Here is a 131,980-nt window from a genome sequence, read left to right as displayed (position 1 = left end):
AACGCTTTCTTTTCCATCATAAATAACTCAGCCCTCAGTTACATGCAACAGTACCTAACAGTCAACATTACAAATAACGCGCTACAAAAATTCCAAGCATGTGGAAGAAAAAATATCCAAAAGAGTGCATGAAGCTTATCGAAAGAGCGCGAGACTGTACTACCAAAGCTCTTATCTGGGCTAGTTGGTTGCTAGATTCGGTTACAGTTGCTTTTACACGAGGAACTGTCCACCTACTTTCTGTATGCATCTTCCTCGTGCGCTAGCCACTATGCATGGTATCCGCTATGTGTGTACTACGTCCGAAGCGAGATTATGATAAAAGTATCAATAATATATTTTATGTGCTAAGAGCCATAATTATCTCAGTTATCTGAGCTGCTGAATTAGCTCTTGTAGGTATGCTGTTCACGATTTTTTTCCTTTGATTATTACTGTATTTCATGTAATTTTTAGTTTACTACTATGTGTGCACTTTTCGTATACCAACCCCCGGCCTCCTTAGTCCTGAGTAGGACTGATGGTATATTTAAAATAAATAAATGATACTGCTTAAATGTTTCGCAATCATAAATCAAGATATAACGTTTAAGAGCTTTAGATTACAGGATTTTTAAATATTGCTCTTATTAGCGATTCTTATTAGCAATTAAATAGCTCTTAATGTTTGCCCAATCACACAGACTGTCCCCGGCGACTATGCCACAAGAACCTGCGTCAGCAAGGGCAAGAGAAAAAATGAAGAAAAAAAACCTAGATATTCTTGTGAAGAGTTCAATGCCGCACTACGCATCTTTGTGGAGAAGACAAGGAAAAGAACTGTTTATTGCGCATGTATTTGTGCTGGCATACCCGCGCTTATTCAATGCCGTTTATCGTAGCGCAGATATGTTGTTGTTTTTTCGGAGACTGCTTAAAATCGGTCTACAAATGAGCGTATCCTCATTCGCATCGCAGTCGGTCGCAGTCTTCTGCATTGACAATCAATATGCAGAAGACTGAGGTAATGTTCAACAGCCTCGGGAAGGAACAGCAGTTTACATTAGGTAGCGAAATACTCCAAGTAGTAGGCGAATATGTCTACTTAGGACAGGTAGTAACCGCAGATCCGGACCATGAAAAGGAAATAACAAGAAGAACAAGATTGGGATGGAGCGCATTTGGCAAGCACTCGCAGATTATGACTAGGAGCTTACCGCGGTATCGCTCAAGAGGAAAGTATGCAACAGTTGCATCTGCCTGTACTCACCTATGGGGCTGAAACATGGAGGCTAACCAAGAGAGTTCTACTTAAGTTGAGGACAACCGAGAGGGCCGAAAAATGGTAGGGGTAACATTAAGAGATAGAAAGCGTGCAGAGTGGGTCAGAGAAATAACTCAAGTTACCGACATTCTAGTAGAAATTAAGAAGAAGAAATGGACATGGGCCGGACATGTAGTGCGAAGAGAGGATAACCGATGGTCGCTGAGGGTAACAAACTGGATTCCAAGGGAAGGAAAGCGTAGCAGGGGGCGGCAGAAAGTTAGGTGGGCGGATGAGGTTAAGAAGTTCGCAGGGGTCAAGTGGATGCAGCTAGCACAGAACCGGGTTAAGTGGAGAAATATGGGAGAGGCCTTCGCCCTGCAGTGGGTATAATCAGGCTGCTGCTGCTGCTGCTGCTGATGATGATGATGATGATGATCCTCATTCGGTGTTAACAAATGTACATTTAGTGGTTTATTCATAATCAACTTGAACTATTTTTCCAAGATACTTTGTTGGGCGAGTTGGTACCCGTTTATTATTAATTTAAACAGCGCGAACAAGAAGACAAAGGACTAGATAAAAGGAGGCCACAGTACAAGAGCTGACTAAAAAGCCTAAACCTTTACTCCAAGGCCCATATTAAAACAAGCATGACGAAAACGAAACAATCACGTGAAACAACCACTGGGTTCACCTGATGCACATAAAGTCACTCAAAAAAGACATCTCTTTGCTTGAAAGAGCAAGAGAAGTCTTCCTGACACACTTATTGTCCGTTGAAATAAAATATGATTCAACAATCTCTCTCGTCATCTTTTCATTGTGGCGATACAAAATTCTAACCTGGTCAAACATAGGAGTGCACTTCTTCTTCTCCTTCTTCATTGTTTCACATGAATGGCAATGTGAGACCAGAAATGTTTTGTCCTTGCCACTTTCCACGTTCCGGTGTTCCAGTAGTCTCTTGTTAATACATCGTCCTGTTTCTCCTGTATAACAGGAGTAAAGGTTTAGGCATAGTTGTGAGTCAGCGCTTGTACTCTGGCTTCCTTTTATCTAGTCCTTTGTCTTCTTGTTCGCGCTGTTTAAATTAAATTTGAACTTTTTTAATGCCGGGAGTCCTTCATTTCCGAAAGAATGCTACACAGCTGGCCTGGCCTGTGTCCGCAACTTCAAGCCTTAGCCCGGCCTGCGACCGGCAAAACAGCCATCTTCAGGCCCGGCCTGAGCCCTGCTAGTGCTCTAAAACGAACCACTTTATTAATCCTGCTTACAAGTTCATTTTTAAAGCGTACGTATGTCCGCGAGTCCTTTCCGTGCTTGAAGGTCCCTCTCCGTGATTATGCACAGTCAGTCAATGAACGACTAAAGTGCGTACTCAAAGACCCGCCCACGCTGACTGGGCACATTACATTCCGACAATTGTGAAAAAAAAAAAAAAAAAAAGGCAGTGCGCGGTGCAAAGAACTTAGCGAGACGTCAACTTGGAGGAAAAAAGAAGACGTACGCAGCGCGGTCGCCTGCGTTTGTCTACGCTTCCATCCCTCTCCAAAGTTGCCGCGCTTTCTGTTCACAGCAAAATGCTACACCAACTTGCCTTGCAGCATGTTGCAATGTTTCAGTAGTGCAATCGTACTCGATACACGCTGTCCAAAGATATATGATTTGATGCTGTAGCGTATATGTCCGCATTTAATTACAATTCACCAATTACGATAATCAATACAGCAGTGCAGTTATATAAGTCATAAGCTACCTAACGATGTAGGATTTGATGCTGCAGCATGAAGATATATATTGTAATCACGGATAACTAATTAATGACAACTAAATAAGTCGTATACACTTAGCCCAGCGAAAGCATATACTTTACAAAGCAATCCCACAATATATTATTTAATAATGTAGCATTCAATTAATCACAATTAACATTAAAGGGGAACAACGGAGAACTACAATTAGTCCAGTGCAATCATATATCAACATAAGCTACACAGCCACTGCGGACACATTCTGTACAAACATTCCGTACACGGCGGGTAAGAAACAAGTAAAGCTACGCATATTGCCCGTTGGTAAATACGCATGCTCGCTATTTTCATTTCAGGTTACTTACTTAACCAACTTACTTACTTAAGAGATAGAAAGCGTGCAGAGTGGGTCAGAGAAATAACTCAAGTTACCGACATTCTAGTGGAAATTAAGAAGAAGAAATGGACATGGGCAGGACATGTAGTGCGAAGAGAGGATAACCGATGGTCGCTGAGGGTAACAAACTGGATTCCAAGGGAAGGAAAGCGTAGCAGGGGGCGGCAGAAAGTTAGGTGGGCGGATGAGATTAAGAAGTTCGCAGGGGTCAAGTGGATGCAGCTAGCACAGAACCGGGTTAAGTGGAGAAATATGGGAGAGGCCTTCGCCCTGCAGTGGGTATAATCAGGCTGATGATGATGATGATGACTTAACCAACAACTGAGAATAGCCCTATTGATTCTGCCAAACTGCATGACCGGCAGTTCCTCATGCCGCTATTCTGATACTTCACTATTCCAATTGCCAAGTGGCAGGGAAAATTTTTAAAGCCTACTGTAGAAGCTTTTTGACACACAGATAACTTATCTTAATTAAAGCATATGAGCGCACAGCTAATTTCCCAAAAGCAGGTGTGTGGCGTGTGATCGTTCGCACAAATCATGTACCAGAAAAGTATACTCTTCCCTGTTGGTGAAAACCAAACAAACGTCACCCGCGCGGGCTGCTGAACCTTAAGAATGGCTGCTTGCAAGGTTTTACATTAGTTCCTAACCGTTTTGCAACTATGAAGGTTGCAGCTATTGAAAAAAAATATACGGCCGATTTGCATAGTTAATCAAATGCGAAGTATAGTGCGTAGCACTGCTTAACCGTTGTACTCTTCTCCACGTCAAGCACGGCGAACCTGCGCCACAGTGCAAGGGCTCGGCTTCATCCATTGCGACGCGAAGCAAACGGGCGGCGAAGCCGCGTCCTGAGCTTTCCTCATCTTCGGATATAAACGAAAACAGGCACAGTGTACCTGTTTACAATGCACTGCTCTGAGGCCGAAAGGTCTGGGGTGGGATCATAGGGGGAGAGAAGGGAGCTTGAAACGCGCTTGAAGGCGAGTGCCAGTTAAGGCGCGGAGGTAAGCACAAGCAGCTTCACGACGCGACGAGCGGCTCGGAGCCGAGGTCCAGGGAGCACCGCGTGCACGCCTGCTGTCCGTGAAGGCTGAGGAGCGACTGATGCGATGGGGAGATATGCCGAAGTTGAGGCAGTTGAGGACGCGCGAGCGACACACGACATGCTCACTCCGGAGCACCGTGCTCCGGAATAATTAAACACATGCTTGGGGTGCTTGTGAAACGCTGCCCAGTGGGGCCCGCCACGTCCGCAACTGGCACGCCCATCTCTCACTGGGTGCATCTATCCGGCTGCTCCGCCCCCTCAATGTTAAGCCGCGTGATGCGGGCGTCGCCGCTTTCCCTTCCTCCTCTTCGAGTTCACGGATTGGCGGATGGAAAGAGAGCGCGGATTCTGGTGCAGCCATGCGGCCGCTCCGCCTCCTCAATGCTGAGCCGCGCGACGCGCGCGTCGCCACCTTCTGTTTCTCCTTCAAGTTCACGGAGTGAGAGGCTTCGGACAGACATCGGTGAAATTCGTGATTGCGGCTAGTAGTGCTACGCACTAAAAAAGAATACAGCGCTCGCATTATTGCTTTAGACAAATTATTACTACGGAAATGCTGCCCTTCGCCCATCGGGGGACGAGGGGGTGAAGGGTGGCTCTACGGGCTGGGACAGTAGGTCAACGCCGCTTGCGGCGGGGGCTAGTCAGCCACCGATTTTTATCGGTTGGAGGCCGTCATTGCACCCGCCACCGCTTAGGTGGTGGACGACGGCTGTAGCGGCGCGCGTCTTTCTCTCCCTCTTCTTTTTCTTTCTTCTCTAATTTCTCTCTTCTGTCCGCACGAGGCAGCGGAGGTGGCTCAGCTACAGACATTTTCTTTTCCTTCTTCCTACAGCCACAACAACATTCGCCCATCGCGCCCCAGCTTTCGCTGCCGCTCAGGCACCACCAGTTCGACCGCCGGCTCCGGTTGCGCCGCATGGTGCAATGTTTAACGCATACACAGTGGTACCTCCCCTCGGATTATGGGTTGCCTACCTGATCGACGTTCGTTCGGTATTAGATATCTCGGACGAGCACGTACGTGAGCGGCTTCGTTTCCAGACACCGATTCGTGGCAGGGTTTATTTTATTTTATTGTGATCCTCGGTGAGATCAACTGGATTCGAGAATTTTCTTAGCCGCGGCTGATACTCAGTTCCTTTCGTCAATTCCAAATGGCTGCTTTGCTGTCATTTATAATCACTTTAGCTTTTGTGCCGACGCAGGCTAGCGTAATTTCTACCTCTTCAGCGATGACCGCATTTCTTGTTTTTATCGATGCCGTGATTAGAAGGGCTCCGCGACTGCAGCTGCCGATTTCCCGGTGGCTACGTCAGTGTACGTCACGGAGTTCGGGTCAAGCTTGCTCATCTCCTTTTCGATGGCTTTCGCTCTTGATACCTGGTATTGTTTTAAGCAGGGGCGGAAGGTTAATGATTGCTATGTTGAAGAGCAATGGGGAGAGCACCGAACCAATTGTGGTGTGCCCCTGCCTGTTGTCCTGGATGATCGGGGATTCAGTCTAACCACCTAACCACCTCCCGCTGAATGGAGCTCATGTTTCTTGGCATGGGTGGAGTCAGGTTTACAGGCCGTTGGGCTGAGAGGGCCATGTACACCTGCACTCCGAAAGTGTTTAGGTCGGCGTCTAGATTATTTTTCTCTCTAAACCTTTGCAGACCGTCGGACTGGGTGTCGCCAGGTACATCTGCACACCAGAAGGGTGTTTGGTCGGCGTCTTTAGGTCTCGTTTTTTTTTAATGGCTCCTCGATTCGCCCCCACCTCAATTGTTCGGCCGTCGCGAAACTTTGTAGCAAATGCTGCTTGCAGAGGGCCGCCGGGCACGGAAGTGAACCCAAGCCGGCAGGAAAGACCTTGGCAGGAGACGCGCGCTCGGCGACGTGGTCTGCGTGTCGCGCTCCCCTTGCATTGTCCGGTTTTGGTCCTTCCGGAGAAGCCGCCTGGGACGGTCGGAGGGTGTAGCATGGGGAATGCTACGGGCCTAAAGGCGTAGGAGTCGGCGCGCCAAAGGGGACGCTTAATTGCTCCTTCCCTTTTTTTTTCTTCAGTCGCCTTCCGCCGACGGCTCTCGTAGGTTTAGTGAACACCGTTGGTGGCCGCTGCGTTTTAGCGTGTTTGTTTGTTTTCTTTTTTTTTCTTTTTTTTTTTGCTATTGGGAGAGAGAGATGCATGCTGTGCTCATGAGTGGTGTGGCAGCATGCCATTGGCCATTTTGAACTGGAAATAATTCATTGATTGGTCCATGTAGAACGCATTCCCTATTGGGCACAGAAATGCTGTGCGAGTTGATTTAGGGATGTGTTTTTGGCGCCAAGGGGCAGTTGGATCTTGGAACTCAGGCTTAGAGGAGAGATTGATCTGGGGCTCTCGCCGGAGAGCAGGAACGAGAGGCTCGGACCGGGTTATGCCATGCGCTGACCGCGCTCCGAGGAACCACTACTTGTAGTGCGACGCAAGTTAAGTCGTCGGCCAGGCAGGACAGGGTGTTGTTGCGGGCGCACCGTGGCCTGGCGTTCTAGTTTTCCTCTCATGGTAGCGACCACACCGGTCGTAGTGTAAATATGTATATAGTGTAAATAAATCCTTCAGTATTCATTCGTGCCAAGAAGTCTGCCCTTCTGTGTCATCTCCTCTGCAACGTGTCGCACGCCAAACGGACCGCTCCTCCACCCCGAGGACCTGACGTTGCAAAGCAGCAACAAAGAAGAAGAAACCCAACGAAGATTAACTGGCGCAGTCGACTACAGGACTGGTGTACGGCTTCCTGCAGAGGGAGAGCGGCTTCGACGGCACAGAGTGTAGAAGATCACGACTCAACCAACTCTAACGGAAGATCGAGCGAACAGGGCCGCAACGCAAGTGTTGCGGAAGACGACGCCTCATCGGAGGGCTTGAGCATCCTACCCCGGGACGACCGTGATCCAGGCCACGACAGGGACTGTGCTGCTGAGTGCTGACGGTGAACGAACTGACCTGGGTGTGACAGAACTTTGCCTGACATCACCGAGTGAGCCGGACGGACGGCAGAAAGCACCGGCATTTGAAGGTGGGTCTCTTCCCTTTTCGTTTCTGGTAGGGCATGGTGGTCACCACACGAGGGACAGCTCAGAGGGAAGACGGGATGGCGAGCCAGAATTCTGACCAGGCGTCAGTGATGGATGATACTGAGGTATATTCAGTATCACAAGGAAATGAATCTGGTCCTAGCCCAGAAAATCATAATGTACCCTCTGTCGCAGCAAGTGGCAGTATAGCCGACAGTGACTCAAGTGCAGTTCAAAGACTGCGGCTCGAAATTGAGCTAGAAAAACTCAGACAGAAGGGCGAGCGTGAAAGGGAACGGAAAACTCGATGTGATCCGAGCAAATATTCGAAAGAGTTGAGGGCAGTCCTTGCTCCCATGCCGGTGTCCGACGAACTGGTGCCCGCTTGGTTCAAAAATGCGGAAAAGATGATGAGGATCTGCGAAATTCCAGATGACCTCCGCGGTCGCCTCATAATGCCCCCTTTGAATGAGCGCATCCGTGCGATGATAACCGAAGTAATGGACAGTGATCTGGCATCGTACGATGAGATGAAGGAGTTGGTGCTGGCGGAGCTCAAACTGACGCCAGAAGAGTACCACCGCAGGTTTTACTCGGGCCGGAAGGGTAGCGAAACGTGGAGTCGTTTCGCGACAAAGTTACAAGTCCTTTTGGACTATTACTTGAGCAGCCGTAAAATAAAGTCGGTAGATGAGCTGCGTGCGCTACTCGTTTCAGACCGCATTAAACAACTCATGAGCGATGACCTACGAACATATGTGCTACAGCACGAAACCGGAGAATGGTGTCAGCCTCAAGAGTTAGCGAAGCTTGCGGAAAAGTTCGAGGATAGCAAAAGAAGCTCCCGCCATGTGAGCCAGAGGTTGGTAGAGACAGCAAAGGGGAATAACACGAGGCCGTCAGATCTAAAGAACGAAAACAAAGGTTGCGGACTTGCCCCCAGATGTTTCTCTTGCGGCCGCCTGGGCCACTACCAACGTAATTGCCCACAAACTCAGCCGAAAGAGTTCGAGATGCAGCATTCAGAGAAAAGGGCTCAGAACTCAAAACTAACTGCTAGGGCTGCATATGAAAGTGCACCAATAGGTGAGATAGTGAACGGCGCCGTTAGGGAGTCCAAAATAACTTGGGTTGAGCTGACTGCGGGAGGACAGCCAATTAGGGCTTGTCTTGATTCGGGAGCAGAGATAACAATCCTCAGGAGAAGTGTAGTACTCCAAAACACATCAGAGGGATCGGGCAAGATACGGCTCAAAGGTGCGTTTGGGCACACAGTCACAGCTGATTTAATGTATGTTCCCTTGAGTCTGTCGACACCGGACGGCAGTGTAATTCCGCCCGCCCTCACACTGTGTGCAGTAACCGACGAGCTGGCAGAGGAAGCGCTATTGACTCCTGATGCGTTTGAGGAGCTCAGGCGTCTTCAGAGAAAATCTCAGGAGCTTGCAGGTCGCATTGTGAAAGCAGAGGGCGAAGTTTTCGCAGAGAAAGCTGTAAAACAGGCACCTGTCCGAGCAGAAAATGATGAGCAGAGCCCGCCGTGTTCTATTCGCACCGTAGAGGTGGAGGAAAAGACTGAAAGAGAACAGCATCGACAGGTCCCTGAGCACCAAGCGGCGATAGTGGAAGAAAAGCTATGTAAAGTGACGATAGGGTTGGAGCAGGGGCAACACTCAGAGAGGACAGCGAGGATTCTGCTGGAGCGAGCTGAGAGTGGTTCACGTCCTGCAGGTGATGCGGAAAACGCGACTCAGGCGCTGGGTACTGTTGCACATGAAATCACATCGGTTGGAATAGGCAATGTCCAGAGTGAATATCTGGTCCCTGCGGACTGTAGTGTGGAGACCACTTGTGCGGCGGCGCCCGATGTTACTGTCGCAGCCACCCAGGTTGAGAGTGAGCGGTTATTAGCGGCCGGCATGCACATAGCCACGACGACTGTGGTGCACGCCGACAATCAGATACTCGATGCAACAAATCACACCGGTGATATTGAAGGCGTTGAGAACATCTGCAGAGGTCAGCAGGGGCATGACGCAAGTAGTTCGGTAGATGCAGGTGCCAAGTGCAATGTTTCGGATTCGATAACAGAATCTCGACTGTTGAGCAGAATAGAGTCAGGCGGGGTCGCGACTCCCGAGGCTGTGGTTCCAGCTACACAGACAGGGAGGAAACAGTTGTCTTCAACTGTTAGTAAACAGATGAGCTCCGCTTATGTGCAAGTTTTCGGTGAGAAGGTAACCGGCCTAGATTCTGGTGGCGCTGTGGCTGAGTTGCGGCCGCACGGATGGAGCAGCACTGCTGACGAGTCGGACTTTCTGCCTCACCGTGGGCAGAACAAATGGACAGCGTCATGGCCGGTGATGCGCTGCCACTTGCGCCGTGATTTGAGTATGCTTGTACGTGACAGTCAGGTCGAAGGTGTGGAGTCTACCTGTAATGAAAGGTTTAGTGCAGGTGAGCAACACACGAGGGAGCGCTACGCCTATGCGAGAGTGCAGTCCATGAAGGCAAGCAGCTTGTGCGCGCTAGCAGTAGACGGAAACTTCCACAGAAAAAGTTTGCGCCGCGATTTGAAGGTAGGCCCCAGGCGAGCAGCCTCTCCCGCGCATGTAGAGGTATGTAGTCTCATCCGGAAAGCGTTGGTATTCGACCCAGGTGGCACTGATGATGCGCGCGTAAGGTTCGATCACGCGCGGGGCATTAGGCGAAAGGCTAAGCCATTGAAAAGGAAGCGTGTGCGGTAGTGCTGGCATTGGGTCGCTCGGATGAGTGGCTTTTCGGTGCAAGGATTAGAGTGGTCACTGACCATAACCCCTTGACTTACTTGACACGCTCGACATCACCGAGCGCCCGACTCGCGCGCTGGTCCTTGGCCCTGCAAAAATATGACCTTGAATTCTCCCATATTAAGGGGACGTTAAACAAGTGCGCTGACGCCTTGTCGAGATTGGAAGCTGAATAACCCGGAGGCTGCAGTTAGCCTACCGTGGTTGCTGGCACCACTTGCGTTCACCAAGTGTGCCATGCACGTAACTAGGAGACGGTGGATAGACCATACGTGACAGGGTGGCCTCCATGTTTCGCCGGGGACGGAACGGGTGGCGTCCCACCTTTTTGTGTTTTTTTTTTATTTGTGCTTTGGGACATGAACTGTTGCCCGAACTTTTATGTGTCATTGCTTGCCACTTGGCAATTTTGTTTTCCTTGTATCACATTGTTCAAGTGCCAATTGCGTCGTATGTATGCTTGTGATGCATGCTGAGATGCTGTCGATGTAGACATGTTTGCTGCTATGTGGGCATGCAGTTTTTATTGTGACTTTGACCGCGGCTGAGCGTTGGGGCGCCAGCAGATCGACGCCTAGAGTATTTGTTGTGCTTACAACAGGTGTACGCACAACAATCTGGGTTGGGAGGAGTCAGGTTTACAGGCCGTTGGGCTGAGAGGGCCATGTACACCTGCACTCCGAAAGTGTTTAGGTCGGCGTCTAGATTTTTTTTCTCTCTAAACCTTTGCAGACCGTCGGACTGGGTGTCGCCAGGTACATCTGCACACCAGAAGGGTGTTTGGTCGGCGTCTTTAGGTCTCGTTTTTTTTTAATGGCTCCTCGATTCGCCCCCACCTCAATTGTTCGGCCGTCGCGAAACTTTGTAGCAAATGCTGCTTGCAGAGGGCCGCCGGGCACGGAAGTGAACCCAAGCCGGCAGGAAAGACCTTGGCAGGAGACGCGCGCTCGGCGACGTGGTCTGCGTGTCGCGCTCCCCTTGCATTGTCCGGTTTTGGTCCTTCCGGAGAAGCCGCCTGGGACGGTCGGAGGGTGTAGCATGGGGAATGCTACGGGCCTAAAGGCGTAGGAGTCGGCGCGCCAAAGGGGACGCTTAATTGCTCCTTCCCTTTTTTTTTCTTCAGTCGCCTTCCGCCGACGGCTCTCGTAGGTTTAGTGAACACCGTTGGTGGCCGCTGCGTTTTAGCGTGTTTGTTTGTTTTCTTTTTTTTTCTTTTTTTTTTTTGCTATTGGGAGAGAGAGATGCATGCTGTGCTCATGAGTGGTGTGGCAGCATGCCATTGGCCATTTTGAACTGGAAATAATTCATTGATTGGTCCATGTAGAACGCATTCCCTATTGGGCACAGAAATGCTGTGCGAGTTGATTTAGGGATGTGTTTTTGGCGCCAAGGGGCAGTTGGATCTTGGAACTCAGGCTTAGAGGAGAGATTGATCTGGGGCTCTCGCCGGAGAGCAGGAACGAGAGGCTCGGACCGGGTTATGCCATGCGCTGACCGCGCTCCGAGGAACCACTACTTGTAGTGCGACGCAAGTTAAGTCGTTGGCCAGGCAGGACAGGGTGTTGTTGCGGGCGCACCGTGGCCTGGCGTTCTAGTTTTCCTCTCATGGTAGCGACCACACCGGTCGTAGTGTAAATATGTATATAGTGTAAATAAATCCTTCAGTATTCATTCGTGCCAAGAAGTCTGCCCTTCTGTGTCATCTCCTCTGCAACGTGTCGCACGCCAAACGGACCGCTCCTCCACCCCGAGGACCTGACGTTGCAAAGCAGCAACAAAGAAGAAGAAACCCAACGAAGATTAACTGGTGGGATGTACAGGTTGGTTCTACAGTTTTGGCTCAGGTTGATCTTGGGATCCGTCCCTCTGTCGTGCTGGGGCCCGACACATTCTAGAATATGCCTTCCCGTCTCAGATTGAAAAAATCTCTCCATATTTGCACTATTCTTGTGGCTTCCATTATTTCCTCCCATATGTGGTATGTACCCCCATTCCGAGCAGTCTGGTCGTGGAGGTGCCGCTGGGAAGGCCGAGTGCGCTTTTGATGCTCTTCCTTTTTACGTCTATTTGTTCCCTTTCCCTTGCAGTCAGGTTTAGATAGGGTGTTGCATACCCTGTCCTACTGATGATATAAGCCTGTACTAATCTTAGCAGGCTCTTTTCTTCGAGTCCTCTGTTTTTGAGAGATACCCTTCTGATGAGACCGCTACTTGCGCAGCATAGTTCTTTAGTGTGGCTATTAGGGACCCGTTTCTGCCGTCTGCCTGGATGATGAGTCCAAGGATCCTACTCTGATTAACCTGGGTCACTTTTTGACACTCCACTGTGATTTCGAAGCTTGGCTTCTCTTTGTGTAGATTAGTAGCTCCAATTTTTTGCGGTGAACACTTGAGTCCTATGTTTTCCGCGTACTTTGCGACTGTTCTAGCCGCTCGCTGGAGCTTCTCTTGTATTTCTACATCCTAGCCTGTGTTTAACCAGATGTTGATATCGTCTGCGTAGAGGCTAAACTTGATACCTGGTATTGTTTTAAGCAGGGGCGGAAGGTTAATGATTGCTATGTTGAAGAGCAATGGGGAGAGCACCGAACCAATTGTGGTGTGCCCCTGCCTGTTGTCCTGGATGATCGGGGATTCAGTCTCTAGGAATTTTAACTTGAATCTTCTCTCTGTGAGAATGCTGCTTGCGTAAGCGAAGGTCCTTGCACCAATGTTTAGCTCTTCAAGGTTCTCGAGGATTACGTCGTGCCTTACGTACGTTATCGAAGGCCTTAGTTAAGTCCAGGCCTAGGGTCATTTTGTGTCTTTGGTTTTTCTCTTGTCCATAATGCCACGATGCCATTCAAACCGCGCTCCAAATATCTCGGCCGGTTTTTCGCAAGAAGCAAGAAAACGACACCTGTTAGACGTGTGTCATCGCAAATTGAAAAAGACCTATCCTGCAAAAGGGCAGACGACCTACACCTTTCATCTCGTTGACGGTATTTTGTACCAGACATATCAACTTTGCCCTGGAAAAACAATCAAACAAGCAGTCGTTCCGAAGGTTTTGCGCCGTCAGGTCCTCGTGCAGGCACATGAGAGTGCACTTGCCGGGCACCATGGGTGTCAGGAAAACTACTGCAAGAGTGCTTGATGACTTTTACTAGTCAGAGGTGCAAGCTGACATTAAAAGGTTTGTGCGGTCGTGCAATGCATGTCAGAGGACTGTCCCGAAAGGAGAGCTGAGTAACGCTCCATTAGGACGCATGCCTATTATCTCCACACCGTTTGAACAGGTGGCTGTGGATATTATCGGGCCGTTAACACCCACCTCATCTAGAGGCAACCGATACATCCTTACCTTGGTGGATTTTGCCACCAGGCTTCCTGATGTTGTAGCGCTACCTGCCATCGACTCAGCCACTGTGGCTGAGGGTTTGCTGGAAATGTTCTCGAGGATTGGATTACCGCTGGAGGTTCTTTGCGATCGGGACTCATGCTTCATGCCTACCCTAATGCAGGAAGTGAACGATGTGCTAGCTATCAAGCACTTAAGTTCAACACCGTACCATCCTATGGGCAATGGGTTGGTAGAACGGTTTAATGGCACTTTGAAGAATATGCTACAGAAGTTGTGCCAAGAACACCCGAAGTCATGAGATCGTTACGCTGGCGCCGCTGCTTTTTTTTTTTTTTTGTCTTTGAGCTGATTGAAGAAATCCTCAACCGTGCCCTCAAAGACGTGTCTTATCTTCCGCTGCTTTATGCTCGAGTCGGTTGTGGACTGCTCGGGGCATAACAGGTATTGAAAGATGTTCCACGTTTTGGGGAGAGTCATTATTGTTTATCAATGTTATCGCAAATGGTAAGCCAATTTTGTTCGCATAATTTTAGGACATATTTTTCAATCTCTGTTGATTCTGTGGATTGTGGGTGCCCTCACACATAGGTGTCAGAGGCAACGAGGTGGCAGACAGTCTCGCCCATAACAAAAGACTCTTCACAGAAATGGTACTCAAAGTGCGCCCCGCAACCCATGTGTTACCAAGGGTGTGAGAAAACATCGGGCCACTCTATTACAACGAATTCACACGGGCTTTGCTTGTACTTCTGCCTGGATGCATAAGATGAGCATGGCATTGTATCCGCTATGTTCTATATGTGGTGTGTGCGGGGATATAGAACATTATATTATGTGCTGTCCAGAGTACAACGCAGAAAGGTGTGCGATGCTTGCTTCCTTCAAGAAAACAGGGGCCCTTCACAGTGCACTTCAGGACGTTGTCTACCCGAGTGAAAACCAGACAGGCAGAAGGGATCGGCTTCAAGCCTTCTTTTACAATTTCGGCAGGACACTGAACTTGACTCTATATGGCGACAACTGGAATAGACTATGTTCTACTGAGTGAACGTGTGCACAGATGGTGACTTCTGCAGTGGACTATGTTATACTGTGAGTGGTGACTGCTGGAGTGGAATATGTACCATCTGTTGCAGAAGTTTGCAGCCCAACGCGCCGGGCGGAGGAGCAGTATCGCTCCCGAGAGGCGGCGCTTCCTGGTGACGTAGTATAAAGAGTGAGGAGGCTTGTTCTCTTCCCCTCATCCCGCGGTTGATATCGCACATCTTTGCTCTCAGCCGCGGGATTAGGGAAAGAGTACAAGCCTCCTCACTCTTTATAGCTGCGTCACCAGGCAGCGCTGGCGGGCGCAGCGCCGCCTCTCGGGAGCGATACTGCTCCTCCGCCCGGCGCGTTGGGCTGTAAACTTCTGCAACAGACGGTACTATTATAAGCGACTGTACGGATAGTGAAACATATTTCACAGATATTAGGACTTTTTTTTTAACACATAAGTGACGCTACGGTGGAGCAATTGCCGGCAGAATAAACAAGGATAATCCCACCTGTAGCCCCGGCCGGTCTCGAGGGAGAGGGCGCGCGCCTTCTCAATCGCCGCGGGAACAATGGGAACTTTTCTCCTTGAGTTACGCTCTCCGCCACCGCAAGGGGCGCGACCTGCTCACTGTTCGCTCCGCGTCTGCTTCAGCGGTGGCGGGTGGTTTTTCCCTGGTTTCGCTTTGTCGCTCGCGAGTTTCGTGGTGAGTGCAGCCCCGAAATTAAAGAGCTCAGAAGGTAGATGCTGCAGCGGCATGTCGTCAACGTACCACACGTGAACGGATGTGAAAAACACTGTAGTTCAGCAAGCGTTCGACAAGCATGGCATACATTGCGGCACGCTAACTACTTTTGTTCATTTTAATCCGAATTTTTCCCAAGCCTGTACACGAATGGGAACAAAAATAAAACTGAATCAGCAGTGATCACATAGAAGCTTCTTCAAGGCTAACATGATAGCAACTCGTCTGCAACAGCAAAACCGTCTTTCAGCGCTAGATGCGAAACCATTCATGTAGCACCGAAGATGAAAATAATTTAATAAAAATGTAATGTAAATTGCAAAATGCTTGCATGATATAAAGTATTAGTATAACAGTCAAAGTAAACGTTGTAGGCTTGAGTTTTAAGCGTTATTAGTATTCATATACTTGGCAATGTGTGGTATTATAAACATTATTTTAATTTTGCAAATAAACATTGTTTTAATAAAATTTTTGCGTGATATTGTACTTATTATGAAAACAAAAAATGATATTGATATTCATGACACCACTTGTGCTCGAAGTGGTAAAAAAAGGCCAATAAATGATGAAGGTGATACTCGATGCAGTGACTTACAAATGAGTTCACCTGCTATATCGAAAGTATGCAAGAAACTTCTAAAGCGTTAAAGAAGGACACTCTCACTGAAGACTCATTTCAAGCCTTATATAGCGACCCATTGAGGCTCTCTTCGGGAAAGTAAGGTTAATGTGCGGAAGGAAATGACATATACCAGATGCGAGGGCCGTAACAGCTAGCGGCACATGACATTGTCAAGACGGACGTTTCATCTGAGAGCAAAATGAAGGCACTGAAGGAAGTGATGGCATCTCCTACCATCCCATTTCCCACTGTCGCACATTCCGGTTCACCTTACGTCGCTGGATATATCGTTTATTTAATCAACTTCGGGTGTGACGCTTGCGCTATTCTTCTTTAAACTAGCGAAAGAAGCAGCCCCATGTAGTACGCTCTTCTACAAGGACAATGCTCTAGTGGACTGCATTATCCGAAACCAGAGCTTGTTGCCCTATTGGACAAACTTCTTTTTTTTTTTCGAAAAAGCTGCCGTGCACCTACTACACACAAATGTTCTCTAAGTACTTAAGAACTCAACACTGAGTTGCCAGAAAGGAATTGACAACAGCTATGTTATTAGGCCCGCTTCTCTGATATTTGAAACATTTCTCAGAATTCTTCTTCTCAATTAATTATACCAGGAAAGTGACAGAGAAGACCGAAAGGCCATCTCCTTATGTGCACAAGCCGTGCAGGAAGATTTTGAGCCTGAATTTTCTAGACGCAGCTCGCATTTTGATGAATTGATGAATATATAGGGCAATATGTAACTTTGAAGGAAAATTTTTTATTGTTTGCTGCTCTTTTCGATTCTGCTTAACTGTTTATGCCCATTTTCTTGATTAAAAGTAGTCGCGAAACTACATATACATCTTCGGTCTTTCAACCGACTGATACGTTTTGAACGAAGCTAGAACAGCCCAGTCCACTAGACAAGTGAAATTTTTACTATATGAGTAAATTTTTGTTATTTACTCTGAATCTGAGACGCGCCATGAATTTTTGCCGGTGCCTCTTCTGATCTAAACGAAAACGGTAGCGGTTGACAGAATCTCCACCCAGCAGTTCACCGTGCACTCACGTCAGGTTGTGCTACACCTGCTTAAAACATTCAAATGCAGATTGCATAGCCTGGTAAATTTATTTTTGTACAAAACTTAGAGGTAAAAAATGTTGAAGTGTACCCGAAGCTTCATTCGACCGTGCACGGCCGCACTGACGAAGGAGCGCGCGCGTGAGCGGATTGTTGACTATTTTATTCCTCGTACACGATAAATGTTCGATGTTGATGACGGACTTTGTATAAACCATAAGGGGCGAAATGTCAGGACCTGCCGGTTGCAACTGACGCGGGCGAAGCCAAAAGCGAGCGCGCGTTTCCCTTGCGCGTGAACGGCTGTAGCGGAGGAGCAGCAGTGGGGCGATGGCGACCCCACCGAGGCGCGGCGGGCGGTGGAAACAGACCCCATTGGAGAGGCCGTAAGAGAAGAGAAGCGCTCTCTCCCTCGAGACCGGCCGTGCTGTAGCATACAACTCAACTCACTCTTAGGTTTCTATTCCCCCTCTGTCACTTTAGTCTCTTTTTCATGCTTCTTTTGACCTTCCACATGTGTAGGAGGTGCAGATCTCCATGATGGCGGGGCTTTATCTTCCACGTTCTTTGTACTGTTTCTGACGTGCATGCGAATCTGTTCAGTCCATTTTTCTATGTCCTCGATTCTCTCAGACGATGTGTTGTGGGTTCTCTCGTCTCTAAGTTTATCCCAGTCCGCGAGCCTTTGTGGGTTTCCTTTTTTTTTTTTTTTTGTCCCAATTTCTTGTCTCAAGGGAGCGCGCGTTTTAGAATGAAGTGGTCGCTGCCCAGATTGTGGGTATAGTATTTACCTATTTGACACCCGCTAGGTTTTTGGTGAAGGTGAGGTCTGGCGACGGGTTAATGAAGTTAGCTGAAAAATTCTGCGATGAATTGATTTGTTAGGGAGTACCTATCACTTGACTGGTTTGCTTTACCTCATTTTAGGCATTTCATAGTCCTTTTAGTGACAAGTAGGGGTAAAACTTCCTCGCCACACGACGTTTGGCGCAAACTGTCTGTCTATTGCTGAAAATTATCGTTCCCGTGTTTGCCTTGTGATAGAAAAGAGCCGTTTTGCTTTTGGCAGTGGTTTAATACCGAGGATTGGTCCTCCTGAAAATCTTTCCGGGTCTTTCATGGGATCATTCTTTTGCTTATGTGTCTGTGTTCTAACTCTACAGTTTGGAAATGCTTGAAGAATGTCCTACTGGGACAAGTCATTCTTATATCAGACACATCAGGGCAGATGCATTGCTTCTGGGCAGTGACAATCTACTTTTGTGCATAAACTGCGTAGAAGGAACGTTTTGGCAATTCAGTCTTGCAGCTCCAAAGCAGTAAGCGGTCTCCTTGATAGGCTTGATGATGCGGTAGTGGCGATGCCTACATAGGGAGGCTTCACCACGCTTACAACGAACAGCTCATGATAAGCGAATTAATATTCGGCGCAAGGAGCGCGCATTTTGTGCCACAATGTGAAGATGCTTTTTAAGCAACATGGCTACAAGCATAACGAGAGTATTCAAGCGTGAGCTCTGATGTGAACATTTTTTTTCCAGAAACACACCCCGTTCCGCTATTGGCACGAGTCTTTGGCATGCCACAAACTTTGCCAGGCAGGTCAGGTCTCTGCCAGTCACTGTAACTGGAGATCTGTGCCCAAAACTGAGGAGTGAGCTAAAGGAATTCATGCAATTTTTTCCTCTATGGCTCAGGCTCTAAAATAAAATGTCAGCATACGAAACCGCACCCAGCTGAGCTTGGACTGTTGATGCACGTTCAATAGCCCACTGCGTGGGTTCATAATAAAACTTGGAAAATGAAAGTGCACTGCGACAGTATGCCATCGCTTGGAGCGCCGCCCAGACCTCTACACGGACCCACACTGGACCGCGCTTGGGTTAAGCCACTGTAGGAGTCCAATTCTCAGCTCGCACCACGCCACCATCCTGACGTATCTGACCACATCTGCTGCTCTTTCACTTTGGTACCAGGAGCGTCAAAACAAAACAAAAAGTTTGAATTAAACTGAAACTGCAGTACAAATTAGGCGGACAGAAAATATGGCTAGCCAACTAAAATTTCAAAATTTGTTCGAATATTCCAACTTTAAATTGTCGCGAGTTAATTGTTTCTTTCTTAGCCATATTATACGCCTCGATGATTTCCCTGGTCAACTGGCCGAGGTGTTTGTACAAAATGTCAGTAAAATGCAAGGACGGGAAACAGGATTGAGACTCACGGCAATGATCAACTAGATTAGTGGAGCGATTAGATTCTAATGAGTTGAGATGTTCTCTGAGTCGTGTGTTACATCGTCCCGTTTGCCCAATGTATATCTGACCACAGGGCAGGGGGATTTCATAAACTACCCCTTTGGAGCATGGCACAAATCTCTTATCGTGTTTAACAACACAAGACGCTAGATTTATTAGGATTGCGCGACTTATTTTCTACCACTGAACAAATTTTATTGAGCTTATTAGGGGCTGAAAAGACATCAACTTCATACCTATGGGCCACATTTTTAAGACCACAAGAAAGGCTATGTACATAGGGAAGGACTGCAAACTTTCTCCTTTTCTGTTCTTTCTGTGAAGACAGCGGCAATGCCAGTGATTTAAGCTTTTTAATTATTTTATTGCAACTCAAAGTTATAAGCTCAGCTGGATAACCTGCTTCCTTAAGTCTCTTTGCCTGGTTATCGAAACTTTGTTTCATAGCATGGTGACAGGATTTTAACAACATAGATCATGGAAGACAGTTGGTCTAGTTGGTGTGTATTCGTTAATGACTGCGACATTGCAACTTCATCCTGCGCAACGAAACCTGCGCAACGAAACACGCCACGCGGTTTGTGAACTGCACCATTGGTGTGGTGTATTTAATCCCACTGACCTGTGGTAAGTGTTATATTGGGCAAACAGGCCAGTGCCTGAATGAAAGGCTGCGAAAACACCGGACTACTGTCGCAGCTCTATGGCCGGTGGCCATTTGGCCACACATTGCCGCAAATGCAGAATAAAAACCACAGGCAGTAAAGAAGAAAAATGTGTTCCACTTTTTAGCCACACGAGAGTGCTGAGGTGGCTTCATAGGCAGGGTGATAGGGAGATATTTGAGGCATTTTGTATTGATAAGGCAGCGGATAAGTGCGTGAGCACACCCTCAATAGCCCTCACGAAAAAAAGAGATAATCTATTTGTCAAAACACTTGCGCGTCAATTTGGTTTAAATGTTTACTCTTTGTTATGACAACATGCTTCTTGATAAAGGAAGGGGGGAGGGGGGGCGAGAACAGTCTCTAAATTTCCTGCTAGCGTTCTCTCAGCGCAGGAAGTTCAATGCGATCGACCGCACTTGCCTTGAACATCTGAAGGCAATAGTCCAATACTGTCAAACAGTTAAATACAATAAAAAAAAAAAACACACACAGTGTGATGTGTTGTAAAATAAGCCACCGACAACTAAGAGAGCGTTCTATTGTTAAATGAATCCCCTCTGATGGCTCGTTCGCTAAGGTGGTCTACTTTCTCAGCGTACCACGAACTTGCGGGGCCGACACCTAGCTGACCTCGATACCTGATGTGTGCGGGTACACGACCATGTAGGTAGTTTTCTATTTGCACGTAAAGGAATCCGGATAACTGAAAGCCATTCCTTTTACAACATTGTCACTGCAGCTTGCCGGACCGCCGCTAAATCTGTTTACATCGGCCATAGAAGCAATTTCTGAGAGAGGTAAAACGGTCTTGTCTTGCTACGCCACAATCAGGAAATCTCACGTTCACTAAAACGTCAATAAAAATACATGTATTTAGGCGGGCCAGGAAATGAGCGCTGCTGAGAAAATGCGTAAAGCCGTGTCAGGTGCAACGTGAATGCGAAAAAAAAAAAAAACTGCTACACGGCCTTCGAAATAAAAAAAAAATGCTATGTTTATGCTCGTTGCCACAAATTAAATTGTATTTTTTTTTCTTGTTCGACTTTTATATGAAGCCGATAGCAGATTTTGTGACCATGCGGTATTGATTGAGCTGTGAAATGAGTGATTTTATTAGGCGAAATGGACATGCCACAAACAAATGTTAACAAATTCTAAGAGTATCAACGCAGAGCTCTAAGCGCATTTTCATTGGTTGACAAACGAAAAGAGGAAAAATGACAAGATCATGGTAATAGAAATTGCTCCTGTCTCCTATCTGCTCTTACTGGAGAAAAAAGTAAATTATCTTTGACTATGTCAGCGAAAGTATCTGCACAAACATTCTCTGCCCATCACTGAAGATCGTAACGCAGCCCGAACGACGATGGTGGAGCTGCCTTTTCTTTTTCCGTGCTGGGGTTTTCTTGTACACAGGCGGGGAAACGCTAGCGTTGTAACTTACGCTGTTGGGTTACTTATTGTCATTAAAGTGACTACTGATGAAGGAGTGTGGCTTTGACTCTGAGACTCTCTTACCATCACTCCTGGGGAACAAAAGGCACAGAGCATCCGGTAGCAAGCGGAATTTAAAAAATTCGGCACTTTCCATGACCACACAGTAACCAAATACGTAGATTCGTGCCTTTGCCTTTCAAAGAATCATGCTTAGGTCACCCGCCACTCATGCTTCTGTGGAAATCCGTAGAAATGAATCGACTTAAAAACGTCCCGACGAGTTTGCGTAGCTGCCAGTGGAGCCAACAACGCACCACGTTTCGCCAGCCTTGTTTGGCCAGACTTCATTTCACTGGACATATTCACACAATTAGCCCAACTTTCTGTTCTCTTGAGGATATATTCACGCACAACATCATCTAAACCTTAGGATTTCCAATTTCCACACAAACCAACGACAAACAGTATGCTCCAATGCGCTGGCAATGCGCCGAGGGGCGGCGCCACCCGTTCAGCTGTCCGGTCCCTATAATGTGAAATGACATGAACAACACTAAGCAAATCTAAAAAGAAGTTTGTTCACACTTTATTAAAGCATGCCTCTTAAGCTTCAGCTTTGTAGACCGCATGTGCGGCATTACGAAGCAAGGCATACGGGAAACACGATTCAAGTAGGTCCATGGTGAGGAATGGTGATTCATCCACCAGCAGGTGGAGCAAGAGGAAGACGGCTTCGCGGCCGGCTTCACGGTCGGCTTCCTGGCCAAGCCGGAGGAGGCTGGATGATGCCAGCGCTAAGAACTCCTTCAGCCGCTCCTCAATGTCGTCGTGGCCGCAAATGGTGAAGAGTGAACCCGCAAGGGCATTGACCGCATGGGCCAGGCAGTGCATGTTGTTGGTGTGAGCTGCACAATAAAAAAAATTCAGGCAGCACTTTGATGATCTAAAGTGTGCAGAGGCGAAGCCCATTGTGGAATTGTGATGTCATTATGCGTGCGCACTTGTGGTTGCTACTAGGTGTTGGTTGAGATTTGTGCACGAGGACACTGCACAAGTGCAGTGCGTGCGTTTGAGATGTCTCAAAGCTTACTAATTAACAAGTTGTTAACTAATTATCATTGACCTATTAACTAATTTGGCTTGTGTATTTAACCAATCACCATTGAATAATGAACTAATTATTGTTAACTAATGTTCATACACCTGCTATCACATCATTGATTGATTGACTATCAGTACTGAAACCATCCTAATCCTTCTGAAGATAACTGACAGCTGCCACGGATGCATGCACAGACACGCTGGTGAGTCATGAGCCATAGAAGCCTTAAAATCATTCGAGACAAAACAGTTCACGTAGGCTGAATGTGATGTGTCATGCACAAAAAGAAAGTGCAACAAGCAGGATTAAACCATCATTGCATCATTTATGACTTCTGCCTTCCCCTCTTTTGCTAAAGCAGCTATGAGCGACACCTTTGAACCGTTCACAACAAGAACGGAAAACCTGAGGTTGTATTGCCTGTTAAAGGGACGCTAAAAAAGAAACCGAGGTTGGCCTTACTTATAGATTTATGCATTATAACAACGACGGGGTTACTTTAATTGTAGGAAAACAGCTCAAAAATGACGGGAAAGAAACAAGTGCTGAATAATAACCGAGTTAACCGCAGGAGTACGTTAGATGTGTGCAGCCAAGACCAATAAACAGACGGACATGTGAAGAGATATTGCAAAATGCAGCCAGAAACTTGACAGCTATGTCAAGTAGGATGCAAGATGTCCTATTTTCATGTCATTTGATGTCACGGAAGGATTACTGATACAATGTACGCCATGACTGTGGATATGATATGCTTCCATGACTGCGCGCCTCAATTTGTTCATATGACGGAAAAGCACTGCTGTCTTTTTTTGAGATTGGTACACATTTCAATATTTTACACCGAATTTTGCATCAGGAACCCAGCCATCATTATCTGAACTTAATTTCATTCCTTTGTATTCCTACATTTGCGCTAGCACAGAAAGCAGCAGCAACGTGATAAAGAGAATAATTTTTTCTTCCATTCTCATGTTTGTTTTGTTTAGGCATCTCCCTGTCTGTCAAACATAAACAGCACCACATGTGAGGGGTATTTGATATACCATGTTTTCTTCACAACAAATGGAGGGAGACGTATGCCCTATCTGGAACCTATCCGTCTTTATATTTTATGCCTGTATAACGTGTCTGTACATAGCACTCAGTGTGCTTCTTGAGGACTTTGAAGACATGCGACATATGAAGCGCAAGATTAACTCTATATATATATATATATAAATGCAGTATTTAAGCAACCCTTGTGTAACATATACAAAATGTAACGATTTGAATACCGTTTCACAAATGTGAATTATATTTAATTAACCACTATGTATAACATGAAAAAAGAATCATTTAGTGCGAGTTTTCAGAAAACTTTACAAAATGTTGAAAAACATGAATATCAAAGTAAGGAACAGCTATAAATAATTTCAGAATAAATAAAAGATAATGCCTCTTTTCTTAATTTTGTAAATATGTCTTGTGTATGTTTGAGTTCCTTTCTTTTTTTTTTTTTTTTGGTGCTAAGTGTCAGAACATTGGGAAAAAAATAGGCAGCCCTGAAGGGCCCTGGAAAACATTTTTGATTAAATGAACTACCTGCACAATTCTACTAGTAACATGTACTATTTAAACAATCTTTGAAAAAGAAAATTGTTAATTTAGCATTATATCTGACTTGACAAGAAATCTTGGCCTGAAAACTTGATGAAAAAATATCCAGAGAGTGAAAAAAAAAAAAAAAAAAAGCACGAATATCACAATAAAATGTCACAGTCAAATTATTTCAGAATATAAAAAATATGCTACACTGTCTGCAAATATTGTTTTGTAATGTTGCTTGGGGAAAGTAGTCACCATTCGGATCCCACAAATCTTGCTGCATCTCTGCCAAATCCATTTTCCCAATGACACTAACGGAATGCAGTGCAGCCATATTAGCAAAGAACTTAAAATATTTCATGTGCCAAAGTCAATCTTGAAGTCCATATCAACCTTGCAAAACTGCTAAGAACATTTGTTTTCAGCTTAGTATTGCTCTCCTCATAGGGCAAGTTAAGTTACATTATGTGCTTATGGCTGGTTTTTTTTTAGGCATATTTTTTAGAGAATGGCATGGCGTGATCTAGTTTGCCATCAAAAGCACCTTGTACTTGGTTATGTTCTGAAGAAAGCACCCGACGTGCGAGAGCTTTCCTCATTGATGAAACCCAGGAATGGGTACCTGAAATTTTTGTGAAAGGAATAAAACAGCGGGAACACTGAGTGAGCACTAGAACCTGTTCAAGAGCAAGCAAAAACTGGGCCACTAGTAAAAGCTTCAGCCAGATATTCATCCTTCGAGCTGAAGTGAGAGCTCGTGAACTGATCTTCGGACTCTTTTCTACTGCTGTCATAAAAAAAAGAGTTGGCAGCAGATACAGCAGAATCGTGCAAATGTCGTCAAATTCGTTGCATTCCCTGATGTGAGCTTGATGCCATTCCTTTGTTGTTATTTGGGAGCATCTCGTGCTGAATAATTACTTCTTCAATGCAGCCACATGACGGACGCCGAAACTACAGCTGTCATGGTGGTATCTGCCCAGGTGGAGCGTGTCAACGCAAGGAAATTTGCATTCAGCAGCACGTCAAAAAACACTGTTTGCATATAAATGGTAGGCATTCCTGAAAGAATCAAAGCCTTCCTTCAGCATGGCTTGCTGACTGAGGGGGCAAATGACGCTCGTGTGACGCCCGGTATTCCGTTTTTTTTTTAATGACAATGTGCACTCCACTTGACATTAGCTACCACCTTTCTGGCTGCATTTTCAATGTACGTTTTTCCTTTTCATACTGCTCCCCCGAAATAAATGTGCATCAACAAGCCAAAATTCCAGCTTTATCCAGGGGCTAGTTCCTCTCAAAGCAGCAAAGATAAGCTAGAGAAGAGAAGAAAGAAAAAAAAAACTAGATACAGGCATGTGCCATCGGCTGTTTTCGCAGTGTTGCCTGCAGATCGCAGAAGCTAAGTAAACTGGGCCCTCTAGACTGCGATGACGCACCCTTTCCAATCGTTTGAATCGAGTGAGGGGGAAAGGAATCTCCCCCATTCGAAATGAGTTTTCTCATAAATAAATGCATCGTTGCTAGTGTTCACCCCAGCCAGAAAGGGATAAACAATCACTTTTTACTAAGGAGAAACATCGGACATAGTTACCCTCGGCGCCTCACAACTTAACCCCTTTTGAAAGAACTTGGGGAATGAAAATGTATTTTTGCCTTAACAAATGTGCCTCTAAAAAAGCTTGTGAGCAAGCTAGATGTGCCCAAATGAGTTACATAAAAACAATCAATAAAACAGCCTTTCAGTGAAAGCGCAATTGCTAATACAGCATTGATTGCGCTGTGCATGAAGTTAGGTGAAGAGTGAGAGCATGGTACTGGCTGACATTATCCTACATGATAATGGCATCGGTCTTATTTTCTTTTTTCTTTCGCACAATTTTAAGTGCATCCCACCGCACATTCCTTTTGTTCTTTTTGTTATTCAGATTCTTGCTTTCCATTCTGCTCCTGACCACTCTGAAGGTAGCCAAGTGTCCCGCTCTAGTCTTTCTTCCTTCGCAGCATAGCTGTTACCCACTTCACGAGCAGGACTTTCCACAAGCCACAGGCAATGTGCACAATGCAATATCTAGCCATCTTCGTGCTGCGATGATGCGTTTCGTGACACTGCTTCAATTGAAAACAAGGCCAAAGCAACTAGTGGGTGCACATACTCGCCTTTGAGTTTATAGGAGCATGTAACATGGCGAGGTCACATCTCCGCCAGTGCATTTTTCCTGCCTTTTCAACACCTGTGCTTCCCTGCACTCCTCCATTCATAATGATAGTGAGGAACCCATCTTGTGGTGCATGTCACATGATTTTGAGCAGAAGAATGTTACACATACACACATATATATATATACATATATATATTTTTTTTTCACCCTTACCAGTGCAGCCTGTGAGTGCCATTGCGAGGAGTCGCTGTGGTTCACAGTCACTGTGAGACTTCATCACGACCAAAGGGCACGCGAAACTGTTCGCCCAAAAGCGTTTTTTTTTTTTTACAGAGAGTAAGAAAAAACAAATAATGGTCTCGCACTGTTCAGCTCATCCAAGAACTCATCATAACCAAGTTCATCTTAAGTGGAGTCTACTGTACTCAGCAGCAGACCTTTGAAAGCCATCAAGGGTTTTATCAAAGAAAAGGGAATAAACCAAAGTAATCACCTTCAAGAGATGCTCTGTAGACAGAGCCCTCAGCCCGTGCAAGCTTTGGCAGTGAGACAGCCACAAAGACCATCAGCAGACAGGCCACCTGGTACTCGTCTTCTCCCAAATCTGCACAAATGAACTATGTGAGCTCAGACGAAGCAGCCAGATCGCACACTTTTGAAGCAGCCAGATCGCACACTTTTCTTATGTGGGAAGCAAGCTTTGCAGAACAAAGAGCGGGCAAGCATTCATCGATTCTTGCCGCAAAGACTAGCTTGCCACTCTCCTGTCCTCGAGCAGCATGATCATAAAAAAAAAAAAAATTCCATCGAGAAGCTACCAAAAGCCTTTTGCATAAGAGTTTATTTATTTATTTATTCGAGATACCTACATTGCCTCAAGAGGCATTATTGTAGGGAGTTTATTATATCAAAAGCACAGATAAAATGCAATACAACCTAACAAAACATGGTAAAACAAAAAAAGCAATAACAGTGCTAGCAGCACATAAGCTATATCCTCGGTCCATGCAACCAACCACAAGAGCTGTAAGCATCAAAGGCACACAACATTTTCTAAGGCAGCCTGGAAGTGCAGACTTGTGAAAACTTCATTCAGCAACATATTCCAGTCACTTATTGTATTGGGGAAAAATGAGTATTTCCAAATATCAATCCTGCAAATATAACCTTTATTTTTCATGTTAATGCCCCTTCTTCTTGAAATATAGTGGGGACCCTTTAAATATATGGCTTTATCAGTTTTAGTTTTATTGTTGTAGCTATTATGCAAGAACTTTAAACGCAGCATTTCTTCTTTGCTATAATAACAGTTTAAACCTTAGTGATTCTCGAATTTTGGAGACCCGAACATGGAAGCCATAGTTTCCAGTTACAAACCACGAGGTATGCATTTGCATAGGTCAGCACCATGAGGAGGGGCTCACTCACACTCACCACCAGTGACACTCAACACCACTCACTTGGACTCACATTCATGCTTGCTCACATTCACATCCACTCACTCGCACTCACACTCATGCCCGTTCCCGTTCACCGCTACTCACTCACACTCATGGCCACTCCTATTCACGGCCACTCACTCACACTCGCACTCACGGCGACTTTCATACACGTCCAATCACTCACGCTCACACTTGTGCCCGCTCCCATTCATGGCCACTCACTCACACTCATGGCTGCTCCCATTCGCGGCCACTCACTCACGCCTAGTCCTGTTCACGGCCACTCACACTCACGGCCACTGTCATTTGTGGCCACTCACTCACACTCACACTCATGGCGGCTCCCTATTATGGCCCCTCACTCACACTCACATTCAACACTCATGGCCACTTCCATTCATGGTCACTCACTCACACTCACGACCACTCTCCTACGCGTCCACTCACTCACTCCCACTCACGCCGTGAGTGTAAGCAAGGCGATAGAGTGCACTCATGAGTGAGTGCGCCGACCTATGCGGAATTGTCCTTTAAGATATTTCTATATGGATCCCAAATCACGCATCCACACTGAAAAATTGGTCTAATATTCATGAGGTACGTTTCTCTTAGGGATGAGGTGCTATGCCTAAAGTTTCTTTGAAAGAGGTCGAGAATGAGGGGCCTTGGCAGCTACAGCGTCAACGTGCGCCGTCCAATCTAATGTTGTTCCTCTCCTCGCAGTCTAATCAAATGTCAACCAAGGTAGTTTACGTTGACCATTATCTAGACAAACCATTGATTTAAACTATAGCTGTTCTGCATCTTCCTTCTTTTGTTTGTAAAATGCAAGTGGAAACATTTCGCTGCGTTGAAAGCAATTTTCCACTTATCACACCATGCTCAAACCTTATCCAGACCCCTCTGCAGAACAACGACATCATCTGCGCTCATTACAGGACAACATATAGTCTAACGCACGTACATACCACTTGGCAGTTCATTCACAAAAACAAGAAAAAGCAATGATCCAAGGACCGAGTCTTGCGGCACTCACGATAGCACATCAACCGACAGCAAAATAACACTGTTTATAAGCACTTGCTGCTTCCATCTATATAGTAAATAATCTCCAATCCAAATAAAAGGTCTAGAAGATTCCTAAACATGATTGTTTACCTAAAAGCAAAAAATGCAAAACCACATCAAAAGCCTCGTCAAAGTCAAGAAAAACCACGTTTATTTGAACACTGCTATCTATACCTACTGCAATACCATAGATGAACTCGGTGGGCTGAGTTGTGCAAGACAGACCAGAACGAAAGCCATGCTGAGCAGCAGTGAAGTAGTTCTCAGTAAAGTGCTTTATAAGGCAAGAATACATGATGGGCTCTAATATTTGTAATCATCATCATCATCATCATCAGCCTGATTATACCCACTGCAGGGCGAAGGCATCTCCCATATTTCTCCACTTAACCCGGTTCTGTGCTAGCTGCATCCACTTGACCCCTGCGAACTTCTTAATCTCATCCGCCCACCTAACTTTCTGCCGCCCCCTGCTACGCTTTCCTTCCCTTGGAATCCAGTTTGTTACCCTCAGCGACCATCGGTTATCCTCTCTTCGCACTACATGTCCTGCCCATGTCCATTTCTTCTTCTTAATTTCCACTAGAATGTCGGTAACTTGAGTTATTTCTCTGACCCACTCTGCACGCTTTCTATCTCTTAATGTTACCCCTACCATTTTTTGTTCCATAGCCCTCTGGGTTGTCCTCAACTTAAGTAGAGCTCTCTTGGTTAGCCTCCACGTTTCAGCCCCATAGGTGAGTACAGGCAAGATGCAACTGTTGTATACTTTCCTCTTGAGCGATACCGGTAAGCTGCTAGTCATAATCTGCGAGTGCTTGCCAAATGCACTTCATCCCAATCTTATTCTTCTTGTTATTTCCTTTTCATGGTCCGGATCTGCGGTTACTACCTGTCCTAAGTAGACATATTTGCCTACTACTTCCAGTATTTCGCTACCTAATGTAAACTGCTTGGGTTTGGGCGCCTGTCTCGACTGCGGGAGGTGGCCAGTTCGAAACCCACCGCCGGACACCCACCGGTAAAATGGGTACAAGCGTCCCCCGGCCCGGCGCCCGGCTCTCTCAGGGGTGTGCGTTTGGAAGAGGCTCTGCTAACCCTGCTGTGCTCCTTAGAGGGCTTAAAGTTTCGAACAACTAATGACCTGCAAAGGTCTGGTTCTCACAGGTCGGGTAGGACTAAAAGGGCCACATAATGGGCTGTTGCCGCGCAAGGCGGACTTATAGTTGTCCAATGGCGGAACGAATCACTGCCACATCGGCGCAACTATTTGGGCCGTGGCACCTTTTCCCAAGCATTTCACCCCACAAGAGCCGAGCACCAGGCCGGAGGAAAGCTTGTACCCATTTAAAAACCGGTGGGTAACCGGCGGCACCAGGGATCGAACCCGGTACCTCCCAAATGCGAGGCGAAGCGGTGGCCTTGTGGAAGACCGAAGCGGTGGCCTTGTGGTAGAGCATCCGCCTCGCATTCGGGAGGTACCGGGTTCGATCCCTGGTGCCGCCGGTTACCCACCGGTTTTTAAATGGGTACAAGCTTTCCCCCGGCCTGGTGCTCGGCTCTTCTGGGGTGAAGTGCTTGGGAAAAGGGGTCACGGCCCAAATAGTTGCGCCGATGTGGCAGTGATTCGTTCCGCCATCGGACAACAATAAGTCCGCCTTGCGCGGCAACAGCCCATTATGTGGCCCCTTTTTTCTTGAACCAACATTTTGGTTCATGGGTCCTTTTCCCAAGCATTTCACCCCAGAAGAGCCGAGCACCAGGCCGGGGGAAATCTTGTACCCATTGGAAACCGGTGGGTACCCGGCGGCACTGGGGATCGAACCCCGTACCTCCCGAATGCGAGGCGGATGCTCTACCACAAGGCCAGCGCTTCGGTGCTATTTGTAATAAAACTCTGGTTAGGGACACTGGTTGATAATTACATGCATACGGTCACCACCATTATGTAGGGGTGTTATATTAGCCAGTTTCAAGTCACTGGGCAGTTTTTGATGCTGTGGGATTTATTAAATATAGTTACCATAAAAGTAGCTATTTGAGCTGCACACTGCTTCAAGATATGGTTGAATATACCATCAGGACTGTGGGCTGAATGAGGATTTAGATTAGACAACAGTGCCTTTACTCCCATCTTTGTTACGATGATACCCCGAGTTACTTAGCAAGGCAATGCCATCACAGCTCTGCGACAGGCTGTTGAACAAAGGTTGCTAAACCAGAAGGCACCAATTGCAAGAAGTGACCTTTTATGTGTGCACTCACCATTCTTCTGTGACCTCAGGGCAGTGACCAGCGCAGGGTCCACCTTACATGGGAGGCCAGCAGCAGATGCCATCTCGCTCACCACCTGCAAACACAAGAGAGTCGCAACAGCAGTGCTTGAAACTTGACTGAAACCATGGGGTGGAAACAGGGCCTGTGTGAATACAAAATTGGGGAGGGGGGTAGAAAGAACTATCCTCTAAAGCCATGAACAATGCCTCCTTTGCTACAAATGAAGTGTCTACACCCGCATCAATGATTCAATGGCTTGGTTGATTAGTGATTGATGACAGCGAGGGGAACTCATTAGGAGAGATCTTTGTTTTGCCCTGGCTTCAACATAGCTGACCGTCGTGCGTTTAAAAAAATTGCACTGGAGGTGGATACTTATTATGTTTGTAAAAAGTGCACACTGACTGACAAGAGGAGAGGAAATATAGCAGACCACCAGTTAGCTACACGTATAACTCCAACCTCTGCCTGTGGGCCCACAAGCACCTAGGTTCAAGTATCACACCGGGATGAAATTTTTGTTCAAATGGAAAGTTTCTGAGAAAACTACATACCGTATTTATTCGCATATAGGTCGACCCTTTTTTTTTTTTTTCAGAAATGTTATCCATAATTAGCTATCGACCTATATTCGTGACCAAAGTGGGCAAGAGTGGCGAGACAATGAAGTTCTATGGTCGCGCTCGCCGTTCAAGCAGCGCCGGCTACACTGGTATTATACTTATGTATGTTTGCAGTAAATACACACACACACAAAAAAAATAGCATTGGCAAGTCTAATAAAAATGTTCAGAACTGCTTTAAATGCTGTCGACTGCATTCGAGACGGCCATGCTGGCGAGTCGACGATAGAGCAGTGCTAGGTGACCTCAAGGCCCGCATCGCTCTTTCGCTCATTTCTGTGGTCTTATCGTGTGGTAGACAGCATATGAAGCAGTCTACATTTAAATAGGTACCAAAGCCAGTTTATAGAGGAGGTCATGACCAAAACAAATGTTTTGGCGTGCAAGTCGAAGCTGCAGCTGGGGTGGTATTACAGAACTGCGTTCAGTTGGCGTTTAGTTCGGAACGCTCAGTGATTGGTTGGAAGCACTTCCACTCAAAGCATCTCCGAAACTGAACGCCAACTGAACACAGTTCTGAAATACCACCCCTGACTGCAGCCGCAGTCGCGCATAATACAAATAATAAATATGAAAAATTTGCGAAAATTAAATCCAGCAAAAGTGCTAGTGAAATTAATTAGTCACAACTAAGTTGCTGATAAAAGAATCACTGGTATAATCAATTCATAAAAGTGGCGCTGACGTCCGCTTTCAGGTTGTCTACTTTGCAGGCTTCGTACGGGGCTCGCATACCTCGGAAAGCCTGTCTTTGTGTCTTTGTTGTTTCCTTCTTCTATACCTCTGCGTCGCCATTCTGAGATTGCATTCGCAGTTTTGCTGCTTGAGTGACGATGTCCCGTCGACAGAGCTTCCCCACCGACTTTAAGCGACAAGTGATTCTTTTTGCGGAGAACTCTAACAACTGTGCCGCTCAGCGTGAGTTCGATGTGAACGAAAAGTTGATTAGGGGTTGGTGGAAGCAGCGTGATTGACTGTTCGCTTGCCAGCAACTGGGAGATATGAAGCTCTTGAAAAGGAATTGAGTCTTCATGTGGAAAAGGAGCATGCAAAGGATCTCCAGGTGTCATGCGAGGACATACAAATGAAGGCTCGGCAATTGGCACAGCGAGAGGGGATAGGTCGGTCAATGTTCAAAGCGAGTTGGGGTTGGGCTCAAAAGTTTATGCGGTGCAACGGACTCTCTCTTCAGCGTAGAAAGACCATCTGCCAGAGTACGAGGAATAGCTTATAGAATTTCAGCGTTACGTTCTGAAGCTCTGGCATGAAAAGGATTATTGTCTTAGCCAGATAGAGAACGCCGACCAAATGCCGGTCTACTTTGACATGCCCAGTCGTACCACCATAACAACAAAGGGGGCAAAAGACGTGCGACTGGCCACGAGCACACGCGCTTTACTGTCATGCTGTGCTGCACTGCAGATGGCTGGAAGTTGCCGCCATACATCGTGTTTCGCCGAAAGACGCTTCCAAAAAAATGAATCGTTCCCGAAAAAAGTGATCATCCGCGCTAATGAAAAGGGATTTATGAACGAAGAAATGGTCAAAGAATGGTTCAAGACTGTTCGGATGAAGTGACCAGGCACTGACTTGGGCCTTGCAAATATGCTGGTCTTGGACTTGTTCAGAGGCCACATTTGCCCGGGCGTCAAGGAAGCCCTACGAAAGGCAGGCATGGACCTGGCCGTCATACCTGGTGGTATGACGTTTTAATTGCAATCGCTGGATGTCGCCGTCAATAAACCTTTTAAGGACCGCATCTCGAAATACTACAAGTGTGGCTAGCGGATGACAGTGCAGCCATGACGCCAACGGGACGTCGCAAGAAGGCCTCTCTCAGCGAAGTGGCGACATGGGTGAAAGATGCGTGGGAAGACCATCCAGCAGACATAATCGCTACAGCATTAAAAAATTCAAAAAATGGTGCATTTCGAATGCACTCAACGGAAGCGAGGACGACGTCATTTGGGATGCCGAGGTTGCCTGTGAAGCATCCCAAGAGGAAAGCAGTTCCGACGATAATGTGGCTTCTGACAGCGACTAGCGAAATGTAGTGGCCAAGTTCATTATGAATAAAGGTTTGTCGTGTACGTGTTTCTCGGTTTTTCAAAAAATATGGGTCGACTTACATTCGAATAATTTGTTTTTTATTCCTTGGCGAGCCTAGTGTATAGGGGTCGACCTATAGGTATTCATGGTCGACCTATATGAGAGTAAATACGGTTGTTAGGGTCTCCAGTTTCCCGCTCTTCCGTGAATCCATGAGAGGTCGCACAATTTCGGCATTTGCATCAAAAATGTCTCTTTACCAGAAGTTACTGTTGCGAAAATTGATCCATAATCACAGAATGATGGAAATGTGACAAGCGTAATCTCCTGAGCACTTTAAAAGGCTAGAATCACGTGACAAGCGAAGCACTGCGTAAACCTTGCCATGTCTGCATCTCTGCGCACTATCTACGTAAAGAGCCACGACAGAGGCATCTTTAGGAAGGAGCACTAGCAGCAGCAGATGCAACAAGCATTAGTTTCAAGTAACACCAGCCAACCATCCTAGAGGAACAGCCTTGCTGCAGTGTCTGAATCTCTAGGATTCCTAGTGAGGAGCAGGTCAGCGCCGAACCTGTGTCGGACTGCACACCGGGGCAGCACTGGCGGCATTGTATTTTGTATTTGTGGAATGTAAAAACTTGAAATAAAGAAAGCCACAAGCCTCGTACATAACCTGTCCTTGTGACAAATGGCTGCGTAATGGTTACAAGCATTACTATCTTAAATGCCTGCGAAGCAACAGCTCTGCCTGTTCGTGTTATGAATACTGTCTGCAACAACTATCTGGGCAGGTTCAGAGGTATCTCTTCGAGCAGCTTTGAAGGTGCAGTGAAGTGAGAGTGTAACACGTAACCCAGACACTCACCAGGGAGTCTCCGTTGGAGACGTGGTGCTTCAGGTCAGCCACCGAGCTGAGCAGGAATGGGATCCTCATAGACAAAACCTGCAAACAACACCACCTGTCCCATACACACACAAAATAAAAACATTCCAAACTGCCTCCCCTGAAAGACAAGGGGTGACCAAAAAATGGTTTATTTTGAATAAACTAGTTATGAAAAAGACAATCTGAATGATGAAGCCACAGACTCGTCGCAGCACTCACGTCATTGAGGGCCTCCTGAGCCAGAGTCCGGAAGCAAAGAATGACACCGACAATGGTCATCCGTTGAAGAACACTGTCCACGTCTGCAAGAGGCACCACGAAGAGCAAAAAGCAATGAGTATGAAGGTACAAACACCACCATCCCTTGGCGAGGCACTCACAATTTGAAAATGAGCTTTTAATGAACTTGACGCCTATTGGAAACCTTGCCACGACGGCTGCAACTCACATATTTTTTAAAGCAAAAGACTTTCTTGCTTCATCCGTGGCATGTAAAGAAAGTGACTGTTCGTGCAATGCATGACCAAAAGACAGATCCAAAGCCAATCCAACACAATCCACATAACAAGCCAAAAGAAACAAAATATCGAATCCACTCATGATTAGTTGGCTATAGTGCCTTAATTACATTGTGTAATGACTAGCCACATTAGTCATAGCCCGATTTCAAGTCATAGCCAAGAATCCAATCCAGGATCCACATAAGCCAATACCAAATCCGGTCATGATTACTTAGTTATAATGCCTTAATGACATTACATAATGACTTGCAACATTAATGATATCCCTAATAAGTCATAGCCAACAATGCAATCTGGAATTCACAAAACAAGCCAACCAATGGCAATTCAAGAGGCCCCTGTGTGCTTTTGCCTTACCATGCGTAAGGGGACTTAAGTGGACCGCTTGAATTTTTTTTTTGACACCTCGAAATTGGGGCTGAAATGAGACAAAGTTAAATATTTTGCAAAAATAATCTCTCTCTCTGCCACTCCCAGGTTCACGCAAAATTGGGGGTCATAAAAAATTACGTGACAAATAACCCAAATGGTGTCAGGCAGCTCTGACGCACAATGCTGCGAATCTAATATCGCTCCCAGTTGCAACATAAGTCAAAAACAGTGCTTTTAAGCACTGCCATTTCTGCATCCCCATTTCATTTTCTGTTTACACCACCATAAAATGAAGCTGTTGTTACGTTATAATAACAACACGTAACTGTTCAAACCCTCATAAATCAGGGAAACAAATGAAATTGATTCTAACTATCACGCTGATGAGATGACTGTTTCTAGCAATACTGGAGAGTATTGTTGATGCGATCAGACTTTAACCTTTAAGGCCAATTTACTGCTGTGAATTCGCTACGCTGTGAAGCCACCTTCTTGAGCCATGGCAACCTGATTATTTGGAAGAAGCGCAAGCATCGCGAAAAGAGCTCGACCTTGAACTTTTGGAGACGCCACACAGTTGTTTCGCGTAGGTGAGTGGGTGGTACAATCTTGTACATCAATGACATTCATCACACCACTTTCCTATTTCAAACACACTACTACTTCTCATCAAAATAGCCCAGCAGATGAAAGCAGCTTCACCAGGCCCCATTAATAACACTCTTGAAGGGTATCACTACGCCTTCACTATCACGCAATCTTCTGACTCGTCCAAGCTCTGTTCATGAGTAAAAATGACACAGTTGCGAACTTGGAACACCAGTGTCTCACTATCAGCAGACTTAGCATTACGTTATCTAGTGTCCCTGCGAATCCCTTCCCTTCCCCAAAACCCACAATTTGCTTGACAACCCAGTCGGATGACCATTTTCAGTAAAAATTGATTCTCCGATTCTCTCTGGCAATGCTACCACTTAATCGGCAGGAAAAATGCCTATTTATAACAGGGGAAAGCTAAACCTAAACACTCTCTCGCCACTCAATGCAGGCTGGCTGTCTCCGGTTTGTAGTGAATGGGGGCTGGCGTAGCGTAACCTGAAAGGTCTGCGCCAAAAATCCTTTGCCGACGCACGCAGTTCGCCTGTGAAATAAAACAGTCACGGCGACAGCTGCACTTTATTCCTTTGTCTTTGCTAGCTAAGAAAAGCTTTTGTTTTCAGTGCTAGTGGTCTTCTTGACGGCGAAAAGCCCTAATCCATCGATGCAACCCAACTTCACACTATCAACAAGATCTTTTTCTCCACAAACACAAACTACATAGAGAGAGGGCCTCTTCCTGGCCCGAGTTTGGTGATGCACATGGATGCCATGGGGTCACACTTCATGCCTTTCACCCGGCTGTCTTCACTGGACAGTTTACAAATGAAATTTAGTTTTCAGTGACACATAAAGGCCTACTTTCAATGCCCTGTCCTCATGGTCAACCTTTTCTGCCCCAAGTGCCCCCACCAGTTGTCTTACCAACAATGTTAGCACGAGTAAAGCTGATCCAAATAGTAGGAGTAAGGTTAGATGCAACGGTCCGCTAGCTCAGAGTACAACTTTTGCACACCTGCATAACCACTTCGCTGCTAACACTGACTTGCTGGTCCATTGCTTACACCCAGAAATTGTTGCCAGTAAGTGAACTACCCCTGTGGGCCTAAAGTGAGCTAAGCAACTAGGCATACTTTGAAATTACTGGGAAAAAAAATAAAAGCAAACACTCCTGCACTCAAGAGCAGATATAATGCAAAGCCTGAACAAGCATAAGGTGCCAAGCAGAGAGATGGTCCAGGTGCAAATTGTAATTGCATCCAAGACACACTCAGAGATGGGTATGAAAATACTGGCGTATTATGGTAGATCTGACCCCATCGTGGCTAATGAAGGCAGAACCAGAGGTTTATGCAAATATTTATATTAAGAAAATATAAGCATGGAAAGTCAGCTCTGTGTGCATCGTAGTGCCACACTGCATTCTCTCACTGTGGCTAACCTGGTTTATGCTTGAAGCAAATACACTACCATTCATGATTATATGCTTGCATTATACAGGCAGTTAGCATTTGCTTGTTTGTACTACAAGAACTGCCTTTTGCACTCCTCCAACAAACCGCCGTGATCTTTTTTTTTGAGCTTACTTGACAGTCTATTAAAACATTTCTGAGAACTGGCCTTATCGTAATAAACTTTTGCTGTGACGCAATCAGTATTGGTTAACTGACAGTACTTTCAAGGCCATCTTATTTCTCGCAACTGTAGTCATCATAAAATCACACCACGTCTTAGAGTTGCATACAGTCACTGTAGACTAACTACATTTTATTTCATGTCCTAAACATCAGGGCTTCAAAGATGCTGTCTACCATGAGAAAGCAAGACTGTCATATGAGAAAAAAAAAAAAAAGAAAGAAAGCTCGGCTGTAAATTGTTCTGCTACATTTCTCAGCCTTGAAACTGGGTATTCTGTTCATTTGTGCAGCAAGCTTTCAATTGCAGCAATAAAAAAAAAATGAGTCAAAAACATTTTAAAAACCCAATCGATCGTTGCTTTAAATCATTTTATGCCGCAGACTCCAATAATGCGCCCTTGATCATGATGGGTACTTGGCAGAGCCAATGTTTATGCTAAACTCAGGCTGTGCTAACAAACCAAAACTGTGGCAAATGCACGGCCACCAGTTATTAATACCAGGCACCTTCTACTGTGGTGCTCGTAACTGCACCACTTAATATAAATTCCTAACATAAGAATATAGCATTTGAAAAGACTTCGAGATGAAAAGAAGATGAAAGGAAGATAAAATAAGCACGGAGCATAACTTCCTCTTTTATCTTTTCAGTAGAAATCGATTTATTACCCTAGGCACGTTGATGCCTGCCCGGCAAGAAGAGACATATTTACCACTGCGAAGGTTGCTTTTAAAACGCTCCCGGCTATTGATACAAATCTTTGATTTCCACACCAATTAATGGCTCCATGACCACTGTTTTGAAGTGAATGGTGGTCAAGTCTGACCTGCAAAATCCATGAGGAGAAAAAAAAAAAAAACCTGTGTTGACGCATTCAGTTTACTTGCTAAAATTCCTCTCATGGCAACGCCTAAAATTTTGCTTTCTCGCTCATAATATCCCTGTTTACCGTTACATCAGTAACTTTGCTGTTGGAACGCAGTTTTTCAATGGACAGCGTACCATCAGGAACTCCCTTACAAAACAGCAGCGAAAGCAGTAGCAAACTTCCTAGCAGCACACACACACATATAGCAACTGCATGTTATATGACAATGAAAGAGATTAAAAATGGAAGCAAGTTAAAAAAGCAACAGAAAGAAAAAGAATAATAAAACGAAGATGAGAACGAAACGAAAGGGAAGAAAACCGAGGCCGCCTTACGCTGGGCCATCCGGGGTCCTTGCGAAGCACGTGCATAGAGAGAGAGAGAGAGAGACAAAGGGCAAGCAGAGAGAGAAACAGAGGGAGCGGAATGGGAGAGGAAGAGGAGGAGCAGAAAGAAAAAGACAAAACACCCAGATGAGAAAGGGAAAAGAACCTCTAATGCAGCTCTATTTTCTTCAGCGGGGCAGAAAGCAAACAGTGTCTGCCATCAAATCGCTCAGCAGCCTTTTTTCTTTTTTTTTTTTTTGCAGCCCAAGACTGCTACACTACATTCTGTGAAAGCAACAGAAGAACAGATGAACATTTCTGGTTCTCTACTTGGTGCGTTTATGAGAGGTGTTCAAAACACTGTCAGTTCAAAAATTACGAAATTCGCAAATATCACAGATGCATATCTGCGGGACCCACAGTAATATTAAATGCGTTTCTGATCAATTTGTTCTGCTCTGAATAAGTGATGAACAACAGTTATGCACGCCCTCTTCATGGCACAGCATTTTTTACTACATGGTGGAAGTTCAGGCGACAAAACCCATCCTCACAGCTGCCCGAAAACAAAAAGAAGAGAATGCCCAATTTGGCTGGAACGCACTTCCCCATCCTCCTGTCCGAATGTCCCTTTTTCAGGACGATGGGAATGTCATTTGCGCTGCGAGCCCATGGCCGCATCAGAACAAAGAAAGCGACTGCAGAGAGGGCACGCAGCCCTTCAAACAAGCTCATTGGGGTCGCATTTAAAATTACCACAGGTCCTGCAGACATGCGGCTGTAATATTTGCGGATTTTATAAATTGTGAAGAAAAAAAGAAAAGAGAACAGTGCTCCAAAAAAACAAATACTAGGAAGCATCACTTCTGAACACCCCTCGTATTAGGACTAAAACTGTGAGTCATGTGCAACATTGCGTAAAGATTGCTGGACACCCGAGCCTTTGAGTAACACCCCCTGATCTCCCGCAACCACCAACCACATTAATTTAGAAGCCCCAAAGGAAAAGGACTGTGACAACACCAGCACGAGCCATTATTCGTGTTGCTCCTCTCTCTCCAATGCCTCCCCCAGACTAAAAAATATGGTAAGGTTTTAATGTAGTTAAACAGAATCATCGAGCGAAAGCTGTTTAGCTTAGTTTTACTCAGTATAATTCACTATGCAGCACTGACGAAATTATGCGGCTCAAGCCCCCTATGCCAGCACATTTGTCCTCATAAATGTCGGTTGTCCAACATATTGGATAAAGTCATTGAAACTCTGAAAGCACTGCAGCTGTTTTCTCTTCACCACCACGTGGCAGCACGAATAATCCACTCGCTCAGGTAGCTGACTCTGTGCGGTACTTCTGCGGCAGTTGTCCGGCGTGTTTCGCTCTATCTGCTTGAAGAATGGCTGCAGAACATGCTAATGACGTGCGCTATCAGGTGCAGTGATGCAAGAGAATCTGGTAAAGCGACGACTGTGAGCAAACGAAGGCTGGTGCGGTCGCGCCCTGATCAATGAGACAGATGTGTCCCAACAAGGGTGCCCAGCACTATAAGTGCTGCACAAGCTTATCGCCTGTGGCTAGTGCTTTCATTTATCCTGTATTTTGCTAACTGGTATGACAGGCATATAAATCACGCGGCTCTCTCACTGTTCTCATTTGTAACAGCCACATTTCCTGAGACGTTCCTTGAAGTTTCTCAGCTGGTCAGTGACATTGCTTGCCAAAGCTCGTAGCTCAATCTGTACTTCGTAAAACCTCTTGCTCATGTGGACTATTTTCTTTGTATCAATGCGTACACACAATGTCAATGCACTCTAGGAAGCACCCATAAAACACCAGCAGATTTCAGTGCAATATACTGTATGAGTATTTTATGGATGTGAAAATGCACAGCGAACATTTAAGTAAGATAAAGCAAGAGGCAGCTCTTTTTTTTTTTTTCCACTTACTGGCAAGATTACTCTGCTACTGACCAACCTGTCAAGTTTTCGTGCTGACCAAAAAGAAATCTCAAGAGGGATGTAGCTGCTATGGCATTTTCTCTTACGCACCACTTGAAACGAATGGAAATCATGATTTCCCAGCAGAGCCCTCATACACTTATGCAGCATTACCCCACCAACCGCAGCAAATCACACGAACAGCTGTGGAGGGTGATGACTGGTCGCTTGAAAACATTTGTAACCATAAAATGCATGCACGCACTCCCAGATTAGTCTAGCCTGCTTTTTTTATTGCTCTCTTTCTCTTTTTTTTTTTCCAGGACCTAATGCTAACCAGACCCACTCCCTGAAAGTGTGTGACGCCCAGCCAATTCTGAACCCCATTTCTTGCAAGTAGTCGTGAGTCAACATTACTGGATGGAAAAGGCATTTGACTGCATAGTTAGAGTAGTGTACCTGCACTCCTGTATCCTTGGTATCAAGTAACTACTTCCGATGGAATAATAATAAAAAAAGAATGGTTGGAAAGAAACTGAGATCCAAGAGAAAACGTTTTACTTGTGTCCTATTTCCAAGCAAGCCTATTCACTCCCCATGCATGTGCACGCCTGTTAAGATGACGTGACACAGCACGATCAGATGACGTCATTTTCACTGTCATTTACAGCAAGAACGGTACAATGTATGAAAGCCAACCTGCTCCTTGTGTTGTGAAATTTGGTCATGAGAGCACCCCAAATGACTTGAAAAAACTGCAGTTTATGCAGCTGTCATGCGACACACTAAGAGCTTCCATAAATCCTTGACTAAAATAGTTTCCAGTTGTCGCTTACCAATGCTTTCACTCATTCTTTTTTGTAAATCAATAACCAATACGTCAACAATATATCAATTGCAGTAACTACAATATGCACTCTATTGATGTTCTCTTCGTTTAGCCAAACAAACCGTGCTAGACCATTTCCGGCCACAACAGCTCAGTGTTGCCTGCACACCACCCATTGATTGTGATACTGTCAGAATTCCAGTGACTTTGTTAGATACCGTTCCTGTACATGCTCCCACAGGCAGCAGAGTTGTGCAACTGTTTTCCCTTGCGTAATACAGTCAAAATTTGATGTGGCGCAACTGACTTAACAGATGTAGCATTTCTGTTTCGCGTGCAAAGATCCATGCAAGGCCTCACGACTTCACTACGTCACGGCTGGTCTCAAGGAGAGTGCGCACTTCTTCTTATGACCTTCCCAACAGGGTCAGTTTCTACGCTCCCATTGCAACTCGGTGGGGTCACCGCCACCTCACCGCTCCATTTCCGCTACCACCATCCAAACATGGACAAGGAAAGCAACAGTTCGTTCCTCACCCTGCCTGCACCGATTGCAACTGGCGAGTCTCCATATTTCAATCCTCATGGTTTATAAAAGATAGATTGCGCAATCAGCGTCTAATACTTGCGATTTATGAGGCAAAAACGCAGGAAAGTTCCGTGCCCGCCTCAGCGTGACTGCATGCTTGCATGAGCCTCCAGATATATTGGCGTCGACACTTAGTGCAGACAACGTTACACGCTATGAAGTGTATAGTTTGAAATGTATTAACCGCTGTGCAGAATTATATTGGACCTGAACTCCTGAACTATTTGTACGGCAAGCATGAGGAGTGGGGATTCTGAACTTTAAATAAGATCCTTAAATCTTGATCGCTGCTGTATTCATTTATAGCTCGAAAGTGGCATTAATGGTAATAGCCTGGCCCTGCACAGACCCAGACTAAAAAACAAAAATTTACAATTCGAGGTGTCCAATACAGTCAACGTTCTTGGTTTAAGTGGCATATGCTTTAAGTTCAGAGCATATCAACCGGCTGAAAGCCTGTATACGTACACAGTCTCACGAGCGATGCACATCTATGACAGGTGTGGTCTGTTCGACACATCAATAACCAACAATTTCTGATCAAGAAATCCGGGCACAAAATACTCAGCATAAGTAAGGAGAGTGGCAAACAAGAGAAAATAAGCCTCCTTCAAAACTGAACAATCTAATAAACCTATATCCACTATTTCAAGTAAGCATGACCTGCGGCAGGAAAGTTGTCATTCGAGGGGAGAGGGTGTGCTTCTGACGTGAACGTAACTGTCATTAATTACATAGTGTTTGGAAAGTAGCCCGTCTGCAGCAAGGGTCTCAACACAGAGAGCACATGACTGAGCTGGAGAGCTTGGAAAGCCCAACAGCATCTGCTAATTGTCGTAATGAATTTTACCGAGCTTAAAGCCTCTACAAAGAAACACATCGGCCTGCCACAAGAGGAGGCCCACTCATTTTGCATATTTAGTTCCAAGCAGGAGAAGCGTGCCGATCTCAGAGGGGCATTATTGGAGCGGATGCTCCTCTGCACCATGTTTTGCCAAGGTCATTGGCCAGGATAATCTGGCTTTCAGCTGGAGGAGTGTCGGGGAAGTTTCGTGATGTTATACCATGTGACATGCCACAGCTACTGCCACTGTGTCGCCGCCGTCTCAGCGCCTAATCATGACTCACCAGCTGTGGCCACGTGACCAACCATGTGACCCTCTGCTTGTTTAAAAGGAGCAGGCCGTCTTCGGCGGCCTCGACAGCATTTACTTCGTCGCGTAGGTGGCAGGCTGTCAGACGTGGCTCGACGAGATGTTTCGCTGGAAGACACTCTGCAGCTTAACTGTTCTAAATCACTAAATCAAGAGCTCCGTTACGCTTGGCTATGCTTGGTTAGGTTTAGTAATGTGTACACGAGCGTAACAAAGTTTTCGCTCTGTCTCGCTTAAGCCTGGTTCACACTGGCGACTCGCGGAGGTCGCGCAACACGATTCGTCACGGAGGGGGCGATTAGTCACGGAGGGGGCGACCCGAACGAGTCGCCAGCGACCCGTTTGAGGGAGTAGCCACGGAGTCGCTCGCTGACCGATTTCTTGCGACGCGACTTGAAGTTGCAAAGCTACTGAGCCAATCCTCAGCACTTCTGCCTCCTTCCAAGGCGGGAAAATTCAAGAGTGCATGCGCGCGTGTGCACGATCGTCTTACTCGCCCGCAGTTGTTGGGCAGACATGTTAAGAAGCACTGCGAAAGTGAAGCGTACTAATTCACGTTTGTACTCGTATCATTGGTCATGTGCTTGATGCTCGGGCATGAGGCGATTTCGTGATCTGCTATTTCGCGAGAATGCTAACAACAGCGCACACACCACCGCCGCTTCCATCTTCGTCGAACTATAGCGCGTTGGCGGTCGAAACAGTCCTAAACATGGGAATAACCATAAGATCCGGTTCTTCGCTGATAATTTCACATTCATAACCGAAATGAGTCCGAATTGATCTACCCCGAGCACTACAGTAGAAGCCGTAAAGGCGCGAAAGCCGGGCCTTCGTTCAAATCTCGTTTGGAGAGGGGTTTGTTATGAAGCGAGTTGCATTCCGGTGTGAACACTCCCTGTTGATCGACGATTGTCGCCGGTCTCCCCCTCCGTGACGAATAGAGCCGCGCGACCTCCGCGAGTCGCCAGTGTGAACCAGCCTTTAGTGTAGAAGAGTTAGACTACTACAGTTTTTTCCAGCAAAGCAGCTCGGTGAGCCACGTATGATAGGTGATCTAAAGCAGCCTGCTACCTACGTGACAATGCATTCACTTAACTAGAAATAACTACTTCCTCACGTTATTCGAGAGAGCTATTTCCAAAATAGCTGTGAAACTTACTAGAAATGAAAAAATTTGATTTTCCCGAAAGTTAGACCAATTTCGATAGCAGTTACGAGCATGCATATTACAGAATAGAGGTGTGCACAGGCTCAGGATGGCCCAAAAGCCTACACCCGGGTCATGCCCGTGGGCCAGGCTTGGGCTGCTCTGAAGCTCTCCGCCTCGGGCTAGGGCTGAGCCTGGGCCAGGGCATATTTGTCTCGGGCGGACCGGGCACACAGATTCCTTGTACACCCGACTTATGCAAAAGCGCGATTATAGCCAAGGCGTGCTGGACATTTCGAACGCATAAAATTAATTGTTTTCCTGCATCCTATTAAAGCGAGAGTGTCTGAGTTCTCACCCGACATCGGTCCGCCTGTCGACTAGCCCCCTAATTCACCCCTTCCCCCCCTCCATCCTACTAACAGGCGTTTCATTATCCCATTATCCATTTCAAGATTCAGGCCATGTTGTTGCCTCTTGCGTCTCTGTTGTGGCGTGCTCCTGGCCTCAATGGAGGCGGGGCATAGTTTCTATAGTCAAAGTATCTGCCGTGCTAAAGTTGCCTCGTGATTACTGAGACCAAACAATGTAGCTGCGGCGCGCCTTGCCGGCACCATGAAAGGCACACTGTAAGCGAGACGAGCTCAAAGAGTACTTGGCCACAGAATTAATCCTTTGCACATTATTAAAGCGTGCGTGCTTCTAGAAACGGAATAAAACTGCACACAAAACTTTTGCAATGAACATATTATTCATTCCGGCGCAAAGCGAACAGCGATGTGGTCGTTTCTCTTTCGGTGACAGAAAGCCTAACTTGAGGAGAAGAGTTTTCATTGCTTCCGCGGTGACTGAGAAGGCCGTGGGAAAGAGAGTGCGCTCTCCCTCGGGGCCGGCCGTGACTATGTACGAGCGCCTGGCACCACCTGCCCGTGCACTCCGGTACGGCATTGTCACTGCCGGCGAGTGGTAGGTGGTTGCAGTACATGCTATGCTGACTGTTAACTTAGCCTTTCATGTACTATGGTGCCACTACTAAGGCACCGTGTATGCAGCTTCACATGTGAAATATTTATTGAAGGTGACAGCAGCAACATAACAGCTGGTGCCTTGCACTTTGGCTGGACGGCAAATCTTCACGCAACTGTGAGCAGCACTTTCGGCATAATATTTTTTTTCTCGATGGAATACTAAACCTTCAGAGCAATGGTTAACTAATAAAAACGCATCGTTTCTGAACCATTGTAACTTCCGGCTGTGAGGAGACAAGCTTTCCCACAAAGCTTGGAACGTAGTGGTGGACCTTCGCACAACTCCGCTCCTTGGAGGAAGAATAATGTTGGAAACCTACTTATGCCGCCTATGCAGCACTCATGAAATTACATGGTTCAAGTTTTTGACAAAACATGGGGTCATCACACTACACCTTGGTTTAGGACACGCTGTTGCTTGGCTAGGCTCACAAGGTTAAATCAAAGCCAGCCTTAGGAAATCGCCTGGTTTTTAAACAAGCTTTGGTCGTGAAGAAGAGCTTGAACCAGAAAAAAATTCAGTATATGCCTCTCTCCGGACAGTAGGCCATGCATGGGAACCTCTGCACAGTCGAGAAACCCCGAACTGTCAGTGGACGAGCAACGCTAAAAACTGAAGTCCTTCATGTGACACTTTCACAAAACAGCCACGTGTGTACAACACATGAGCAATGGCAAGAAACGCCCTCATTAATACTTGTGCAAAAGTAGAACCTCGGTTGCGACTGATTTGAGAGACCGCACTACAGTGGCTACGAAGGTTGATTTCTTAGTAGAGTGCACAAATTCCTACACTAGCAAGTTGCACTAGTCTTTAAAGCGTGAATGAGCTTCAATATATTGGTACAGTCCGATACATTTGCCAGATGTGTCAATTATAAACATTCGCTCATTACACTCGATATATAAGTCAGTGAGATATGCTGGTTTGATGAAATCTGCTCAGTGCCTTCCTATGAGGCTCATGACACGGCATGACATATCTTTAGTATACATGGGTCCTGTTTATAATTTTTTCGCCTGATCACTAAATGTTTCTCCCTTCGCCTTACTAGCAAGTAGTAATGCAGACTATAATGTCATTTGAATAGACAGAGCAAATAAGGCATTTGTCAATACCACGCTACTCCTTCTTCCTGCAAATAAACTACTAGATGGATCTAAGGAAATCCTCCAAGCATTTCAGTCACACCTGTCAAGGAAGTTTCAATGCTGTAAGAAGCTTACATCACTTGCTCGAACAACAGTCGCTGAACTTGGCTGAAAACAACAACTCAATCCAATCGTGAGCACTGATTTGAGCGTTTCATTTTAGCAATGAATGTAGATTTCTGACCCACAAAACTGCAATCATAACTCAGCCATGACTTACACTGAGTGCAAGCAACATAGTGTGGATAAAAAAGAAGCAATTCTGGCCTGCCTAGATGCAATGTCAACCGTACACCACGACAAAAATCCAAATGAGTTAGCACGCTTGTGAAGAGAGGGGAAATCAAAGCCGGCTATGAGCAAATGGTCACTGACTTTGCAGCTTCTTGAAGAGCTCTCTCATTTGCTCGGGCTTGTCGTAGTTGGAACGCAATTCCACCAGAATGTCGCGATTCTGAAGCACAATTTTCTGCAAGAAAAAGGCAAGAGGGGAAAAAAATATATATATAAGGATACGCTTAAGCTTCGCCTTAACAGTAGACACGAAGTGGTTTTAACACCGTCTCATTTCTGAGTGGAATCCGACGCTTTGAAATGAAGCAAATGTCTTCAGCTCGAGCCCCAATCTAAACCTAGCCTCTGACTTGAATACAAGATTGATGCTACATGAGAAGCAAAATGGTATGACACCACCTTGAATGCTGCACGAAGTATGGTCGCATCAAATTTTTTATACGAGACCATGTGCTTATTTTTGAAGACACTGCTTTTCTCAATTTGGGTTACATCGACGGCGACGGAGAAAGCGATGACTTTTTGGCCGAACAAGCTGTTTGCGCTTCACTAGAAGTAACTGAAAGGGAAAGCCAACAATACAGGCAGCTGGCACCATTAGTAGGTGTAACGTTAAGAGATAGGAAGTGTGCAGAGCAGGTCAGGGAAATAACTTAAGTTAATGACATTCTAGTGGCACTTAAGAAGAAATGGGAATGCATGGGCAGGGTATGCAGCGCAGAGAGAGGACAACCGATGGTCGCTAAGGGTAACAAATTGGATTCCAAGGAAAGCTAGCATAGGACCTGGTTAATTGGAAGAAAATGGGAAAGGCCTTTGCTCTGCAGTGAGTATAGTCCAGATGATGATGATGATAGCTCTTATCTGATGGCATATACAGCTCAATCTGCCAAAAAGCCACTGCCATCACCATTGGTGGAAGTAGGGAAAATCCTGATTGGTCAACATGGCCATGGCATCACAGCCATCACGTCGTGTGGAAATTTAAAACACCTCACATTCAAATAAGGCTAATGAATTAGGGGAAGGTTCTAATGAGGTTCAACCTTTGCAATAAGGTTCCTCAGAGGGGTGGGGACATTCTGGAGATTAGAAAGTAGTATAGAAGGAATTCAATACATAACTTTGTTGCCATGGTGTTCGAACCTAGGCTCTCTGCATGCAAGGCGGGCACACAATGCATAGGCCACAAAGGTTGGTAGCAAGCATGTTATGCGGCCCCTAGTGAATTCGTTGAGATACAAACCTATGGCTTACTAACAGCTGCACTAATGTCACAGTAATAATGAGCCTCAAGATGACTGCACAGCAAAATAAGAATCAGTTCTCAGAGAAGGCCCAACAATGCAGTTAGATCATGGTAAATTTTAAGGTGCTGAAAACTATGCACACATACAAACAAGTGAAGAAAATGGGACGGGAGGGGCTCTGTCCTGTTTTGTTCACTTGTGTGTATACAGATAAACCCGGATATATCCAACTCAAAAGGGATCGCGAAATAGTTCAATATATCGATAACTTGAGATACAAAAACGGCTTCAGATGCCGCTTGCGATCGTGAAAACTGATACCGTATTTGTCGCGTAATCAACCCACTCACATAATGAACCCACCCTCCACTTTTGCCCCTACAAATTTGAAGAAAGAAAAAGAAATAGTTGGTGGCGCGTCTCCCTATTTTGGTCGTCGCATCTACAGCTCAATTATTAGCAGTGCGACAAGATGCTGCGCAGCGATAACGTCATGGCATGTTTATCTCTCGACTATGCTTTTGATAGCTCCTGCGGTAGCGGGGAGCAAACTTAGCAGAGTACTTGTGATGGCTTGATTGCACATGCCTGGTTCGATTCATCATGCCATACTTGGGGCGGACATAATCCACTGCCACAAAATCATTGGAAAGCATGATAGGTGCAAATGCCGTTTGAAGGGAATTCCACTGTTAAAAATCTGTGTCATGATCACAGCTGACCGCATGCTTTCGTTGATTAAATGATGCAAGAATGGACGACTCTCACAAAAAAAAAAAGAAAAAAAAGAAAAAAAAAAATCTGCCGCTTCTTAACGTCCGCAGCCACCCATAGCTTACGCTACGCCGCATGTTCAGCACGACGACAAGAATAGACGACTCGCACAAAAGAAAGAAAAAAATCAACTAATTTGCTGCTCAACGTCCACAGCCATACTATGGTGGCTGTAGGGGGCAGTGTGACGGGCGAGGGTATGCGCGTTGCTCGGGAGAGTGCGAAACCACGATGAAAATTCGCGGAGCCGCTGGAGGCGCTGCAGTACGGTTGGTGTGCCACGGATGTCCACAGATGACGCGCGGCCAGGCGCAGTTGCCTTCGCTTGTTGTTATGCCCTTGTGCATTGTGTTTCACTCCGTGTCTCTTGTTCTCGCCAAGATACTCTGTGGGCGAGTTGGCAAACATCCATTGTTAATAAAAAATGGTGCGTACAGGATGACACAAGACAAGATAAAGGGAAGCTACAGGACAAGCGCTGACTCACACCTCAGCCTCCGCCTTTACTCCAAGGCCCAGACAAAAACAAATGTGACGAAAACGAAGCTTTCGCCTATTTGACCAGGCTAGAATTTTGTATCGGCACAAAGAAAAGTTGACGAGAGAACTGGTTGAAGCTTATGTTATTTCAAGAGACATCAAGTGCGTCAGCAAGTCTTCTCTTGCTCTTTTAAGTAAAGAGGTGTCTTTTTTGAGTGACTTTTTGTTTAGCAGATGAACCCAGGGATGATTTACATGAAAGCTTCGTTTTCGTCCATTTGTTTTTGTCTGGGCCTTGGATTAAAGGCTGAGGCTGAGTTGTGAGTCAGCTTGTCCTGTAGCTTCTTTTTACATTGTCTTGTGTCTTCCTGAACGTTTGCACTGTTTTTATTAACATTGGATCTTGTTCTCGCGTTTCTGTGGTGCTGAAATTTTTATTTATTATAGTGATGTAGTATACGCGAGGAGCTTGTCATGGCTTCGAAAGCACGAACGTGCTTTGTACCGGGATGCAAAAGTGGATAATGATCCTGTTCACTGAAGGCTTTCCTTTTTCATGCACCGATGGAAGCAGCGCGGCGAGAACTGTGGGCTTGAAATATAAAGAGAGCCGACAAGGAGCTCACTTCAGATTGTGCAGTATGTGAGCGCCACTTCGAGGAGAAGTTTATAAAGAGGCTTTTTCAGCATGTGATCGGCGGAAGGGTGGTTGAAATTTGACGCGATCGGCCCCACCTGAAAGACGGCGCTGCTCTCATGGTAGTTCCGGATACGCCCAAGTATTTTATAAAGAAAACCCCGACCAAATGCAAAGAGAGAAACCTCTGCGATCAAAAATCACCACCATCAAAACGAAGGAAAGTGCACAGAGCAGCCGCGCATATGCCAAGCCAGCACGACGCTGGTGTTTCTAACGCGGCCGTTCCAGCTGCACGGGACGACGATTTGTAAGCAGAGATACAGTATCTTTAACTTCCATGATGGTAGCTGGAACAAGCTTCGCTTGACGCCCTGACACTAGTTTGCTTCGCTGTTTCTGAGCAGGATGGAGAGGAAACCGCACATGTGCTGCTGCGAAAGCTGATCAAGTTTCGCTGGCAAAGCAACCAGATGGGCTCCGTACTTTGCTCTGTTTTCGTGCGAGGAAAGCTGTACTCGGAGTGCGTTGTCACGTCGTCAGCCGAGGCGCAAGCATTCGTTGATGAAACACATTCGCTTGTAATGTGTACAGGCAGTGGGATGACGCCGTTTTCGATGAACGGGGCCTTTAACGTTATAGCGTTAAAAGGTAACTGTACATGCAGAACACAGGAACATGATTTAGCTGACAGAAAGTAAACGGGCTAGGCAAAAGCACAGAACCCTGCCCGCATCACGGGTGGTGTTGGTGAAACGCGCCACCGGGGCCGCTAACACACCTGCGCCCTGTAGTGCCATCTGTCATCGTCATTGTTACTCGGAGCAGCTTCTCAGCGCCGGCCGTCACACTAACCCCTACAGCCACCATAGATATACATTCAGCACGACAAGGATGGTCGACTCTCAGAAAAGAAAAAAACAAATTGCTGCTTCTTAACTTCCGCAGTCGCCATATCATATGCTATGCCGCACGTTCAGGGTGCCAACAAGAATGGAAGACTCTTGCAAAAAAAAAAAAAAAAAGAATAAAAGATCTGCTGCTTTTTTTAGCATCCGCAACTGCCATAGCTTACATATGTTCAGCACGATGACACGAGACGCGCATCGCAAGTCAGCCGCCACGCGCAGAGGGTTCATAACACATACTGGAGAAAGCGTCCGACGGGCTGAGCTTGCTTGTCCGCACAGGCGTAAACGTGCTACTGCGAACAAAGACTGGGTAAGAGAGAGGAAGGAGAGAGAAAGCTCGGCAGAAGAGTCACCAGACTCTTGCGCTTCGCTCTATTGCATTATTCCCCTCTTCCAAACATCGCGGCTGCACCGGTTCCCTCGTTCCTTCATGCACATGGCTTGCAAATGCCACATGCTGGAGTGCGGCAAACGATCACCGCAGATGTGCACGCCTTTGGGGAAAGGATGCGGCGCTGCTCTAGAGCAGCCGTTGCGTGTCTAGGGCTTGAAAAACGGAAAACGTCACGCGGAAAACGGCCGCGGGTGATGCGATCGTCTTTGGGGAAGGCGCACCTTCCAGAACGTGGTGCTGAGTTCGATATATTGAACGACCAGTGAAACTGGAGTTCGATATATGACACAGCTTTCCTACACTTTTACATGAATTTTCAAAGAGATATTCTGTGAGTTCAATTTCAATATAACTAAAATTCAAATTATCCGGGTTCGATATATCCGAGTTCCGACTGTATGTACGTGGTTTCTGGTGCCTTTAAATTTACCATGATCAGCTACCAAGTAGCCCAACAACAAGTGCAGTTGGAGGTGCAGTGGTACATTCGCAGTGCTACTCTCAGCCTGAAGAGTGTGCAGAATTCCTTCCAAGCCTCTCAAACATGCACAGTTTGTGAATAAGCAACAAAAAAATTGAAGCAGGTTATGACTGAGTTATCTTTTTTCTGTGCGCCCACATCAGTAAGGGCTAGTGCTAGTATTAGAGTAAAGTTGAGTTTAATGAAATGTCTGCACTTTAATGAGATGAAACTTCTGATGAACGGAACATTTTTCGAATATCCTTTTAGTTCAGGTTAAGAGGAGTTCATTGCATGTCTACTGACAAAAAGAAATTCATATTTAAACTCAAAGTAAAGACATTTGCACCTATACAATGCCTCTGGCCAATCACAAAAACATGGGGACCACTCCCCAAGTACAGCTATTTTTCTCAGGTGGGTTGCCACTACACAAGAGGCTGCAAAAGCAACCAGACCAGATGAGGAAATATAAAATATGTTTGCTCAGTCTACAGAACACAAAAGAAGCCATCATCAGCTCTCGGGAGATGTTCTCTCACCTTCAGCTCTGCCACCTGGCTAGCAATGTGCCACATGAGACTCTCGTTGAGGAACTTCATGCCGTAGGGCCCAATCAGCTCAGCCAGCGAGCGCAACTCTGCACCACAAGGACCACCATCATCACAATCCCGATTCCACTCTCAGATATTCCTTCAATAGACCTCCCCCTGGTTTAAGCACTGTGACGTCAAAGCGGCGGCGCCAGACGGGCAAAATCATCCTTTTTTGCTTCTGAACCGGATTTTCTAGTTACAAGTGCTGCCCTACCCCCTTTGTTGTCCCGATTATAGGCGCCTTGTCTTGTATTCCACCCTTTCCTCTACAATGTAGGGTCTGCCCGGTAGTTTTACCCATTGGTCCAGAAACACGTGCTCTCATGACGGAGGCCAGGAGAGGTCTATTACCCCACTCCTGCACACAGTGCGTCCACCCAATTCCTGAAAACTCCATCTCACCCACCCCGATGCCTCCACCGTACGCTAGCCTTTTCTTGGAATGCACTCCATTACCCTAAATAACCAACACTGGCTACCACGTCTCCACATTACATGCACTGTCCATTTCATCTTCTCAATTTTAACTAGGATATCACCAACCTGCATTAGTTCCCTGTCCCGCATTAGCTGTGTCCGGTTCTCTCCAAAATTCTCCGTGAAGAAATGCAAGGCCAAAGTTGTGCCTGCAGCCCTAACTTGGTAGGCTAGCAATGGACAGACACATTTTCTGCCTCTAGAACTGTCCGAGGCTTTATTATTTTAGCACAAAACTGTTATTCCTGTTGTCGAGACTGACGAGAAGAATCAGCCAGATGCTGTTTTCTGCATTCCCCACGAACTAGTATTGCCAGGCAATACTGAAATCGCAGCATCGTCTGAGAGAGAGAGAGAGAGGTATGCCCTCACCCTGGACATCGGAGAACTCCTCGGCTGTGAAGGGCACCTGCTGTCCTCCGTCGTGCACCAGGTTGACGAAAGCCCGGTGCAGGGGTGAGTAGCACATGTGGCCAGCCGTCACCTTGCGCAGAAGCACCTCCAGGTACCTGCACTTGCACGCCGCAGCATGATGAACACGCACGAGCCCTGTTCCCCGAGGTGCCCAGCATTGTACGGTCTAGCGCAATATGAAGGTCATCACTTCAGAGCTAACCTACTTCAAATGAACTGCTCGAACACGGTTTATTAATGCGAAAGCCTTACTTGGCTCTATTTGCAAAAACATGTTCGCAAAACACGGAAGCAAAATGTGACGTCTCATATGATGCCACATTAAGATGAAGCTGGTAGTCATGATGTGCTTGTAATGACAAGTGGTATATAAATGTCATACCATGTGAGTCATAGTCACTTGTCATGAGTCAGTCAGATCAGAGATCTAATGTGCATGACTATGAGTCCATGACTTCTGTAAGCCAAAGCCATGGCCATGACTAGTGTCTGGTCATGACTCTCAAAAGTGCTGAGTCACGGCACTCTAGGGGCTACTACAGAACAGCCAATGAACATACTTTCGCATTTCTTCAATGCAGGTCTCTGCAGTGCTCTCAGTCTTTTAGCAAGAACTCAGTAACGAATGCGTGAGCTCAGCCTGTTGAAAGACCTCGCACTGTCATGTTTATTAATGCTAAGCAACCGTCATGACACAAAACAGTATTTTGCTCCGTCTCGTTAGAATGAGCATGATAACCTTGAAACTGTGCTAGATTGTACAGGGCACGAGTATCCCCTAGGTGCAACACCAGCTGCAGAACGAGAAGACAGAGCACGCACCAGTTGGTGTACAGAGTGGCAATGGTCTTGTCTCCGTGGCTGTCCTGCGCCTGCGTCTGCTGCAGCAGGACGTTGTTGAACACCCGCGTCACGTCTACGTGCACTGCGCAATGGGGCCAGACAAAGAAGGAAAGAGCACAAGGAAAAGCTTGCATAAGAATACCGCTTGCGACAACGAACAGAAGTGCTTTGCAAGTGAATGTTAACGTGAACCTAACACCATTCATTCGTTCTTCATTATGCATCTACATTAACGTTCGCATGATCTGCTGCAGGCTTGTTTGAGACACGATAGCCATGGTTGCTTATGCACCATAGAACTCCCATGCAACTAAATAACCTCCAGCAGGCGAAGTCATATATATAGTATAGACTACAGTCGAACCTGGTTATATCGAACCCAGATATATCGAATTTTGGTTATATCGAACTCACGGATTATCCCCTTGAAAATCCCAGGTAAAAGTATAGGAAAGCCGCGTCATATATCGAACTTAATTTCACCGGTTGTTCGATATATCGAACTCCACACCACGCACTGGAAAGTGTGTCTTCCCCAAAGACGATCGCATCACTCTTGGCCGTTTGCCGCCTGCCGTTTTCAAGTCACATGCGGAAGGAATGAGGGGGGACAGTTTGGCGACGGCTGGTTTGGGCAGCGCTCCGCCCATTCCTCAAAGGCGTGCGCATCTGCAGTTATCGTTTTTCGCGCGCCAACACATAACATTTGCAAGCCATGTGAGTGGGTGTGCCCATCCTTTTGCCGAGCTATCTCTCTCCTTCAGCATGCCCTACGCATGCGCCAAGCCAGCTCAGCCCGTTTTCAGACAGGCATTGACGCTTTCTCCAGCGTGTGAACCCTCTGCCTGCGGCGGCTGAGGTGGCTATGGTGCCTGCGGACGTTAAAAAGCGGCAGCTCTCTCTCTCTCTCTCTCTTTTTTTTTTGTGAGTCATCCTTTCTTATCGTTGTGCTGTTCGCACGTTAAGAAGTGGCAGGATTATTATTATTTTTTTTTTAGCGGGAGTCGTTTATTCTTGCATATATGAATCAACGAAAGCATGCGGTCAGCTGCTGCGATCATGACGCCCGCCCCAAGCGCGACGTGATAAATCGAACCAGGCTTGTACGTGCAATCAAGCCATCACGGGCACTCTGCCAAGTTCGCTCCCCGCCACCGCAGGAGCTATCAAGAGATAAACGCGCCCCGACGTTATCGCTGCGCAGCATCTTGGCATGCTGCCAAGAAATGAGCTGTGGATGAGACGACCGAAACGGAGTGATGCGCGCCATCGACATGCAAGCGAAAACACTCGCGACGATTTCTGCCGCGGCAACACAAAAACCTTGTTTAGAGCTGCCGCGGTGGCTCGAGCAGCGAGAGGGAGTTTGAAATTTTTCGCTCTGTCACTGCCGCTCGTCGCTGAGATCGCTCAATCGCTTGCATGTGAGCGAGCTGGCCTTAACACTTTTTTTTTTTTTTCAAATTCTCGGTGCAAAAGTGCAGGGTGGGTTCATTATGCGAGTGGGTTGATTACGCGACAAATACGGTATCGTTTTTTGGCATCGTAAGTGCCGTCACAAGCCGATTTTTGTATATCGAATTATCGATATATCGAACTATTTTGCGATCCCCTTCGAGTTCGATATATCCGCTTCGAATGTACTGTGCATCTTTTGTCAAGAAGACTTCCTAGGCATTTTCTCATGAAACTTGCCAAGCCCAACAGAGCCCCAATGACATGTTACTCTCATTTATTATTTTTTTAAAAGAAACCAGCACAGCCACAACGAATTCTTCAAATACATAATACACTGAACATACGGATGATGACAAGATGCATGCCTGACAACCTGTGCAAATGAGCTGCCCCAAGTGAAACAGGTCTCCAGATCAGTCGACTGGGAAACATCATCACAATGATTGAAAGCTATATATTAGGATCCTCCAAGATCCAGCACTCGACGGACAGCACTGATGCCTTGGCCAATGGTTCAGAGCAGACACATGTGACCTGTGGCCAGCAATGTGAAGTGGCCTTCAAGCAGTCTGCTTTCTCACGTGCTTCACAAACAATGCAGAAACAGATTATATGTTCATCTGGTAAAAATGTTAGACATCTAACTGCGACTATAATCAAAGCACTTTGCTGCGGCTTCACATTATGACTAATTTATTAAATGGTTGGGTTATGAAATGCTCGTCCACCATCTTCCACCAGTGAGAAAAAAAATTACTAAAAATTCAAAGGCTTCACCCCACAAACAAGATAAATTCATGATAAGTGTACAATTTTGGCACATTAGAAGACCAATGTGAATGTGAGTGATGCATACTGGTATTTGGAACAATGAGGCTGCTTTTTAATAAGGAACAGAGAAATGACCAGGAACTCATGTTGGAATTACATGAACTCCAATGCGTTCTTCAGTCATCCAGTTGGCACATCACACCTTAAGTCTGCATCTCTTTGGGAGCCCATGAGAAACTCTCCACATGAGCTTTCCTGCATTGGTGGTTGACCAAAACAAGATGACAAAACTCATGCGGGAAGAATTCTGAAGGCGATAGGACAAGTGCCACAGGTGGGCGCGCTAAACTTGAAGCAAAATACCACAGGAGCAAATTTGAAGCAAAACACAAAAACTACAAGTTTGCAATGAGACTACACGAAGTTGGTCGTCGGCCATCTTGTTTTTACCAACTGTGGTATGTGGCAAAAACCTATTACAACAACACATTTCACATGGCATTCAAGTCTACAGGAGCATATGAATATTAGCAGTATATGTAGAAAACGGTCGAGAAGGAAGAGAGGATGACACCTTTGTAGTACAGTTTTCCTAAAACTTCAAAATTGGTATTTGGATAATTTGCCCAAATATCGCGGTTTTTCCATCGTTGGATTAATGAAGTCGGCGGGATTTGCTTGTAGCCACATTTTCAGAGGTAAAAAGGTTGTATAATAATTTCTCAAATCAAATGCAAACTGAATGACAAACACATTCAATGCGTATCCGAAATTGAGAATATCTGCACACCCCTAGTAATAACTAAAAGTTGAATGCAGTCAGAAATGCCTCTTCCTTTTTAATATTTGATCTAAAAATGACAGGACATAGGTGGTGTCCAAGTTTTGGCAGACATTGCATCACAGCAAGGCTTTGTCACGTGAATTTTAACTTCCGGGTCGTTTTTGTAGTTTGGTTTCTGGTGGAATTGCTTGCAGGCATACAGTTTCGACCTTTATTCTCTTGATATTTGCGCTCAAAGTGCTGGGAATGTGGTGTTGTGCTCGGCTTCCAATTACGGCAACTCAACTAGAACGCGATACAAGATGTTCCGAGTGCCGTCGAGTTGTGAACGGCGAAAACAGTTGGCCGTTGCGATCCGCTAGCTGACCATCGACGGCGAGTTGCACGTGGAACACGAGGCTTTATTTTATTTTATGCGTTTTGTCAACGGCAAGTGCTGGATAGCGTTGTGAAAGCTAGGAAATTTTGTGAAGTATGTTGTTTGCTCTCATTCAGGAGCACCAAGTTCTCGCTCGGGCGACTTTGGCTATGCGCTGCAGCTGTTTTCGCACGATAAAGGTGGCAGCGAGCGGTCGTTCCATGTCTTCAAAAGGTTCGCAAATTGTGTTGTTTGGCCTCCGTCAGTACAGCATGGTATGTTATAAGTACTGAACAATTTCCTCCCCGGCCATTTCTGCTAAATGGAAGTTTCTAGAGCCACGGCCAGTGCTTACCAATCAGCTGTCGATAGTCGGTCTCGTTGCCTGACTAGGCCAGCGTGTCACCGTTAGCGGTTGTAAGATTTATACATTGTTGTGTAAGCAATTATTTGCTGATTTAACTCCAGATAATGAAACATGCTTTCACCAGCGAAGCAATCAACGTGAGCACGCAGAAATTTCGGAGAAATACAAGCAAGATGAATAAAGCTTCCTGCTTGTCCAGACATACTACATGGTGCTGTGATGTTTATTCTTGTCCTGTGTAGAAAAAGAGACAGTTAAAGACTGTTGCAGGGATAAAAATTAACAGCATTTTTCTATACTCCGGGTCAGAGTCATTAATATCTTCACTTCAGGACAGCACTAATATATATTGTCCAGCTATGTTTCATCTTTCATTGTATGGCACATAGAATAGGTGACAGCTGAGATACATGGTATAAAACCAAATTTTGCTGTTCAGCAAAGCAGTTTTATAATGGCCTAGGTGCTGCTGAATGTGCATGCGAAAATTAAATGAATGTCTAAAGCTACTTGTGATCCAATGCAAGGTGCTGCATGCATGAAGTTTATGTGTTATTTTCATTCGCTGTGTGGCCTTCAGATAGAAAACAAGGCGCTGGTGGCCATTGGCTATCTCTAAAAGTGCAAAATTCTGCAAGGTAGGCAGAGGCTGGCCTAGCTAGCAGCTTTTATGTTTGTAAGGGTAAGAAGTATAAATCTTGCCGAGGCAAGGTTTCTGTGCTCTGTGCATTTTCTTACAGCTTGCTATTACTCGCCCACAGGTCTATTGAAGCTTATTTCTACAGCCTGTACTAGGCATTTTGCCACAATATACTATTCATCACTCTCAGCCTTGCTTGTTGGTCATTAATCACATGCTGTAAAAAATGTGCTGCAAAAGTACTGCTGGTGAAAGTAATATGAGGTGTAATTACAGTACGAGAACGGTTTCCCATTTCCAAGATTCTTTGCTCTTTCATGGCTGTATTAAAGACTATAGTCACTTTCATCTTTGGCTATTTTCTTGTGCCTGACTGTTTCTCTGGTGCCCGTAGCAAAGCTCTGCTAAGCGTTATATTGCTTTCAATTGATGTTTTCATTATGAAGAAACACAACACAAGTTGACTTTATGCCTGGCTTTTCATACTTGACTCCTTTACCTTGAACACGTTGTATATAGTGCAGAAGGTATACATTCCCACATTTCAGTATGTAAGCATTAACAGCTTATGTGCCTACTGGAAACAGCTGAATGTACACAGTCTAGTTTTTCTGTCCAACCAGACCCCAAGCACAAAGTACACAACAGAAAAATAGTTACAGGCTCTTCCAGGCTTTGATTGGAAGAAATGATGGTTTCGCATTCTGAAGTTTCTGGAGGTTTCGAGAGACGCCATTAAAACAAAGCTTTTGCTTTAGTACTTCCCTTTTTGGCCGACATAATGCAGCAATCAGTATTGGGCAATCAAACATGGGAATTTCAAACATGGAGAGCTTCCAGAGTTGTATGTGAATGGCGTAAAATGTCCCACACACTATGCTAGTTAATTTTGTTTATGAGTGGGGTTTTCTCTCATGCACTGCAGCCTCGGCAAGTGGATATATTGTCTCTCTGACTGCCTAAATAGCTAGGTTACTAGCCGACCCAGGCCCTCAACAAGCATTACTAAAACTTTTTAACCATATAGTCTTGGCTACATACATGTTGAAGCATGATGCATGCAAAATAAATACAGCAGTGCTAAAAATGCAACATACATCATGCAGTTGCATTTTCGTACTACAACTCAAGTAAAAATCAAATACTTGAGAGATATTTTTATTATTTTTTTCGTGATCCTCCTGTTTCATTGATTGACAGTATATGTTTACCATGATGCAGTTTTTTGGCATTCTCTCCTACAGTTTAAAAAAACAAACAAAAACAAACTAGCACATATATGTAAACAAAATAAGTTGAGCTATCAAGAGCATGTAGCTTAAAATAGCATTGTGCACGCTCTTAAGGTTTTGAAGCACTGGTAAGTAAATCAAGATCTACTAGAGGAATAGCACAATACACTGCTACAATCACATGTGACAATTATAGCTGAGAAACTAAAACACGATGTACCGGCCATGCTTGCAGGCAGCTGCAGTACACCGCAAGACAAGAAACCCTAGCTGCTCTGATTCTCTCGGGCAGTGCAGCCTAAACCGATAACGCTTTGTAAAGGCTGCAAAAAAAGTGCACTATGTCCTCCTGGTATTTGCATGCTTTCAGCTCTTAGCCGTCGTACAGCTTGCGCGACAGTCCGCTCCTACGTATCGCTAAACTGCGGTTGCCAGAAGTCTAATTATCCGGCTTCTGCTAGCGAAATACCTCTAAATAATGCTTACTCTAGTATATTTAAAGAGATATATGTAGCGACTGCATGCTATCATCAATGAAAAACGAATGATGCATGCTAAACTTCAGCGCGAACAGACGACACACGTTGTAATGGTTGCACTTGCAACAATTTTTTACCCGTTTTCTTCAAATACGAAACGTTAATGGGGTCATAACATGTGTGCAGATCATTATGACCTTTTCTACAACTTCATTCACGTATATAAAACATGTGCAGAGTCGAATTTAAGCTTGTTGATGTCGAGTTTCAAGCACAGCGCAGCAGACCCGCGTCTCGCCGATCGACCCGGAAGTCGGAATTACCCAGCGTGCTTTGCGGCTCGTTCAAATTGGACACCACCTATTGGATGCGGTTGGTAATAGTTTTTAAATCTGAGTTGTAAACTATAGGGGTTTAACATTCCTAATTGCATGCAAAAACTGACATTGCACAGCAAACAGGAAATTTTGCATTTTGTCACTGTCGAAACACAACGCAGTAAAAGAAACCGGAAAAAATGCTCAAATTATCTAAAGTCTGAGTTATTAAATTACCCTGAAAAAAAAAAAGGAGAAATGCACGCATCACTTCACTGCAGTATGTGTATTTGGTGAAAGACCGGGCAATGGGCGTGGGAGGTGACAAGACACAATGCATGCTGTGTCGGTTAAAGATTCGAGTGACATTTACAATTGATTTTTCTAAAATAAAAGCAACACTTAGCAACGTTAATCAGATCAAGGAAGAAATCAAAGTGCATAATCACAGTTTATTCAGTGTTAAGGCAATGACACTATGTTGTCATTCAGCATTTCCTTTGAATGCGTGCAACTGATGAAATTGCCTTGCAACTGATATCCATAATGCAAGAATAACAACATACTTCTTTAATAAGTATTTTTTAATACTATCAGTAGTATCTTCAAGAATAACAGTGCTGCTGTGAGCATGAACTACATATGATAATGCAACGTTATAAAAGCGAAAGCAGCGGGGGCTGCTGCATTTGCAACGTAGGTACAACGTAGGCTGAAACACGGTGCGGAGCTATATCAACCACAAGCCCTCTTTGTGATTGTAAATGTCTCTCCAATGCCAGTTTGCATTTTGTCACCCCAAAACTTGCAGGGTTCTGCCAAATTTGCAATAATTCAACACTAGCTAAGAGATAGTTGGCGCCAGGAATTCATTATATCAAGGTGAACTCCTGTAACAGCTTTCAAATACATGTGCTTCAATGGGGGCGGTGTTGGGGAATTGAAAAACCTTGCAATACCGAGCAATTCGCTACGTGGAAGTCCGTTACGCAGGGGTTCAAAATGTATGCGGCAATTCAAAGGTCATCAAATAAAAATAAAGGTGGTTCCTGCCACTTTGAACACTTGGAAAACCGGCTGAGTTGATTCAAACACTTTCAAATGATTACAAGGACAGAAATGATTACCCACCATGGTTCTCGATGCCCTGCAGTACGCTCATGTAGGCCTGCACACTAGAAAGCAGCTCGGAGGGCTTGGCTATCTCGTGGCTCTCCGGATTGTACATCACCATCCCCACCAGCGCCCTGCAACACACACAGGCACCAAGCAACAGTTTCCCCTCACGTGTGAGCAATAAAAACCTCAGGCTACGCAGCCTGATAATATGACTCAGCCTTCCTCGTGCTGACTGTGTTGGCCAACTATCTCGATGCCACCTAAGCTAATCTATGGTTATTCACCTGGTGCTCAAGAAAATATTCACAGACATCGTGATAATAAATTTCCTCTATCGGCTTTTACTCATTTCAGGGCCGTACCTCAAATAGCGTGTCCGAGTATAAATATCTCGGTTTCATTATCTCACATAACTTCGTCTCAGACTAATCGCATTAATTACATCTGTAATAAAGTAGTTAAAGTGTTGGGCTTCCTGTGGCGCAAATTAACTAACTCCCTGTATATATAAAGCTACTAATGTGTAAATCATTAATTCGTTCAGTTTTAAAACATGCTTTTGTTGATTGGAATCCATAAACACAATCGCAGATTGATAGATTGGAGGCTGTCCAAAAAAAAAAAAAAGCAGTGAATTTCATTTTTTGCCATTATGACTGCTAGTTCTCATTCTCTTCAGCACTTCCTTCACTGAAACTAACAACTTTCCGTACATTATTGCATCGAATTATTAAAATTCTTGTACTGTGTAATCAATTCTTCAGTCACACTCTCATCCAATCCCTGTACTTTTGCTCGAGAAACATCAACCAGAATTTATCATGAATTTAACTTGAAGCCCTTCTATGCACATATTAACGTGTTAAATTCAGTTTTTTTCCCACGCAATCTTGGAATGCATTACCTGGGACCATTTCTTTCTTTGATTGTGAATGTTTTGCAACAGCCCTTCAAGGCATATAGTCATTGTATACATGCCTGTAACCAGCTGGTGATCATGCACTCAGCTCTTTTTGTTCACACATTTGAGGTCCAGCACACTGTATCTTGTATTTATTTTGTAGCTTGTATTTCTTAGTGGATTGCAGCATTGAACACAGCACTGTGTGTTTCCATGCACATCTTACTCGCCCACTTCTGCTAGAGCACTCCACTGCGCTACAGTAAGTACAAATAAATAGATCTATCTAGTGAAGCAGTGCAAGGCCAGAGGAAGAAAGGGACAAACACAGCGCTGAACTGACAACAAATATTTATTCCGGATGCTAAGCATAAATATATATACTTTAGCACAATCGAAAAAAACAAAGAAACAGAGAGGAGCAGAAAGAATCAACCCAGTCACTGTGTGCATGCAACCGCTTCGCGTGTACAACGGTTATACGGTATCAAATAGTTATGCTCTTTCAACGAGATGGCTATGGAAGGAGTGCTGATACAATTATCACCCAGCTTCATGATTTCAGATGCTTCGAAAATCTCTCGTGTAAGTTTATCCTTGTGCTTGGTAACTACTTGGCTGTTTTTGAATACTGGGAAACATGAACAATCACGACAGTGAATATCTATGTGGCGGGCCGCGTTCTTAACGTTGTTTCCATGCTCCCTAAGTCTATCATTTATACAACGGCCAGTTTGGCCAATGTATGAACCACCACACGTCAACGGGACTGAATACACCATGTTTTCTTGACATGACACATGCTTCATCTTGTGGTTTTTCTTGCATTCATGACCAGATTCTGATCTTTTATCTGGGCCATTTACCCTCGCACACAAGCCATTCAGTCTTACGGGTGCCGAAAAAACAACATCAACTCCAGCCTTTTTACCTATTCTCTTCAAATTGTGGGATACAACATGGACATAGGGTATTACTGCCAGATTTCGTTTGGAATAAGGGACATCGTTGCCCCCCCTTTTTAGCTTTTTCAAAACCAAGGAACTTAATGCAATCGTTCACAGCCACTTCATGCGTAATTTCCAGCGGCGAAAGCATTTCAGAAAATATCGCGCACAAGTCATTCACTTCTGAAGCGAACCTAGCCGGGTCACAGTCTAATAAAATAAGGTAATAAGGTAAATAAAAGGTAAATAAGGTAATAAAGGTAATATAAACGTTCGCATTAAGTTCCTTGATCTAACCTTATATTTTTCAGACTTCCATGTATGCTGGGCATTTGAACCTAGGAGTAAAAAGCCTTTATTTCCTTACAGCTCAGCCCATTCGAAGCTCGTGAAAAGAGGCATTGTGATGTCATGCTTTCAAAATGCCATAAAAAAATCCTGTCCACACAAGATTGATTATAGCAGTTTCTCTAATCAGGTTGATAGACTAGCAGACGCAAAATAGCCCCTTCATATTCTGGCGTTAGTAGCAGAAGGGATTTTGAAAAAGCTAAAAAGGGGGGGCAACGATGTCCCTTATTCCAAACGAAATTTGGCAGTAATACCCTATGTCCATGTTGTATCCCACAATTTGAAGAGAATAGGTAAAAAGGCTGGAGTTGATGTTGCTTTTTCGGCACCCGTAAGACTGAATGGCTTGTGTGCGAGGGTAAATGGCCCAGATAAAAGATCAGAATCTGGTCATGAATGCAGGAAAAACCACAAGATGAAGCATGTGTCATGTCAAGAAAACGTGGTGTATTCAGTCCCGTTGAAGTGTGGTGGTTCATACATTGGCCAAACTGGCCGTTGTATAAATGATAGACTTAGGGAGCATGGAAACAACGTTAAGAACATGGCCTGCCACATAGGTATTCACTGTCGTGATTGTTCATGTTTCCCAGTATTCAAAAACAGCCAAGTAGTTACCAAGCACAAGGATAAACTTACACGAGAGATTATTGAAGCATCTGAAATCATGAAGGTGGGTGATAATTGTATCAGCACTCCTTCCATAGCCATCTCGTTGAAAAAGCATACCTATTTGATATCATATAATCGCTGTACACGCGAAGCGGTTGCATGCGCACAGTTACTGGGTTGATTCTTTCCGCTCCTCTCTGTTTCTTTGTTCTTTTCGATTGTGCTAAAGTATATATATTTATGCTTAGCATCCGGAATAAACATTTGTTGTCAGTTCAGCGCTGTGTTTGTCCCTTTCTTCCTCTGGCCTTGTGCCGTTGCGCTGCTTCTCTAGATATGTCAGACCAACTTGCCCACCAGTTCTTATTGTAAAATAAATAGAGCAGTCCTTCGGAGGGCGTCTGCCATTCTGTTCTTGAGTTGCGCCCGACTATGGTGCTCCAATCTGCAAGGCCTTTTCCACGGCCTCATCACGATGTATTGGCACTTGCTTCTCTCACATCGCTTCCTGCCAATAAGCCGATCTGAATGCCCTCCATAGTCCCTAGTTGTTCCCTGTAACAATTCTGCTGCTCCTAATTAGCTTTAATAAGGAATGCTTTCTGCATTTGAGTATGATGAATCTCCATTTCCACTTGAGACACTACAGCCACAAAGGTAGGCGACTCATTTCTCGGATTTCAACACTTCGGACCTGCACGATATTTCAGACTTCACTCTGGAACCATCACACACCCCCTAGGAACGTGGCATTTTCACAACCAATATTTCGAACTCTGCGGAGTCCAAAAGCACGATTTTTTTTACCAAAATTGGCGCCAGCAATACAACAATAGTCGTTCCCTGTAACAATTCTGCTGCTCCTAATTAGCTTTAATAAGGAATGCTTTCTACATTTGAGTATGATGAATCTCCATTTCCACTTGAGACACTACAGCCACAAAGGTAGGCGACTCATTTCTCGGATTTCAACACTTCGGACCTGCACGATATTTCAGACTTCACTCTGGAACCATCACACACCCCCTAGGAACGTGGCATTTTCACAACCAATATTTCGAACTCTGCGGAGTCCAAAAGCACGATTTTTTTTACCAAAATTGGCGCCAGCAATACAACAAAGATGTGATTCAGCCAAAGGCTCATTCTTTTTTTTGGCATGATAAAGATCTGAGCAGGCATTGTTGTTGCAACCAATTGGTTCGGCATAGCTGTAAAAGGCGCCATTTTGGATTTAAGCAGAGTCATTCAGATGTGTTCACTGTCGCTATTTGAGGCAGCTGCAATAATGGTATGCCCCTTGTTGTCACCGCGGTGGACTATATACAGTGCAAAATCGCAAAAGGTCTCTTTTTACTTGCTTTCTTCTCGTGAGTTCCATCTAGAAGTCTTGGCACCCGTTGTTACTCGTGGAAACTCAACACAATTGCTCTGCACAGAGCATTGTTTTGTACGTGGCATGAGCATTGCCTGCAGCTGAGTCGCAGTGGTGAGGTAGCATGGACATGAAGAAATCATGACTACCTGAGCTAGCCTAACTGGAGAGCTAATATAGCGATTAAAGCTTAGCATGGTCCACTTCCGCAAGCGTGGCACACGCGGATGTCACCTTGAGCAAGTTGCACACTTCCCGGCAACGTGCATATCTGCCATGTCAAGGCCAATCAGTGCGTGCACATTAGTGCCCACGCTCGCAGTATCGGATCACGCAAGCTTGGGTCGCACGCGGAAGCAGATCGCAGTAGCAGATTGCACTATGCTATAACTCCCTATTATCGACATATAAACGAAGCATGGGGAACGGTGATGATCGCCAAATTTAAAGCCGATTTTTCGCAGATAAGTTTTTTATTGCATGTTAATGAATTTTTCAGATCGTCGGAATATTCAGACCATTTCCTGGGTCCTGCAGAGTCCGAAAGATTGCCTGGTGACTGTAATCAATACTCAGCAGCACTAGGACACTCGCTGAGATTGTTCACATGAACTTAAACAAGCAAAACAGATCAAATTAGGGATTTTCAATGTGGCCCGTCACATGATTCCGAGCATCAAGGATATTGGAGATGCACCGAGAATCTAGCTAAATCCCATTTAGTATGCACTCCACAGGGCTGGATACAATGCTGAGAGTGTCGGTTAACTCCAATCTGGATTAACAACATACCATAATTGACGACTTTTTTCACTGTGGTAATTTTCCTTTCATGCTACATCAATGCGAAATGAAGGTGGCAGAAGATACATGAGCTGCTGCAGCCCCATGCACATACACCAGTGCACGTATAAGCGAATGGATAGCGCACACTGGTGTTGCTGATCAAAGGTTCTACTACTGATATGCAACCACACCGGAATGCAAACTCCCAGCACGACTGTCTATATCATTAATATTCCAAGCATGAACACAAAAAAACAATTTCACCATATATCTCACTCTACCCAGTTGAAGCCTCCATTAAAATTTCTGTGTTCATTTGTCGGTAGCTACAAATAGTGCTGCTGTTGTGTCCTTCTACTCTTGGTCCTCGTTTTTTCGCGCTACATTCAAAATGAACCCCGTCCTGTGCTAGCTGCATCCGCTTCGCCCCTGCACATTTCTTTAACTCATCCGCCCACCTAATTGTCTGCCGCCCCCTGCTACACTTACCTTCCCTTGGAGTCCAAATGGTTACCCTTAGAGATCATCTGTTATCCTCTCTTCAAGCTACATGTCCTGCCCATGCCCATTTCTTCTTAATTTCGACTAGAATGTTGGTAACTTGAGTTATTTCTCTGACCCACTCTGCACGCTTCCTATCTCTTAACGTTACACCTACCACTTTCCGTTCCATAGCCCTCTGCATTGTCCTCAAACTAAGTAGAACCCTTTTCATTAACCTCCATGTTTCAGCTCCCTAGGTCAGTACCGGTAGGATGCAACTGTTATACACTTTCATCTTGAGTGATACCGGTAAGCTGCTAGTCATAATGCTTGAGTGCCTGCGCCCGTCCCCGATCTCATTCTCCTCGTTATTTCCCTCTCGTTGTCCAGATCTGTGGTCACTACCTGTCCTAAGTAGACTACCACTTCCAACGCGTCGCTACCTATTTCAAACTGCTGTTCCTTTCCCAGGCTGTTCAACATCACCTTAGTTTTCTGCACATTAATCTTATGATATAAATATTATGATGACAATGGCTGCAAACAAGCGCCCCCATGTGGCTGCGGATCAAGGCTCACTTGTTGAAGCGGTTCTCGAGGTGTTGTGCCAGGTACTCCCTGGGCGCAAATGTGTGTTCCCACACATGAATGCTGGAGGCATAGTTGATGGCGAAGCACAGTTCCGTCAGTGCCATATGTAGCTTGTCCATCCTGCGATCACCACAATGGAGACTCATGAGCATCCGGTGACATATAAGGATCTCCCTCAATCAGCTGCAGCACAACTAGTTCAAAGAACAACACTGCCAGACACTGCTGATAACGAAAAAGGTGCAAGAACAAATTACAATATGCAAATGACAAGTAGTGCTCAAAAAACCATCCGAAAACCGTCAGAAGATTCATTTCCTTTGTGGCGGATAGCCTTTTCTGCCTCTCCGAAACTTCAAAAAGTTTGTGCTATCCCCGCAGTTGTTCCCAAGCAGCTTTCCCCTCTACAGATTGGTGTGGAATTGCACTGGAAACACATGTACAGTAAAGTTTCGTTAATTCAACCCCCATTCACTAAAAAATTAAGATACGTAAACTAGCAATGCAGTACTTGCCAATGCCAAAGAAAATCTGCGGTGTCAAATGCTCATTAATTTGGACAAGGGTCTTGCACTGGTTAATTCTGAAAGGGAGTCACGTCAAGGTATGACCTGCACAGCCAGCAGTCACATCAAACCTCAACTGCATGGAAGAGTGGTGCCTATTTATTTATTGTATTTATTTACTGATACCTTTAATGCCCCTATTGGAGTATTACGTGAGGGGTGGGTCATGTCGATGATTTTTTTTCAATGAATGCCTTGAATTAGCATCTAAAACTGCATCGGCAGGAAGGCGATTCCAGTGCTTGGCTGTCTCAGGAAAGAAAGCATTAAGTTGTGCACTAGTGTGTGCGGATGGTGGGTAAATGGCTTTGTCGTGGTTAATGCTATCAGAAATGCGGGAGCTGGTGTGATAAATGAACTTCCAAGCGGTGAGTGATAAAATTTATGAAAGAGACATAGTCTGGCAATTTTGCGGCGTGAAATGAGGGTGAAAAGATTATTATTCTGATTTCATTTAAAAGGTAGTGCTAGAATAAAAAGAGTAATCCGAACGAATAATTATTGCTGCCTTATTTTGAATAAATTCAAGGATGAGAGAAATATATGACTGGTAAGGGCCTCAAACTGCTCATGCGTATCCAAGTTTGGGATGAACGACTGTTAAATAAGTCAGAAAGTTATAGTGAGAGGGGCCAGCCACAAGTTACGTGCAAGAAACCAAGCATGCAGTTGGCATCAGAAGTAATACAGTAAAAGCTTGTTAATTCGAACTTCACGGGACCGGGAAAAAAGTTCGAATTATCCGATGATCGAATTATCGAATGGCCTCGAAAAAACTGACCAAAACCATTTGTATTACGGTAAATGTACCGTATTTAGTCGCGTAATGAACTCACTCGCATAATGAACCCACCCAGCCCCGTTCGTGCCAACGAATCTGAAAAAAATAAAAAATAAAATAATAATAATAATAAATGCGGCAGTCGTTAGCGGGTCCCTCCGTTTCGCGCCGTCACAGTCCAAAACACATTTATTGGCAGTGCGCCAAGATGCTGCGCAGCAATAACGCGTGTTTATCTTTTGACTTGAGCTCCGGCAGGGGGGAGGAAAGCGAGCTTGGCAAAGTGCCAGCGCTTGTCTGGTTGTGCAAGCCTCTTTTCAGTACGTGCGCTCATGCTGGGGCGGGCGGCGCCGTATACTGCCACTCTAACCATTGGAACGAATGGTGCTAAAAGCCGGCGTCATGATCGCGGCTGACTCGCGTGCGTGCTTCCTTTGACGACTGATGGGTGGAAGGATAGATGGCTATCGCAAAAAAACAAAGTTTAACCCATAGTGCCCGTCCCAGATCACAGCCTTTTATGGGCGTTGGCTGGAACCGTGCCGACAGTACTCATCCCTATTACCAAATTAACAGGGTTGGAATTAACGAGTATTTAGTTGAGAGCTATGGAGGTTGCGCAGAAGAGAGAGCAGGCAGCCGCCGCTGCGCGGTCATGCACTGACCTTGCCGCGGCCGCCGTCCCCTCCCTCCAACGCTGCCGGCCAGCCGCCACGCCAGTCATGGTGCCATTTAAGTTTTACCCACTCTTCCATAGTTTTATCTGGTTCCATCTTCTGTCCCCGTTTTGGACGTGCGCAGCCTCCAATTATGCCTACCGATCGCGAAGATGTTTCTTTTTCTTTTTTTTTTTTGCCGTGTGATGTGCACCAAGCCGCCTAGACGCAGCAGCGCGTAGTTCGAATTGTCCGTAGCGGAACCGACTCGCATTCGAATTAACGGGTTTTTTTTATACACAGATCTCTATGGAGCTTGGCCGGACCAAGTAGTGTAGTTCGAATTATCTGAAAATTCGAATTATCGAGGTTCGAATTAACGAGCTTTCACTGTATTGGAAATGTGGGGTGATTGGCAAAAGAGTGGGAAATAGTTACACCATGGTATTTGTAAGAGGTGACTGGAAATTTCAGAAGGGTAGATTAGTATTTTGCTGAGAGGCAGGTCTTCCTATGTTGAAATGTAATTAGAGAAGTTTTGTAAGATTTAGAGACATCAGCCATCTGTTGCACCCTGATTCAATGTAGTTTAAGTCTGCCTGCAATATCAGGGTACCGGTGCTGTTAGTGATAGATAATGCAATCATTGGCAAATAATCGAATGTTAGATGTGATATGAGCTGGCAGATCATTAATGTAAATTAGAAAAGGCAAAGGGCCGAGTACCGTACCTTGTGGCACACCGGAGATAACGGGGGTCAAAGCGGAGCAGCGTTCATTAGCATATACAAAATGTTGACTGTTAGTAAGAAAGCATCATATCAAATCAAGAGAAAGGGGATCAATATTTGAACTTGAGAGTTTATGGAAAAGCTGCTTGTGCGGAACTTTCTCAAATGCTTTTTAAAAATCTAGAAATAATGCATCCACTGGTATGTTAAGGTCTAAATTGGAACTGATGACACTGATGAATAGAGCCAGTTGCGTGTCCCATGACATACCTTTCTGGAGACCATGGTTGAATAGAATGAGACATTTACTGATAACAGAAAGTTTACAATATGGGAGTATACAACATGTTACAACAGTTTTGAATAAATGCTAGTAAGTGATATAAGACAATAACTATTGCATGAAGATGGGGAACCTTTTTTTGGTACTGAAATTACGATACTGACCTTTTAGTCCTGTGAAATTACTCTGGTTGATGATGACTGCTAAAATAACTGTGCAACTGTTATTTGCCGCGCGGCAAATGATCGGTGCAGATGCGCGCGCCTTTGGGGAAAAGGTGCAGCGCAGCCTTAGACCAGCCGTCACCAAATTGTTCCCTCTCTTTGCTTCAGCGCATTTGCGTGGCAAACGGTCGAGGGTGATGCAATCGTCCTTGGGGAAGGTGCATTTTACAGCGCGTGGCACGGAGTTCGATATATCGAACGACCGGTGAAATTGGGATTTAATATAGGACGCAGCTTTCCTATACTTTTACATGGGAATTTCAAGGAGATATTCCGTGAGTTCTATATAACCAAAATTCGAATTATCCAGGTTCGACTGTATTGCTTAGAATCGTGACAATGTTATGTTTTAGCTATGGCTCTCGCATAACAACTTTTTGTTTGGTGTGGCTGTATACACAAACTGTGCTATCGATAATGAGCTTATCATGACGGAACCTAAACATTTCCTTCTGTGACTTGCCATATTCAACTAGACGTCTTCTTCTTGTGCAGGTGTTGACTGAATAGTCCTGAGCTATGCGGTAATCTCTATTTTTTTAGCCTGTTAGCACTTGAAACTACCTGCTCTTTAACTTTGAAATGAGTGAATTTCACGATGATTGGTCTTGTTTTGCTTTCATTTATATTTTCCCAAGTGACAAGCCCGCTTGGTATCCATTGGTGGAATGAGTAAGTAAACTGTATTGAATCAAGACAAAAAAACTTAAGATAACATAAGTGGCCCCTTAGTCCAGAGTCATAAAATATGATTAAAAAGAAAAGGATTATGCATGCTGGAGGACCCTGTTGACATAGCACATGGGGGCCTTCCAATATGCCACCGTGTCTGCCCCCTCAGGTGGAGCGAACCACTCCCGAAGTGAACGAGGTCAATAACTGGGTGGGAGAGAGTCTGTGTACTGTTGGTAGGATTGGAGGCTGTGTGGGCAGTCCCATAGCATGTGCCCAGTGTCAGGGTATCCTGAACAGTAACAACATTTAGAGCATAATGGAGGATGTGAGGAGTGGGAAGACTATGTGTCTGTTTGTAGGACAAGGCAGGAGTCTTCCAGGAGCTCTTGGAGGATCAAGTGGCGCCTAGCTCATTCTTGGCGGGCTAGGGTCGGGGGTGATAGTGGATGGGCCAAGGAGAGCGCGAGTACCCCGGAAGAGCTGTGGCACGAGAGCTCGTTGGCCGGCACTCCATCGTGACCTGGAACATAATCTAGAGTATGGGCCGTGCCCTGGTAAAGGGGCTAAGCGAATTGAGAGCTGATGGAGGATGTGGGGGAGAAACGAGTGGTCAGGAAAGGCACGAAGCACGTTTTGGCTGTCAGCAAGTAATGGTTTGTTGGCCAGGAGTGGCGTGGCAGAGTATGGCTGAGGTTAAGGCCTGGATTTCGAGAGATAAGGAGGTGGGAGCATGTGAGAAGTGGGTGACAATAGGCAGTTTTTTGGAGGCTATAACAGTCACCCTACCTTGCTGAGTCTCAACATGGTATGAACTGTCTGTATAGGTAACCTTTGTCAGGTCGGGGTAGCGGTAGCGGAGTGTGCAAATGCGAGCCTTTCTGTGGCCAGCATGGTTTATTGGGTGCATGTTGCGAGGTAGGGGTGGTACGTGTATACAAGGCAAAGTTGTCCAAGGGGATGGTTTTGGTGGAATTGGAGGAAGGTCATTGATGCTGTAGCGAAGAGAGCTGAGAATCTGTTGGCCATGATGTGTCAGGCGGAGGCGCGGTTACTGTGCTAGGAACTGCATGTCGATTCTTGCGTCCAGGGGTGTGTGGAGTTTTGAGAGTGGGGTGTAGTGGGGAACCACGAGAGCCAGGCGTGTGGCGGGGCGCAGGAGTCTTAAGTTTTTGCTGTTGGGAGGGAGTAAGTCGATGTATGGAAAAACATACAGGACTCTAGTGTAGAGAGGGCCTCTGTAATGTGGCATATGCCGTGCGTCCGATTATGTGAGTAACTTGAGTGAGTGTTCATTAGCATGTGCTAAGCCATTCAGGGGCTTTGCTCTCCTCTGTGAGGTCAAAACAGATTGATTGCTTTGATTCTTCGCTGAGGGGGGGAGGGGTGTGTCACATAGGGTGAGGTCGATAAGATTGTGATTGGCTTGCGCTCGGGCTTGGTGAGGGGTTAGTGAGGGTGGTTAGTGACCAGGACATATTCGGCTTTAGTAGAAGAAAGGGTTAATCCTGCCAGATGAGAAAAGTTGAGAACTATATCAATGCCTTGTTGAAGGGTGGATGAAATAGTGCCAGGATTGCCTGTGCACGTCCAGAGGGTTAATAGTCTGCACAAAGCCCTAAAGTGAGTGACGGCACCCATTTGAGGAGGAGGGGTAGAGGGCAAAGGGGAAGGGAGAGAGAACAGAGCCTTGGGAAACCCTGTGAGAGGGTGTCTAGCAGGGTTGAAGGTAGTTTGGCAGCATAGCATTGCGACGAGTCGTGAGAAAGTTGTAAACATAATTGCACAGGCGATAGCTGCAGATTAAACCTTTGAGTTGTTCAAGGATGGCAGAATGGTAGATGGAGTCAAAAGCATATTGGAAGCATATTGGAATGCAGCAGAGTTGATGACTGCTGGAGTACTGATAGACCTCTTGCTGAATATGAAACATCGTGTCTTGGGTGCACAGATGAGCCCGAAATCCAGTCACGGTCCAAAGGAAGAAATCAAGTTTGTTTGCGAGCCAAATGAAATGAGTGAGGATCATCTTCTCCATAAGCTTGGCTACACATGATGTGAAAGAGAGGGGTCGGAGGGTGACTAGGGTTGCTCTTTTGCCAGGCCTCAGGATGGGAACTACAATCGAACCTCAACGTAACGAACCTCAATGTAACAAAATTCGCGATGTAACAAAGTTTTTAATTTCCCGATCTCTGCCCCATTGAAAACTATGTGTTTTTTTTTGCAATTTAACGAAGTAATTTTATACCGCACTCTCGATTTAACGAAGTTCTGGTGCATCGCATGCATGTGCCAGTAGCCATGTACCAGTAGCATGTACGTACCAGAAGTCTCCTGCACTGCACCCAATTTCTGCCCCCAAAACAGGTTTAGCCACCATAGTGAAGGGGCTTTTGATCTGCAGAGAAGCTGACTTCTAGGTTTCTGCAACCCATCTATCAGCATCCGCTGTACAACACGGCGCTGGTAGGCTGCTTTAAACGACTGTATTATGCCCATGTCCAGTGGTTGCGTTTTTGATGTCGCATTTGGGGGCAGAAAAAGCAGCTCAACTGCCGTTAATGGAGCCTACACATGGTGGGCAGTACAGTTATGAAGAATGAGAAGAACTTTGCACCCTTTCTTTGACATCAGGTGATTGCATGCTACGTTATCGACTGGTAGCAAACTTGACCGTTGCTCTGACGTTGACGGTGACGGATGGAGTCCCATGGCTAATGAGATGTTACCCTTGGTCCTTTCCTTCGACCTGCATGTTCACGTGGCTCACGTGTGCTGGGCTCAGCTAGCTTTTCATTGTCCTTTCGTTTTTCTTTTTTTCGCTTCGGCGCTTTCTTTGCCATGTCGCCGCTTCTCCGTGCCTCCGTCTTAGAAGCCGTAAAAGATAACCAGGGAAGCTGCTTGCCGCATGTGGGCCGCTCCTTGTTACTCCGGCGAGATGCCGTGAAAGATAAATCGGGAAGCCGCTTGCTGCATCTGCACCGCCCGTCATGCCTCGAGCGAGATGCTGTGGGGGAATCGGGAATGCCAATTGTCGCGACTTGCAGAGCACAGGATTGATGAATCTCAGCATGTGGAAAGCAGTATGCGGCACCAAGGCGTTCCTGTAGCCGATCGGCTAGTCTCACAGATGTTCATTGTAGCCGAGACAAAGCGCCATAACCCTATTGTATATTTTAACAGTCGCACCGGACTTGTTCGCGATAAGCGAGCGTTCGTCTTAATTAAGTGGGGCCGTCATAAGTGGGCTCGACTGTACGAGCACGAATAGAATAACTAACATATTCGATTCGTATCTGAAATTTCAAATATTCAACACCCCTAGCATTATATTGTCAAGGGACGACGAGGCCGCACCATCAGCGTCCCTCACCCCGGCTTTCATCATTGCCCACCCGCGTGATCCCAGATCCTTCAATGGAGTGGACTTATGAGGACTTCATGATGAGTGCTTAAAGCATTGCCATACACGGATCACCACTTAAATAATTATATAATTGTGTTTTCTGACCCCCCCTCTTTTCATTTCAATAGCCTAGTAATGGCTGTGATGTCAATGTTCTGTATGGGTCATTCGATAAATGGAAACATTGAAATATTGACACGGCGCATTCTGAAGAAGCCGAAGCGCTCGCGAAAGCCCAAAGCGACGACGAGGAATGCGTCGTGTCAATATAATTACTCATTCATCAATTTAATTCTTCGCAACGCTAGTCAGCCTGATTCAAGCCGGAATCAAAACTGGTGGAGATCCAGTGATTGCATTCGAGTTTTCTTTTTGCTGCGTGAGACTTATAAAAGACACTCTGGCGCATAGCTATTGCCTGGCTGTAGATGCTCAAGCTGAAACAGGTGAGAGAAACATGCAATTAAAAATAATTTAAAGGTTGTAGGCAAATACCATGTGGTGATCCATGTACAGTAATCATGTCTCCTGCATCATTGAAAAGAAGAAGCATGCACCAAGAATGTGGCACCTGCACTCCTTGCTTCCTAGGTTTTTAGTAGGCCTATTTGACAACCTCTTGTCATGCTGGCCACATCTGGACATGACCTCCCTTAGGAGGCCCATTTGAATGAACTGATTTGAGACCTCTAGACTAGCGAGCATCTGACATCGCACATGTGCATGGCTGGAACCAAAGCAGCAGGTTAAATTACATGGATTTCTGAACCAAAGAGAGTTAAATTAACCAGCTACTATTGCAACAGACTTGTGATTACTGCCAGCAGTTTCTTCATTGTAGGAACACTTTTAATGGAGAGAAAAATTATTTGCAGCACAGTTTAGTGAGGTCCAGAAACCGATATGTCAACAATGAAGAAGACCCCCTCCAACTCACGTGCTGAGCTCCTCGCGGGTGCGGCGGTAGCTCTCGGCACCGGGCTTGTCGCGGGGCGCGTTGGGCTGGGAGCCCCCCGAGCCGCCCTGGCGGTGCTTCTTGTCGGTGCGCTGCTTGCGCTGGTGCATGGCCAGCAGAGCCATGTGGGGCGCCGAGTGCTTGGGCAGCAGCCGGTCGCTCATGGTGCATTGCTCGTCACAGATAGTGGTAATGATGTTCTTGGCCTCCTTGGACATCTCGTCCAGGAACGCGTTCACCAACGTCAGGCTCCGGTCCCCAATGTGGTGGCGCTACAACACCCCCCCGTTGAGAAGGTACCCGCAGAATTACTCACGAACCTTGCTTTCACAATAATATACCTCATGCATGATAAAAAGCAAAGACAGACTGTAGCTCTGTTGTAGAGCCAAGGCTACAGATCACTCAGTGACAGTCAACAAAATTTGACCATGCTGCACAAAAGAAAGCGAGAAAGCTGCAAAACTCTAGAGCCTTCTAGTTCCATAAAAACGTGGCACTCTCAAACACCACTACAGTCGAACCCGGATATATCGAACTCGAAGGGGATCGCGAAATAGTTCGATATATCGATAATTCGATATGCAAAAATCGGCTTGTGACGGCACTTACGATGCGAAAACACGATACCGTATTTGTCGCTTAATCAACCCACTCGCATAATGAAGCCACCCTCCACTTTTGCACCCGAGCATTTGAAAAATAAAAAATGCGTTAAGACCGGCTCGCTCACATGCAAGCGATTGAGCGATCTCAGCGACAAGCGGCAGCAACAAAGCGAAAAATTTCAAACTTGTTGGAACTGTGTCCCTCTTGCCGCTCGAGCCACTGCGACAGCTCAATACAATGTTTCTGTGTCACTGCAGCAGAAATCGCGAGCGTTTTCGCTTGCATGTCGATGGCGCGCGTCACTACGTCTCGGTCGTCGCATCCACAGCTCATTTCTTGGCAGCGTGCCAAGATGCTGCGCAGCGATAACGTCAGGGCGCGTTTATCTTTTTATAGCTCCTCCGGTGGCGGGGAGCAAACTTGGTAGAGTGCCCGTGATGGCTTGATTGCACAAGCCTGGTTCGATTTATCACGCCGCGCTGCTTGGGGCGGGCGTCATGATCGCAGCAGCAGACTGCGTGCTTCCGTTGATTCATACATGTAAAGATAAACGGCTCCCGCAAAAAAAAAAAAAAAAAAAAAAAAAGCCTGCCGCTTCTTAACGTCCGCAGCCGCCATATCTTACGCTAAGTCGCGTGTATAGCACAATGGTAAGAAAGAATGGCTCTCGAAAAAAAAAAAAAAAAAAGAAGAAGAAAAACAGAGAGCTGCCGCTTCTTAACGTCCGCAGGCGCCATAGCCACGTCAGCCACCGCGCACAGAGGGTTCGCAACACACGCTGGAGAAAGCGTCCGACGTCTGTCTTAAAACGGGCTGAGCTGGCTTGGCGCATGCGTACCGTGTGTTGAAGGAGAGATATAGCTCGGCAAAAGAATGGGCACACCCACGCACATGGCTTGCAAACGTCACATGTTGGCGCGTTGGCGCGCGGGAAACGATAACTGCAGATGCGCGCGCCTTTGGGGAAAGGCGCGCCCTGAAAGGCGCTGTTCTGAAAGGCGCTGTTCAGACTGTCCCCTCTCATTCCTTCTGCGCGTGGCTTGAAAACGTCGAGCGGCAAACGGCCAAGGGTGATGCGATCGTCTTTCGGGAAGGCACACTTTCCAGTGCGTGGTGCGGAGTTTGATATATCGAACGACTGGTGAAATTGAGTTCGATATATGACGCGGCTTTCCTATACTTTTACATGGGATTTTCAAGGGAATATTCCGTGAGTTCGATATAACCAAAATTCGATATATCCGGGTTCGATATAACCGGGTTCAACTGTATTTGCTGTCTTGGCAGCTGCTGAACTGGTCACAATAACCCAGGACACAGTGGATGACAGGAGCGACTTGCTCTTCCATTCATTGCTTTTTCTGGTCCGGCTGCTTACCTGCTCTTGACTTCTTCAAAACTAAGAACGGCTCTGAATTCATCATCAGCCGGACTATACCCACTTCAGGGCGAAGGCCTCTCCCATATTACTCCAATTAACCCGGTCTTGTACTAGCTGCATCCACTTGACCCCTGCGAACTCCTTAAAACTTGATCCACTCTCCTGACTTTCTGCTGGCCCTTGCTACGCTTTCCTTCCCACGGAACCCAATTTGTCACCCTTAGTGACCACTGATTATCCTCTCTTCACAATAAATGTCCTGCCCATGTCCTGCCTATGCCCTGCCCAGAATTTAATGCCAGGTTTAAAAAAATGAGAGAGAGGAAAAGAAAAGGAAATTACACCTCGCTGTGGAGCATAAAAAATATAAAAAAAAGTGTTGGGGATCTCACCTCCTCGGGGCACAGCTCGTGTGTGCAGTTCATGAAGTGCCCACAGATGAGTGGGAAGGCAATGATGTAACGCGTCTGGGCCGGGAACTCCAAACACAGATGGAATTGGTCCTCAAAGGCTCGGCTAAAAAAACTGCGCACAAAAAAATGAGGGATATCCACAATAAGTAGGGCGGGGAAGCAAACAATTCTAAAAAAGAAGGAACTTTCTGAAACCTGTGTAGAAAAACATGGAAAAGAGAACCACTCAACCCGACTGAAATCTAGCACCATCACTGATTAAGATACGCATGTTCCTTTGGGAAGAGCGTTATTGATGAGCTGCTGATGCAGGTGTCGCCTGGCCTTTCTATATTGCAAGCCTTAGACATGAGCCTCGAGGTTTCATCTTTATATTGGACAATGTCAGTGGTCAAATTGAGATTCAATCCTAACATTCTGCGCCTTCTCACCACGGCTGCTGCGGCCCTCAGAGATGCAAGCGCCAAGCTGCCTTGTGACTGTCATCATCCCTAATGACCTGTACAAAGAAAAGGCTCAAGAAGCAGTCCATGCCAACCTCAGAGAATTGGACTCCATCAAACCTGCGAAACTGAAAGACAAAGCGATCCAGCTTTGTGAACAAGCTGGCCCATCGAGGCTAGTGTCATCCGTGAGGGCTTCGAATGGAACCGGCATATCAGTATTCTTGAGTGCCAAGACACACAAAGATCAGTGCCCTTTCCGCGCAATTGCGTCAAAGCAAATGGCAGCATGAGGTTGCTGTGTTCCTACAGAAGTACCTTTCTCATTTGAAAGTGGAAGACCCTTTCCTCATCAGGAAGCCCAAAGCTGTTTCAGACTTCTTCTTTTTCAATTAATGTGAAGGACCTACACTACTTCTTACCTCAGCTCCGTGAGCGTTGAAATCAGCCTTTGCATCGAGCGCCGTGGCTTAACCAAGTTCCAAAATGCATGTGGAATGGACGTTAGCAGGTATTTACGATATGTTAATGACTTTTTAATTTTATATCGCGCTCATGACACACAGCAAACTGTTGCCGAGATTTTTGACGTGTTCTGCAATGAACTTAACTGAGCTGCCAACTAATAATCAGCTCAAGTTTTTAGAAATAGAACTACAGTCGCCAACCAATTTTTTTGGACACTCAAGAAGCCAAGAAAGTGTCAAGAAAACCAGACAGCCCCCAAAAAATGTAATTCATAATGAAAGATTCCTTCATGTACCAAATGGCCCACGGCACAAGCTCTCCGATTTTGGGCAGTAAAGGGTCCATCAATTTGCCACGGCTAGCGGCATCTGCGATCGAGTATAGGGGTATGCGGGGTGCATGCAATGCAGATTCGAGGTTGCAGAAAAAAATGGCAGTAATGTGGCAAGCTTTTGCAGCTTTTGACATGCGATTGAGGGAAAGAGTCCGGAAGATCGAAGGAGAAGTTTCAAATGTTCAAAATTTCGATCGGTGTTATGCGCTAACTCGATCGAGTGCATAACGGTGCCAAATAATCAGGTAGGTCTGGAGAACTGAGCGTCAAAAAATCGGTTGGCAACTGTATTTCACTAATTTTTGGGCACAAAGGACACAAAGAAATTTTTGGACACGTCCCTTTTCAAGGTGCCCCACCCTCGAAATACTTCCATCAATCTGCACTAGACACATGGCGTGTTTTGAAGCTGGCGTAGATTGCTTTGCACAGGAATATGCTGAAGCTGAAAACAAATTGATGGAGTCTCAGGAAACCCTCCCCATGGAACCACAGCACCTGCTGACAAGGATACAGTGTGACGATGCAAACACAGCTGCACTGAACAGCGCAGTTGCGTGCTATGCCCTTGTCTGCAGGCACTGTGGTTCCATGCTGACCAACAGAAATCGAAACATAGCGATGAAGGAGAAGTTTACCCCTGTAAGCCTTGGAGCCTTCTGGTTGGGGAACAGCAGAAATGTTTCCCCTGCCAAGCTTGTGTTGCAGTTTTCTACGACACATGCAGGAGAGCATGCTTTTCCAAGGCTTGCACACTTGAAAAGCAAATACAGAAAGAGGAAGAATGTGGCTAAAGAGATGCGACTCAGTTTAAGCGTGACCGCAGCATGTTTTGACAAGCTATGCGGCTTGCAGTGATGTGGAAGTTTCTCTTGTAGTGAAAGCTACACTGCGCTACATTTTCAAGACGCCGGCATGGCACCGTGGCACGTCGCGCCGTTGCCTAGCAACTGTCACGTGGTATAGACTGAGAGCTGGGCCAGGAGTTGGAGGAGAAAAAGAACTCTGCAGTTCGCAGAGACGGATGACAACAGCGAGTTGCTAGTACAAAAGATTTGTTCGAACATTGCGCCGCTGGCACGTTAAATCCAGGTGCCCACGGAAAAATTTGCTGCAACACTAGCAGCGTTCGCCCTATCACTAGGTTCACGCCATCCTTAAACCCTTCTTTGCCAGGCAACAAACAAAAGAAGGCACCTATTTCAAGCGGCACAAGTGTTATACACCTTCTCACCCCCTTCTCCCCCCAAATAGCTTCGGCCGGTCCACAAAGGGTCAGTCCCCAGGATATCTATGGCTGGGAACTGCTATGTTACAGGACTGGAAGCAAACACAGCGAAAGAAAAAACACTCTGATGGTTTGATCACAGGCCTCACAAAAAGTGGACATCATGAAAAGATCATTCCAGCCAACGAGACACGCTGTTTCCCGCACCAGAAGATGGAGAGGTCAGAAGTCTCCACGAGCAGCCGGTCAAGGAAGTCCACCATCTTGGTGTGGAACACCAAGGTGTTCATGAGTGCCGCAAGGTGGGGCCGCTCGCGCAAATTCCAAGCGTGGCGCTGGGCGCAGGCGTGCACCTGCAGGCGACACCAGTCCAGCCGCAGTCCCCGCAGGTCGGGTGGCACAGGGTTGTCAGTGCTCGGCGGAGTCAAGGCACGCGCCGTCGAGCAGGCTGCCGACAGCAGCGCTGCATCCTCCTCGGGGATCCCCGGGACGCCTTGCAGCGCTGCCTCAAGAGCTGGCGCATCGAAGCCGTTCAGGTACTGCACATAGTACAGCTGCACCACCTGCACAGGCCCCAGATGAAATGAGATTCAAAGCAGCAAGAGCTGACTGGCGAGCAAAAATGTCTGACAAATACAATTTCAGATCCCTCAAATCACCCGCTTCGGAACGCAACTAGCATTGTACATTTGCTACCAAGGTTTGAAAATGGTGTGGCTAATATATTTAATTATTTCACTCCTCTTCGAGGTACCTACAACAAGCTCGATGTGAGGCTTGTGAGCTGTTAAAAAAAAAGCCACTTCTCCGGGATATTTCGACACTGAGAACAAAATTGCTCAACAAGTCTGTCTTTCTGCACTGGATTAAGCTATGGTCAGTGCACAGATTTTGAGTTCACAGTAGAACACCCCCTTGTCAAACTGCTACCGTGCATAACGTAAGTGCAAGTAAGCCAATACTGTAGAGTTTACTCACTGCTGTGTTGCCCAGTACTGCATTTTCCCAGCCGCTACATTGCTGCGGGCAAGCCCTAGCATGGTTTTCGTTGCCATTTAGAGTGTTCCCACATGATACGCTGTAAGCTGGCACCCAAAGCTGGTCTGGGTGACAAGTGCCAATGACTATTTTCATATTCAAGGTAGCTTGGCTAGGCTTAACCAGGACTATCTAAAGATTTAGCAAAGAGCTGCAGTAAGGGAATTGTGTGCTGCGTTCGGCACAAGGAGGTTAAACAAAACAGCCAGAGTAGTGGTACCCCGTAGACATCAATGCGAGCGGGTGAAGTCGGCTGAGCCGGTGGCGTCCATGTTGCAAGAGGCGAGGAGCATGCGGTGCCATGCATGGTAGACTACCCTCACATATTGCATCATCGGGGGAACAGTGCGCTTCGAACTGCTGCAGCACTCTCTGGAAGAGGGACAAATATGAGTAGCAATGCACAGCACACATACACATGCATAGGTGGTAGAGCGCGTTAACAACAGAACCCACATTCACTGCAAGGCACCCACGCGACCCGCAGTTTCCTGGGCGTGCGTGCCCGACAGATGGCGCCTGGTGTCGAGAGTAGGAGCCTGCTAGCAGCCTGCGTGTGAGGGTAAAAAAAATTGGTTCATAAGGAGGTGGAGGAGGCCCTCTATGAGTAGCTGCTTGGTGCCGATGCCCAGAACTTGCTTATCACCAGGCCGATTATGGCCACAAAGGCGAAGCAGTTTGCCCTGCTGATTAACAATGTGGACTTTCAACCAGGTGGTGGCTGGATACAGTGCTTCAAAGAGAGGCACGGCATTCTCTACAATGCCGCCACCGGTAATGTAGCTTCCGCTTGATGTGGAGGCGAAGGAGAAGTGGCTGCAGGAAACGCTGCCCCACATCCTCGACAACCATGTTGATGTCGACGTATACAATGGCGATAAAACGGGGCTGTTTTTCCAGATTTTGTCCTCCAAGATGCGTGCACTGAAAGGAGATACGTGCAAGGGCAGCAAAAACAGCAAGCTGCGCCTCACTGTGCTTTTGTGCACCAACATGGACGGGAGCGACACGTACCCAGCATTTGTCATTGGGTAGTCAAAAAACCCCCGCTGCTTCTGCAGTGTTGCCAGGATACCAGTACGCTACCATAACAATCGCAAGGCACAAATGATGCGAAAACGTTTTTTGCGAGTGGTTGTTGTAGTTTCATCAGCGCATCGAGCGATTGAAGAGGAAGGTGGCGCTGGTCCTGGGTAATTGTAGTGCCCACCACACCACGCCCAAGCTCTCAAAAGTGGAAGTTTTTTTCCCTGCCTCCGAACACGATGGCAGACCTGCAGCCCATAGATGCTGGCGTATTGCCAATTTTAGGGTGATGTATCGTTGCCGCGCCCTGAGCAAGTCAGTCTTGCTGACGGACGTGGCCACGTGGACGAGAAGCAGGGAGCAACCAGACTTGAAAATAAATCTGCTGATGGCCGTGCAGTTTATATTTGGTGCGTAGTCCGAAGTTGGCGCTTCTACGGTGTGGAACTGCTTTAGGAAAGAGTGCTTTGTCCGAGGCAGGAGTTACTTAAGATGAAGCCTGTGAAGTTCCCACAGACGAAGTGATGCCAGAACTTTGGTCCACAGTCAACGAGGATGTTCCACGACTCGAAGAGCTTCTGCATGCGGACGACACATTTGTAACATCAGAACTTCTCACCAGGCGATCGTCGCGAATGTGCTTGAATCAAACAGTGACGACGACGGCAGTGATGATGTGGTAGGGCAGGCTGCCTCAAAGTTGTCCTCACAGGAGGCCCTGCAGTTAATTCAGTCCTTCCGGGGCTTCGTTTTTGCGAGGGACCTTCAGCTGCACAACGTGTAGTACCTGAATGCCTTGGAGAAGGATGTCGGCAAACTTCCACGAGGTAAGCAAGGCTGAAGGACATGGGGTTTTGTCGTGCAAGCCAGCGAGAAGTACCTATGTGGTGAGATGCTTGTGGCAATTTCACCTCGGCGTTTCTTTGGGATTTCTAAAGCTTTCTTTTCATATTTTTCGTATCTTTTGCAAGGCCCCTATCAGGGCCACCAAAATGATGCCTCGGCAGAGTTCGCATGACACTTGCCATCTATGACACCCCTATACAGTTGTCATGCTTCTTTTCATGCAATCCTTATTTAACAAGGCTATAACAATAAAATTTTCGTGGAACTTGAATACTGTAATAAGTAAACTCGACTGTAGAGCCTTTAGGCTAGGGCTAACACATAGTGGAACACGTGTGTTCTTTGCGCGTGTACATGGGTGTGGTAATTGGTACATGTCTTTTCGATTGAAAAGATGAATCCGCTAGCCAAAAAGCAGAAATTTTTGTCACTGCAAGATAAGGCTGCTATTATTGCCTAAGTGGAAAAAGGCAGGAGGATGCATATCACCGACGAGTTTGGAATTCCGTGGAGCTCGCTCTCTACCATTTTGAAAAGTAAGGCCGCTATTCTTGGAGCGCTCAAGAATGGCGCTCCAGCGCGAAACAAAACAGTGACGGCTGCCACCTTCCCGGATGTCGACAAGGTGGTGTTCGCCTGGTTTTGTGAACAGTGTGTAAGCAAAGTGCCACTGTCTGGCAAAGTGCTTCAGCAGAAGGCGCTGAATTTCACCTGCATACCTGGGCATAACCAGTTTAGAGCTAGCGCAGGATGGTTAAGAAACTTTAAAGCCTGCTACGACATTGTGGCAAAGGTATTTTCTGGAGAAGCGGCAGGTGATGACCCGATGATAACGTCGTCGTGGCTGCTGACTAACAAAGAAATACCAGTTCAGTACAAGCCCTCCAATGCCTAAAACGAGGACAAGACGGGCTTGTTTTATCAAATGCTTCCTTCAAGGACTCTGGACTTGGAAAGGTCCAAAAGTGCTATGGAAGAAAGCACAGTAAGAAACAAGTGGTAATTTTGTTTGCTTGAACATGGACGGCACAGAAGTACAACCACTTCTTGTCATCGGCCGAAGCAAGCAAGAAGCCCCGCTGCGCACGCTGTCCATCCAGTACATTGCAAACCAGAAGGCTTGAATGACCCGATCTATCTTTTCCGGATGGCGCTAGGCCTTTGATGCCAACATGCAAAAGGCAGGCATGTAGGTAGGCCTTTCCTAGACAGCTGCAGTGGCCCTCACGTTGAGGAGATGGAGCTCACAAACGCGCGGCTCTTTATTTTTTTACACAAATCGCACTTCCGTGTCATACGAGGTGTCATGCGGAGCACAAAATGTGCCTACACAGAGAAGCTTATTCAGCGTCTGCTACTGAACCTCAGTCTCAAGCATCCCACCAATGTAAACTTGTTCATGGCCTTGAGATGCTGATCACTGCATGGGTTGCGACGTTTCCAGCCGTGTCTGAGAACTGTTTAAGCATGCGGGATTCGCAAGCATCCAGGCATCACGTGCAGATTTGCCCAAAAGCAAACGTGACAATAATACTGCTGCCACCGAGGTGCTGCAATCTGTGACCAACGCATGGGGTGCGCTTCGTGCCAGCGACAACTGCATCGCAGATGGCCTGAACGTCGATGAGTTCCTCCATGCGGATGACAATGACTGGATGACTGGAACCCGGCTGGAACAGATGCTCAGCGTAAACTATAGTTAATACGGCCTTCAAAAGGCCATAGGACACGTTCAAATTAAGGGGAGAGGCTACTCTCAGAATAAACATTTTATTGCGAAAGCAATACTACCTGCACTTTCAAGCCTTCAGTGTAGCGAGGCGGTGCATACCATTGACCTTTAGCTTCACCCCTGGTGTGACGTCATGCCATCTGCCGCAAAAACCGAGGGCCCAACTCTCGCCGTCAGCCATGTGAGGTGGTGCACACCAACGGCGGCCTAACTCCCGCTCCTTCCGCGAGGAGCGCTACAGATGGAGTGACGTCATACAGTTGGATAAATCGGGCCCTGGCTCACGCCGTCAGCCATACGAGTCAGAATCGGCCAGCTAGGACCCTGGCATTCACGTTACCCCTATAGGCCACTAAGGTGCGTTCATACGGCTCGGTTAAAGCGGGGCTTTATATGTGGGCTGAAGAAGAAAAAGAAAAAGAGAAGAAAAAGAAAGAAGAAGAGAAGAAGAACGTTCGGTCCCCCGCAGCTGATGCTTTTGCTCAGTATTTGGTTCAGCAGCGTTGAACTCTTGTAATATTTATTTGTTTCTGTACCAAATTTAATCAAAATGCACACCTTTGCTTAGAGTTTTGTGCTGATTTCAAAACTTTAATTGCTTTTAAGATAGGTCGCTCATTTCTCAGGATAGACTTAATTAGCACCCTATAATTACCAGGAACAATGAAAAATAAATGGCACCATAAAGGGTTGCAAATCTCGCATGGTTCGATTCTAGAAAGAAAAAGGGATGCAATGTTGGAAACAGTTTTGTTATTTTATTACTACAAGCGTTGAGCAACAGACGTGTGCTGTGCCGCTGCAAGCAGCAGAATCACAGAGAAGTTTTGAGGCCCTTCAAATACATAACGAAGGCAATAACTGCATTAGCACTGCTTCTGTATTTTTATGGCCAAAAGAGTTGCGATATCTGAGCAGTAGGACGCATGCACCCAGGTAATTCTGGCGTCCTTGTAGCGGACGCGAATGTATGGGGTATGCGCTTGTGTGATGGTGTTATCAGACCCTTGTTGTATATATATATATTTAATGCTCTTGACATAAGTCGTCAGATGAAATTCAGCATTCATCCTGCGTCTGTCTCCTTTCTTCGTCCTGTGTTTTTTTTTTTTGCGCTGAAAATATGCATTCGTCGTACCAAGACCAACTAGCCCGTCTTCCATGTTAACAAATTATCCGATTTGCTGAATTAACGGGATTTTATTTTACGTGGGTGGCAGGTGGGTTGTCACAGGTGGAAGATGCACTTTCCAGGCCTGGCAGGTGGTGGCTTCATATGACGACACAAATTCCAAAGACAGTGCTAATTCCAAGCATTTTGCAAAAACGGGCATTCTAACACAAATGCATTGAAACAAACTGATAAACGTTGCCCCACCTTGTGTGAGGGGAGAATCCAGTAATGAGTGCTATGTCACGTTACATTATGAAAAAGAACTGAACAAAGGTAAATGGGGTACGCCTCAGTTCGCAGATGAGCCAACGTTTCGACAAGTGGACTTGTCTTCATCCCAGACTGAGGCGTACCCCATTTACTCTTGTTCAGCTCTTTTTCATACCGTGCAAACCATCTTCTTCCTTTCGTTCTACCATGTCACGTTACATGTAAGATGGAGCTGTTTACTACAGAAAACATCATTCTGATCACTGGCATTTTCATGACCCTTCTCTTGCCTTGCATTCTCTTCAGCATAGCATTCCCCATTTTCACAAAGGTGGCATCAGGCAGGAAATGGTGTATGTTAGGAGAGCACCTGTCCAAATGTAGCCGATATGGAGGCTCTTCCCATGCTTCGATTTCCTTGTAAAATGGTGCATACAGCAGCCACCACTAGCCCTCCATCTCTAAAATGAAAATATGCCCAGAAGACAGTAGGGTAGAGAATCAAAAGGGGCAAACATAAGCCAAAGAAGCCAAGGGAAATGTGCCACCTTACTTAGTCCTGTTGTGGGAAGAAAGTAATAAAGAAAAAAGTGCAACGGTACCACCTTCACCTGAGTTCCTTAGCTGAGCCAGCCAAAAATTCTTCACAAGGAAATGCAAAACCGGCCACTAACCCGTGAAGCTTTGACAGAGGAACCGTCAGCCTTCACTCACCTGGCTGTACTTGCGGAGGAGTCCACGAAGCTCCTCCATGTGGAACAAGAGCTCGGGAAGCTGTCGGTCGAGCAGGTCCTCGCCCTGTAGGCTACGCGACCGCCCAGGAGCACGGGATGGTGGGCCCAGCTCGTTGTGCCGCACGAGCCAGCACACTTCGTCGCGAGCCAGGGAGAGTCCCATCAGCACATACAATGCCTGCAAGAAGATACGCAGGAGGTAAAGGAGGTTGCAGCGCAGAACTGCATTTGTCCCACAGAGTCAAAGACAATGAAACAAAGAAAAAAGGAAAGGGTATCACAACAAAGAATACGAGTCAAAAGTACTCTGGTATCCTTGGTCTCTTGTAAGCCTGCACAGTATATTTTCTACTCGTAATCTAATATTCTGTTGAGCAGTCCCATATTCAACATTCCATTTGACCCAAATGTTTGGAATTCAATCCACTCAAAGCATTCGTCTCAAGCAAATAATGTGTGTGGAAGGCTCGCTTTACATGGTTTCAGTTTAATATACCATCTTCAAAAAAAAATTGCGGGCTCTGGCAGCATCCGTGGCCCCAGGCCACTCAGCCCCCAGAGCCTGCGACTCCTGGAGTCGCAAAAGAGACAGAAGAGAAAATAGGAACAAGAGAACTCGGACCACCCACGTAGCTTCCGTACTCACTTGCTTCAGGCCGGCAACTCAGCGAGCGCTAGGCCTTGCACTCCCTCAATGTGACCACATTGTCCTCAAATTGAAAGAAGTTTTCCAAAGGGTAAAAAAGAAAGGCGTTGAGCATGTCGAAAAGTACAAACATGCTGCAGCGGAAGTCACCTCGCACTCAAGAAAGCATGCCATAGGGCCTAGTGATCAAAATTCACTCTAGGCCTATGCACTTATGTCCGGACAAAGAAAGTCCTTTGCCCCGAACAAACAGTCTTCCAATGTTCCATGAGCAGGTCTGATGTTGGGTGCCAAGATATAGGGTTACATTATGCACAGCCGGCGGGGAAAGCGAGTTGCGGCCACGGCAGGTCCGGGAAGGGCAGGCTAGTATGTCGAGGGTCTCCGGGTGCAGGCGAGGCAAGAGTGGCCTTCACATCACGAGCACCTCGGTTTTATCCCTCGCGGTATTGCATACCGACAAGTAATCGGTTGCTTCTCGGGACCCAACTATGAGAAACAATTAGTTCCTCCTTGCGCTTGGGATGCACCCTTCCCTAAGTTACCAGTGCGATGCTGTGGTCGTCTCGTGACGGCCGCGCTCATCGCTGGTTAGGAAGGACAGTGGGATATACGTGTATACCCACATCAGAGCATGAGCTCTTGATCTCAGGGTAGCGGGTTCGAGCCCCACGTACGGAGGCAGATGCGGGTTTGTAATAGGGGGATAAATGTGTTTTCCCTGCTTATTTGCGGCTGACAGTCAAAACCACCGACTCCACCCAGTGATCGAGTGCGCTACTGAGTGCATGCCGACCACTGCAGGCCGTGCTCTTGGGAGCAAAGGGACAACACATGCTGACAACAAACAGGCATTTATTGCTGAAATAACAACGCCAGCTAGCAATATAAGACGCTAATGAATCTAGGTCGTCCAACTCACCAGCAGGGCTATGGGCGAGTGTTCGCCCATGCTAGAGCAGGGGATAAGCTGCGAGGCCGGTGTTACGATTCGCCACCGCCATGTGTGACAGCTGAAGCGGCCACAACGTAGCATCAGTCAAAGTAGCGAGCATTTTGGCCATTTCAGCGCCGTGCAATCGGCCGCCCACGCTTCCTTCCATGAACGTGTTTCGGCGTGTCGAATTCACACGTGCCAAATGTGTGTGCACGCGTGTGTGTGCAAACGCTGGCCAAGCCGGCGCTCAAGGGAGAGAGCGTCGCCCTCACCCGTCTGCAGGAGATGGAGGAAATTTCTATCACGACACCCAGACTGAGTCATACAGCTTGCTCGGACATGAATTTCTCCCTTTACCTCTGAACTTACGAGCGTATAAAAAGCAGAGGCAGTTAGTTCCACTGCGAGAGAGACTACTACAAAGTGACAGGAGACGTCGCAGCGGCGACGCGTGTCAGTTTTTTCTCCGAGCCTGCTTCTCTGCCCGTTCCTACGAGATGCTGTATCAAACTTTGTTTTGTTTGTCAATGCCTCGTCTTTGCCGGGATCGTTGATGCCGTCCGCCGAGCTACGGAGCCGCCAAGCTAACGCTACCAATGGGGCCGCAACCCGCATGTAGCAACTGATGGCAGCCGTGCGATAACCAGGCATAAGCCACATTGTAACACCGGACAAGGTGAGCAGGCGAGAAAAGTCCCGCGAGGCCTCCGCCTTGCCGGTGACTGAGGAGTCGCCCAAGGGTGCGTCTGCTCACGTCGAGTTCCCTAGCTGAAGAAAGCAGTGACAAGACCAGCCATGGCGCCTGTGCTGCCGCGACGCTGGCGCCATCTCTCGATAGTTAAATGCCAACCATCGGCACCGGCGCCATCTCATGATAGCTAGAGTAACTACCGTGGGGGGGGAAAGCCGACTTTGAGAAGAACGAGTGGAAATCTTTCCCCACAACACATAGGCAAGACGGGCTTTGTCCTGATGAAAAGGGCAGTTCTATGTGGGGTGTTATGTATTTCTCCATGTTTCTGCATTTACGCTTTGTGCAGTCTTCTAAAACCGAACACAGCAAATTATTTTTATCTTCTCGTAGCTGTGTAACTTTGTTACATGATGCCATTCCCTCAGCATACGGCTGAGAATGATTAGCCCAGGATGATCAAAATCAATTCACAATCAGCAATGTAGAAACTTCTGCAATTATTGTTGTTTCCAATGTACACCTAAATTAGTTTTAATCATACGACGCATCTTTTTGCTTCATCTGCTATTTTTTTTTATGTAATTAGTTCTTTCAATCTGACTGAAATTCCCTGCACATAGATCATTTAATGCAGAATTTGTAAAGATGTTTGTGAAAAGTGTTCGTATATCTGTGTGTGGCAATTTGTTTTTCTTATCACATGCATGTATTTTATATGCCTGCAAGATTGTGTCTGTATCTTCCATAAAATCTGCAATTTATATGTGTCTATAACGAATATAACATATTTCATTTGGTACAGATGTTTTAATATTGTTACCAGGGTTAAAACATTCCTAAAACGTGTTTGAAAAATTTTGTTGTATTTGTAAGCATGTATAAGCATTGTGCACTCCCCTCCATTTCCCCCACTATTGCCTTATGGCCTTTTACAAAGCTAACAGTACTCTGTATAAAAACTAAAAAATTCTGTTTTACATTAATTAATTTGATGACCAATAGATTTTTGTGAGAAAAAGAAGTCCCCTTTACTTTTTATCAGCAGTCACTGGAGCTTTCAGTCAGGATTTTCTTCCCAATCGTGAATGGACAATTCAATTATGTCATGCTCGGAGCATTTGTTTCATATATTAACTGAATGACATTGGCATTTTTACTGTTAACACATGTTCATTCAAAAGATTTATGATCTCGCCGCCAGCCTGCAGTTAATGCTTTCTGTTCACTGCCGAAGGCTACTGATGCCGAAGTTTCCTACACTCAAATTATTAAGGCTGAATTTGATCAGGAAATGCGATAAAATTTGCTTTCAAAACGTCACGGTAGCCACGAAATGCCACCCGAAAAGAGGAATTTTGTGGAATTTTGGAGACCGTGTGCTCAGCACAAGAAAAAAAATAATCTGCATGAATAACATACTTGCTGTGTGTCAGCTTAAACTTAAAATGCACTGCAGAATATATTGTGCCATTTTCCCTAACTTGGCAAAATTTTTGATGGTTTCCCTGACATTTCCCTGATTTTTCCCGGTGCATAAAATTTCCCTGACTATCGCGGTTTTCCCGGTTGCTAGACACCCTATGACAGCTGTTATGACAAGGAGGCCAATTCACCCTGCCCGAAATAGCCATGAAATGATGTAAAACATCAGTGAAATGGATTTAGCGAGCAGTGAAATATCTTCACTCAAATTCGCAAGAGACATAATGAAAAAAAAATTATGCTATGTCACACTTTACTTTTTTGTTACCTCCATGGATGCAAAACTACAAATGCCATGCAGGCAAATGTGGCATCTTTTGATTACAACACAGGAAAGCAAAAGCAATGCTGTTAACTCTGAATGGGGTTGCTCACACATCCATGAAGGCACCAGAGTTCAATGAAAATGTCAAAACTTTCCTGTTATTGTGATTATGTATTCTTACTCTTGCCACCCCTTATATAACACCCCTTTTTAGGGGCCTTTAAGGTACTAAAATGAAAATGAAAAAGTGGAGACCAAGAGATGGTGCTAGCAACTCAGAACCAGAGCACTGTGTAGGTGGGAGCATGTGTAAGGAAGCGTGACGGAAGAGAGAGCAGCAATTGTAACAGACTGGTGTACCACCAACAGGAGTGCGTATGAGTACAGAAATAACTTTCGTTTTCAAATTTCCTTTCTTCTTGAATTCAAGAATGCAGTGTGGATGCATGGGAGGGGAAATAAAAATTGGACATCTTTTCGAGCTGAAATTGACGCATGAAGTGGGTCATTCTGCACAAGATTCCCAAATTAGGTTTTTTTTCTTTTCTTTTTCAGGAAGCTCGCTGTAGTAGAAGACAATTTACTATTAGTGCTCATTTTTGTGCACAGCATAAAAATCAACAATTTTTTAATCATTATTTTCACGAGCAATACAGAAATGTGTGGTGCACCTAATACCATCTTGTGTTCACGTAACCATAATTCACATTACTGCCATCCAATGGCACTACCAGCAACTAAATCTCGTGTTTAACACTTTGAGGGTCGATTTTTCTTTCTTTTATAAAATTTTCCAGATGTTTAAATTACAGTAGAACACCTTTATAGTAAAGTCACTGGGACCAGTAAAAATATTTACTATATCAGGATCTTTACTGGTATATCAGTTGTTGGTGATGACATGGTCCTGAAGATGCTGTCTGGTAGTTAAATAGGCCCTTACTAAAAACTTCTTGTTGCTTATGAAAAAAAAGGAAAACTCTGAAATACCTTCCATCTAACTTTTATCATCTCTGCTTGTGGAAATTTTTTACACCTTGTGGAAGTACCTCTTAAGCATGAGGACAACGTGCTACAAATGCAACCAAGTTCGATTTAATCTGAAAACCAAAGCTTTGCATGAGCGTGGTGTCACTTTTTACTGTTTCTATCTCTTAAAAGGCAATAAATGAAAAATGTGCGTGGCAGTCAAGTGTTACAAAACCGCATTCGCTGCACCTCCACTTCTTGCCTCCGCTGCCTGATGCTTCGTGCTGCACAGTGCAGTGAATGTTCGCCCATTTCTTCCCCTTACCTATTTCTTGCTGCACTTTTACTCTCCTTTACTTTCTGAAGGGGTCGTACCACCTCCTTTCCATGTTTGTAGACATTCATGACGGAAAATAGCGCGAAAGTACATGAAGGACGGAAGGAAGTAAGATACGGACAAGCACTAACTCGCCACTCCTGAGTTGCGAGTTAGCGCTTGTCCGTGTCTTACTTCCTTCCGTCCTTCGTGTACTTTTGCGCTATTATCCATCATGAATGTTAACCAACTCGCCCAACTTTCGGCATTACTTTTGTAGACAGCTTTACTTTTTTTTTCTTTCCTACGCGCTGCGTGCTTTCCCTCACAGCTTCAAGACCTCCGTAAACCAGGCTTTTCCTGAACACTGCTAAGCATGGTGGTAAAGCACACTTAAACGAACACCGTGTTATTTTTTTGTTTTCAAGTACAAAAAATCTTTGCCTCGCGATTTTAGGTAGTGCGCGGGCGATGATGTCATATTGTGAGAGTCATTGCCGTGGCCAGGCGCACTTTACTAAAACCACTTTTTACCAAAAGCGTCTTTACTATAAAGGGGAGGAAATGTACAGTTTTTACTATATCCGAGTTTACTATAGCAGGGTTCTACTGTACATTAGTGTGGATTTTGAAACTTCAATAAGAGTAATGTCAAGGAAAAGTTGTAGAAAAATATTAGGAGCCGTAATTTGGAGTCAACGTTGCTCGACACTGCAAACTCAGGAACCTCAGAAAGCTCAATAAACAAGGAGAATAGGGATACTTCGTAAGCGTCAATGATAAACAAGCTAACAGCAGCCCAAATGAGATGGAGATCAGGTTCTGTGGCCCCTGCAAAGGAGTGGCCATAAAGATAAAAATCAAGTTTCGCGTGCCTCCGTTGCGACCATGCGGCGAAGCCGAAACCACGCAAGGGTGTTGAGGCAGACCGGGCGACACGCTGAAGCTAGGAATCACTTCTGTTTACCTTCACAAGAAGGCAGCGCAATAAATTTCAAGCGCTTCTTGTAAGTCCTAGGAGGTGGGAGCACCTCCCAGTGAGCACGTATCCTCATTAGGGCGTGAAATTTCAAACGGAAGATTGAAATCGTATCGGTACGGCAAAGACCTTGCAAGAGGGAAAACCGCCGCCGTACATTTAGGGCTAAATACCTTCAAAGGATTAAGATTGAGCTACATGTGAGTGAAAAAGAGAGCGACGCGACGAGACAGCATGGCAAAACAATCATTGTTCGTTCCGTCACAGCACGGAACCGACAGCAACGCGAAAAACGCTGCCGCTCTGAGTTGCTGGCACAGTATGCAGCAAAACTATTTGCGAATGCAACAATGATGATAACAATTGCAAGAATTGAAGTATTTTGCAAGAACACACAAAATAAAACAGCGGTATTCCTCCGGAGCCTTCAAAACAGCTGAAAAGAACTTGGTATTTAAAAATGATTGCACGGAGTGCGTGCAGGTTGAACCTTGTGTGCTATGCTGAAGCCACGCGGACTGCCCCTTTAGAGGCCTCGGTTTCCAGGAGCCAGAAAAGTCACGACAGCCTGAGGCAGCCCAAGTTGCTCTGATTACCTAACTGCTGCTCAACTTCTTAGAGGAAGCAAGTTTTAGAAGGACTGAGATTAAAATATGGGCCGAAAGAGTGCTAGCAAACCTAATGTTCAAAGATCGAAGAAGAAAATCCCCGTTTCGTACCTTTCAGCTAAAAATCACAAGTAAGGAACACACAAGGAAATATGGTGCAACGATAGGGACGGCGTGGCTCATGGCTCTTGAGAGATGCATCAAGGCGAGCGCGTGACGCGAGCACGTCTGTTCCGAGATCAGCCGCCTGAGCGATGAAGCGGGATATACGTGGGTGAGCTGACAGCGGTGCTAACACAGGGGGAAGAGCTCATCTTTATTAACGGGCTGCCGCGGGTATATATGGACTCTTTACAACCTACCAAATCTTAATTTCAAGCGTTTAACATGTGTTTCCTTGCACTACTCTAGTAGTCCTGTGACCTTTTGTTTTCTCGGTTGCAATGAGACCTGCGTAAAATCCTTGGCCGTTCACCATAGTTCGTATAAAGTGCTAAATTTGAGCTGCAATTCACAAAGCACAATCAAAATTTAACACGTAAAAAAAAATAAAGTGTGCAAAATGAGCGGCAATGACTTAACCTCAGTGTCCATACTATTGGCTGATCGTGCATGCACTTCCGAGTGAAGAGAGGATCAGCAGGTCCGAGAGATGAGGCAAGCGACACTTGCGTTTCTGTTCGCATGAAGCTTTTGCGTAACGCTGCCTGCCGTCCCTTTCATGTGAGTTTTTATGTGCACTTCACTCAGCATTTAGAACAGAAATCACGTACCTTGGGTCCCAGTAGCCCTGGCTGCTCGGCGAGGACCAGAGCGAGCTCCTTGAGGGCAGAGCGGAGAAACTTGCGGCGCTCACGGTGCACGAGGGGCGCTGCCTGCAGAGCCTGTCCCAGGGCCTCCTTGACCTCGGAGGCCCGCTTGCCGTGACCTTTGAGCCCCTCGAAGAACTGCTGCGCATATGGGTGCACTGCCAGCAGCTCGTCCCGGAACAGGGTCAGGGCCCAGCCGTTGGAAAGCGCCTGAAGGAAGAGTGCCTGCGCAGGAGGCTGTTGCAGGTACGGGTGCAGCAGCAGGAAACCCACTGGCAGAGAAAGGGGTGGGGCGGAGAATCACATGACTCTTTAATCCTTTATACACCACAAGCTGCATACGTACGAAAAAACTATGCTCAGAATGGCTGGAGAAACCGAAGGACCTTACTTCCAAGCCATTTTCACCCCTGGCTTTGTAGAGGGAAAAGGGTAAAACAATAGCTAATAATGTAAAAGGATCTGAAATGTGGCATGTATTCATACCTCCGTCTCTTTGGCACACATGAAAACTTGCATTAGAAGTGCACATTGCTTCGAGAGGTATTAAGGGGCAGCAGACTTCAAATTCATTCTTCTTCTGTCAAAACAGTCCTCCTCGAACTGTGCAGGCCTATATTTGCACAAGCATAGAGAGAACGAAGCAGACCTAGAAGCTGAAGGTAGAAAGAGCCGTATAATTTGCCTGATAGTATTCAGCATGCGAAAGTATGGTACACGGGTGTGTCATTGTCCTTTTACATGAAACTAATAGGACGAATGTATCCAACTGGCGTATAATGGGAAAAACAGAAAACAAACTGCAGTGCAACAGGAGAACATTTCCCTAATTTTGTTCGGAAAGCATCCCACCTACAGCCGCTGCAGTACAGATCTTTTGAGGCCGCACTTACAGACTGGAAAGTTTTGGCAGCAGTACCCTGACCCAGTCACAAGTGCACGCGGAGATAGCAGGTGAGACCAAGACAAAACTCACGGATAATCCAGCGCTCCATGGTCTCCAGGGAAAGATATTCGCACGGCATCTGTAACAAAAGGGCAACAAAACATACCAAGATATTTCTGCACCTGGCCACAATGAACAAAGTGAAAGTAGTTACAGGACTATGCACTCAACTGCTGAGGATAACTGTTAAAACATGACTTAGCAAATACTAAAATGAAGCCTTCCAGCAAACAATAACAAAAAAAAACTCAGCACCTACTCCTTTCAAGGTATAATGATGATAGAATAGTTTAAGCCTTTAGTTTATGCATTGCCTCAAAACTTGGCCTGCTGGCCAACATCCCCTCCGTTGCAAATGTTGTGCTGCTGCCATGTTTTGCCGAACAGAAAACAACGCTCTGCCACCACAGCTTTATCTCCCATAGGAGCGGCCACGGAGTAGACAAAGGGAAGCATGTGACACTGAAGTTTGCGCTTTCAGCCACTAGGGATGTGGTTCAGCCACAAATCACGAGCATGCCTCTGACGGGTGGCGGGCTGGCTACAGATTAGCCAGTAGATTTTGTGACGTTATGAAATCAGACATAGCCAAGTTGGCAGGCAAATCAGGCTTCTCCTTTGAGACGTGGGATAGGAACCAAACCCCATTAGGACCTTTCAATTTCAAATCAGCCTCTGTACTCCGACAGGCTTCATACGGCTTCAATAAAGTGGGGCTTTTGTATCAATGTTGTCTGCAAACAAATATGTAGCATCGTGTGCTCAAAGCTTAAGTGTAATTCCATCTGTTCTTTTTCTCAGCTCTCCTCTGAGTCTGAAAAATCAGTCAGTGACTCTACCTTCCCTTGGCTTGTTAGCCCCTTTCAATGGTATGTAATCGCATCGAAGCATGGCCTTGTGGTAGAGCATCCACCTCGTGTTCGGGAGGTACCAGGTTCGATCCCTGGTGCCGCCGGGTACCCACCAGCTTTCCAATGGGTACAAGCTTTCCCCCGACACATGCTCGGCTCTCTGGGGTGAAATGTTTGGGAAAGGGGTCACAGGTCTCAAATAGTTGCTCCGATGTGGCAGTGATCAGTTCCGCCAATCGGACAACAATAAGGCCGCCTTGTGCGGCAAAAGCCCATTATGTGGCCCTTTTTTACCAGGGCTAACATAGAACATCAAGACGTCACGAAGACGATCACAAGGTAGCACAGTAACACACATAGAACCACCTCGGAAGGCTGCTGTTCGAAACAGGATGAGTGCCTCAAAGGGCGTAGCGGAATTTCCGGAGCCTCTCCCAGGTGTATCCCCTAAACAAACCGGTCACCAAGTGGGGCGACCCTATACCCAACTTTTATTTCGGTGGGTGTCCGGCGGTGGGTTTCGAACCAGCCACTTCCCGCAGCCGAGGCGGGCGACTAAACCACTGGGCCACGACTGCAGTCAGGTCCCTTGAGGACCTGACAAATCGGAGTCAACAGCAGAGCGCTCACAGTTTCGGTCTGTGCAGGTGTCAGCATCTGTGCCGGTGCCACCAGGAGGCTCAGCATCTGGCTCTTGCGCCAATCGTCGGCAGTCAGGTTACGGCGGGGGAACACCTGCTGCAGGGAGAGCAGGGCCTGGAACAGGGTCTGAAATAAAGGAGATGACACTGAAAGGAAAGCCATTTGCACAGTACAAACCTTGTTCACATTTTATGACTGTTAAAAAATGGCTTTGTGCATGCACTCTGCAAGGAGGATGCCCGTATGCTAACAGTTTACTAGCTGAGAAGAAGCTACTGAGAGGAATCCGCCCCAAGAGTTATTCTCGAACAAGGGTTCCCAATCTTTGTTGTGATACCTTTCAAAGGGTGCTCACAAATCATGCACGTCTTGGCCTTCTTGCCTTGACGCACCAATAATTTTCCTTCGCAATAACAGGAAAGCTATTGTGGGGATTCACAATCCCCTTCCTCCATTATAACGCCCGCGCGTAATTAACACGCGTGATTACGCGCGCTGGCAGAGAGGTTGGCGAAGGAGAGGGCATGCTGGCCACCCCCCGCTGCCTCCCGGGCCTGCGGCGACGCTGCCGCGGGCTTCCCTCTTTCCTGCCGGCGTAACCGGGAGACCTCCTCTCCCGTTCCGTGTCGAGGAGCGCGATTGTAGCAACTCGCTCGGGGTTCTTCGGCGAATGGGAGCGCACGCGCGCGGTTTATGATTTCCGCCGAGGAGACCACCGCCGTCACCGAGAATCGCCCATTGACCGTAGGCACTTACCGCAACGGGATGTGAGCGAGAAGCCGTGTCAGGTGAGAAGACTCTTCCTCTGACACCCCTGGCGCGCTTCCCCATCAGGTGGTTTTTATTTCACCCCCGTACACGGCGTTCGCTCGCTACACGGTGGTTGTTCTTAATTGCTATTCCTTTGCCGTGTACTCGAGCACAATAAACTCTGTTCGAGTACGTAACTCGGTGCTTGTCCCCTCTGGCCCGAACCCGCCGCAGTGGCGATTTCTCGCACCGCGGGTTAGGGGTCACAGCTCTGTCTGCTAGGGCTGGCACGTCGTGGCTAGAAGGCGACTGTAGCGTCTAGCCCCCCCGTGGCGCATTCTCTTACAAGAATTAACCCCCATATTATGGCGCCCCAACGTGGGGCCAGAGGTGTTGACAAATCGAGTGTCTGTGTGTGTACGACGCCGACACACAGACTAGCCATGGCAGTGAGCAGGACTGACCTTTCAGTCTCTTCTAATACTGCAGTGGTGATTGCACAACGGCAAGCAAGCAAAACCACCATAACCTTTTATTACCGCGAGAGCTCAGGAGCTGACGATAGCCACTGTGATCTTGGTAATTTTCTGCGAGAGCAAGAGGTCACACGACTCCACTGCTCTGCAGCAGGGTGACGCGCGGACGCTGGAGTGGTGGGTATTCTCTCGTAGTGTTTTGACTTACCATGCTCTACGTGAGGACGGTCAACGTTGTAGCGTATGTATTTTTGCACGCGCACGTTGATGGCATGAGAAGTGTTATTACTATCCTTTCTGCCGCGCCCGTTAGCCAGTTCGTCGCGATAGCTCGCAGCCTCAGAGAAGAGGCCGGCCTACCCGGCTTCTCCGAGTTTAAGTGCTGACCGTTTTAATTCCATCAGTGCAGTGGGGAGCCTAGTCAGCCTTAAGGACGCTTTAAGAAAGCGGTAGGATCCTGTTTTTTATTTTATTTTGTCGACCAGTGTTCGACGGGCTCTGGGAGCCGAGCTGCGCGGCCGCGGCGCACATAAGGGCACGCTGGTATTGCTGCCTGTGCGGGCGCTACACAGCTTGTATTGCTGTGAGCGCGTTGGATCCCTGCCGTCTGTACTCCTATAGCACCTTGCGCAATCCTTTCCCCACGCGAAGAATACACGAGTCCTTCGAGGTTGGTCACGCCACGCTGAGACGAGCTATATCGCACATGTGCATCGCTGAGCATGCGAACGGCCCTAAGACTTTTCTTCAAGTTGTGTCATTTCGCTGCCTAGTGATGTGCATGGTGACGTTGTCGAATGGGTAGAACTTGCTCTATAAGTTCGCAACAACGCCACGGTTGCTGCGTTGGGCACACGCCGATGCGCGACAGAGCTGCAAGCAAAGATGGCGGAGCTAGACTTTACACAAAGCGCACCGCAATCCGAGCCCTGCTGCGTGGCCCGAGGAAGACGCACTCCCCCACCAGTAGGCAGCTGCAGCGAGAGGCAAGGCTTGGGATTTCGAGCATCGCGCCTCGTTACGACTTGCGCCCACAGCAGACGTACTCTGACCAATGCGCAGGGAGTAATTTCTTGTGCTGAATATGGATGGGACGCTCTGTTAATATTCAGTGCATTTTACTTCCAGAGCAAGCACGCGCTTTCTCTTGGAAAAGATCGAGCGGGGGTAGATTTGAAAAAGAAAAAAAAATGTAACTAGGGAAAAGACAGCATTGCAGCCAGCAAGGAGAGGAGGCGGCGGAGGCCATGACGACCGTTGCAGCAGCGAGGGGTAAGCTGTCCAAGGAGCGGCCGCGTTCCTGCACCCAGGGCCTGCTGTCACCGTCAACGGGGTCAATACAAACGGTTTCCGGTCGGCTATGGAGCGAGCCAGCCGGAGTTCGTGGAACAGGCCCCTGCGTCCACCACGACGAAAGCTGCAGCAAAGAGCCCGCCTCGGCGCCGTTCGGTGCTCGCGGCCGTGGCTTCACCAGTGGGAGCAACTTGGCGCCCCGCTGCCCTCGCCATCGGCGGCGTCAACGACGAAGGGAAAAGAGGCCGACCGGGAGCGAGCGGACGACCTGATGAGGGGGCCTGCAACACGCTACGCAACGCGAAGACGCAGTTCCTGCCCGTCCCCCGGCAGGCTTCCCTGGCTGACCGACGATGAATCCAGCAGCGCGCCTGCAGCCATCGACACTTCCAAGGCTGGCCGAGTGACGGTGAAGAAGCGGGACCTGCGGTTGCTGCGGCCGCCGCACGTGTGCCCCCAGCTCCAAGGTCGTCTTCTGTGGTCGTCGGCCTTGCCTCCTCCTCCGACACCCGTGGCTGTGAGCTGTCTGCAACTTTTTATATATTGGCACTTTTCTTTGGGTTTAAACAGTTTTCTCTGGGTTTAAAAGTTAAACGGCGTTTAGCCGGCCCCCTCGGTATATCCCTCGGTGAACGTGACTACTTTTAGCCGTACGGCGGTTTTAAGGAGGGGGGGATGTGGGGATTCACAATCCCCTTCCTCCATTATAACGCCCGCGCGTAATTAACACGCGTGATTACGCGCGCTGGCAGAGAGGTTGGCGGAGGAGAGGGCATGCTGGCCACCCCCCGCCGCCTCCCGGGCCTGCGGCGACGCTGCCACGGGCTTCCCTCTTTCCTGCCGGCGTAACCGGGAGACCTCCTCTCCCGTTCCGTGTCGAGGAGCGCGATTGTAGCAACTCGCTCGGGGTTCTTCGGCGAATGGGCGCGCACGCGCGCGGGTCATGATTTCCGCCGAGGAGACCACCGCCATCGCCGAGAATCGCCCATTGACTGTAGGCACTTACCGCAACGGGATGTGAGCGAGAAGCCGTGTCAGGTGAGAAGACTCTTCCTCTCACCTCCCTGGCGCGCTTCCCCATTAGGTGGTTTTTATTTCACCCCCGTACGCGGCGTTCGCTCGCTACACGGTGGTTGCTCTTAATTGCTATTCCTTTGCCGTGTACTCGAGCACAATAAACTCTGTTCGAGTACGTAACTCGGTGTTTGTCCCCTCTGGCCCGAACCCGCCGCAGTGGCGACTTCTCGCACCGCGGGTTGGGGGTCACAGCTCTGTCTGCTAGGGCTGGCACGTCGGGGCTAGAAGGCGACTGTAGCGTCTAGCCCCCCCCCCCCCCCCCCGTGGCGCATTCTTACGAGAATGAACCTCTACACTATAAAGACTCTGTCCACTATCAGAATTAGCAGGCAGGGGGTGTGGCAATCCAAGCTTTTGGATCATCCCAGTTGGGAAATGCCGCTTCAAAAAGTGACTGGATTTTGTATGTCCTTTCGGGTGCTTATGAATAGTCACGTCATCTGGAAGCGGCTAATAGAAGCTTTCTGCTATTGCCATCATTGCCTTCTGGAAATCACCTTTTCTTTCCTCTTTTTCACCTTAATAAGCTCTAGGGGTTTTATTTCTCAGAATTTTCACTCCTGCAATTCTTGAGCATATTTTATTTTCATGGCAGTTGTGTATTTATCAAAAACCTGAAATTTTGCAATATAGACAGTTTCCTTTAATGGCCACAGGCACCACCACTATTCGTAGACACCCAGTTTTTGACCAATCAAAACCGCAGTGTTTTTATACATGGGCCCTGTGGGAAGTTTTGCAACTGGTAATATTATAATACTAAAGAGCTCTGATGGCAACTTTGCATTATGGCAGCTGCCATAACAATGTGTAGTGCAAAACTAACGGCACCAAGCAAAAAAGGTTTTCGTATGGCTTGGGACTATCTCACAAATTTTGCTTTATAATCAGCAAATCCAACTAAATATGACAGTTACTGCTGCAAAGGCAGTAACCCTCAGGATACTTAGGTCTCTACAGATTGGCTGCATCTAGCTATGCCACTCACTCGGCGGGAACCTGAGACGCTTTGCAGTCATCATCTCACCATGTCTCCAGAACACAGGCCTCACTGAAGACAGCCCAGACAAACACCACAGACACTCTCTATCTCTCGTACGCTCCCCGTCCATTTCCCTTCATTTCGCTTTCAGAAAGTCGGCTTTGAACCTGTGTGCTATCCAGACACGACTTGTCCGTGGTCTCAGCAGGATTATGCTCGCTACACGGTCACTCTCAAACTTGCTCTTGGCCCACGCTTGACTAGTCTGTCTACAGACATTGACATAGGGGGAGGGGTCCCATTTCCCGTGTCCGCATGCAACTTCAACGATATGATATTGCATGCCAGGTTGCTAGCATAGCCATGTCACGAAAATGACATCCTGTGACTGAGATCTAACAGAGGCAGAGCACAGGAACTGCTTGCTTTACCAAAATGTCTGGCCTCTGGCGTGCCAAGTTTATACGTGATTGCTGTGCTCCCTTGCTACTGGAGCAGGCGCCCTATCAAAAATCATTGCAGTCATATAAACTATTTTTGCCGTTACTGTCCACCCCTGAAGATTCCAAGCTATAACGGAAGTGTGCCCCAATCACCAATATACATTGTTTCAAGAAAAAAATCTACTAGCTACATCTGGAGACCACACCCCATGGCATAAGTAAAGGAGGCTTCTCTCAGCTCTGTAGATGCCCTTCCATTGCCAAGAAAAGTTGTCACAAAGTACCCTTTATCTACTCACGTTCTATATGTACCATAAATAAACTTATAAGCGTAATATCAATCCCACTTAAGGAACAATTGTACTCCTCTCTCGTATACTCCCATCTGCACTACCACAATTATCAATAACAAGCTTTGCATTACAAGAAGAGCAATTCAAGCAGTGGGAAACTTAGCATTCACTGAGAGCATGTGCCAATTTTTCATCAAGCGCAAACAGTCGAGAAGATACATATACAATGAATTTAGCAGTGCAAGTACATAAGTCAATATTATTGTGACAAGGAAGCCTTAGAAAATAACTACTTAATAACCAATGAAGTTCACATCTTAGGCCACCCATTGTATGCAGTTAGTCGATCTTGAACAAACTATGCGTTTTCGAAACTGGCTTACCAAATACTTCTGATATACTTACATTAATACAGACAACTATTAGTAAGTGACCATTTGAAAAAATTGCTCATGAATTCATTAATTGCTGGTTTGTTTGTCTATTCAACTACACTATATTCGTTCTTCGTATTTTTCACTGAATATCTTGATTTTCTGTTCCTTTTTTTTTTTCTCTGCTACTGAAACCATTGTGACTACTACCCGCAATACTTGGGAGTCTATATTTTTTGTCCACGTTCAATTTTGTGTTTCGAGAGCCAATAACAAATCTTTGTCTTACAAAAATTTGTTTTTCTATAGCGCTGTGTGCCACTTCCCCAGATCCTGTGTATGAAAATTGTACATATTGAAGTTACATTGATAGTACAATTATTTTGTGTGCTGCGACAGTTTTCTCTATCATTTTGCGAGGACAGGCCTTAGTAAGCTGTACAAAATGCATTTCGCCTGTCCTACCAAGGTTTGTCTACTTGTCTTAAGAAGCCAAATAAATTTCGCTTCACTTTAATTTACTTCACCTTGGAATGGGGTACGAATTCGTCAGCAAGCTTCTTGAGGGGTGGGTCGTAGTCAACAATGAGCTGTCCGAGACGTGGGAAGCTGTTGTCGCTGTGGCCATGCATCATCTCGTGGGCCGTGTTGAAGAGGCCCAACACTGCCTTGCGGTCCTCCACGCGTGACAGTAGAATCATGAGCGTCACGTAGGCTGCCACCAGGTCCAGGTATGCTTTGGTCGCATCAAAGTTGAGCGTCTGCCACAACCGGACAGTGAGGGACAAGAAAGGACAAAGTTATGTGATATTGGGAGGATGAGCGGTGAATACTGTAGAAAAGGCAAGGCACAGACTGTAAAACTATATGTCCAAAACTGAGTAACTTAGTCCTATACAGACAAACCACACACAGAGCTAGTTAGCATGTTTACGTGAAATATGAAGGATCACAAAGACTGGGACAAAGGAGACACACAGATAGAAAAGCACAAGTAAAATTCATGTGTGTATTTCATTACTAGCTTTCAGCGTTGCCAAGGTTACGGAGGTTACAGGCTGTGGAGGTCTCGCAGCTGCATTCCTGCAGAACTTGGCTTTCACTATACCTTTATTTTAGGCTCCAAGCAAAACATAACTCAGAGCCACTTTTATGGTCCCAAAGGCAGATGCATTTATTTCTGGCCTTCACAGCTGATTTTGGTTTGCAAAACCTGAACAGAGCTATCACCAAGCCCTTTATCAATAAAACCAAGAATAATGAAAAAATCCTCCAACAATATATGCAATATATAGAAGCAAGACTGATGAGAACTAGTCAGAACTTCATCCTTCTTCGTAATGGTTTTATAAAATCTAGTCACATATTTCAGCTCAGTGTGCCCACAGCTTAATGTTAGGTCACTTCTTTTTCTTCAGTGGCTACATGGAACAGTATTTGTAACTGCTACACAAGGATAAAAAATGGTGGGGGTTCAAGTATGGCTGGAATGTAGTCATATGAGCGAAAGTTCAGTTAAACATGGTTTCACATAGTTTAGCAAATTTCCAAGCTTTGCCTTAAGAGTAGAGAAGATAGCACCTTTAACGGTGCTTTTTTATTCCACAGTTTTTATAATATTTTTGTTTACCTTGCTTGTTACGGAAAAAAAGGTTCAGTACCTATCTCATTTTTGGGAGCTTATGCTCTGAACAGCAATGTTACCCCCTTGTAAAGAATGACTACACTGTGCGCAGTGAACCGTCCAATACGCTGTGAACTGTGAGGGGAACCATTTGTAGGCATGTCTGCATGAACGTCTAGCACCTCGCATTTATATAAACCGGAATAACGTGCTAGGAAAGTGCATCACATTAAGTGCGCCAGATGAGGGTACATTAAGACGAGTTAGTCAACTTCCACCACCCATGTGAACATGGTCGCATCGCATTAGGAAGGCGCATCGCATTAGCTTGGGTGAGGTGTGTTTGCCGAGCCCTAGAGTAGCGAGACTGCCCATTGACATACTTCGAGCTGCTTATCTTTGTGGCTGTGTGAGCGCTAATTGCATGCCTTGCCTAGCATAGCCGCCCACTATCGCCAAAATCGCCACTAATCTGATTTACTGCAGACACTCTTTGAACCATACCTACTGACAATGCTGCTGATACTGCATGCAAACGACAGTAAGGGGAAGGGTGTCAATATTCGGCCACGCTGGCAAAATCAGACCACGCAGACACAATGAAGCATTCAAGAACCAGTGTAACAAAAATCGGCTCTACCACATCACGACACAACGCAGCAAAACATTCGACGGCCAGCCAGACCAGACAACATGCACACAAGGAAAAAAAAAATGCAAACCAGCTTTGCTGAAAGCACCACCTCCACTTTTAATATGAGACACCATGTGCCGCTGCCGTCGCACCAAAGATAGTGCACTACACGTAAACGCTGGCACATCACGCTACCAGGAGGCGCAAAAGTGATGCACTACTGTCGCAAACATGAAAGATGGCCATGCACAAGAACATGCAATAAGGGGCTTTGCAAAACCTAAACACTGAAACAAGAGACAAAAGCTTTGCGCAAATAGCAGAAGTCCAGAGACAACAAAAATACTCACAATATCAAGGTGAAGCTGGAAGGAGTCTATCGTGGTGAGTAGCTCATTGACATGATCCTGTGGAGAAAGACAGCCGTCCAGTAGGTATAATCAACTAGCTTTTAGTCATCCCACACTTGTTATGGTCTTGCGCATCTTCAGCTCTTTTGAATAAAGGGACACTGATGATAACCCCATCCACTTTTCATCCATGACAAAAATCGACTGTTAGCTTGGCATTCTGACTTTCATTCAGCCACAAAATATGTTGCCTAAAAATATGAATTTGAAAATAAGCTAATTTTCATCATCATCATCCCGACTATACCCACCGCAGGGCTAAGGTCTCTCCCATACTCCTCCAGTTAACCCAGTCCTGTGCTAGCTGAATCCACTTGACCCCTGAGAACTTCTTAACCTCATCCACCCATCTAACTTTCTGCCGCCCCTGCTATGCTTTCCTTCCCTTGGAATCCAGTTTGTTACCCTAAGTGACCATTGGTTATCCTCTCTTCGCACTACATGTCCTGCCCATGCCCATTTCTTCTTCTTGATTTCCACTAGAATGCAAGTTACTTGAGTTATATCTCTGACCCACTCTGCACGCTTCCTATCTCTTAACGTTACCCCAATTTTTCGTTCCATAGCCCTCTGTGCTCTCCTCAACCTTAGCGTCAGCGTTTCATCCTCATAGGTAAGTACAGGTAAGATGCAACTATTGTATACTTTCCTCTTGAGTGATACCGGTAAGCTGCTAGACATAATCTGCGAGTGCACGCCAAATTCACTCCATCCCAATCTTATTTTCCTTATTTCCCTTTCATGATTTGGATCTGCAGTTACTACCTGTCATAAGTCACCTATTACTTCCTGTGCTTTGCTACCTAACGTAAACTGCAGTTCCTTTCCAAGGCTGTCGAACATTACCTTAGTCTTCTGCATATTGATTTTCAAGCCTACCTTTCTACTTTTCCTGTCTAGGTCATCAACCATTTTTTGCAGTTCATCCCAAAAGCTGCTTTGCAAGGCAATGTCATCAGCAAATCACAGATTACTGAGGTATTCTCCATCTACCCTTATCCCTAACTTCTCTCATACCAAGTCTCTGAATGCTTCCTCTAAGCAAGCTGTGAATAGTACTAGGGAGATTGCAAGCTACTTTTATATCCTTTCAATTCAAATTCATGGCACTGATGATAATGGAGGCACTGTTACAGACCCTGCGATCGGTGGCTGCGGTGGTGCAGATAGCAGTTAGTCTAGGTTCAGAAATCCATGTATACGTTGGGATCAGTGGGGTTAGTTGACTTTTGAAAGTGGTCTGTGGCCTGCAGTTATTATCAGTGCAAAATGCTGCTACCATCCCTTTTAAGCCTTTCTTGGATTATAAAGGCCAAGTTTTCAGACACACAAGCCTCAATGTCACTAAAGCACGGCGACCAACTGACATAAAGCCAACTTAAGCTTGTTCTCGGGGCCTCCGAGATGTCCGCGCAACTATTCCCTTGCATCCGGTGCTTAAGGAAGGCCACCATCTCAGGCCAACCCAGCTCTCACCCTGAAGTCGAGGAGGTCAACAAACGTGTAGTAGTAGAGCGACAGTGACTTCATGATGTCCTGCCGGATACTGAACACTGCTTGAAGCTGGGCCTGCGAGAAGAATAAGCACAACACCATTGCAATGGCAGCTACAGCTGCTTCCTAAATCAGTATTCTTATTTGTTGTAATCGTGCCGCTCAGCATGCCCAACTTGGTGTCTAAAACTTTTTTCTGTTATATGGCGTATAAGCAGTTGTGGTGATCATGTGCCAAACGCAAGGTTAGACATCCCATTATGTTAAGTGCATACATGTTATGATACTTTAACTTTAAGCATTGGCTTTCTTCAGAAATGCAAGAACAAGAGAAAAATAGACAAACGCTTGTTCGAGTGAAAAGCAATGCAGGATTAAATGCGAACACATGGAATGTGTTCGCTGTAAAATGCAGTAAACTATCAGTAAACTATCTTTCCCCAAGTTCCTCAGGTCGTCGGCGTGAGATTAAAATGCGATCAACTGTGAGCTCATCACTGCATAGTTCACACATAGTTTTTTTTTTTTTTTTTTTTTTTGTCAGCGAGGAACTGTGGGTAATGTGTCTGTGTCTCCTATATGTAGACATAAAACAAATTCGGTAAAATGTTTCTGATGTTGGCATGATTTCGGCATGACTGGCCTATTTGTAAGTGAACTGCAGGAACGAGCCTCCATCAACACTATGGAAAGCTCAACCAAAACCTAGCTTCATCAGCGTGGGGATCGACACCGATAATTCTCAGCGTATGTGAACTGAGCGCAATCCCAAAACGGCATTCTGACATAAGTACCAACTGTCATGAAGATGAGGAGCTCAGTATTCACTGCTTTTTGTCAATCATTCTTCCACTGATCTCATTATAATTATGAAATATTGCATAGGTGTGATATAAAACATTATCCCCCCTATTCCACGGTACTCAGCCCTGCCACAGAGTATTTGTACAAGTGGCCACATTTCAGTGACAATCACCCGAGTGATTTTGACGTTTTATTCTCGGCACAGCAACACTTGGCTGATGTGGGCTTTTAGCTCTGGCAGCTAAATTCCACATGAAAATTTTGATTCCCTCCTTCACAAGAGTGACGATATCCAAAGGTGTTTCAAGCGTGCTTTCCCAGAACACTAGACAGTTTCAGTTTCAGAAACCTTGAAAATTTTCCCGAGTGATGTTCCACGTGCTTACGTGTGACATGAATTTTACTGATTGTGCTGATGCAGTTCCATGGCAGCAGTGGCATGAGTTTTCACAACAGGATGTGCGAAAATTAAACTATGCCTTTAGAGACAAAGAAACAGAATGCACAGACTGCAGTCTACTTAGTACACATGCCTACACTGAAGCTCTTGTTTCGCATATCCACTTCTTACATCTAATATGAATATATGGACTAATACATCATTTGAAAAACCAGAATTGCACAGAGGGAAGTGGTCACTGTGAATAAGAGTGAGAGCAGGCTGCACCTATGCCCACCCAGCAGCAAGCCGTTACTGTGTACGCCACGCATTGCGCGGAGATCACAGAGGGCAGTAGCACTGGTGCCTGTTTCACATCCTCCCTTTCTTACCTCATTCCCTTTCTCATTAACTGTAACTGTCGGCAGCATCGCGGCATGATGCACTGCACTGTTCTGCACTTCCATTACGTCGACTGTCGAAAAGGACATCAACGAATTGCACACCTGGACGAACACTATGGCACGCATGCTGGCATGAGCCATACTAGGAAAGTGCAGGCTCAGCTTATGTGTGACAAGTGCTAGATTGTGCACGTCAAGCCAGTGGGGGAGGGTGGGGGGCAGGGGAAGGCCTCTAAGGGGGCACCAAGTTCGCCCCATACCTTCACTCTGTCGGACATGTGCCATCCCGTGGAGGTAAAAAGCAAGGCACCCGTGTACTGCGCAATGTCAGTGTACATTAAAGAACCCCAGGAGGTCGAAACTTCCGGAGTCCTCCACTACGGTATCTCTCATAGCCCAAATCGCTTTTGAACGTTCATCATCATCATCCTCCTCCTCAGCCTGACTATACCCACTGCAGGGCAAAGGCCTCTCCCATATTCCTCCAATTAACCCGGTCCTATGCGAGCTGCATCCACTTGACCTTTGTGAATTTCTTATTCTCATCCGCCCACCTAATTTTCTGCCACCCCCTGCTACGCTTTCCTTCCCTTGGTAAACAGTTTGTTGCCCTAAGCGACCATCGGTTATCCTTTCTTGCGCTACATGTCCTGCCCATGCCCATTTCTTCTTCTTGATTTTCATTAGAATGTCAGTGACTTGAGTTATTTCTCTTACCCACTCTGCACGTTTCTTATCTCTTAACGTTATCCCTACCATTTTTCTTTCCATAGCCCTCTGCGTTGTCCTCAACTTAAATAGAACCCTCTTTGTTAGCTTCCACGTTCCAGCCCCATAGGTAAGTACAGGTAAGATGCAACTGTTGTATACTTTCCTCTTGAGCGATACAGGTAAGCTGCTAGTCATAATCTGGGAGTGCTTGCCAAATGCGCTCCATCGCAATCTTATTCTTCTTATTTCCTTTTCATGGTCCGCATCTGCGGTTACTACCTGTCCTAAGCAGACATATTCGCCTACTAATTCCAGTGCTTCGCTACCTAACGTAAACTGCTGTTCCTTCCCGAGGCTGTTGAACATTAGCTTAGCCTTCTGCATATTGATTTTTAAGCCTACCTTTCTACTTTTCCTGTCTAGACCATCAATCATTATTTGCAGTTCATCCCCCGAGTTACTTAGCAAGGCAATGTCAGCAGCAAATCGCAGATTACTGAGGTATTCTCCATCTACCCTTATCCCTAACTGCTCCCATTGCAAGTCTCTGAATACTTCCTCTAAGCAAGATGTGAATAGTACTGGGGAGATCGTGTCTCCTTGCCTAACACCTTTCTTTCTAAGCAGATCAATTAAGGGGAGATGAGGGTGCTGGTTATAATACAGGAAGGAAAGAAGCCAACAGTCGGCGAGGCCAAGGAAAGCGTTGGGGATGGTACTTTGTCTTTTTTTTTTTTTTTTAATGTTTACTTGGATAATCACAGAAATTAGTAATGTAATCTGTTTGGGGGAATATAATTAAACACAAAGTAGAAGAAAAAACGTGCCGATGGTGGGAACCGAACCCACGACCTCCGAATATCGCGTCCAGTGCTCTTCCAACTGAGCTACATCGGCCGCTGTCCCCCCTGCTACTTTCTTGGGTATTTATGTTGTCTGTATACGAACCGTGACAGCGGCCGATGTAGCTTAGTTGGAAGAGCACTGGACGCGATATTCGGAGATCGTGGGTTCAGTTCCCACCATCGGCACATTGTTTTTTCTTCTACTTTGTGTTTAATTATATTTCCCCTAAACAGATTACATTACTAATTTCTGTGATTATCCAAGTAAACATTAAAAAAAAAAAGACTTTCCTTGGCCTTGCCGACTGTTGGCTTCTTTCCTACCTTTCTTTATAGAAATTTTGTTACTTTCTTTATGCAGAACTATGGTTGCTGTGCACCCTCTATATATATCTTTCAGTACTTTCACGTACGGCTCGTCTACACCCTGATTTCTCAATGCCTGTATGACCGCCGAGGTTTCTACTGAGTCAAATGCTTTTTCGTAATCAATGAATGCTATATATAAGGGCTGGTTATATTCCGAGCATTTTTCTATCACCTGGTTGATGGTATCGATATGATCGATAGTAGAGTATCCTTTCCGAAAACCTGCTTGATCTTTTGCTTGGTTGCAGTCTAAAGTTGCCCTGATTCTACTAGCGACTACTTTGGTAAATACCTTATACATAACAGACAGTAAGCTAATTGGTCTGTAATTTTTCAAGTCCTTAGCGTCCTTTCTCTTATGTATTAAGACAATGTTAGCATTCTTCCATGGTTCCGGTATCGTCGATAAAACCAGACATCGCGTACAGGGTGGCTAGTTTTCCCAGCACAATATCCCCCCCCCCCCCTTCCTTCAACAAATGTATAGTTACCTGATTCCCTCCAGCTGCTTTCCCCCTTTTCATAGTTTCTAATGCTTTCTTAACTTCGTCATTCGTCGGCAGAACGTCTGACTGCATTTCCCTACCGCCAATCTCATTATTGTCGTGACTGTTGACTGCTGTAGAGATCAGTATAGAACTCCTCGGCTACTTTGACTATCTTATCCATATTCATGATTACATTGCCCGCCTTGTTTCTTAGCGCATACATCTGATTTTCGCCTATGCCCAATTTCTCCTTCATCGCTTTAAGGCTTCCCCCATTCTTTACAGCATGCTCAATTTTCTCCATGTTATACTTAGTTATATCGGCCACTTTGCGCTTATTGATTAGCTTTGATATCACTGCCAATTCTATCTGGTCTGTTAGATTGGAAACTTTCATACTTTGGCGTTTCTTAATTAATCCTTCGTCTCCTTAAACAGCTTACCGGTATCCTCTCTAACTATCCTACCGCCTACTTCTACAGCTCACTCGGTAATGATATCTCTGAAATTATTGTTCATTGCTTCTAGGCTAATGTTGCTATCCTCAGTTAGAGCTAAATATCTATTCTGTAGCGAGATCCTGAACTCTTCTGCCCTCCCGCTCACCGCGAGTTTGTTGATGAACTTCTTTCTTACTAATCTGCTTTGTTCCCTTTTCAGATTTAGACTAATTCGAGAGCTTACCATCCCGTTGTCACTGCATCGCATTTCCCCGATTACCTCTACGTCCTGCACAACGGTGGGGTTAGAACACATTATGAAGTCAATTTCATTTTTAGCCTCCCCGTTAGGGCTTTTCTACGTCCACTTCCGGTTCTTTCGTTTGCTGAAGAAGGTGTTCATGATTCTTAAGTTATTGCACTCTGCAAACTTAACCAGTAACTCCCCCCTGTTATTCCTAGAACCAATGCCATAATCATCCCCTGCCTAATCTTCTGCCTGCTTTTTCCCTACTGCCTAATCTTCTGCCTGCTTTTTCCCTACCTTGGCACTGAAGTCACCCATTAGTACAGTATACTGCGTCTTTCCTTTCCGCATTGCGAATTCTACATCTTCATCTACGTCCTCCTTGCAGCATCTTTTTTTTGTGGAATAAAATTTCAAATTTCAAGTTTTCGACTGCCTGATCATCATAAGTACATGTAGGTGTGTAGGCTTGTACAACCTTCACTTTATACCACTTATTAAGCTTAATTACGAGGCCTGCTACCCTCTCATTAATTCTATAAAATTCATCTATATTACCAGCTATATACTCATTGACAAGGAAATCTACCCCTAGTTCTCCCTTCTCTGGTAAACCTCGATAACACAGTACATGTCCACACTTCAGTACAGTATATGCCTCATTTGGCCTCCTAACCTCACTAAGCCCTATGCAATCCCATTTCAAACCCTCTAGTTCCTCTAACAGCATTGCTAAACTAGCTTCACTAGCTAGTGTTCTAGCGTTAAAAGTCGCAAGGGTCAGTTTCCAATGGCGGCCTGTCCAGCAGAGTCAGACATTTTTAGCACCCCCCGCTACGTTACAGGTCTGACCACTGTTGGTGACTGACATTAAACACCATAAACCCTCATCCGGCCACCTAACTTTCTGCTGCACCTTGCTATGATTTCCTTCCTTTGGAATCAAATGTGTTACCCTTAGTGGCCATTGGTTATCTGTTCTTTGCACTACATGTGCTGCCCATGCCCATTTCTTCTTCTTGAACTCGACGAGAATGTCGATTAACTCGAGTTCGTTTCCTGACCAACTCTGCACATTTCCTGTCATTTAATGTTACACATACCATTACGAGTAATGTAACAAGCTACAAGAAGATATGCCCAACTCAAAAAACAAGCTAACAAAGCAACAGGGAATGAAAATATGGCAGGAGGACAGTGACTGGAAAGAGAAAGGCTTTTTTACTTTCTAATCCAGCTAGGCTAGCTTTGATGCAGAAGCACCAGCTGCAGCGAAACAAGCTCAAACAAAAACACGGAGATGCAAAGTGCATAGTTTAGGACAGTGCAGAAACAACTTATTGCTTTCTAGTACAGTCAGTTCTTACATCTTACATATGTAGCCAGTTGTAGCACACTCCTTAGGACTTGTTTATTTACCCCTTTATATACAAAATTTCCAGAGAAGAGAAATCTTGGTGCTCAAGTAATATAGTCAGCACCTATAACTAGTTGAGACTTTACATGCCACAGAATGTGGTGGTGTTTAGTTTTCTTGTCTCATCAAGAGAATCCTTTTGCACACAGTTCGGTGTGAAAAAATGTTAATTGTTTGATATCACTCTAGCTACACCTCTTCCTAGCATGCTAGTGTTTTACACATGTCAAGTTTGCCATTAAAAACTGCATTAGTTACTTCATATATAAGAAGACCTGAGATGTAATGATGTAAAAGAATGAATTATATTAGCTTGTTTTTTTTTTGTTACTCACATAAGTCTCATAATAATAAATTAAGGTAACCAGCTCAATTTTCTGGATCATGTTCAACATAACTTAAACATTATGAAAGATTCACCCTGCCGAGAACGTCAACATATTCTGGCCAGATTTTTATCAAGCGATTAGGAACACCTCTTATCTACAACAATTTATCAGAAGGTACACATCCTTGAGCTGGATACATTCCACTTATACTCAGTTACACACATCAAAGGTCAGGAAAAAAAAAGTGGCCCGTACAGCAGAGGAAGGCATATAAATTACTCATGATAAATGCTGTTGTGACCGTGCATGGTCCGCACTTGCGCGCACTGGGCCTGTGGGCATGGTATTGATATGTGCCGTTTGTGCAAGTTCACACGAATCTTTTTGTGTGAGCATGCTTTACTTTGTCGTGACCCTACAACTGCCAAGTTGGCCCTGTCAAGGGAACGTCAAGAAAAATAGAAAGAAACGTCGCCCTGTGAGAAATAGCCGGAAGTGCTTTTGTTCAACTGTTTACCCTTCCCGTCGAGAGGCGCTATTATCAAGTGAGGAATGCCTATTGTCCAAAGGAGACGATCGGAGTGACACGTCCGCTGACGTACAGGAGAATAAAGGAGCATGAGGATTACGGCCATTAGAGGATTTCCCGTGAATACAGGAAAGAGTTGCAATTGCCGGAAAGAGACAATGCTGGGAGCAGTATTCGTGGCGCGCACATACACATGGGTTTCTGAGAAGGAAATCCACTTGCCGGAACCAACATAGCGGATCTTTGCAGAAGAATAGAAATTTACCTCCTCGCCGTTCCCAAGCTCTACCCGACAACAAGTGACCACGCCCGACGAAACAATACTGGGCCAGTCAGTGCATCAAACCATCAGTGCAGTGATGTGTTCGATTGGTTGCCGATATCTGAGGGGTGTGCCCTGGAACTGATTGGTCAGCATCTTCAGAGAGGGGCTGGACATAGGGGATTTAAGGACGTTGCAGAGCACGAAATGACGCTCTGAGCCCTGGGTAAACGGCTCATTCAGACGCTTCTCGCTATGAACTCTTAAAGCTTGCCATTTTGCTGATATACCCTTTTTTTTCATGTAAATAAGTTTTCTCAAGTGCCATTAAACCTGCTTGTATATATTTTACCAACTTCGAAGATTCAATCCTTCATCAACCCGGAGTCTCTGCAAGCTACCAAGTGAAGGCCGGATCGACTTAGTCCCAGCATCACGACAATGCTTAAGCTCTAAAATAAATATGACTTTCGTGGTCTCAACTGCAAGTGTTATCACAATGCTGATAGTTTGGTAAGCACTTTTACCAGCTGCATTTTAACTGTGTCTGTAGCTGGGCCGTGTGCTTTGCAGTTTTAACTGAAAGACACCAATAACCATCCATGGGTAAAAAAAATTAGCTGGCGAAAACCGAAAAACGCAAGTTCTTGGTATGTTCATACTAGCCTAGAGCCAGTTTCCGACAAGAATACTTCGCATTTCGTTCCATTCAGAGTACAGAAACAAGCTACAAGACACTGAAAAAACCAGAGGGAAAGTAAAGGGCCTACCCTCTAGCATCTCCATTGGATATACCAGCATATATTTGTGAAAGAAATAGTAGGACACGTGCTAGGAGGGTTGCCAGATGAATTCAGTCAGTATGAACAAATGTACAGACTCATAGTACAGGACAAGTGCAATGTGAAGGAGCTCGAGTCAGAGTTGCGCAGTTACGGCCATTACACTGTGAGCACTCCTTCTTTGTTCTGGAATCTGCATGCTGAGGCTGGCGAGTATTGGCCCAAGCGTCTTTGCGCATTTTAAGGTTTCCTTTGCCAAATGAACGAGCATTCTTAAAATTGCGTGCTGTCAACACGCATGTACAAAGGAACGCACTCAGATTGCTCATGACAGAGTGTCTAAGAATGCTGCACCTATTTCGATCAACTGTATATATCCTTTCAATAAAATTTGCATCTTTTTCAGGAGAGCAAGTTGCCAAGCTAGTTAGTGTTGCATAATGTGAGAACAAAATACGGACAAAAGACAAAAGGGAAGACACACAGGCGCACTTGTGACTGTCATATGTGCCTTCTCTTTCGTCGTTCATGCGTATTTCTCCACATTTTGCACCTTTTAAGGTCAAGCAGCTGAAAGTACCAACGACTAAAATGCATAAATAAGAACTGAATTAATGTGACATAGATGATGTGACGTCACACAACCGGAAATAAAAAATTAAAGAGCACTGCAGAATCCGCATTGAAGTAATGCGAAAGCACGGATGCTGCTGTTGGTTGCTTCTAGTTGCTTAATTCACTTCTTTTTTAATCATATTAGTTTTGGTACTTTCAAATTGCACGCCAATCCCTTCCTATGCCCTTTTTTGCCTCTACTTCCGGTTGCGTGATGTCACTTCTTCGACATCACTCTGAGTGATTTAATTACCTATTTTGGTATTTTATACATTCAAATGTGGCACCAAGGTATTTGCTAATGAAACCATTTCCGCCTTTACTTTTTCATTTTGTGCCTCTAATTAATTGCCTAATTAGCCTATTGGCCTGATTACTTTTTGCACACATTACATCACCCTCTATCGATTGACATCCTTCATTAACCTCTACAACTTTTCAATTACTCACAACTGCTGTGCACACGATTTTGCAAATTGCGCGCCAATCCCCTCCTATGCCCTTTTCCAGCTCTACTTCCGGTTGCATGACGTCACATCACCTACGTCACATTAATTCGCTTCTTGTTTATGCATTTTAGTCTTTGGTACTTTCAAATTGCAGGCCAATCCCTTCCTATGCCCTTTTCTGGCTCGACCTCAGGTTGCGTGACGTCACATCCTTGACATCACATTAATTGACTGATTTAATTAACTAGTATTTTAGTATTTTATACATTCAAATGTGGTACAAAGCCATTTGCTAATGAGACCATTTTTGCCTTTACTGTTTCATTTCCTGCCTCTAATTAATTGCCTAATTAACTTATTGGCCTAATTATTTTTCGCACACATTACGTCACCCTCTATCAATTGACACCACTCATTAACCTCTACGACTTCTCAATTACTCACAACTGCTGCGGACACGATTTCGCGTGTTTTGCCTCTAATTACCTAATTACCTTATTGGCCTAATATTATTTCCAACACAGCATTACGTCACCCTATATCGACCTACACCACTGATTAACCTCTACCACTTCTCAATCACTCAACTGCTGCAGACAACTTTTACATTTTTTGCCTGTAATTAATTACCTAATTAACTTATTGGCCTCATTATTTTTTCAGCAGCAACATTACGTCAGCCTCTATCGATTGACACCTTTCATTAACCTCTCAGTTCAGTTCAGGTGTTCAGTCGTGTCCGACTCTTCGTGACCCTATGGACCATGTCACGCCACGCTTTCCGGTCTCTCACTATCTTCTTAACATCACATAACTTCATCTGCAGTGCCTCGAGGATGCCATCTAACCATCGCGTTCGCTGCCTACCCCTTCTCCGGCGACCCTCAACCTTTCCCAACATCAAATCTTTCTCCAGCGACTCCTCTCTTCTCATCAGATGACCAAAGTAGCTGAGCTTTAACTTTACCCCTCTACCCCTTCTCAATTACTCACAACTGCTGCGAATGCGGACATAGCGAAGTAACGCTTTCGCATTAATGAATAAACCTTGTCTCCACTGGAAATCTAACTTCCATCCCTTGGATTCCCAGCCAAGTGCTTTACAAACTGCACTACACCCCTTGACACGTTCATAATCCTCCTTGTCTACCGTGAAGATGATAGCGGGATTCCGCGAGTGGCAAATACTGCGCCTTTAATGTGCTGTAAACGAATTATAGAACGACGGTGAACTTTGATGCGTTCAATGGAATGCTGGTTGTGTTCAACAAGGGGCGCTTCATGTACAATCACGACTGGTACATGAAGCGACGTCACCAGGCGATTCATGCATATATGAAGCTGACCCCCCCAGGCGTCCAATCCAGGCGTCCATGCGGCACCTTTCATTTACCGTTTCCTCGTACACCGCACCACACAGCAAACAACAGCAGACCCAGATTTCTAAGAGGCGTTAGTACAACAGGCATCAGCGGTGTTTGAAATTGATTTACAGGATAGAAAAGGCGCAGTATCTGTCACAATTTTCTGAGGACACATGTACCGCACTATAAAGGAAGGGAGGAAGGTGGGAGTAAAAGAAGAGAGGAAGATAGAGGTGCCATAGTGGAGGGCTTCGATCCACCGTGCTATAACGGTTTTCGCCTCATCGCACTTTGGTGGTCCAAAGTGCCCTCTAGAATTCTTTTGCTTTTTAATCATGTGCTTCGAGAATATGTTTTCCGCCGACAGTCACCGCGTTTTACAGTTCACCTCATGCAACTAGCTGAAAAACACCGATTTCAAAATGGTATACAAAAGCCAAAAAACATCTACTGAACTTTCGAAAAATAAACATCGGAAAGCATATACTCTACCTATAGCTCTCCTTACTACCCTCAGTTATGATGAGACTGCTTTCTTTCACATTTTCTTTTCTAGTGAATATGAAGTTATAGCATACACAAACTCTGAACCTTGCGAACAACCTTTTTTTGGTTGTTCGAAACTAAGCTCCCGAGGGAGCACAACAGCAGGGTTAGCAGAGCCTCTTCCAAACGCACACCCCTGAAAGAGCCGGGCGCCAGGCCGGGGGAAGCTTGTACCCAATTTTACCGGTGGGCGTCCGGCGGCGAGTTTCGAACTGACCACCTCCCGCAGCCGAGACGGGCGCCCAAACCTTAAAGGGTAACTGCAGCGCAATTTTTCACTTCATAAGACGAGTGTTGCCTAGCAGTACTTGGAGAGAGAGCACTGAAAACAGAATATGGTATTCGTAGCTGAAGCAAGCGTTTCAGAAATCACTCACAAAAACTGCTGGTTTTCAAACCAAAACTGAAAAAAAGGTCGCCATTACTAAGAGCAGGAAATGATGTAGAAAGAGGCCCTATCAGAGCCTCGGGAGTAGTCGCATTTTGCTGGCTTACTGCTGCTTGTAGAAATCTTTACGAGTGAGTGCAAATGCCAACTGCATGAATATACGGCACTGTGAATGAACACCAACCACAAACGTGGACTACAATTTCAACTGCTCTCTGTTTTCCTGAAATGCATACAAATGCATGTTCTTGCCCTCTACACATGTTCATAGCCTGGACATCTATGTAGAATTCAGGCATGGTAATCATGGGGGAAATTACAAAAGACTCCACCATTATAACAAACCTCGGACCTAAAAGCCAAGTTTGAACCTCCAGCTTTTTTTACTGCAGGCCATCCATAGTCCATCTGCTATCCGTCCACAATGGGCCCGGCCCGCCTTAAGGTTGGTTCACAGCACCCATTTCAACGCCATATCTGGTAAGTTGCCGAAGTTAGTGACACATTGTTTTGTGCGCGCATCATCTGCTATACAAGTTTTGAAACATTTGTAACTGCAGAAATACTCTTCCAAAAAGTGTAGATTCTCGTTACGATTAGTTTCGGGCTCATGACCACATTAATAGGCATTGTAACCAAAGTAAAATTTTTTTGCCGTCAGAAGCTGAAAGCAACTCCATCCAATTTTTCTAACCACTTGTGTTTTGTCCCACTGTTGAGATTTGTTGGAAGTAAGAGCCCATATATTTCTAACAAATTTGTAGCTGAAAATGGAATACCTTGGTCGTGACTATGATGCTCTCCAGTGCAATAGGGATTCATTGAACACAACTAGAAATGCAGTTAGGAATTCCAAAACTCGTGAACAAAAGGCTCTTAGTCTATTTGTGAGAACGGCCTGTGACAGCAATTGTTTTGCTAGCTCAGAACAGCTTTGTTTTCAGTGAGAGCTTTGTCTTCTTTTCGTCACGGAATAAGTAGATATGTCACTAGAAAAAGTGCGATCAGTTAAGGGGAAGTTGAACTGGTCCTTGATGTCCCTTCAGTGCTTGCGTAGAAAGCTTCTCTCCAGCAAAACAAAATAATAACCAACGAGAGCGACAGTCAGTAGGAGTGAAAACAAACAAAATAAGAGACTGAGGTGCTAATTAAACAACACGGAATGCAAGAAGCACATGTACTGTTATCCCTGCTTCGTGCCATCTATTAGCACTTCAAATTTCACACAGTGAGGCACCAATTTGCGCTAGTTTCACTAAAACATAAAGGCATCAGTCTGCACTGCAACACTCACACTATTGCCCCTGATGTCAATGTTGGGGAAGCGCCGCACAACATGCTTGATGGCCGATTCGAGGTTCTTGTCAGAGAGAAATGACGGCTTCGACTTGGCATCACCACAAGCCTGTTTTGAAAGAAATACCTGGTTGTACAATTTTTCACGACACAATAACACACGAAATAACAGTTTACAACAGGTAATGTGCTCATTCAGGAGAAATACAGCTCTAGCTTTCGCTTCCTTCTTTTTATTTAGTAGAAAGCGCATATTGCTCAATACAAACATAAGAAATTAGAGCAAAAGCCAAGTGGCGAAATATCGATTACATTAAATCAACATAAAACTATAAGAAAAGTCAGTAGCCCAAGCATTTTAAACGTTCTTTTAGCGTCTTCCTACTGTTACCAGTTTGCACAGCATTGATAAATGATTTTTGCAACGTATCAACGTTTTTCCAAGCTTCTGAGTGGCAAAAAATTAAAGCCTCGACGGACTGACTCATGAGTGAGTCTCGAGGATTGGAAATTGCGATACCCAGCCAACACAGACACGACCACCGCTACGCAACCAAAGCAGTAGGTAAGCATGTTTAGCGCTGCGGCATCGGTTTCTACCTTCATTACCGCATGTCAGTAAGGGACCTTAAGTAGGTTTGTAATAAGAAAGCTTGGAAACTATGCATACTTAAGTAGCTCGAGGCGTAAGTCACTCACTCCGAGCGAAATCAGACTGAACAACGATCGGCGGCAGCTGAAAAACTGCGAAATGACAATGCGCCGGCGCGACACGCCCAGCCTGTGTAATGTTTGCACGCTGTTCCGTGCGCTTTCGCACGGACAGATCTCGCAGATGCGGAGAAAGGAAGGACCACCTTCTTGATGTTGTATATCCTCGTCAGCATCCCAACACCTCGGTCATTGAGGATGGTCAGCTTCTCGGCGATCCGCTGTGTGGTGACTTGAAGTGATCGGGCCATGTCGACGCTCTGTCGCTCCTCGCCTCACTCACGAACCACGGAAAAGGCCTTTCACATGAACTCACGCACACTCACTTCACAAGCATCGCGACATCAGAGGCGCCCGCTTTTCTCGAGCTAGGGCACCAGCACAAACAGCCAGGAACGCAACTACAGAGCGCAGCATATCACGTTCACACCATTACACAAGTGACGATGAGCAATGCCGGAAAGAGGGCTCCCATGGGCGACACACATTTCACAGCATCCTGCACCGGGGGCGGTCCCTCGCTACTGTCACGTGCCTCTACGTCACATGACGTCACCTTTAGACCGAGCGCGCACTCGCGCCCGGTCGGTCGCGGCCACCGTGGTCGCGGCCAAAGAACGTTGGTTGCGGCGGAGGCTGCTCTGGCGGAGTGCGAGTATCGTCTGCTTCAAAGCTCAAGCTCGGACCTTTCGTAACCCCTTTCTCCGCCGGGTACTCCAACTAAAGGTTCCAACGTCGTTCGTTCTTACTCTTTTCTTTATCTTGCGCGCTTGTTGTGCGCCCGTTGTTATCTTGTTTCGTTAATTCCTGGCTCCTTCATTAAAAAAAATTATGTCACCATGGTTTCAGGTAGAAGAAATCGTCAACTTCAGCCATCACATAAGTTATGTAAAAACGATATTTTACGTACAACGTAAACAGTTTGCACGGTTAACGGGTTAAATCCGTTTTCCTGCCTCACGAGCAGAACAATGAATTGCGAATTCAATAAACAAAACAATGCCGCATCAATTTCTTTGATTATAGCGCTCCAAGAAAGATCACGTAATGTATTTTGAAATGTTAAGCCAAACATTTCAACAGTTCACGCGGATTGCCCCAGCATCCTATACTAAGGTCATTACTATGTTCTTTTGAGTAAATCATCTTCATAAATGTTTGTACGGTATGGCATTGCATATGCCAGCGATTCAACTGTGGTGTTTTCTGGCATGCAGAGTTATTTTAAAACAGCACTAGAACACAGTCAGATATAAAGAGACAAACACACATTACGCTGAACTGACAAGTAAATTTTTATCCATGAAGCGTTTCTTTTTATAGGAAGCGGCAGATAAAAAGTCCACAAACAGTCCCGTCACATGTCCTAATACGCCACCCTCTCCCTTGCAAAAAGCCCTTTCCTTCGCTTGAAGTGTTAGGGAAGTGCTGATTGCGTATGCTTCCTTAGAATCTGCTATGTTTACTGCCCCAATAATTTCTCTTGCTATTTGGTCTAGGTTTCGGCCTATATTATTTCCGTCCTTTGGAAGCATGGCTCACATTGGCAGTCCTAGCTGATAATTGATGATCGAAAAGATCCCCGTCCCTTTTTTGTTTTAAATTTTTATTGTGCTCACGGATATGCTACTATTTAAACAGCGTCCCGTTCGACCAATGTATGTCTTTCCGCATGTCAGCGGTATCCTATACACAACTGCTTCACTCTGTCCACACTCTATCCGTGTTCTAGTGTTGTTTTAAAATGATGTTCAACCAACTCGCCCAACAACCCGCTCTGCTCAAGCAGAGTTACCATGTAAAATGAGCGATATGCAATAAATTAGGCAATGCCAGAAAATTACGTCAAATTTCTCGAACATAACCTGTAATCACCTCGTCAGAGACTAAATATAGATGTTATATAGGTTGGTAGGCAACACGAAGTAGCAGTAAGTAAAGCAGAAATTTGATTTCGCTCACAGAGCACCAAGACGGTTTGTTTTGTTTGTTTGGTTCGCTGGTTGGTTGGGTTTTGTCACCTTCGTCAATCGCGGCGGTGCCATGGCGTTCAGTAATCTACAAACTATTAATGTTTGCTGGATCGTTGCGCGCCATTTTATTTTGGTTCCCTGCGCCCATTTCAGAAAATGAAGAATGTATTCACAATTATTTACGGTGTTTTTCCTGTCTCATTTTTTTCCCTCATATTGTTTTTATGTATTGCGAACGGACAGGTTCATGATAATGCTGTTTCCTGCACCAGAAACCTAAAGTCCCTTAATTACACAGAACAGGATTTTGTTCCGGGTCCCTTTTTTTTTTTTTTTTTTCTGAAATAATTTGGCAAGAACGAGTAAACATCGGTTCTTAAATGTTCTATGAAAATCTGTGAGGATTACCTTTTCGCGATATGTCGCGCCTAAAATATTCTTCATATGAGAAAATTTTCGGCATGAAACTTATATTACTTTGTGCAGGCCTGCATGTGCAGTATATGTATACTTGTTTATTAAAGGGCCTAAACTAGCCGGAGGATTATATAAATATTCCATACCTTTTAGCGCTCGTATCTGTCGCTAAATAAAATTAATTACAATAAAATAAAACGTGCGTGAGCCCTCCCCCCTTCCCTTACGGCGCGGTTCAAGGACGACGCAGCTGCGGCTCAAGGTCAAGCACGGCGTCCGTCGGGGATACGCGATGGCATGAAACCTGGTGCAGTATTGCTTACACAATAAAACCACCAGCCGGTCCTGGGTTTCATATGGTCGATGGAGTTTTTGAGCAGCAGGTGCCGCGGGTATTTAGTCGCTCGCCTCCGCTGCGCCGTTGCGGAGAGGATCTTGAGAAGTGGTTCCTTTAGTTTGATTCGACGACCCTAAGCTTGGTTCGATGACCTGAACTATGGGACAGCACGCAAAGCTGGAAAGAACAACAAAAAAAAAGGAAAAATTACCGACGATTACGTTACTTCCTAATGCGAAATTTGAGCGCAGCAAATAGGCTGTTTCACCTTTTCGATAGATTGAGGCAAATCCGCCGCCACCGATCTGGCTCTCTGATTGCCACCGCACAGGGGTTGCATTGGAGGAGGAGCGAAGAAAGGAATTAAGTTCGAGCCGGCGCTTTGACAACCGGAGACTCGCAGGAAGAGGGGGGAGGGGGGCGGCGTGTACACCCAGCGGCAAACGATGGGGGCAGAAGCGCGCGCAGCAAGCGGACAACGCGATAAAGGGAGGAGGGAAGAGATAGCAGCGACTGACTGATGCTGCTGACGCCGATAGTGAGTCAACCCGAGCTGCGGAGTTGGTTTCAGGGACAACGCCGCCGATGCCGGCGCAAACAATATGATACCCTCGCTTCCGCAGCGCCAAGAACCAGGTCTAGCCGTGGGAAGGTGGTCACGTATTCGTCGACGTGCCGGGGCCTACGTGAAATAACCGGCGCGTCGGCAACTGAAGAGCACCCTATTCGCCACACAGGAACAGGGGGGGGGGGGGGGGGGGACCCTCCCCTCCTCTTTCTGTATGGCGGCGACGGTGTTCTATGCAGTCACGTTATCTTGACTCTCTAGCGGCGTCAGCGGCATCCAGCGATATCAGTCGGTCGCTGCTAGCGCTGGGGGGATGAAAGGGGGGCGGAGCTGGTTACGAGGCCGACGCCGACGCGAAACCCAGGAACGGACGCCAAAGAGCTGCGCTCTAAAAATGAAAGGCACGTACAGTGCTTATGGGCGGCTGTTTCACCCAGCGCGTTGTCGCTTGTGGAGATTCTTCGAGGCGCCGGGACAGGAAGGGGAAAGAGTGGTCACCCCGTTCATCGGTTCTCAAACATGTTGTGCGGAAGAAAGCTATAATGAGCTTTATCCCCCCATCGCCCTTCCGTTTTATTCCTTTGAAAAAAAGAAGGGGGGGGGGGGGGGTTGGATGACCACTCTGGTTCCAACATCCTAGCTGGGCAGATAGCTGGTGTTCGCGCTCTCCTTTTTTTTTTTTTTTTTTTAGAGTTTGAGTTCATCGACATTCTCCGACTTTCTCGCGTCCATCTTGTTCGTCGCGAAGTACGTGGCCACGGCAGAATGACTCGCCTGATCAACAACAAATTTTCCAAAAGTATCTTCAAGACTCGCGCCTCGAAAGCGGCTACTGGAGAGGGTACAAAAAGCCGACGGCGATCTGAAGCTGCAAAAGTAAAGTACGCTGTACTAGGATACATCCTCTGCTTATGCTCCGGTCAGTAAAACGGCAATTATGAGTACTTTATAAACAAATCGCACTCCGCGCATCTCTGCGTAAATGCTTGCTAAAAATTACGACGAAGCTGGTCCTGATATGATTATTTCCATAGTTGTCTTGATGCTGTCTAAATGTAACAAAGTTCCTCGTCCTTGTAATCTGTCAAAACTAGCGCAAAAAAAATAAATAAAAGGTAGAAAGGCAGCTCGACAACACGCACCGTAAAAGCAGACGACACTCGCTCTCCGCTGGCGCAGCTGCCGCCGTCGCCGACCGGTCGACCGACGAGCACGCTCAAACAAGCGATGACGTAGAGGCACGTGACAGCAACAAGGGACCTCCCCCTGTGCAGGGGCCCGATCCTCGATATTCGCCTTCCCCTGGCGGCGCCATATTGTCTTTCTGATTGGCTCTGAAAAGAGTCACGTGCTTCAAACTTGTGGCGCGAAACCATCAGTTGAGGCAAGCACTTTTAGCGGTTACGTCAAAATGACGTAGCCGTGAAAATTGATTTCAACCGGAGCTATCCTTGTTGCCTGGATGACAAATACGAATGATTTTGGAGTGGAAGCAAAGTTACTGATGGTGGTTTGGAGAACACTTACGCTCGATTAACCAATGTGATGAAAATAATGGCATACTGGGAAGGAGCGGATGCTCAAATTTGATTGGCTGGAGCTATGTCACGTGAAACACGTGATACGCAGGCATATTTAGATTACGTCAAATTGACGCGTCATGACGTAACTGATGTGCCGCCATTACCGAAAATGCTGACGTTTGGCCGCCATAATTTCGCCGAGTGGCGAGGTGCCCGAATTATGCTAATGAGACTATGGCGACAGGCAAGCTGATTTATGCAGCCGTTAGCCTACCGTAGTTTCTTAGCTTGTTATTAAAAGTAAAAGGATAACTTTATATACACCTTGCATGGCTTTTAAACGCAATAGAAAGGCAAATAATGAGCGCGTATGAAATAAAGGACGCTTGAGACAATCTGTAATGGGGGCAGAAGCTTGCGGCCGCGTGACGGCGCTAACTGCTTTCTTATTTCAAACCCTTTCTTCCCATGGTAAGAAATCATTGGTCTGTGCGGTTATAATAACCCAGCAATGGCGGCGGCCATGGAGGGAGGCATGAAGGGAGGTACGCTTTCATTATAGTGAACTAGAATATATATTCTAGTTCACTATAGCTTACATGGAGGAAAGAAAGAACTTGTACGCTTATGAGTGGTCTTCGTGCCGTTCGTCGTCTGCAAGTAGTGATCGAGGATTTGCTGCAGCACAGCAATGCTGTCAAATTGTCTTGAAAGATAGCTCGTCAGTACAGTCAGATCAATCATCTGACGAGGAGTGTAGTGTGGCGGCTTTGCAAGCTCCGAGGCGAGAATTGTCCTGCGCTCGGAATGTTGAACTGTTGAGCTACTGGTGCTTCGGGTGTGATCGCCAGTGGTGAACGCCTCTGATGTTGGATGGCACGAAATGTATTCGTTCGGCCGAGCGACAAGCTCCCGGAATGTGTCGGGCTTCTCGATGGGTGTCGACCAGCAGGGCAACGCAGTCAATCTGCTGGAAATGGTGCAGCACGTCGAGCATCACAGAGGTAAGTGCAATAAGAAAACCTGTAAAGGTGACTGTTCATACAGCGTCATTCGCATTCAAGTTGTACGCAGGCGGGAAATGACTGAAGATTAAAGGAATACTCACAGGACGCATGCGGCGAATCCGATATTTTTAATCAGCACTTTGCGTTGCTTTTAGCTGCATATTTCTACGACGCATTATAATTTTCTTCAACTTCTCTACACTGCACGAACTTAAAAAAAAAAAAAAAAAAAAAAAAAAAAAAAAAAAAAAAAAAAAAAAAAAAAACTGAGTGTGCTTGTAGTTGTCAAGATTTCTTGGTTAATGGTTTCGACGACCGAGGAAGGAAAAACAAGTGAAATCGCCTGATATAAGTCGTTCCCTTAATTGCAAAAAAAAGAAAGAAAAAGTTAGCCACAATACAATTTCCGCCACCAAGCCGTCTTTACCTGTTACGGAAATGGTTCACTTAGGTTTAGGTTTTGCACTGACCATTTCTTGCATTCATAGATTACACTTTACCGCAGCCTAGCTTGTAGCTTTGATGATTTTGAATGTTCCTGTGCCATGAGTGTTTGATATTTTATTTGCATATAATTTAGGCACTAAACATTTGCAGGTGATCGTGTGGACCTTGTGCAGCCGTTGCAGCACTTCCAATCCGAGTCATCATGTGGTCGAGAAGTCCTGGGGCCATATTCAACATCATTAACCTCTCTGCTAGGCTTGTATAATCTGGGAGGCCACGCCTTGTCCCTGGACGGCCACATCAGATGTGAAGTGCTATGCAGATGGACAGCTCTTTTTGAAGATCGTTACAGCTTGTAGTGTGTGCAGATCACATGACATTGACGCCACCTTCAAATGGTAATCGCAGCAGGAACATCAACAAGTACAAGGAAGAGGACGTGCAACATTTATATTAACTCGGACAGGAACAACTTGATCACCTGCACTTGAGATTTTCACTCGCTGTCATGATTTTGATATATGCCACAAGTGATCAATGTGCACATTCTTACTGCTTCATGTTCGATAGCATACTGCTGAAAAGCCGTCCAAGTCTTAATTTTTTCTGTGGTTTTGAGATATAACCATCTCTTTGGTGTACATTTTGTTGATAGCATGTGCAAGAACCAAGTTCAGCTTTGGGGTGGCGCAGTGGTTACGGCGCTCGACTATTGTTCCCAAAGACGCGGGATCGAATCCCGGCCTCGGCGGCCGCTTTTCGATGGAGGTGAAAAGCAAGGCGCCCATGTGCTGTGCGATGTTAGTGCACATTAGTGCGATGTTAGAACCCCAGGTGGTCGAAATTTCCGGAGCCCTCCACTACGACGTCTCTCATAGTCTGAGTCGCTTTGGGACGTTAAACCCCACAAACCAAACCAAACCTTTCCTTGGTGCTATAATTTTTTGTCTACCATCTGTAGACATACTGAGTGTATTCTACAAGTGCTGTGGCCCTTGCTGAGAGCTGTCATTCTTTGTTGTATACTTTGCTTTTTTGTGTTCTGCTTAAACTCAGTGTGCATTTTATTAAGTGCTTCATGTCAATGAAACACAGGAAGGTACAAAAACGTTCTCCTTCTACCTCCAGAAGTGCCATTCTGAGTAGGACATGCGGGCAGCAACAGTTCACAATTCACTTTGGTGTTTGTGGCAAGCAGGCAGCCTGCGATGTACTACTTCAGTGAGAATATTTGACATACGTGCACCCTGGTGGATGTGTCTGCAGTCGTTTACCATAGCAGAGTCCATTTCGTTACACCTATCTTGTGTGCTACTAGGGTGAAATGTGAGGTGCCCACTGTGTTTTTCCACAAACTGCAGAGTGAAGCGAGCTGTGCTTCTTTGTATTTGGTTGCCTTTATGCTTGTTTTCTATTGCTTCCTTCATATGCTGAATGTAGATGAACAGCAATCAACTAGTTTTCCCAAGGATAATTTGTGCATCTATTTGGTGGTCATTGTCTTTCATTGTTGTATGCACGGAAAATGAGGCCCCCGCCAACTTGTCAACCCATTTTGGCAATTTTAGATTCCACTTTTGCAAAATTTGCCAGTTTCATTTTGCACTGCAATTACTGATGCTTTGTAGTGATGTTAATCAAGATCCCAGATAACCTGTTTAACCTCTGCATCATTTGTGTGGCTCGGCGATCAATGAACATTTTTGTATTCTTCAGTTTTTTCACAAAGGCAACTATTGACTTCTCTGTTTTGTAACTAGGTGATATTGATGTGCATGTGCACCCACTGGCAAAAGTTCTTGAAGGTGGCTTCGCAGGGGAAAGAATGCATTCATTTGTGTACGGGATAAATTGCTTGACATTTCATGTTTCACTATATAACTCATAGTCACAATAATGATGCACAAGCGCAGGAGTGAAATAAAAACTTTTTGATAAGATTGTCCTTCATAAATTTTTGACTGCAGCTCTACAAAATGCTTTGCTCCTTTTGTGCATTGCTACATATCTTGTTCCATAAAATACCTCCCTCCATGATAGCGTTGTGTGTAGTCCTTCCATACCTCTATTATGAGGCTGCTATCTGGGCCATTTGCTTCTTGACACATTCTTGCTGCTGCCACATGCCCTCCGGCACTCACATATGTTAAAAGAGGGTTGGTAAAGCTCACATATTCATGCTCTAAGCCACTGGAGACTGGCTTCATCACTCGAGATGTTTATCGAATGATTGCAGCTGTGTATAACTGCTTCATTACTTTTTTTCTGTTAGTTGCTTTTGTAGCCTTCATTGTTCTTTGTGAGCTTTAAATTGAGAATTTTAAGGAAGGGGCACAAATTTTATGCCAATCACTTTCATTTCATTTATGTAGAAGCACTTTCAAGGAAACTTGTGTTTCATCATCACTTTTCAACATTTTGTACCATTGTGCTAGTACTGAGTTGTATAACTTTTTGCTCTCATAAGTGACAGCTGCGCTAGTTTCACTTACACCTATCCTATTGTCGCATGTGTTTTCTATGTTATCTAGTATCCCTATGCTTTCCTATTATATCAGCTTCAGCAATCCTCTCTGCATTTAACCCTCAGAATGTGCTGCATATTTTGCACGTCTGCTATGTGTACAGCCTAAATTGAACACCACAATATATTCTTAAGATTGCATTCAAAAGATAACTTCCTGAAGGTACAATCCTATTGAACACAGTAGACGTCATACTATCCATAAGTGAGCCATTCTTTTTCGTGATGTATTGAAGAATTTGTGAACAAAGCGATTTCATTTTATCTTGACCACATTCATCTGTTGTTTCTGTGGTACAGCCTCTGCCACAGCTGCATCTATAACTCGGCTGTTGACACTGTGGTCAAATGTCTTGCGAGCCAGCAGAGCCTAATGTAGCGTTGATGTTCAGCTATTGGCTTCTTGCTTTTTTTTTTTTTGATGCAGCAACGTTAAAGCCTCTTTTCTGCACAAAACGCGACGTTGTGAGTGGAAAATCTTGGGCACATTTCAGACAGGTGACATGGCCGAGTACTCAGTGTGATGTCTCTGGCTTCACCTTTGAGATGAATGTGTGAGGTGATAAACCTTGCAGGATCTTTGGGTAATAAGACAGGCAACCCTTAGGCCATGGAAACGCATCCGTACAGCTTGGTTAGAGTGGGCTTTATAGGTATCTAGACAAGTGGTCTTCCACATAATTGGATAACTTACAGGTATATGCTACTGATATGTATCATAGAATAAATACTAGATGTTAGCAGTAGCAAAGTCGATTCACACGAATGAGAGTCTGCAGACAGGAGCCATAAAAGCTGTTGTGTCATAGCGGTAAATGCTGAGCTTGCGTGTCCCCACAATTGTTTTTAGAGCATGAAGTTTTCAAGTGCTGTGCTGGTTTGCCTGATAGCCGTCACACTGAGTGACTTGCTGAAATAATGCTTAAGGCTTGTCTTCCTGAGCCAAACATTTCTCCTTTTTGGTAGACTGCATAAAGGGAACATTCTAGGTGTGGCAGGCATTTATGCACAGATAAAATCATTCTTACACACACTATAACTACCTTTGCCCTGTCCATAACAGAATCAGGGAATACTTGCTCTGTCCCAGGTGCCGACTACCATTTAAATGACGTTGAGTTCCATAATCTTTGATACTGGTAATACTGCGGAACGCATAGCATCCCTTGACTGCAGTTGCAGCCTAGTGGTTTGAGCATTTGGGGACCAATCCTCAGTGGTGTTGGGTACTCATTGGTAAAACAGTGGGTGCTTGCTTTGCTGGTGTTGGGGTTATCTTGGGCCAAACACTTGGAGAATGGGTTTTTGACCCTATCTTGTGTTCCCTTGCTTTGTATAACTAATTTCTCTTCTTTGGTCTCCAAGGCCGTGCCACCTTTCAGATATGGCGATGAGCTGTACAAGTACAACAATACTGTAATTACTTGAATGTGTGACAGCCTTTCATTTTAGGCTGTGTATTGTAGAGTGTGCAGTGCTGTAAATAAATTTTGTATTGTTTTGTATATTGTAATTTTCAGTTTTCTTATAAGCAAGGCTTCATGTCAGGTGCATGTAAAAAAAAATGCCAAAAAGTACCGAAAGCAAATGATACACCAATTGTTAGTCAACGACGAGCTGTTTAAAGCTACAGGGAATGTGTTACGTGAGTAGCAGGTCTCTTAAAGTGTGCATGTTTTACCAAAATAAAGGACAGAAGCTATACTGCAACCTGTTGGAAGAACCATGCATACAAGACGCACTAGCTGCAAATCATACGCTCATTTAAATCACGTTTAGTTTTCCAATGATATGCAATCAGAATGTCGAAAAAGTAAATTTCATGCTTTATTCCCATATTTATGCCCATATTCAGGTGAGGTTCATTTGAGCATGTTTTTGAGTCAGAGTGTAGAGAGTGGATGTTAGACAGTTGCACGTTGGACATTATGCATTGCTGGAAGAGCACACAGGGGATGGCACAGCCAATACAAATCATA

At 45.8% G+C, this 131,980-nt stretch overlaps 1 protein-coding gene and 1 long non-coding RNA gene across 2 annotated transcripts; one reads left to right on the top strand and one right to left on the bottom strand.

Moving 5' to 3' along the window:
- Positions 1-22,026: 22,026 nt before the first annotated feature.
- Hem (Nck associated protein 1 Hem) lies at positions 22,027-121,694 on the bottom strand. The gene is made up of 23 exons (XM_084576151.1): positions 121,352-121,694; positions 120,493-120,603; positions 107,813-107,905; positions 106,277-106,333; positions 104,196-104,429; positions 97,969-98,106; positions 96,518-96,566; positions 95,506-95,813; positions 87,817-88,014; positions 81,284-81,639; positions 78,583-78,715; positions 76,183-76,472; positions 67,912-68,043; positions 61,890-62,005; positions 54,332-54,434; positions 53,468-53,604; positions 52,565-52,662; positions 47,198-47,291; positions 34,883-34,965; positions 34,643-34,720; positions 31,091-31,175; positions 26,809-26,919; positions 22,027-22,369 (listed from the first exon to the last, which is right to left on the bottom strand). The coding sequence occupies exons 1-23, from the start codon at positions 121,454-121,456 to the stop codon at positions 22,068-22,070; spliced, it is 3,411 nt and encodes a 1,136-aa protein (XP_084432277.1). The 5' UTR covers positions 121,457-121,694; the 3' UTR covers positions 22,027-22,067.
- A 4,840-nt stretch (positions 121,695-126,534) lies between these two features.
- On the top strand, positions 126,535-131,711 carry LOC146180809 (uncharacterized). Its single transcript, XR_014700121.1, has 2 exons — positions 126,535-127,027; positions 127,628-131,711. It is a non-coding gene; the product is annotated as an uncharacterized LOC146180809 (long non-coding RNA).
- Positions 131,712-131,980: the final 269 nt, after the last annotated feature.

This window comes from Amblyomma maculatum, chromosome 8, assembly GCF_055883805.1.
Source record: "Amblyomma maculatum isolate TAMU_Amacu chromosome 8, ASM5588380v1, whole genome shotgun sequence".
NCBI classification, from domain to species: Eukaryota; Metazoa; Arthropoda; class Arachnida; order Ixodida; family Ixodidae; genus Amblyomma; species Amblyomma maculatum.
This window is presented reverse-complemented; position numbering and strand designations above follow the sequence as displayed.

Coding starts and splice junctions, on each gene's coding strand:
- Hem (XM_084576151.1), bottom strand. CDS start 121,456: ATGGCCCGATCACTTCAAGTCACCACACAGCGGATCGCCGAGAAGCTG. Junction 54,435..61,889: donor GCAGGGCATCGAGAACCATG/GTGGGTAATCAT, acceptor CCCATTGCGCAG/TGCACGTAGACGTGACGCGG. Junction 31,176..34,642: donor TCTCCAACGGAGACTCCCTG/GTGAGTGTCTGG, acceptor TTGTGTTTGCAG/GTGGTGAGCGAGATGGCATC.